Source organism: Colossoma macropomum, unplaced genomic scaffold, assembly GCF_904425465.1.
Source record: "Colossoma macropomum unplaced genomic scaffold, Colossoma_macropomum, whole genome shotgun sequence".
In the NCBI taxonomy this organism is placed as follows: Eukaryota; Metazoa; Chordata; class Actinopteri; order Characiformes; family Serrasalmidae; genus Colossoma; species Colossoma macropomum.
This window is the reverse complement of record NW_023494787.1, coordinates 15,368,303-15,478,126: the sequence shown is the minus strand read 5'-3', so window position 1 is coordinate 15,478,126 and position 109,824 is coordinate 15,368,303. Positions and strand designations below refer to the sequence as shown.

Sequence of the window (109,824 nt, the reverse complement as noted above, 5' to 3'; positions counted from 1 at the left end):
CAACTCCTGCTCTCGCACGTCACTGTCAACCTCTAGTTTGCGATGTTTGATCGCGTTCTCCACGTAGAAGTAAAGGAAAACTGGCTGACTCAAACATGCACTCATGCAATGCAAGCTCTCTTCACGGCACATTCCCATTTTCAGCATCTTTGATCTCTTTAGCATGATAGATCGGAGTTGAAAAGATTCCCCAGTCAGAGACAGGAGAGCTCTCCCTCTTGCCTGAGCACACAACTGTCAGGGGCCGGGGTTTAAGAGAGGGAATTACCGCTCAATCTCCGGCAAACGGAGCCGGGGAAATGGACGTGTTCCGGCAGCTGGCTGAAGCCCACCAGGGTTAATAGGAGCCACTTGTTTCTGCGCGCTGTGCACATAGGTAATTGATGTGCTCGGCCAGGCAAGCCTGCTGGATCAGAACACATTTCACACTCTAAACAGCCCGCAGTGCCAGTCAGGAGTGAGGTACACTCGTTGGGAGAGAGGCAGAGACAGAGAGTGAGGAAAGGAGAACCAATTAGTGAGAGTAGGATACTGCAAGTCAAGGAGTAAAAGACAGATAGATAACTTCAAACAGTACATAAATCTATTTATATAAATATATTCTAGCCTTTAAGTCGTGTTCACATTTTTATTCAGTATGACGTTTGATGTAGAAACAACTTGTCAATGTTACTGATAAAACATCTAAATTTTTGCTAGTACAATAAAAATGAGTAACTTTTAACAGAAATAAAAATAAAGTAAAAAAAAATGAAACAAACAAATGAATAAAAAAAAGCAACAGAAGACAGAAACTGCAGATGACAACACAAACAGGATAAGGCAGATGACTCGATGATATAGACCTTAAAATTTTGGTATTTTATGTGTTTATCACTAAAAACACTCAGTGACTTGATTCCTGTTGATTTAACATTTATGATCTACATCTAACTGTGACATTCTCTGAAATGTGGGTCATGCAGCCCATATTCTGCTCAGCAACCAATGAGCATCAGCAAAACAAGAGCTGCCCACTTACACACATAAATATGAACACACACAACGTTTGTATTCCTATCCTTGCGATGACATTTCTGTATTACTGGAGCTAAGTATTGGTATTACTATGTGTAATCCTGAGCCTATATATTACTACATTAAATAGTTATTAATTGTCACTACATGCAAACCCTATAACATAAAACCACATGGAGGCTTCTCCATGTGGTTTTATGTTATAACTTTACATGCAAACCTAATCTTATACACAGGGGTGGAAAATACTTGAGTAATACTTTGTTAATATACCTACGTATTATTTTGGAAGATGTGTCCTTTACCCGAGTGTTTTTGAAATTGAATATTTGTACTTTTCCTTGTTGCATTTCCAAGAAAAGAGATACGTCTTACTCTTTACATTTTCATTTAGATTTTCAAAGAACTCATTACAAATTTCAAAGACCAGGAGATCTTTTTTTCTTAGGCCAATCAGTTACTGTTCATTTGAATGTATTGTTTTTATTAAAACATCCAGACAAATACATTTGTTTCATCAGTGTAAAATGAAACCTAACTTAACTATGCTAATTTGCCTTTGTGCAAGGACAAGTGGTGCTGATTACTTGCCGCCCCGCACAAAATGTACACATATTAGGGTTATACACGGAAACATGACCCTTGTACTGTGGGAAAAATACATGGGAATGGGAAAATACATAGAAATTATACTTGAGTAAAAGTATTGTGAGAGTGAGAATCAGCCAAATGTCCATAAAAGTTTTATGTATTCCTTCATCACGGTTAAATAAAATACATGCATATATATATATATATATATACACACACACACACACACACACACACACAGAAATTATCAACAGAGAACAAACAAGAAAATCAACAAATATAGGCTTTTGTCCACACAAGAAGTGGCCAGTTATGAGCTTTTAGATGGAATGAAATGGTACCAGACAGGCAAACATATTGCACCACACAATGCAGCCACTCATAGGGGTTACGTCCATATGGTGACAGATGGCTCAGAGGTGAAAAGTCACACTCCTTCTCAGTACCCTCTCCTATAAGAAGTACATACATATGCACACACACACACACACACACACATTCAGACAATATGAAAGTGAACAGAGCAAAACTGATGTCAACCTATTAAAACCAATTACAAACACCACAGACCAGCACATAAGCAACAAGCAATAAACACAAACACTGTGGCCTCCCCACACATACAGTCAAAAGGTTATTCTGCAAATAAGAACTATCCACAGCCAATCATGGTGCCCTGTACTTTTTGCCGGACACACACAGGACAATGGGAATGAGAAAATAAGATTTAATAGAAACCACCTTACTGTACAGAGGCTGGGTTATTCAATCTCAGAGCAAAATTCGTAAAGAGGTATCTCATCACTTTTTTTTTTTTGAATTCAATCAGTGAGGTGTAAACAAAGTAATTCAGAGTGGTTTGATGTGAAACGGTTCATTGTAGAGAAGATTTTATTCACTATCCAAAACCACCAGTGAACCTACACATGTCTTCTAAGTTGTTATTTGCAATTTTGAAAATGGTAAAATGGTAGTAAATCTGGGAAAAAGTTTTCTTTGGGTACTATTTTTGCCTTACAGTGCCTTCTGTGCACCTGTCCACCAAGAATACATGAAATCATAAAATACCACACACACACACACACACACACACACACACACACACACACACACACATATGTATATATGTCATACAGCATTGTGTATGTGTATCTATATATTCTGTTTATGCTGTTCAAAGAAAAACAAGTATCTCCAAAAGTATCTCTCAAAAAGGGCCACTGGCCACACACGTTAAGTCTCAAGACTATCCTATAACAGTCATACAGCATTATGCAGTGTATGCCCATTTATATTTTATGGTTTGAAGTTCACGAGTTATTAGGAACACTTAAATGGTCAGCCATGATCATTGCTATGAGAAAGACCAGATGTACAGCAGTGACGTACGACAAAAGGTTGCTGAGCTGCACAAATTAAGAAATGGCTACAAGAAAAAAATTGAACTTTTTCAAATAATTGAAACAAAAAAAGTGTGGGAGGGGTGTATTTGTTTTGCTGTTGCGTTCAAATATCAACAATCGTTCTTCAGAATCATATACTGTGCCTTTAATGTAAAATGGCAAAAAAACATTTACGAGCACTAGTGTTAGCTTAGTGCTAGCACACTATTTGAAATCCCATAGGGGGCTAGCAGAAATCAGCATCATAGTACAGGTGATATTTATGGCCCAAGCTGAATGCCTAGCTCTAATAATCACGATTTGCCACTGCAGGCAGGTTAATGTTTTTAATGTTTTTAAATAGAGCTAAACTATAGTTTGTCTAATGGTCTTGGGAACTGATAAAGGCTGCAAATAAATCCGGTGAACAGTGCAGGCACAACAGACCACAACAGCTAGTTTTACTAATTAGGTTCCCTTTCTTATTAAGGAAGAGTGCTCCTTAGTGAAATACCCTGCATAAATGACATGCAGATTAGAAATGCTAGGAAAACGGATCACAGTTTAAAAGTCATGTTAAAAACATAGACACCCTCAGCATGTGCATCAGTGATTATACGATGCAAATCTTAATTAGATTGTTACATAGTGAACAGCATATCTGACACGTCCATCAAAAAAGCATGGCTTTGAAGAAAGCAAAGCCCATTTGGGTACCAGGGTTTTGGTGTGGGAGTGCTGTGTCTGTAATATATTATTAAGAAATCACTATGAAGCAACTGCTAATTTATCTAATCCACTGCATTATAATTATTTGGGAAAACACAGAGATGAGACTATATGATTTGACTATAAACATTCATTTTAGCATACGTCTGTTCTTATATGATTAAACAGACTGGCATAGCATGTTTATCCATCTTAAATTTTTAACTGTAAGACTGTTAGAATGTGAGATATACATGTCTACTATTATTATCATATTTCTAATACTTCAAACAAGCTGGATGCTAACAAGCTTGTTTCCTCTTTGATCAGTCACTCCACAGCTACAAGAGTGGTGATCAGGAGCTCCAGATCATTTCCTTTCCATTTTTCTAGATTCATTTTTATATAAAAACATGTAACATAAACATGCACTTATAAAACTGCTTGCTATTAAGATTAGTGCTATGTATCTTAATAGCGTAAGATTTTGGCAGGATAGTACATAAAATATTAACATACTGCACCATTTTATAGGTAATTACTAAAGTGATTACTAAACGGTGATTACTAAAGTGATGAAATGATGTTGCTATGGCAATGTATGTCCTATCAAGCTGCGAAGCTAAGCTAATTTGGAACGGTTGACTACTTTAAGCAAGAAAATGTTTTGTCGCAGACTTATTATTATAGTTTTAAAAGTCTGTAATGGATTATTCCATCAACATCATACTCAAAAATCAACCAGGGCCCAGTTTTATAAAGGCATCTTAGTGTTAAGATCATCGTTTCAGTGTAGAGAGAGGGTTCTGCAATATCTACCACTGAAGAATCATCTCTTTGCCAAGATGCTTTTGGGAAACCCAAAGTATATAGCAGCCGTGGATAATGTGATAATATTTAAGGTTATTGCGATAAATCACGTCACAAGATGCTTTTCTGAGCACACTGTAGACATCATCAGTACTTAATAAAGAACACTGAACAATCCCACATTTATTATAAACAGAGGACAATTAGATTTAGTGTGGTACCATATATAGAATGATAAAACAAACTATGGGATTCATAGTTTTGGATAGTGTTCATAAATGTGGCACCACTGGTTCTTTTTTGTCTGTTCCAACTTACAAAGCTCAGAAAAACAAAATACTGTGACATGTTTATCATGAAAATGTCTTCAAGTATTGTGAGATTACATTTTTGCCATAGCAACCAGTCCTAGTTTGTATGTTTAATTTTTTTATTATACTCTTTACTCTTTGTAACTTGTGAATATACTACAAAAATGTTCTATATAACTGAACAAGTGGTTAGTATAGAAATGGTATTTAGTCTTTTATTCACACTCGCTAAAGCCAAAGGGAAAAAACTCTTCCACACAAAAGAGCAGACTATATTGCAATAAAACACGAAACTCAGCATTAGCTCTAGTCTAGCCTAGTCTGTAAGACATCACAGGTCAGAGCTGAAGGAGCAGTCATTATGGCCAGTGGTTCTTGACCTGCACTCCAGCCACTAATGCAGCCATTAATGTGCTCTATCAAAAAGCACTCTGGGTGGCAAATATGAGGTAAATCAAATTAATGTCTGACCCATCCCCAAACGCAAGGCTGTAATTTTACATATCCGCTGATCAGACAGCACTGTCTACACACAGACTAATTACCACAATTTGTCTTCAGTGTAGCTTCTGTGTCATTATATCTGGCACAATCAGTATGTGAGCACCCCCTTAAAGGTCCACCAATGTCTTGTCCTTCGAAGTCTCCTCAGCAACTCCATTCAAAGTGATCTTGAAACAAGTTCTCCAAACTTCAGAGCCAAATTTATCTTGGAAGAAAAGCCTGAGCTGACCTTGCTTGACTGGTTAAAGGGCCCATGCCACATCCTTTCTTAAAACAAAAGAATTTAAAGTATGTAGACATTGATAAAGTTTCAAACTGTGTCATTCACTCCCCAGTTAATATGGAAATTAAGCTGCAAAAACAAGCCGTTCTGATTTCATTGCTTTTTGTGATGCCCATTTACCCTGAAGCTATAAGGAGTGTTTTAGCCTGGACTGCTTTTTGAATGAGGCCCAAGACAATGCAGTAAATCAGGACAGAGGTCATTTACATATATCAGTCCTAAAGGCATTGTGACCTGAATTACAACTATTTTTAGTACATAATCCCACACAAATGTCATAAGCGAACCTCAGGGAAAAATATAAAATGCAAGAAAAAACACAACTTCGTCACTCTTAAGGACTAAGATCTGTTATAAAATAGTGTGACGGGCAGAGGAAGCATGGAAATGAATGGGCCTCATTCACCAATATCTTTCTAAGTTTTTTCTTCAGTTTGTTCTTGAGGAAGGTCCTAGGAAAATGTCTATCAGATTCATGATGTGTTTTTAAACCACAGAATTGTTCACACCTTTGTGCTTTGGAGTGTCAGTAGATTCTGTTCTTACCTAAGAACAAATCCTAAATAAGAAAACATTGGTGAATGTCAGAATCTTTGTAAAAACGACATAACTGGATGTTAAGAAGAAATTTCTTCTTTTGAATGGTTGGTGAATGAGGCCCAATGTTCTCATTTAAAGGCTGCCTCTGCTGTAGCTACCAGTGACAGAACAGTTACGCCTACATAATCATTTTCAACAGTGGAGCTAAACAGTGTGACAACAGCAAAAATAAACCAGTCAAGCGTGGACTCATAACTCAACAATGTTCCAGACAAATGCCCTAACCCTAGACTCCAAAATACACCCCAAAATACACCAGTCAAATGTAGAATTTTGTTGCGAAAGCAGTCCAGGCAAAGATAAAATCACCATTCAAAAAACTCCAATACTCAAAAATACTTCAACCAAAGGTAAATTATGACTTAAACCAGGGCTGATCAATTAGCTCATAATCTCATCAAACTCAACTACTTTCCAGATTAAACTAAGGTAGAAAGAAAAGAAATAAATGTTTGATGCCCTTATCCTTTTTAAAACTTAAAACTCAGTAAGAGGAGTAATAAAGACCTTTCCCTCCTCACACTTCCTCACTTAAGCAGAGGCTGAATCAATAATTACACTAAATAAGGAAATGTTGCTTCAACCGATGGCAGACTGCAGTGGATTTCTTTCTTCTTCTTCACTTAGATCCTTTGGAAGACTGTGGTCTTATCAGACACTTTCATATGCACATTCACATTACGCTTAGAGATCATTCAAGGCTCTTTAAGCGATCCATGCTACAGATGGAGTCTTTCCATTTTAAATTGAAAAAGAGTTATCAGATTGCTTTGATGACCCACCCAACAGCGTATATCACTTGCGCAGGTGTGTAATGAGCAGGGTGCTGAAAAGGGGTGATAACCCACAGTGCCTGGATTAGACTGAGATGGTTATAAATCACAGTGAGGTCACTGTTTTAGGTGCACATGGAAAATACACATTCAAATGCATCTGTGTATTAAAGATAATATGTGTAAGATGCACGCATGAGCACAGGTGCAACAAAACTGTCCCTTCATGTAACTGCAGTACTACAGAAATGAATATGCCATTTATTAAGGCTGCATAGAGGACTGCAAACTGTGCACAGGGCCGCATACTAACTGTGCGATCGTTAAAGTTTAAAAAGCGCAGTAAAATAATGAAGCCATCAACAAGCATAAGACAAAAGAGAAAGTCTAGTGATAAAAAATGTTAATCAATGAAGTTTTCCCTACCAAAACATTCTTCATGGCTGTAATTCTAGCCTAGACAAAAAAAAATAGAACTTGGGAAATACCAATATGAACTGTGAATGTATATTATGGCACATTTTGTGCTGCGACTTCTCACATATGTACATCTGATGTCTATGCATAGTGTCTGCTGCCACTGTTAAAGAAAGCCTCTCAACAACATGCTTTCAAGAGACTAATGCAAATTTACACCAGGATCTAAAAGGCGGAGACAAATTCACAAACACTGGCTGCCCAACAAAACTGCACAAACCTTAGTAAATCAAGTGGAACATGTAATCAGCCGCACTATCTCCGCCTATTATTGGATTCTGCATGATCCTCCTTCAAACGTATAAGCAAGAGGTAGAGAAGTGCATTCTGGTTTTCCATGCTCATGGCCCATTAACGTGCAGAATATGTCTGATTTGTGCCTGAAACTGGTGCAAAAAGCTTAGTGGGGGCTTCTGTATCATGTTTATTAGAGATGACTTGATATAGAACTTCTGGGCTAATATCGCTAACTGATAATTAACATTGTGTTGTGGCCAGACTGGTAAAAATATCCATAATTAACCCTTGTGTGGTGTTGATGTTTTTGTTACTCATTGTTTTTTTTAAATCAATATAACCATAACAATTTACGTAAAAAATACTAGATGTTTAAAATATCACAAGTGGCCAGTGTAGGGTTCTCCTCAGGGACCTCCCCCATAAACAGATATCATGTTGAGCGTTATGACTTTTCACGTTCAGATTTCAACCAATGAACGATCTCCTCCTTTATAACGTCTCTGGTGTCATTCACTATGCTACCCATTTGAGTAAGCAGAAGAAAAAAATAGGGTGCTAAATTACTGGTTGTTATATTCGACTGTAACTCCCATAGCGGATCACTAATAATGGTTAAATTATAATCTATCGAAAGCTGCTACATCACGCATCCATAATGGTTATATTGTTGTCATTCAGCCATACAGAAACATACATTTGCACACCAAGAAAAAGCCCTTACTAAAAAACTAAATGTATATGTAACTGAAACACAGAGACGGGAAGATATAAAGGCACGTCCATTCATTTGGTTTAAAACAGATGTCTGAGTCAAATTAAACATAAACACGCGCCCAGACACACACGTCTGTGGAGCTGTGGCTGCGTGCAACCTCCATCTGGAGAAGGTGAGTGAGTACATGCTGAACTAGCACTTTCCGTTATTGTGTTCTGTCTCAGTGCAAGGGTATGGGCGCTCTCCATGGTGCTGAACTACATAGAAAGTGTAAAACGAGTACAGAACCACTGGCCTTATCTGTGCAGGCAGGACCTCACTAAAACTGCTGACCATAAACAAAAAACAAGCTGTCGTGAGATGTGTGTTATGGGCACAATACAGCCGCTTTTCATATGACGTAACCTGGACTATCACTATTGAAATCTTAGTAATTGCGAATCACTTTCATGATCAACAGAGTAATATAACTTTGTCAGCTCGAAGCTACCTGGTTATATTATATGTTATATGTGTAAGCACACACATTCAATTCATTCTCATTTTCTCACCTCCAACTGGAAACAATAGGACAGATCCCACAGGGGGCTAGGAGACAGTGAGAATGCCATTATGCTGTTGTTTTCTGACCCGATTTGACATTTAAACCCAGTCCTGGCAAGCAAACAGCAGCACTCAATTTAAAGATTTCGCTCTATATACTGGAGCAAGGGCAGACTAAACAGGCCATCCATTTGCAGACACAGCAAAGCCAAATGCAGCCATGTGTGTCCAGTACCTCCAATCTCCTGTCTACATGTGGCAAAAGGCAACCACAGTATAAACAGAGCAGGAAAAGGAGAGAGAGCAAGAGAGAGAGACAGACAGAGAGACAGCTTGCCAAGCAATGTTGAGCCAACTGGGGTTTAATGCTGCAAGTACAAGATAAAAAGCATGCACTTCAGACCCATGCCAAGGGCCCTATTCCTGACAATTATATTTCTAATAAATGGCCAAGTGGGAAGCATTAGTAATGTAGTTATTATTAATTTTAACAAATCTTCATTTTAACATTCAAAAATATCTAAAGCAACCTTTAGTATAAGAAAGGCACTATATAAATGGGACAAACAAACAAACAAACAAATAACTGAAACAAAGAAATATATATATATACACATATATATATATATACACACACATATATATATATATATATATATATATATATATATATATATATATATATATATATATATGTATATATATATACATATGTATAAGAAATATATACATATACACATCGCTGCTGTCAGAAAAAACATTGAAAACTGTCTGTTGCCCTTTACATTATGTGTAAGTTTCATGATGAATGGACCAAAAGAAATGGCCTAGAATGGTTCCATTGACCCATTAAAAGTCAAGTAAAGGTATCATTTTGGAGATACAAGGTTTTGTTCCCGACAACAGTGATGAGATATATATATATATTACACATATGGTTATGTTATAGGTGTTATAGGAAACAATACGTTGTCAACTTTAACATGCATTAGTTTAGTTAATTTTAACTATATCTATTGATTCTCTTATTATGAAATTTTTCATAATATAAAGGGCAACTAGCATTATCAATCAATCAATCAATCAATCAATCAATAACACCCTCCTACACCCAAAGAAACTGAGTTAGAAGGTTTTGGCATGTCTGTGACCAAATGCTTCCTTCCTTGTTTTTTCCCTGATCATTAAGAGGAAAAAGATCACGGACAGTGACTGGTAGGTATACAGACTGACACCATTACATCTGTCACTCAGGTGCAATAACAGCACTGATAATAAAAGCACTCAATATAAGTGCTTTGAATCAGTGCTGAAACAGCCACGTGATAAATTACTGCATTAGCCATCAGTGTGTTCACCACTAAATCAAACAGTCGGGTGCTCATTCTGATCAACACATAAAATAAAGAAATAAACAAACAATTGAAAAAAACAGAAACACCTAAACCCACTGAAGCATGACACTAGCCTGGTGGTAGCATGAGGTGGACGGGGGGGCCGGCCTATGCGTGCCAGTGTTGTTTTTCTTCACATGACATCTGAAGGGATGGTATGTGACAGCTCTCTGCAATGGTGGGAGTGACCTTTTGTTTTCATTTGATGAAGAGTGAGCATCATGTCGCATGTGCCAGCAAGAAATATGACAGCTTTCCTGCAGCCGAGAGAACCTTTGTTTACTTCTCTCTGCGCAAACCCCAAAGGGGAGATTGGGAAGCTAATGATTTCCCATGAAACCAAGCCAAATTCAGACCAGAATGGTGTATATGTGCACACTGGGTGATTATATAGCAGGGCTCAGAAACAGAATGAATAAAGATGAGTTGGCTCTCGGCAGAAACAATATTGTCATGTTTTCATGTGTGCATTCCAACTTCATTGTAGCATTCTTAAACTGATTAAAACAAAATTAATAACCAGTCACACAGGCTATACGCCTAATTAAATAGTAGCTTTGGAAATCTCTTAGACAGGTACACATTTGATTAGAGACTATAGAAATGTAACTGTTTGTGAATTAATTAGACCATAATTATTAACTAGTGTAGTGCTTTACTTATCAGGCTACATATCCTGTCAAAACAACTAACAAACAGGCCATCTGTCCCATGGATACTTTAACATAATGAGTTTTATGCTGACAAAACAGTAAGTTAAATTTATCTTGGCTCATGTAATGACAATAATTGAGAAGGCTGGAGGCACTAATAACAGCTATAGCTTCCTCCTTCAGTCAAAAAGTCAGCTCTTGAGATGCTACACATGTAAAACAATACTTTGAACATAAATATGCAAGACATACTGTTGATCCAAAGACATTTAGGAGCGTAAAGGTAAGGGATAAGCAATAAGCTATTCAAATTCCTGTGAAGTTGTGGGTTACATGAAGGAAAAATTAACATTATTAGTTTCATAGATTTCAAATGAATGTTTCTCTTCTTGAAGAGTTAAGAATAGTTATATTGTTGGTTTTGTTACTGTTCCTGGAAAAAAAAACATTCTAGTTTATTGTTTTTGTTCTGCAAACTAGTCTGGAGCTGTGATATGTGTCTAAATACATTTCCATGTATCAGCCTTCAGTTATCATACTGTATCAGAGTTTCACAGTTACATTTTTATTTGCTGTCCAAAACACCCTTTATAAATGCACACATGGGGACACCCTGTTCCTCTGCGTCTATAGACGCCCTGCTGATTGTAGGCCCCCTCTGCGACAGGCATGGCCAGAGGGAACCTACACTAGAGAGGCTAGGCCCTGGGGTGTAGCACTCTGAGTGCAGCTAATGAGCCTCTTCCACACAGCTGAGTCAATCATTAAACCCTGATTGGCACTCCCTCCAGGCCTACAGCTCTACCAGGCCCGGCTCTGAAATAAGCCCAGTTCCACTTTTAATGACCCCAATATTAACTGCCAATGTAGACCCCCACCGTCTTTCCTGTCTTTCCCCAAATCGCTTGGTGTGTGGCAATAAAGGAGGAAAATACGCTTTGTCGTCTCGTATGTCCAAGACTGTGGCCTCCATTTTTCTAATCAGCACGGATAATTAAACCAACACGGCAACAGCGAGGCCATCAATATTTATGACTTCTAAAGGTTGTGCTCTCACTTTCTTTTGAGTTGGCTGCAATTACAAATTCATGTAAACTGTTTGCACTGCTTTGCGATGGGAATGGCAAATTAATATTTAATGGTGTTACACAACTGTGGCTTTAAACAAAGGCAATTACACTCCCAATGTGGAGGCTGGCTTTTAAAAGATATCAGTTTAATACCTGGATTCAAAGAAAAACATATTTGCTACAGAAGATCAGGTCAGGTTCACACTTCTGCGCTGAGATGGAGAATGACAATCAGAATTAATAGCTACAATCTATTTTTTTCCTTGTTTTTGCTGAATGTTCCAGGTGTCATAAAAACATTGTGCTATATAACAAGATATTTTCTTAGGAAGCCTACTGTCAAGTCACAATGACATAAATGCTCGGCTAACAAGTAAAGAGGCCTTCCACTCACACAAAGTGGGCCATAAATACACAGCAGATGCAAATTAAACAGAAACAGTTCCACAGCAACATGCATTCTGTCAGACTTTGTCCTGAAACCATTTCTCTATTAGTTAAGAGCAATGTTTGTCAAAGATGAAGTAAAACTAAAAGTATGTTTTTATGAAAGTGAATTTCTATCCACTTTCTCTACAACTTTATGGAAATGTTCTCCAATGTCACTGCATCACACTTCATTTCTTGGGGAAGTCACTATACTGTATCTTAATATCTTATAATTGGCTTACATGTAGAAGGTATAACTCCACATAGAATGACTCACGTTTACAACCCTCAGTCCTTTTCTACAGCCTCAGCTATTTAAATGACGTTTAATCACTAAAAAGAAAATTACGTCTTGTAATTTCAGATATTCTGATACTGAGTGATTCTGATACTGATGTTTGTGATACATTCAAAAATTTACAAAGCTCATTAACACAACAGACTTTTTCTTTAAGATATGCTTCAGAATCAAATGAATTTATTTTCTGCATCTGAACTTTCATAATATAAAAGGCTTTTCTTTTGAAAAGGCTATAATTCAATTTCCATTGTTACAATAATGCTCATTTTTGTTAGTGTCTCTATGCGAATCAGTATATAACATTAGCACCGAGCTAATTGCAGTGTATTTTCACACAGGATTAAATATTACTTGTCAGCTGTACATAAACAGAGATATTCAAAGCTTATGTATAACAAGTAACATATTAAATGTAATATGTTACTAATTTTGTATTGCAGTTTTATTAGTAAATTCTTCAACAAATATTTCAGCTTGAAGCCTTACACTCATTAATACTAACAGAGCCTGTCTTTAAAATAAATGACTTACTTATGTAGATTATATTTGGCATTGTTTCAACATTTTAATTCATATATATGCAGTTTGTGACTGCAAACGTAGGTTATACTCATTCCTGCATTCACTGCAGTTCTAAGTTGTTTTGCCTATTTAAAAAAAAAAAAAGTTAATACACTATTTGTTTTAGGGCTGCAACTAACGATGATTTCCATAACAGATTAATTGGTTCATTATGGCTATTAATTGGTTCAACTAATCGATTAATTGGGACAGAACCAGTGTGTCTAGTCAGTAGTATTCCATTGTTTGCAAAATGCTCTTACAAACAAAACATCTACCATGGGGTGGGCAATATGACAATACTTTTTTGTTATTGTGATACACACAGAAACAGTCTGGTCATCAGCCATGTCAGACTTCAGCCTACTCATCACATGAGGAACAGCAATAACTATGTGCACAGTGCCAGCATTTTCAAAAACCTATAGCCACATGAAAACACAGAAAAGATGAGTTTTTAAAATCTCCACTCTGGAGAGCATCTTCTATAAACTCACTGTTTTTCACTGTTTTCATGAGGCTGGGACAACAAAACACACAGAAAAAAGAGAAGCAAGTCAAGTCTGACAACATATAAGCACAGTTTAGCCATGCAGTTAACACAAAGCTCATCCCTTTAGCCAGGGTTGTCACTAGAGGTTCATGGATAGGGGGCTAAGCCTGTACTAAGGGGGGGGTCTGGGGGAATGGTCCCCGAAAAGAATTTTTTTAATGGCCCCAAAATGTTTACAATGCACTTCTAGAGTAACAGGCAGAAAATTTCAAGTACATTAGCTGTGTAGAGTATATCAAAAAATGGTTATTTGATCAAACTGGCAGTAGATCTGCCTCTTCGTAGTTTGTATTAAGCACAGAGCTAACATTACAAACACTATATCCATCCACTTACAACAGGCACAGATCAAGCAAAGGTACTGAAGTCAAGCAATGCTGTCTCCTCTCTCTTAGATAAACTGCAAGGTCCTAAATATATAATTCAAATACACAGATTATAGATCAGTCTCAGTTGGTGCAATCAGAAAGAGTGCGATTTTGCTCTGTAGGTACGTTTAATAAGCTAGGTGACAGAACTTCATGGTCGTGGCGACAGATACATTTGCTCAGTTAAGTTAAACTGAATTCAGTATAAATTTTAACCAAAAGCTTGAACAACTCTCCCTCACTTTCTTCTTAATCACTAACCTTCATCAGGTCTGTTCCTTCAGCTCTGTCAGTCTCCTTCAGCCTCTTTCTCCCCCTCTCTTCCTGTGTTTAGTAATACATTAATTTTATTAAACTCAGACTTAAAAGAACTCAAGGAAATAACAATCAATCAATTTATTTATGTTTAACTGGTAAAAAATCTTCTAATCTGACTGGCCTTCGACACAACTGCTGCCTCTTTATTCCCATCTACAGGTTGAGGAATTGAGGGAGATAAAACTGTTATGATGAGATTTTCACTTAAAGCTGAATCAGCTTCTTGTTTCAATTTTCCGTTCCACCTTAAATGCTGCAGCAGTTTCATTCTGGAGCCTCGCAGCGGGAAAATAACGGTGTCATTGTTTCCAAATACAGAAGATAACTCTAAAATCAAACAATATAAAGAGCTGTCAGTAACGTTATATCCACCCTCTTGCCCGTTCACACCCTCAAACTCACTATGAAGTGAGTTTAACCACAGACTCTACGGATTAAACTAGTCTGGCTTGTCAGCTCGTTAACTAGCTAACGTCAGTGTTAGCCTAGCCTGGCTTTACCTCACTCAAACCCAAAGTTAACTAAAGTTAACTAGCTAGAGTTGACAAGCAATTAGACAAAAAAATAAATAAATAAATATCCGCTATAACCATATAATACAACCATAATTTGCCACAAATCCATATTGTAGGTGGATATCTTCACTCTGTGAGTACTTACCGTTTCACTCTATATGTTACAGATTTTGAATATAGTTTATTTTTATGAGCTTTCAGCCAAAATCCTGTCTTCAGCTCGGTTACCGGTTACTTTACCGCGCATAACAGAGACCCGCCCCCAGGTCTGATCTGATTGGCTTACAACGTATGAAGTCTGATTTGATTGGCTAAACGTTATGTTACCTGGTAGTTCACCAGACTGCTTTGGAGCAGCAGCAGCGCCTTCCCCAGGTCGCACACTGCTGTTACAGGATAGTGAAGAAGAATAAACTGTAGATGATTTGGACTACCGCGACCCAAAAGGATAAGCGGCTTAGAAGATGAATGAATGAATGAATAAATGAATGAATGAATGATTTGGGCTAATGTATATTTAATTAGGAAGTGGGGGCTAAATAACTTTTAAAACTGGCCTGGTAACGCCCATGTCTTCAGGCACTGGTGTTTATTTTGCTAAACTAAAACAGGTTGCTGTAAAGCAGACAGTGACAGGCTATTTTTAACCGCTGACTACACTTTTACTGCAGGTTTCAGCAGGTACTCACCGTGCTGAGCTTTTGCCATTTTTGGCTGTGAATGTGTTTTCTTTAGATGCCCTTCTGGGACAGTGACGCTGTCATTTTTACACATCTTACAGAAAAATCATATGTTTGGATGATGTTAAAGTGAAGTGTTTACATGTTGTGAGTTGTGCACGACCCTGTACTGTAGTTCCTTGTCTCAAGAGCTTAGAGTATTTTCTAGTAAAACTGAACCCAACTGTCACTGAATTTGATTAACTGGTTTAATTTAATAGCTAAGGGGGCAATTACTTTTTCACATAGGGCCGGGTAGGGCTGAACAGCTTCAATAAATGAACTCTTCATTTAAAAACGCCATGGTGTGTTTACTTGGTTTATCTTTGTCTAATATTAAAAGTAGTTTGATGGTCTGAAACATTCAAGTGTGACAAATATGCAGAAAATAGAAGAAATTGGGAAGGGGCAAATACTTTTTCACAGCACTGTACATGAATGCAACGATGAGTTCAGAGATTCACATATTTACGAAATAGTGGATCAGATCCACTGAGTACATTTATATGAGTACATTTCATTCATAGACAAGCATTCACTGCGCACTGTCTATTGTGACGTCATAAGCAATCTGGTTCTTTATGTATAAACCTACAGCTCGCAAGCCATGACGTCACAACGGGGTACAAATATGCAGAAATAAAAAAAAAAACTGGTAAGGGGGCAAATACTTTTTACAGCACTGTACATGAATACTGTGATGAGTTCAGAGACACATCTATTGTCAGATATTGCAGCGTCTATTGCGACGTCACGAACAATCGAGTTCTTTATATATAAATCTACGGTTCGCAAGCCATGACGTCACAACGGGGTGGAAATCCGTTAGGTCATCAAATTTCACCTCACTCGCTGTGGCACTACAGTCCCATTAAGCATGGCTGTAGGTGTTCCTCACTGAATCTTCCACCTGTGCAAGATTAAGTTCTTAAGAGCAATTTTTACATTTAAGATCAAAAAGATTTATCATCTTGCATTAGTGCCATTGGCTCGTGGCACCAAGACGTTTAGGATCTCACACTGGTCGGAGTGACTTAAAGACGTCTCAACACCCTGTAAGTAATTCTCATTTCTCATTTCTCTTAAGAAACACAGGAGAAAGTTCAGGTTTTGCCATGTGTACTCATAATCACCGGTATTTGAGAATTTTTAGATGGTGTTTTGTTCAATTTTAATAACAACGTCCTGTATGTCAATGAAGAAGGGAGTTGACGGTCTCCTTTCTAATCAACTGTGCATTGCTGCCACCTGGTGTTTACACAAGAAAATGCAGTCTTGTAAGCAGTAAGGATTTAATACCTCCTTGTCCATAGATTTTTCAATGTTTTTGGAACGAAAATACGTATTGCTTAACAATGAAGTTAATTTCAGCATAATTGGGATAAAACACATAAAAACTTCTTCACTTCTTCAACGATTTCTTAGGCAGAGAATTTCTAGTAGGGGAGCTCCCACTCTGTCCTCCCACCCAGGTTGATCAGATGCTCGCCAGAGTCCAAAATCAATGGAAACCTGTGGAGCTTTTGTGCAAAATTGTAAGTGTAGTTTGTTCACCAAATCGGCTCAGGAAGCAGTCAGCACTCATTGTCAGGAATGTTAGCGTTATTCAGCCTAAACCAGGTCGGCAACATGCAGCTCCGAAGCCGCATGCAGCTCTCTGACTGCCCGGTTGCAGCTCCACAGCAGAATTAGATTTAGGTAAAAATGAAATAATTCTCCTTTGCAGTAAAATAAAGCTCTGCTGTCGTTCTAATACAGTTTTAAATGGTCTTAAAAGCTGGAGTTAACTGCTAATTCACCGACCTTTAACCCTGAAGGTTTGCGCGCAGACTGCTGGTTACCATAGCAACGCAAGCAACAGTCTGGCCTGGCGTAGCTAGCTAGTAGCTAACGAAACGGCAAAGAGAAAGATTTGAGACGAACATCTAAATTGGAGACGAACGGACGTATTTGCGTTTATAAGCTCTCCAGTTGGTTTCCTGATACGTTTAATCTGCAACGAGAAACTGTCAAACACTAAAAAGTCGCGAAGCTGAAGTCGCTTCTCGTTCGCCAGCTTCTTGTTCAGAATTTCCCGTTCCACCTTAAATGGTGCAGCAGTTACATTCTGGTTGAAGTTACATGTAAGGTGGAACGGGAAAATTCAAGAATAGGGCGAATGAGAAGCTGACTTCAGCCTCGTAAAAAAGCAGCTATAGCTGAGCTAAAGCTTAAAGCAGAGCAACGTACGTCTGCGTTTTCGTTCCTATTATATTTTTAGCCTATACTAGGACATCAGCACATACTGAGACATATTTACAGCCAAGATGGTTAAAATGGACAATGTGTCCCAAGGTGGTTTGATTTTTAGGCCGACCTCTGGCCTAAGCCCTATTTGCTGCAGAAAAGGACTGTGGTGGGTTTTTATTTTGTTTGTGTAATACAGCCCTCCATTTTTTCGAAATTATAGGAAGTCCCTGTTTGAAAGTTTGGGAATGTTTAATTCCCTTTTGTAGACATTACCGCCATTTATTCACAGTCATTGCAGACTAGCTCGAGTGTGCCCCCTAGCGGTTCGGCAGTCACGTTTTTGAATAATACGACGTACAGGAAGCAGCCAGACTCCTTCTATCCCGTCTTTCCATGCAAAACTTTGCAAATTACATAGTTTGAAAGCTTGTCAGACGTAGTAACACTGACCAAGTGGCAGGTCTTAGTGATGGGTCAGTTGAGTCTGATATTTAGCTAGTAGTACATAACCACTAGCTAGATGAGCATATCGTTGAATGTAACTGCCTCTAGCTTGTCGCCCATTTGATAGTTTTGATTACTTTGTGGTTGGATTTTGAATGTGGGTTGAAATATAATAGTTTGGTGTATCTGCATGGTACTGTATACTGTCAGTGTTCCAACAGACTTTACTGAGCTAGTGTGCTAAGGAGAGCTGAAACCACAGACAGAGAGGGGCAAGTTTTCATTTTACAATGGAAGCATTTGTGCAGATTTGTAATAAAACCCAGGGGACATAATCTAAACTACTAAAGAACTGTGGATAATAGAACCGATATTAATATGCACAACAGTACTACCTACTGCATCGACTTGTCTCAAATTATGCAAATCTAATTATATGTTTGATACAGTTACAGACTCCTAAAATCATATCCAGAGGCGTAGCCAAGGGGTAGCCAGTGCCACCCTGGAACGAAGCATAGCCACCCTTTTGAGTCCGCCATCATTAAAAAAGCATCAGTTCTGCTTTATGATGTAAATCTGTCATCAGGCTAGTTACCAATCAGTCATGAGAGTCTGATGACGCTGCATTTAATAATTATCATATCTTGCTGTGATAGACTTAATTTGCTGAGCAAACAGGCAAGGGAATGTGTGCTGGGTCCCTTCAGCAGTGCTGCTGTGAGCTACATTATTAAGTACGCTATGCCATGTTTTCTCAGCCAATGGGCAGTGGTCCACAACTGAGCTGTGAAGTATACTGAGGGGGTGCAAGTGGTCTGTAGTGGGTCATCAGTGGCACTTTGTAATAAAAATCAATGAAAAAAAATGTATTTAAGAATGAAATAAAAAATGTTTTAAAACAGTAAACAATACTAATACAAGCTCTGCAACAACAATGCACAAAGCAGCTTCAGCTATTTTTTACTCATATACTCAAAATATACCAAATTATCCGCTTCAGTAGTGGCTCCCTCGCAAGTGTACAAAAAATGCACTGTAGAAACTCTGCTTAATTTACCACCATTGTGCCTGATTTCTGATAAAAACTAAGCTTATGTTAGCCTAATTTGGGCCTTCATGCTTTCCAGTGATAAATGGGTGGGTCTTAAAGTGGAAAAGCATGAGAACCCCTGGTCTATGCGATCGTAAGATGAATTAGCTATCAAAAATTAGTCAGCTATAACCGTTTGTCATGCTAACGAACATCTTTTCACAGTTGGATGCATGCATATGTTGTAGATTACCTTATACAGTGCTGCCTGACTTGCTTTCTAATCATTTGACTCCATTATAGAACCTGTAGTTAAAGTCACCTAAATGAATAACTCTTATGACCTGTCACTGTGAAATGTTTTTCTTTAAGTTAATGTTAGCCGAAAAAAGTGATGCATTTAATTTACTTGATTTAAATGTATCACTTTTTCATGAATGACCAAAATATGTTACATCAACATGGTTTTGTCGTTAAGTTCACTTTCAGCAAATAGTTGTATTGATGTAATACAAATGACAAATTTAGTTATTCACAAAGAAAAAAACAACACATCAATTTATTTGTCATCTAATACAGTAATACTACTTTTATGTTTTTTTTTCCTTAGCACTGTGCCACCCCAGTAAAATCTCTGAGTCTTTCATGGCCACCCCATTCTAAATGTTCAAGGTACACTACTGATCATATCCACATAAACTACTGTTAATGAAAGCAGTTATAAATGTATTAGAAGCTGAAACAGTGCTGGCCTACAGAATCGCAAGCTCTGAACAGTAAATATGTTTGGGTCTGTATTGTTTGTCAACAGTGATATCACTGTTGGATCACAATGGGGTGGAATCATTCTGGAATTGTTTGACCATCGGTTTATTATCTTCTCAAATCCCTGAATATGCCTGCGATGGGGACTCGTTACATCTGAGATACCAAAAAGTTCAGTGTCACAAGTCAAACTGATATGCAGTAAGTTGACTTAAACCCCTGTAAGTGATGCTATGATTTTTTTGTCATTTCTCTTGTTAATCATGGCAGTGACTTACATTTTGTTGCTATTATTATTATTATTGTTATTTAATTTGTGATAAAATTTGTGAGGTGGGGGTTATAACCTGCCACTTGTATATCTATTGTCTGAACTGGTCTTTAGACCTATCCAAAGCATAAAAGGACTGATTAAATCTTCATAACAGTAGTGCCTGTTGCGAAAGACTACTTAGGTAAACACTGAAAATATGATCAGTTTTATTAAGTTTTCAGGCACAAGCTAAATGTTAAACTCTGTTTTCCAGAACAAAGCAAGTGTTTTGATATTTTACTATTCTGAAATGTATAGCATGCGAGTGAATTATTACTATTAAAAAAAGAGACAGACAGGTCTGAATTCAAAATCGCATTTATTCCAATTTTTGGGATTATCAGGATACATTAACAATATTTTGGTAAAACAATTGGATAATATTATATATTTTGATATTATTATTAAACAAATGTGTTAAAACTCCCTCTTGTATAAAATGTTATTACATGAATCCACATCTGATTTCTTCCCCAGTATTAATTTCATTTTTAAAAATAATATTACACAGCTCCCTTTTTTGTTCAGGTACATTTGCAGCACCATCCCTTTATGCTCACGGCTTAGTGCTGCACAATGTGCTTTTTGGCCATTTGTGATGTTCTCAGGGCTGTGCTGGTTCCCAAGTTTTTGGTGAGTCATTTTTGTCATGTTTTTATTAGCCCAATTTAATTATAGTCAGAGATCTTCCCCCCCCATCACCAGACAGTACCAGGTTGGAATGGTGAAGGCTGGCACATGCATCCTCCGATGACTATGCAGCCTTTCATTGTTTCTTGACTTCCAGCCATACAGCATTGTGAAACACCTGCACACGCTCTGAGTATGCTAAATGCTTAATTTTGCAGCATGATCTGATAGTCAGGCTGGTATGTCTCAGGCAACATAGGAGAGAAATCCTGCTGTCCTTCCACCCAAATTAGAACATGTCCAATTCTTGGTGACCCTCAGCATAGCCTGAGCCTTAATCCCAGCAGAACAGTGCAGTTTTTTCAGTGGGGGCACCATCTGGGCCAGACGCACATAATACCGTGAACCTTGTAACAAAGGAAGCGATCATTCATTTTTCAATTTAAGATTTCCAGTCAAATCATTCAATTTTGGTCAAGATTGACTCAGAATAATTCAAATGTAAAAACACATACAATAACAAAAGCTAGTACAAATGGCTTGCTCGAAATCAATGTAAACAGTTTTGAAATGTGTTGATCCAGCTTCCAGATTGTCCTATAGAAATAATTCTGGGGAAAGAACACAAATATGTATTTAAATGTATAAATTATGGTCAATTATAGTTAATTTTACACAATCAAGATTGCAAACATTCTGTACAAAATATAAATTGTAGGACATTAGTAGTCACTTTCCCATTATAGCATATGTAATTTTTTTTCATTTAAATATGTTCCTGAAAATGTTACGCACTCATCCTCAAATAATTTTAACATTCATTTATCTGCTGAATGGCATTTAAGATTCTTTGTTTCTTTAGCAAATCATGACAGTCATAAGAAAACCACATGTCTCAGAAATGGTAACGTTATAGAAAGAAAAAAAACATTATTAATGTCTGTAAATGCAATTTAAAAAGGTTTGCTATTCAAAATTTGTATTGCTCCATTCGTCATGAAATGTTTACACAATGGAAAGGACAGCATTAAAAAAAAAAAACTACTTCAAAAATTAAAAAACTGAAGTGTATTTTGAATGAAGCAAGAAAAATGAGGTTTTCTTTTGACTCCAACTAAATATTGTCACAAGAATAATAATGTGTAACTGGTAAATAGCTTTAAAGCTTGTGAAATGTCCGCAGGTTTGAGTGCACTTGGTTTGTAGGAGCCACACTTGCTTGAGTAAAGATTACAGAATGTCCTGCTCTTCTTCTTCAGACACTCTCGGGCAGCAGCAGGAGCAGCATCGCCTGATCCACCGCAGCAGCCACCTTCTCCGTGACATGCTCACAGCCAGCTCTCCTCTCAGTGGTTCAGTTCTCTCCCCCTCCTCCTCCGCTTCAGCCAGGACATGCACAGCAGAGGTGGCAGCCTCCTCTCGTCCAGCCCACTCATACACTCTGACAACCTCTACCTGCTGATCTGTCCCTCTCTCTTCTTCTCCTGTGCGCTCCTCTGTCACTGTTTGTACAGCTTTGTCTGTCACCCGCCTGAATCTTTCAATTTTTATCGCTGTTTCGCTGACGAGTTGCTGTAGCCTCCGCAGGTATTCTTCTGTGCTTGTGTCTAGCCTCTTGCCCTTGAGCTGTTCAATCTCAATCAGCAAACACTCCTTTAACAGAATGATTTCTTTCTCCTTCTCCATAACTTTCTGTTTGTCTGTCTCCCTCTCTCGATGAAGCGCTTCATTGTACCTTTCCATTTCAGCTTTCTTCAGCTCCAGCTCGATTTTCTCTTTCTGTATTCCGGCTCTCTCCAGTTCCTTCCTCTGAATGTCATGCAATCTTTTCTCTAGCTCCTTTTTCATATCCTCTATTGTTCTAGTCATCTCTTCTATCTCTCTTTTGTAAGTGAGAAGGTTTCTGTCAGATGTCTGATCTTCAGTAGTTAATAGATCTGTATCACATGTCTGAGTCATGCTTGTCTTTTTCTCCACGACTTCAGCATCAGTTGCAAGTTCTGTGATAGTTTCTGCATCCTCCATTTGTTTTTCCATTTTACACTGTATACAGACATCCTTTACTTTCTCCTTGTATGTTTGTTTAACTGTGATCTCTTTTTCTCTGCCTTCTTCTTTTCCCTGTGTTTCGATTTTCACTTCAGTCAACTCTCGTCTCATTCTCTCCTTTTGATGTATATTGGCTTCTATTTGCTGCAGTTCAAGTCTTCTGCTTTGACACTGTTGTGTTAAATGTTCCATGTCCTCTCTCTGTTTCTGGCTCTCTGCCTTAATCTGCTCCAGATCATTACTTTTCATTTGAATATTCTCAATGATCTCTTTCCTTCTTTTTTCAGCAGCACTACATTCGTATTCTGTTTTCTCCAACATGGCCTTTGCATTTTCAAGTCTTAGTTTGCTTGTTTTTATTTCTTTTGTCCTGTTCTCAAGCTCAACCCTCTGTCTTTCTAAGTCAGATCTTAAGAGGTCATCTCTTATGGGCTCTGCTATGCCATAGAAAAGTTCTTGTTGCCTTGGTTCTCCTGCAGAAGTTTGTGTCTCAGCATTAGCCGTTTTTGTCCTTTTGTCCTTTTCTTTCTCAAGTGCTTGCACCTCTTCCTCATCTGTCATTTTCTTTTCTGGAACACCTTTGCTAGATTCCTTTTGCTCCATGTCTGCTTTGTCTTTCAGTTCTTCAAGTTCATCTATTTCTCTTATCCTCTCTACCTTCTTCACTGGTGCTCCAGCTCTCATTTGTTCAAATTCATCTCTCTCTTTCCTTAAGAAGCCCTTGTCGATCTCTAGTTTCTTCTTCTCTTCTTCAATTTCTGCTGTTGTCTTTTCCAGTTCCTCTGACATTTTCTGCAATGTGATATGGAGTTTCTCCATCTCCTTATCTTTCTCAGCAATGGCAAGGAATAATTCCTCCTTCTCTTTCATAAGCTGGATTAGCATAGCCTTATCCCTCTCCTTCTCCTTCTTAGCTTCCTCCAGAATCATTTCAAGATTCTCAACCTTCACTTCAAGGTCAGCCTTTGCCTGTGTCAGTTCATCTCTCTCTTTCATGACAACCGTCTTCATTTGGTTTAGCTCTTCCATTTCTGACCTCATCGATTTCCTCATCATTTCTATTTCTTCTCTCTGTGGGGGAACTTCATAGTCCACTTGCCTTGGATCACTTGAGGCTTGTTGTTTTTCTCGAACTATTATGTCTTGCTCTGCTTTCAGTTTTTCACTGCCAAAGCTTTCCTCTAGATCTTCCATATCAGTTTGTGTTTGAGCATCTGTTTTGATTATTGCTTGTAGCCATTTTCTCCCTTTTGTTTCCAATGGCCTCTCTTTGTCTTCAGGATATTCTTGTTCTGCAAGTATCTCAGCTTCTTCCTTTGGAAAACTTATACCTGCCTCAGGTAATAGGAGGCTCTCTTTTTCTTCAACTTGCTCAAGCATTACTGGGATTTGTCTATAATGTTCTATGACTTGTTGCTTTTCACTGATTTTATTGTTCAGCATCTTCAGCTCCTTTTGCTTTCTGTTAATCTGCTCAGTGATGTTGCCCGTCTCCTTTTTGCGCTCTTCAAGCTGGAAGTCCATCTCATCTAATTCAATCTTTTTTCTCTTTGTTCTGTTCTCCATATCTTCTGTCTCTTTCTGCGTCAGTGCTTTTTCCTGTTGCAGTAAAGTTCTCTCATGTTGTATATTTTGTTGTGCAAGTTCTACTAGTCTCCTCTGTCTGTCTAGATCAGCTCTGTCACTTTCAATACAACTCTTCTCGTTCTTCAGGCTCTCTTTACAGTCTTCAGTTTCCTCCTTGTCCTTCTGAATAAGAGTTTTCAGTTTTTCAAGTTCCTCTTTCTCTCTTTGCATTCTTGTCCTGAACATGTTTCTCTCTCCATCAAATTCAGACCTCTCTCTTTCAATCTCGTCTCTCTTTCTTCCCAAGGCTTCTATGGTATCATCCACCTCTTGCTGCTTTTGACTTATCTCAATCTGCCTTGTTTTGAGTTCATTCTTCTCCTTTGTGACTATGTTCTGTAGGTCTAGCAGTTCATCTCTTTGTTTATGGAGCTGTGCTTGCAATAGCTCTAGTTCTCGTTTTCTCCATTCCATTTGTCCTACATCCCTTTCCTCTTCCTTAGTTTCGCTTCTGAGCAGTTGTTCGTCAACTTTTTCTGGCATTGTCTTCTCAGTCTCTTTCCTCAGTTGTTTTGACTTGGCTTCTAACTCATCCACCTCTCTCTGTAAGTCAGCTTGCTTCTGTTGCATCATACTGATCTCTTTCTCATATTGGTCTTTCTTATTTACCATTTCATGTTGGCATCTTTGTATCTCAGCATTCAGTTGATCTAGATATGCCTTTTTCTTCTGTACTTCTCTGGTGATGTTCTCAAGCTCTTCTCTTTCCTTTCCAAGCTGGGGTGCAAATTCTGCCACCCTCTCACTTTCCTTCATTGTCTCCTCCGTGGCTTTCTCCATAGTCTTAGTTTGTCTTTTTATTTCAGCCTTAGTTGTTTCCACTTCACGTTTCTCTTTTGCTATTTCTTGAATTTTTTCATTTAATTCATGTGTTTTTTCTTCAATTTCATTTTTCATGGTCTCTAGATTATTTCTCTCCTTTCTCATTTGCTCTGCCATGTTATCCAGGTCTTGCTGTCTCTTCTCAAGATGAGTTTTTTCCAGCATCATAGTACCTTTAAAGTCCTCAATTTCCCTCTGCTGTTCTTCCAGCTTTTTCTGATTGGTTTCTATTTCATGTTCCCTGAGTCTTGTTTTCCTCTTTTCCTGTTCCATAATATCTTTTTGCATCATTATATCAGTGTTTAGCTGTTCCAAAACCTCTCTTTGGTGTTGTAATTCTGTCTTTGCCAAAATATCCTTTTCCCTCTGTTCTGTTATCTGCTTTTCCAGATTCTCCTTCAGTGTCTCAAAGTCTGTTTTACTCTTGTCCAGCTCATTCTTTTCACCCCGAAGCAACTGCATGCTGACTTCAAGCTCTTGTTTCTGTCTTCTTAACTCAGCTTGCATTCTTTGTGTTTCCACCTCGTGCCTTTTGGTCTCCTCGATAATCCTCTGAAAGTCTTCTCTTTCTTTATTGAGGAGAGCACCCATTTCTTCCACTCTCAGCTTCTCTGTCTGTGTCTCTTTCATATATTTCTCAATATTCTCAGCTTTTCTTTGCATTTCTGCTTTCATTTGCTCCAAGCTGTCTGCCTCCTTTTGAATGTTTTGTCTGTCCAGTTTAATCCTCTCCTCCTCTTTATCTAAATCAGATCGTTTTTGTTGAAGCTCATCCATTAACGTTTTCAGCGTCTGCTTGTCTTTCTCAATTTCTTTCTTCTCTTGTCGTAACTCACTTTGTAACTGATCCCATTCACCTTTTTCTATTCTCAGAGTTTCATGCATCATGCTCTCAATCTCCTTTCTTCTCTGTTCAGTTTCATGCTTCACCTGCTCAACTGCATACCTCTCTTTTCTGGTTTCTTCCAAAATGTTGTTCATCTCATATTGACGCTGTTGTATGTCTGCCTGTGTTCTCTCTAGTTGAACTTTCTCAGCTATCATAGTGTTCTTAAATACCTCAATCTCAGACTGCTGTTTCTGTAGTTCTGCTTCCCAGTGCTCAAGTCTGTTTCTCTTGATGTTCATATCCTCTTTCTCACAGTTTATTTCACTGGTTTGCCTTTCTAAGTCAGCCTTCATCTTCTTTAGAGTTGCTTTTTCTCTTTGGATGTCATTCTCCCTGGACTGAAATTCTTCTTGCTGCTTTGTTAAAATATTATCTAGCCCATCTCGTGTTCTCTGTATTTCCACCTTCATTTGATCCAGATCATGTTTCTCCTTTGCAAGCATGTCCTTGGTGTTCTTCACATCTTGTAGTTGGCTTTCTAGCTCATCTTCTAGGTATTTTTGTTTCTTCTTGGTCTCCCCAATGATAAACTCAAGCTCCTCCTTCTCCTTTTGCTGTTCAGCAACCACCATCTCTAGTTTCTCCCTCTCTTTCCTTACTTCTTCCATGAGTTTCTCTACGTCATTTGTCTTATTTTGTAGCTCAGACTGAGCCTCTTTAAGGTCATTCTCTCTGTTTCTTAGCATCTGTTTCTCAGCTTCCATCTCTCCTATTTGGTTGTCTAACTGGGTTCGAATTTTATCAATGTCCTCCATTTCTTTGCTTATCTTTCCCTTTGTACTTTCAACATCCCTCTTCTCTTTCAGTAGGTAATTCTGGAGATTTTCAAGTTCATCCCTCTCACTTTTAACAGCTTGCTTGATATGTTCATTTATTTGCTGTTTCTGCATTTCAATTTCAGCACGTGCCTCTTCCAACTCTCTCTTTGAGGCTTTCACCATGTCGTCCATATATTGCTTTTGTTTATTTAATTCATCCCTCTTCTCATCAAGCTCACTTCTCTCCACAGTCATGGCGGCCCTCAGTTCTTCAATGATATTCCTTTGTTTTTTCATTTCTTCTTGAAGGATCATTAATTCATCTGTTTTGATTTTTAAGTCTGTAGCTTCTTTGTCAGTTTCCTCTTTCTGAATCTTAAGTTCTCTTCTAGCCTCCTCTAGAGCCTCTTGTTGTCTGTCTCCCCTCTCTATCTTGTCCTTTTCTCCTTGTATTTTCAAACTAATGTCCATTTTATCAGCTTTTTGTAACTCTTGCAACTTAATTTCCAAATCCCTCTTCTGCTCTTTGAGGAGCTGGTTGTGGTTCTCTAATTCTGTTTTCTTGCTCTCCAAATCATCATTCATGAGCTTCAAGTTGTCAATCTTTATCTTTGCTTCTTCAAGATTTGCCTCACTGTTCATTCTTTCCTCTTGAAGTTGATTAATCATGTCTTTTGCTCTTTCATTGTCCTTTTTGGAATCTTCCAAACTACTTTCCATATGCTCTATCTGTTGCTGTGCTTCAGCCTTTTCCACTTCAAACTTCTCCCGTTCTCTTTCTGTCAGTGCCTTCATGTTCTCAATTTCCTTCTGACTTTTTACAAGTTCAGCCTTAATCTTGTGTATTTGCTCTTTCTCATTTCTCAACAACTCCATTAAGTGCACTGCCTCATCCTTTCTCAGTTCAGCCGTGTCCTTTTCGTCTATAGATTGCTCTTTCTCTTCAACCACAGTTATCGGTACAATTCCATCTTTCTCCTGTGCAGTCCTGGTTTGGTCCATATCATCTCTTTGCTCACTTTTGGTCGTCATTTTGATGTCTTGTCTTTGTGTCTCTATTTCCTCCTTCATTTGTTTCAGGTGGTGTCTCTCTTTCTCTAACAGTGCCTTCACATTTTCAATTTCTTCTTTTTCATTTAACAGCACAGTTTTCATATGTTCAAGCTCTGCTGTTTTGCTCTGCAGTTGTTGGTTTTCAATCTCTGTTCTATTTCTAATGTCATCCAACTCCTGACCTTTTAGAGCAATGCTGTGCTTCATTTCTTCCATTTTGGTCTGAAGTTCCTTATCAATCAGTTCTAATTCAATCCTCTTCTGATTTGTCTCATCTACAATGTTTCTGAATTCTTTCTGCTCTTTGGTAAGTTGAGCCACCATTTCTTCAACTCTCTCTTTCTCTCTAATAAGCTCCATTATGATGTTCTCTGTGTCCTCAGTGCTTTTGACCCTGGATTCTAGTTCACTTCTCTCATTTTGTATGTTTTGTTGGACATGCTGTAACTCTTCCTTTTGTCTATCCATATCAAGATTCATTTGCTTCAATTCATCTCTCTCTGTACGCAGTGCTTCTCTGATACTGTTGATCTCCACTCGTTCTCTGTGAAGGTCAGACTTTATGTTTTGTAGATGTTCTTCTTTAGTCTTTAGTGCTTCCATTAGATTGTTCAATTCTTCTATCTGACGTTGTGTCTCATCCTTACTCTTTCTGTAACCATCACCATCTAATGCCACTTCCTTAACTGTATCAGACTTCATCCTCAGGTGCTCTGGTGTGGATGTGAGTACTTCTTTATCCTCTTCCATGGCATCTTTTTCAACAGGATGCACAGTCTCCTCCTTGATCTTCAGTTCTTCCTGCTCTTTCTGCATCTCATCTTTAGTGTCTTCAAGTCTGTCTTTTGCAATTTCTGTGTCTTTATATAGACTAATCTTGATTTGCTCAGTACTTATTTCTTTGCTGGATTCCATGTCCATCTGTTGTCTCACTCTCTGTATCTCCGTATTGATCAAATCCAGTTCTTCTCTCTTCTTCCTGATCTCATCTATGATCATTTCCAAGTCCATCTTCTGTCTCTGAAACTGGAGTTGCAATTCTTCTAACTTCTCCTTTGTCTTCTTTGTCTCATCTGTCATGCTTTCCATGGCTTTTGTCATCTTATCCTTTGTCATTTCTAATTCTGTCTTCTCATTCTCTATATTTTGTTTGTATGCATATATCTCCTCTTGTTGTCTCTCCAGTTCTGCTTTATATTGCTTTAGTTCAGTCCTCTCTCGCTCGATGATTTGTTTCATATCTTCTATCTCCATCTTGGTCATGTCAGGTTTTTCCTTCTCCATCTTGAAGGACTGTAAAAGGTTATCAGTCTCATCCTTTGCAAGTTGTTCTGCAACAATTACTGGATCTTTTTCCCTTATCGCCACAGGAGATGGTACTCTTGGTGTTACCTCAATGTCTTCACTCGTTTGTGTCTGAATGTCTACTTTAATCTTCTCCTGCCGCATTTCAATTGGTGTTATGTCTTTGCCAACATCAGTGCTTGCCATTAGATCTTTTTGTCTTTGGATTTCAACTTTGATTTGGTCCAGTTCAGCTTGCGTGTCGTGTAGTAATTCCTTTTGAGTGTTTAGTTCCTCTTTCACTCTGTACGTCTCTGCTTCTATCTGGACCAAGTTCTCTCTCTGCCTCAGTATCTCCAAAGCCACAGTTTTCTCCTCTTCCCTCAAATTACTTATTCTTTTTTCAAGTTCATCTTTGATTTGGGTTAGCTCGCCTTCTCTTTGTTTCAGCTTGGTTAGCTGTGTTGTTATAATCTCCACACGATGATCTTGTTCCTCCGGCTTGTCTTGCTCCATCTGTATGTCTGTAATTTTTGTCCGTTTGTCTTGAATGTCTTTTGTGTCACTTTGCACCATTACAGGTATCTGCACAGCTGAAGCAACTAGTTCTGTATCAAGAATCAGAGTTAATTCCTTTTCAGGCTGTACCTGTTTGAATTCTTCTCTCTGGATTTCTAAAGCCCTTTTCTGTCTCTCATTTTCTTCACTTTCCTTTTGCATGACCAGCAAGATTTTATCAAGGTCTTCTCTTTCTCTTTGCAGCTGTTTTTGTTGAAAGACCATCTTATTTTCCTTTTGTTGAATATCAAGTTCAAGCTGTTCAAGCTTCTGTATTTTCTTGTTTGTTTCCTCTTTAAGGAGCTTGATCTCTTCTTGTTGTTTGTCCAGTTCTTTCTTTACATTGTGCATCATCTCCTTATTGTTTTCTATGTCCTGCTTTTCTGTTTGTATTTCATTCATCAACTGATTAAGTTTCTCACTTTCCATTTTTACTTTCTCACTGACGATTTGCTCCATCTGTTGCTGTTCAGCTTCAAGTGCAGTCCTCATCTTATCCAGTTCGCTCCTCTCCTCCATCATCCTTTTCAAACTGTCATTCAATCTTTGCTCCTGGTTGTTTATTTCAGTCTCTCTTGAGTCAAGTTGTGATTTCATGTCCATCAGCTCATTTTTAATTTTTTCAGTTTCATTCCTCTGTTTTTCTGTTTCTTCTTGCAGAGACTTCAACTCATACAGCTTTGTCTCTATACATTCTTTTTCCTTTTTCCATATCATCTTTCTTTTTCATTAGCTCAATCATTTCCTTTTCAAATGTTTTTCTCTCTTTATCTATTGCCACCCAGTCTATGTGTTCCATTTCCCTGTATTTTTTAAGCTGCAGTTCCAACTCTTCATTTTCGCTCTTTAAGTCAGACAGTTTGCTTTCTATGTCTTCTTTATCTTTTTCTGCTTCTTTTTTCTGTCTTGTTATTTCTGTCATTTCTTTTTCTAAAGCTTTCCTCTCATTTTCCATCGCCATCTTGTTCATGTCCTCCTTTTCCTTCTGGTTTTTAATCTGCAGTTCTAGCTCCTCACATCTACTCTGTAACTCCAACCATTTCCTTTCTATGTCATTTTTCTCTTTCTCAAGAAGGGCATTTTTGTTCTCTGTCTCAGCAATAATCCTCTCCAGTTCAAGTTCTTTCTTTGTTATCTCATCAGAAACACCATCTTTGTCCTCTTTTGCTGTTTGAAGTTGAGTCTTCATCTCCTCCACCTTTTCCTTCTCCCTCTTTGTCTGCTCTAGAACATTCTTGAGCTCCTCAGCCATTCTCTGTGTCTCTGCCTTTGACTGCTCAAGATCTCTCCACTCGTTGTGTACTTTTTGTTTTTCAGCTTCAAATTCCTCTTGTTCTAAATCCAGTTTAGCTCTCATTTCCTTGAGTTCTGATGTTAGGTGCTCCATTATTTCCTTGTTCCTCTCTCTGATGTTATCCTCCATCTGTTGAGTTTGAGCTTCAAGCTCCACTCTCATCTTATCCAAATCACTTTTCTCCTCCTTCATCCTCTTCAAACTGTCCTCCACAATTTGCTTTTGTTGGTTTAACTCAGTCTCTCTTTGATCGAGTAAAACTTTGTCAGTCATCATCTTGTCTTTGACTTTTTCTATTTCGTCTTTCTCCTTGTGTATTTGCTCTTCTAGAATGTCTAGTTCTTTCTGCCTCCTCACCACGTCTTCTGGTTCTTTTTCAGCCTCTTCTTTCTGCTTCCTTATCGCAGTAATTTCTTTTTTCAGTTCTTTTATCTCTTCTTCCAGTTCCGTCTTGTCCATGTCCTCCTTTTCCTTCTGGTTTTTAATCTGCAATTCCAGCTCCTCACTTCTCCTCTGTAACTCCAAAAATTTGCTTTCAATGTCATTCTTCTCTTTCTCAAGAAGGGCTTTCTTTGCCTCAGTATCTTCACTCTGCTTTGCTAGTGCTGCAGCAGTCTTCTCCATTTCATCTCTCTTGCTCTGACTGTCTTCAACAAGAGCCTTATATTGCTCTTTCTCTGTTTCTAGTTCCATCATAGTCTCATTCAATTTTTGCCTGCCCAGGCTGACTTTCTCTAGAACATTCTTTAGGTCATTAACTTCCTTCTGCAGAGCTGCATTTGACTGTTCAAAAACATTTCTCTCATTCTCTATCTTTTGTTTTTCAAGCTCAATCTCACTATATTTTATCTCTAAGTTGCCTTTCATTTGTTCCAACTCATTCTTCAAATTATTTGTGATGTGCCTTTCATTTTCCATGTCTTTCTTCTCCATCTGTATTTCATTCATCAACTGATCAAGTTCCTCTCTCTCCTGTTTCATTTTCTCTCTGATTCCTTCCATTTGTTGAGTTTGAGCTTCCAGTTCCATTCTCTTCTTATCCAAATCACTTCTCTCCTCTATCATCTTAATCAAACTGTCCTCCAGAATTCGCTTTTGTTGGTGTAATTCAGCCTCTCTTTCATCAAGTAAAAGTTTGTCAGTCATCACCTTATTTTTGACTTTCTCTATTTTGTCTTTCTCCTTTTGTATTTGCTCTTCTAGAAAGCTTAGTTCTTCCTGCCTTTTCACCATGTCTTCTTTTTCTTTTTCTGCTTCTTTTTTCTGTCTTGTTATTTCTGTCATTTCTTTTTCTATAGCTTTCCTCTCATCCTCCATTGCCATCTTGTTCATGTCCTCCTTTTCCTTCTGGTTTTTAATCTGCAGTTCCAGCTCCTCAACTCTCCTCTCTAACTCCATCTTTTTGCTTTCAAAGTCATTTTTCTCTTTCTGAAGCAGCGCTTTCTTTTTCTCATTGTCTTCCTTTTGCTCTGATATCTTGGCAGTCATCTTCTCCAGTTCATCTCTTTTCCTCTGTGTTTCTTCAAGAAGCATGTTATAATGATCTTTCTCTGCTTTCACTTCAGTGTCAGTTTCGTCTAATTTTTGCCTGTCCACGCTCGCCTTCTCCAAAGCATTCTTCATGTCCTCAATGTCTCTCTGCATAGCTGCCTTTGACTGTTCAAAAGCTCTTCTCTCACTTTCTATCTTTTGTTCTTCAAGCTCAATCTCACCATATTTTACCTCGAGGTCAGTTTTCATTTGTTCTAACTCATTCTTCAATTTACTTGTAGCATACTTCTCATTTTCCATGTCTTTCTTCTCCATTTGTATTTTATGCATTAATTGATCAAGTTCTTCTCTCTCCTGTTGCATTTTCTCTCTGATGTTGTCTTCTATTTGTTGCTTTTGAGTTTCCAGTTCCTTTCTCATCTTATCCAGATCACTTCTCTCCTCCATCAACTTCTGCAGACTGTCCTCCAGAATCTGCTTTTGTTCATTCATTTTAGCCTCTCTTTGCTCAAGTAAAAGTTCAGCAGTCATCATTTTGTTTTTTACTTCCTCCATTTCATTCCTTTCTTTTTGTATTTGTTCTTTTAGGATGTTTAAGTCGTTCCACTTCTCCATAACGTCATCTTTTTCTTTTTCGCCCTCTTCTTTTTGAATTTCTTTTTCTGGCTCTTTTCGCTCTTCTTCCACTGCCATTGTGCCCATGTCCTGCACTTCCTTGTGTTTTGTAATCTGTGATTCCAGCTGCTCACCCCTCTTCTGTAAGTCCAACCATTTGCTTTTAATGTCATTTTTCTCTTTCTCAAGAAGGGCTTTCTTTGTTTCAATGTCTTCGTTTTGCTTTGCTATCTCTGCAGTCATCTTCTCCAGTTCATCTCTCTTTCTCTGTGTTTCTTCAGCAAGGAACTTATAATGCTCTTTCTCTTTTCCTAGTTCAGTTTCAATGTCATCTATTTTTTGTCTGTCAATTTGGGCTTTGGCTAAAGCACTCTTCATATCCTCAATGTCTCTCTGCATAGCGGACTTTAATTGCTCAAAGGTTTTCCTCTCGCTCTCTATCTTTTGTTTGTCAAGCTCAATCTCATCATATTTTACCTTGAAGTCAGCTTTCATTTGTTCTAACTCATTCTTCAAATTATTTGTAACATACTTATCATTTTCGGTGTCTTTCTTCTCCTTTTGTATTTCATGCATTAATTGATCAAGTTCCTCTCTTTCCTGCTTCGTTTTCTCTCTGGTGTCTTCCAGTTGTTGAGTTTGAGATTCCAGTTCCGTTCTCATCTTATCCAGATCACTTCTGTCCTCCATCACCTTCCTCAAACTATCCTCTAGAATTTGCTTTCTCTTATTTATTTCGGTCTCTCTTTGATCAAGTGAACGTTTGTCGGTCATCACCTTGCTTTTGATTTTCTCTATTTCTTCTTTCTCTTTTTGTATTTGCTCTTGCAGAATGCTGAGTTCTTTCTCCTTCTTCATCATATGTAGCTTTTCATTTTCTGCCTCTTTTTTCTGTCCTTGTATTTCTGTAACTTCTTTTTTCAGTGCTCTTTCTTCTTCTACAGCGATCTTATCCATGTCCTCCTTTTCCTCGTGTTTTGTCATCTGCAGTTCTGGTTCTTCACCTCTCCTCTGTAACTCCAACCATTTGCTTTCAATGTCATTCTTCTCTTTCTCAAGCAGGGCTTTCTTTGCCTCAAAATCTTCATTTTGCTTTGCCATCTCTGCAGACATCTTTTCCACTTCATCTCTCTTTCTCTGAATTTCTCCAACAAGAATCTTGTATTGATCCTTTTCTTTTTCTAGTTCCTTCATAGCTTCATTCAGTTTTTGTCTGTCCATGCTGGCTTTCTCCACTACATCCATCATGACCTCAGATTCTCTCTGTATTGACACCTTTGATTGTTCCAGTGCTTTTCTCTCATTTTCTGTCTTTTGTTTTTCAAGCTCAATCTCACCATATTTTACCTCTAAGTTGCTTTTCATTTGTTCTAATTCAGTCTTCAAATTATTTGTAATGTATTTTTCATTTTCTATGTCTTTCTTCTCCATTTGGATTTCCTTCATCAATTGATCAAGTTCCTCTCGCTCCTGTTTCATTTTCTCTCTGATGTCTTCTATTTGTTGAGTTTGAGCTTCCAGTTCCATTCTCATCTTATCCAGATCACTTCTCTCCTCCATCATCTTAATCAAACTGTCCTCCAGAATCTGCTTTTGTTGGTTTATTTCAGCCTCTCTCTGGCCAAGTAGAACTTCAGCAGTCATCATCTTTGTTTTGACTTCCTCCATTTCATTCTTTTCTCGATGCATTTGTTCTTTTAGTATGTCTAAGTCTTTCACCTTCTTCACAGCGTCACTTTTTTCATTTTCTGCCTCTTCTTTCTGCCTTCTTATTTCATTCATTTCTTTTTCTAGTGCTTTTCTCTCTTCTTCCATTGCTGCCTTGACCATCATCTGCATTTCCTTGTGTTTTGTCATCTGCAATTCCAGCTCCTCACTTCTCCTCTGTAACTCCAACCATTTGCCTTCAGTGTCCTTTTTCTCTTTCTCAAGAAGGGCTTTCTTCATCTCAATGTCTTCATTTTGCTTTGCTATCTCTGCAGCTGTCTTCTCCAGTTCATCTCTCTTTCTCTGAGTTTCTTCATGAAGAACCTTATATTGCTCTTTCTCTGTTTGTAGTTCAGTCTCCATCTCATTCAGTTTCTGCCTGTCCATGCTGACCTTCTCCAGTTCATTCTTCAGGTCCTCAACTTCTCTCTGCATAGCTGCTTTTAACTGCTCAAAGGCTTTTCTCTCATTCTCAGTGTTTTGTTTTTCAAGCTCAGTCTCAAGAACTTGTACCTCTAAGTTGCTTTTCATTTGTTCTAACTCATTCCTCAATTTATCTGTAATGTATTTCTTCTCCATTTCTATTTCATTCATCAGTTGATCGAATTTCTCTCTCTCCTGTTTCATCTTCTCTCTGATGTTGTCTTCCATTTGTTGAGTTTGAGCTTCTAGTTCCATTCTCATCTTATCCAGATCACTTCTCTCCTCCATCACCTTCCTCAGACTGTCCTCCAGAATCTGCTTTTCTTCATTCATTTTAGTCTCTCTTTGCTCAAGTAAAAGTTCAGCAGTCATCATCTTATTTCTGACTTCCTCCATTTCATCCTTTTCTTTGTGTATTTTCTCTTTCAGAATGTCTAGTTCTTTCTGCTTTTTCACCATGTTCTCCTTTTCTTCTTCTGTCTGTTCTTTTTGTCTTGTTATTTCTGCAGCTTCTTTCTCCAGTTCTTTTCTCTCTTCTTCCATTGCCCTCTTATCTGTGTCCTCCCTTTCCTTCTGTTTTGTCATCTGCATTCCAGCTCCTCACCTCTCCTCTGTAACTCCAACCATTTGCCTTCAGTGTCCTTTTTCTCCTTTCTCAAGAAGGGCTTTCTTCATCTCAATGTCTTCATTTTGCTTTGCTATCTCTGCAGCTGTCTTCTCCAGTTCATCTCTCTTTCTCTGAGTTTCTTCAAGAAGAACATTATAGTGCTCTTTCTCTTTTTTAGTTCAGACTCAGTTTCATGTATTTTTTCTCTGTCCATGCTGACCTTCTCCACTGCATTCTTCATGTCCTCAACTTCTCTCTGTATAGCTGCCTTTGACTGTTCGATGGCTTTTCTCTCATTTTCTATCTTTTGTTTTTCCAGCACAATCTCATCATATGTTGCGTCTAAGTTGTCTTTCATTTGTTCCAAATCATTCTTCAAATTATTTGTAATGTACTTTTCATTTTCCACATCTTTCTTCTCTGTTTGGATTTCATTCATCAGACGATCTACTTCATCTCTCTCCTGTTTCATTTTCTCTCTGATGTCTTCCATGTGTTGAGCTTGAGCTTCCAGTTCCTTTCTCATCTTATCCAGATCACTTCTCTCCTCCGTCACCTTCCTCAGACTGTCCTCCAGAATTTGCTTTTCTTCATTCATTTTAGTCTCTCTTTGCTCAAGTAAAAGTTCAGCAGTCATCATCTTATTTCTGACTTCCTCCATTTCATCCTTTTCTTTGTATATTTTCTCTTTCAGAATGTCTAGTTCTTTCTGCTTTTTCACCATGTTCTCCTTTTCTTCTTCTATCTCTTCTTTTTGTCTTGTTATTTCTGCAGCTTCTTTCTCCAGTTCATTTCTCTCTTCTTCCATTGCCATCTTGTCCATGTCCTCCCTTTCCTTTTGTTTTGTAATCAGCAGTTCCAGCTCCTCACTTCTCCTCTGTAACTCCAACCATTTGCTTTCAGTGTCCTTTTTCTCTTTCTCAAGAAGGGCTTTCTTCATCTCAATGTCTTCATTTTGCTTTGCTATCACTGCAGCTGTCTTCTCCAGTTCATCTCTCTTTCTCTGAGTTTCTTCAAGAAGAACATTATAGTGCTCTTTCTCTGTTTGTAGTTCAGTCTCCATCTCATTCAGTTTCTGCCTGTCCATGCTGACCTTCTCCAGTTCATTCTTCAGGTCCTCATCTTCTCTCTGCATAGCTGCTTTTAACTGCTCAAAGGCTTTTCTCTCATTCTCAGTCTTTTGTTTTTCATGCTCAATCTCAACACATTGTACATCTAAGTTGACTTGCATTTGTTCCAACTCATTCTTCAAATTACTTGTAATATACTTTTCATTTTCCATGTCTTTCTTCTCTGTTTGGATTTCATTCATCATTTGATCAAGTTCCTCTCTCTCCTCTTTCATTTTCTCTCTGATATCTTCCGTTTGTTGAGTTTGAGCTTCTAGTTCCGTTCTCATTTTATCCAGATCACTTCTCTCCTCCATCACCTTCCTCAGACTGTCCTCCAGAATTTGCTTTTCTTCATTCATTTTAGTCTCTCTTTGCTCAAGTAAAAGTTCAGCAGTCATCATCTTATTTCTGACATCCTCAATTTCATCCTTTTCTTTGTGTATTTTCTCTTTCAGAATGTCTAGTTCTTTCTGCTTTTTCACCATGTTCTCCTTTTCTTTTTCTAGTTCTTCTTTTTGACTTGTCATTTTTGTGTTTTCTTTCTCCAGTTCTTTTCTCTGTTCTTCCACTGCCCTCTTATCTGTGTCCTCCTTTTCCTTTTGTTTTGTAATCTGCAGTTCCAGCTCCTCACTTTTCCTCTGTAACTCCAACCATTTGCCTTCAGTGTCCTTTTTCTCCTTCTCAAGAAGGACTTTCTTCATCTCAATGTCTTCATTTTGCTTTGCTATCTCTGCAGCTGTCTTCTCCAGTTCATCTCTCTTTCTCTGAGTTTCTTCAAGAAGAACATTATAGTGCTCTTTCCCCTTTTTTAGTTCAGACTCAGTTTCATGTATTTTTTCCCTCTCCATGCTGACCTTCTCCACTGCATTCTTCATGTCCTCAACTTCTCTCTGTATAGCTGCCTTTGACTGTTCGATGGCTTTTCTCTCATTTTCTATCTTTTGTTTTTCCAGCACAATCTCATCATATGTTGCGTCTAAGTTGTCTTTCATTTGTTCCAACTCATTCTTCAAATTATTTGTAATGTACTTTTCATTTTCCACATCTTTCTTCTCTGTTTGGATTTCATTCATCATTTGATCAAGTTCCTCTCTCTCCTGTTTCATCTTCTCTCTGATGTTGTCTTCCATTTGTTGAGTTTGAGCTTCTAGTTCCATTCTCATCCTGTCCAGATCACTTCTCTCCTCCATCACCTTCCTCAAACTGTCCTCCAGAATTTGCTTTTCTTCATTCATTTTAGTCTCTCTTTGCTCAAGTAAAAGTTCAGCAGTCATCATCTTATTTCTGACGTCCTCCATTTCATCCTTTTCTTTGTGTATTTTCTTTTTCAGAATGTCTAGTTCCTTCTCCTTCTTCACAATGTTCTCCTTTTCTTCTTCTGTCTGTTCTTTTTGTCTTATTATTTCTGCAGCTTCTTTCTCCAGTTCTTTTCTCTCTTCTTCCATTGCCATCTTGTCCATGTCTTCCCTTTCCTTCTGCTTTGTCATCTGCAGTTCCAGCTCCTCACTTCTCCTCTGTAACTCCAACCATTTGCCTTCAGTGTCCTTTTTCTCCTTCTCAAGAAGGACTTTCTTCATCTCAATGTCTTCATTTTGCTTTGCTATCTCTGCAGCTGTCTTCTCCAGTTCATCTCTCTTTCTCTGAGTTTCTTCAAGAAGAACCTTATATTGCTCTTTCTCCTTTTTTAGTTCAGACTCAGTTTCATGTATTTTTTCTCTGTCCATGCTGACCTTCTCCACTGCATTCTTCATGTCCTCAACTTCTCTCTGTATAGCTGCCTTTGACTGTTCCATGGCTTTTCTCTCATTTTCTATCTTTTGTTTTTCCAGCACAATCTCATCATATGTTGCGTCTAAGTTGTCTTTCATTTGTTCCAACTCATTCTTCAAATTATTTGTAATGTACTTTTCATTTTCCACATCTTTCTTCTCTGTTTGGAATTCATTCATCAGACGATCTACTTCATCTCTCTCCTGTTTCATTTTCTCTCTGATGTCTTCCACGTGTTGAGTTTGAGCTTCTAGTTCCATTCTCATCTTATCCAGATCACTTCTCTCCTCCGTCACCTTCCTCAGACTGTCCTCCAGAATTTGCTTTTCTTCATTCATTTTAGTCTCTCTTTGGTCAAGTAAAAGTTCAGCAGTCATCATCTTATTTCTGACTTCCTCCATTTCATCCTTTTCTTTGTATATTTTCTCTTTCAGAATGTCTAGTTCTTTCTGCTTTTTCACCATGTTCTCCTTTTCTTTTTCTATCTCTTCTTTTTGTCTTGTTATTTCTGCAGCTTCTTTCTCCAGTTCATTTCTCTCTTCTTCCATTGCCATCTTGTCCATGTCCTCCCTTTCCTTTTGTTTTGTAATCAGCAGTTCCAGCTCCTCACTTCTCCTCTGTAACTCCAACCATTTGCTTTCAGTGTCCTTTTTCTCTTTCTCAAGAAGGACTTTCTTCATCTCAATGTCTTCATTTTGCTTTGCTGTCTCCGCAGCTGTCTTCTCCAGTTCATCTCTCTTTCTCTGAGTTTCTTCAAGAAGCACTTTATATTTCTCTTTCTCTGTTTGTAGTTCAGTCTCCATCTCATTCAGTTTCTGCCTGTCCATGCTGACCTTCTCCAGTTCATTCTTCAGGTCCTCATCTTCTCTCTGCATAACTGCTTTTAACTGCTCAAAGGCTTTTCTCTCATTCTCAGTCTTTTGTTTTTCATGCTCAATCTCAACACATTGTACATCTAAGTTGACTTGCATTTGTTCCAACTCATTCTTCAAATTACTTGTAATATACTTTTCATTTTCCATGTCTTTCTTCTCTGTTTGGATTTCATTCATCAGACGATCTACTTCATCTCTCTCCTGTTTCATTTTCTCTCTGATGTCTTCCACGTGTTGAGTTTGAGCTTCTAGTTCCTTTCTCATCTTATCCAGATCACTTCTCTCCTCCGTCACCTTCCTCAGACTGTCCTCCAGAATTTGCTTTTCTTCATTCATTTTAGTCTCTCTTTGCTCAAGTAAAAGTTCAGCAGTCATCATCTTATTTCTGACGTCCTCAATTTCATCCTTTTCTTTGTGTATTTGTTCTTTCAGAATGTCTAGTTCTTTCTGCTTTTTCACCATGTTCTCCTTTTCTTTTTCTAGTTCTTCTTTTTGACTTGTCATTTTTGTGTTTTCTTTCTCCAGTTTTGTTCTCTGTTCTTCCATTGCCCTCTTATCCATGTCTTCCTTTTCCTTTTGTTTTGTAATCTGCAGTTCCAGCTCCTCACCTCTCCTCTGTAACTCCAACCATTTGCCTTCAGTGTCCTTTTTCTCCTTCTCAAGAAGGACTTTCTTCATCTCAATGTCTTCATTTTGCTTTGCTATCTCTGCAGCTGTCTTCTCCAGTTCATCTCTCTTTCTCTGAGTTTCTTCAAGAAGAACATTATAGTGCTCTTTCTCCTTTTTTAGTTCAGACTCAGTTTCATGTATTTTTTCTCTGTCCATGCTGACCTTCTCCACTGCATTCTTCATGTCCTCAACTTCTCTCTGTATAGCTGCCTTTGACTGTTCGATGGCTTTTCTCTCATTTTCTATCTTTTGTTTTTCCAGCACAATCTCATCATATGTTGCGTCTAAGTTGTCTTTCATTTGTTCCAAATCATTCTTCAAATTATTTGTAATGTACTTTTCATTTTCCACATCTTTCTTCTCTGTTTGGATTTCATTCATCAGACGATCTACTTCATCTCTCTCCTGTTTCATTTTCTCTCTGATGTCTTCCATGTGTTGAGCTTGAGCTTCCAGTTCCTTTCTCATCTTATCCAGATCACTTCTCTCCTCCGTCACCTTCCTCAGACTGTCCTCCAGAATTTGCTTTTCTTCATTCATTTTAGTCTCTCTTTGCTCAAGTAAAAGTTCAGCAGTCATCATCTTATTTCTGACTTCCTCCATTTCATCCTTTTCTTTGTATATTTTCTCTTTCAGAATGTCTAGTTCTTTCTGCTTTTTCACCATGTTCTCCTTTTCTTCTTCTATCTCTTCTTTTTGTCTTGTTATTTCTGCAGCTTCTTTCTCCAGTTCATTTCTCTCTTCTTCCATTGCCATCTTGTCCATGTCCTCCCTTTCCTTTTGTTTTGTAATCAGCAGTTCCAGCTCCTCACTTCTCCTCTGTAACTCCAACCATTTGCTTTCAGTGTCCTTTTTCTCTTTCTCAAGAAGGACTTTCTTCATCTCAATGTCTTCATTTTGCTTTGCTGTCTCCGCAGCTGTCTTCTCCAGTTCATCTCTCTTTCTCTGAGTTTCTTCAAGAAGCACTTTATATTTCTCTTTCTCTGTTTGTAGTTCAGTCTCCATCTCATTCAGTTTCTGCCTGTCCATGCTGACCTTCTCCAGTTCATTCTTCAGGTCCTCATCTTCTCTCTGCATAACTGCTTTTAACTGCTCAAAGGCTTTTCTCTCATTCTCAGTCTTTTGTTTTTCATGCTCAATCTCAACACATTGTACATCTAAGTTGACTTGCATTTGTTCCAACTCATTCTTCAAATTACTTGTAATATACTTTTCATTTTCCATGTCTTTCTTCTCTGTTTGGATTTCATTCATCAGACGATCTACTTCATCTCTCTCCTGTTTCATTTTCTCTCTGATGTCTTCCACGTGTTGAGTTTGAGCTTCTAGTTCCTTTCTCATCTTATCCAGATCACTTCTCTCCTCCGTCACCTTCCTCAGACTGTCCTCCAGAATTTGCTTTTCTTCATTCATTTTAGTCTCTCTTTGCTCAAGTAAAAGTTCAGCAGTCATCATCTTATTTCTGACGTCCTCAATTTCATCCTTTTCTTTGTGTATTTGTTCTTTCAGAATGTCTAGTTCTTTCTGCTTTTTCACCATGTTCTCCTTTTCTTTTTCTAGTTCTTCTTTTTGACTTGTCATTTTTGTGTTTTCTTTCTCCAGTTTTGTTCTCTGTTCTTCCACTGCCCTCTTATCCATGTCTTCCTTTTCCTTTTGTTTTGTAATCTGCAGTTCCAGCTCCTCACCTCTCCTCTGTAACTCCAACCATTTGCCTTCAGTGTCCTTTTTCTCCTTCTCAAGAAGGACTTTCTTCATCTCAATGTCTTCATTTTGCTTTGCTATCTCTGCAGCTGTCTTCTCCAGTTCATCTCTCTTTCTCTGAGTTTCTTCAAGAAGAACATTATAGTGCTCTTTCTCCTTTTTTAGTTCAGACTCAGTTTCATGTATTTTTTCTCTGTCCATGCTGACCTTCTCCACTGCATTCTTCATGTCCTCAACTTCTCTCTGTATAGCTGCCTTTGACTGTTCGATGGCTTTTCTCTCATTTTCTATCTTTTGTTTTTCCAGCACAATCTCATCATATGTTGCGTCTAAGTTGTCTTTCATTTGTTCCAAATCATTCTTCAAATTATTTGTAATGTACTTTTCATTTTCCACATCTTTCTTCTCTGTTTGGATTTCATTCATCATTTCGATCTACTTCATCTCTCTCCTGTTTCATTTTCTCTCTGATGTCTTCCATTGTTGAGTTTGAGCTTCCAGTTCCTTTCTCATCTTATCCAGATCACTTCTCTCCTCCGTCACCTTCCTCAGACTGTCCTCCAGAATTTGCTTTTCTTCTTCATTTTCAGTCTCTCTTTGCTCAAGTAAAAGTTCAGCAGTCATCATCTTATTTCTGACTTCCTCCATTTCATCCTTTTCTTTGTATATTTTCTCTTTCAGAATGTCTAGTTCTTTCTGCTTTTTCACCATGTTCTCCTTTTCTTCTTCTATCTCTTCTTTTTGTCTTGTTATTTCTGCAGCTTCTTTCTCCAGTTCATTTCTCTCTTCTTCCATTGCCATCTTGTCCATGTCCTCCCTTTCCTTTTGTTTTGTAATCAGCAGTTCCAGCTCCTCACTTCTCCTCTGTAACTCCAACCATTTGCTTTCAGTGTCCTTTTTCTCTTTCTCAAGAAGGGCTTTCTTCATCTCAATGTCTTCATTTTGCTTTGCTATCACTGCAGCTGTCTTCTCCAGTTCATCTCTCTTTCTCTGAGTTTCTTCAAGAAGAACATTATAGTGCTCTTTCTCTGTTTGTAGTTCAGTCTCCATCTCATTCAGTTTCTGCCTGTCCATGCTGACCTTCTCCAGTTCATTCTTCAGGTCCTCATCTTCTCTCTGCATAGCTGCTTTTAACTGCTCAAAGGCTTTTCTCTCATTCTCAGTCTTTTGTTTTTCATGCTCAATCTCAACACATTGTACATCTAAGTTGACTTGCATTTGTTCCAACTCATTCTTCAAATTACTTTGTAATATACTTTTCATTTTCCATGTCTTTCTTCTCTGTTTGGATTTCATTCATCATTTGATCAAGTTCCTCTCTCTCCTCTTTCATTTTCTCTCTGATATCTTCCGTTTGTTGAGTTTGAGCTTCTAGTTCCGTTCTCATTTTATCCAGATCACTTCTCTCCTCCATCACCTTCCTCAGACTGTCCTCCAGAATTTGCTTTTGCTTCATTCATTTTAGTCTCTCTTTGCTCAAGTAAAAGTTCAGCAGTCATCATCTTATTTCTGACATCCTCAATTTCATCCTTTTCTTTGTGTATTTTCTCTTTCAGAATGTCTAGTTCTTTCTGCTTTTTCACCATGTTCTCCTTTTCTTTTTCTAGTTCTTCTTTTTGACTTGTCATTTTTGTGTTTTCTTTCTCCAGTTCTTTTCTCTGTTCTTCCACTGCCCTCTTATCTGTGTCCTCCTTTTCCTTTTGTTTTGTAATCTGCAGTTCCAGCTCCTCACTTTCTCCTCTGTAACTCCAACCATTTGCCTTCAGTGTCCTTTTTCTCCTTCTCAAGAAGGACTTTCTTCATCTCAATGTCTTCATTTTGCTTTGCTATCTCTGCAGCTGTCTTCTCCAGTTCATCTCTCTTTCTCTGAGTTTCTTCAAGAAGAACATTATAGTGCTCTTTCTCCTTTTTTAGTTCAGACTCAGTTTCATGTATTTTTTCCCTCTCCATGCTGACCTTCTCCACTGCATTCTTCATGTCCTCAACTTCTCTCTGTATAGCTGCCTTTGACTGTTCCATGGCTTTTCTCTCATTTTCTATCTTTTGTTTTTCCAGCACAATCTCATCATATGTTGCGTCTAAGTTGTCTTTCATTTGTTCCAACTCATTCTTCAAATTATTTGTAATGTACTTTTCATTTTCCACATCTTTCTTCTCTGTTTGGATTTCATTCATCATTTGATCAAGTTCCTCTCTCTCCTGTTTCATCTTCTCTCTGATGTTGTCTTCCATTTGTTGAGTTTGAGCTTCTAGTTCCATTCTCATCCTATCCAGATCACTTCTCTCCTCCATCACCTTCCTCAAACTGTCCTCCAGAATCTGCTTTTGTTCATTCATTTTAGTCTCTCTTTGCTCAAGTAAAAGTTCAGCAGTCATCATCTTATTTCTGACGTCCTCCATTTCATCCTTTTCTTTGTGTATTTTCTTTTTCAGAATGTCTAGTTCCTTCTGCTTCTTCACCATGTTTGTCCTTTTCTTCTTCTGTCTCTTCTTTTTGTCTTGTTATTTCTGCAGCTTCTTTCTCCAGTTCTTTTCTCTCTTCCTCCATTGCCCTCTTGTCCATGTCCTCCCTTTCCTTCTGCTTTGTCATCTGCAGTTCCAGCTCCTCACTTCTCCTCTGTAACTCCAACCATTTGCCTTCAGTGTCCTTTTTCTCCTTCTCAAGAAGGACTTTCTTCATCTCAATGTCTTCGTTTTGCTTTGCTATCTCTGCAGCTGTCTTCTCCAGTTCATCTCTCTTTCTCTGAGTTTCTTCAAGAAGAACCTTATATTGCTCTTTCTCCTTTTTTAGTTCAGACTCAGTTTCATGTATTTTTTCTCTGTCCATGCTGACCTTCTCCACTGCATTCTTCATGTCCTCAACTTCTCTCTGTATAGCTGCCTTTGACTGTTCCATGGCTTTTCTCTCATTTTCTATCTTTTGTTTTTCCAGCACAATCTCATCATATGTTGCGTCTAAGTTGTCTTTCATTTGTTCCAACTCATTCTTCAAATTATTTGTAATGTACTTTTCATTTTCCACATCTTTCTTCTCTGTTTGGAATTCATTCATCAGACGATCTACTTCATCTCTCTCCTGTTTCATTTTCTCTCTGATGTCTTCCAGTTGTTGAGTTTGAGCTTCTAGTCCCATTCTCATCTTATCCAGATCACTTCTCTCCTCCGTCACCTTCCTCAGACTGTCCTCCAGAATCTGCTTTTCTTCATTCATTTTAGTCTCTCTTTGGTCAAGTAAAAGTTCAGCAGTCATCATCTTATTTCTGACTTCCTCCATTTCATCCTTTTCTTTGTGTATTTTCTCTTTCAGAATGTCTAGTTCTTTCTGCTTTTTCACCATGTTTTCCTTTTCTTTTTCTATCTCTTCTTTTTGTCTTGTTATTTCTGCAGCTTCTTTCTCCAGTTCATTTCTCTCTTCTTCCATTGCCATCTTGTCCATGTCCTCCCTTTCCTTTTGTTTTGTAATCAGCAGTTCCAGCTCCTCACTTCTCCTCTGTAACTCCAACCATTTGCTTTCAGTGTCCTTTTTCTCTTTCTCAAGAAGGGACTTTCTTCATCTCAATGTCTTCATTTTGCTTTGCTATCTCCGCAGCTGTCTTCTCCAGTTCATCTCTCTTTCTCTGAGTTTCTTCAAGAAGCACTTTATATTTCTCTTTCTCTGTTTGTAGTTCAGTCTCCATCTCATTCAGTTTCTGCCTGTCCATGCTGACCTTCTCCAGTTCATTCTTCAGGTCCTCATCTTCTCTCTGCATAGCTGCTTTTAACTGCTCAAAGGCTTTTCTCTCATTCTCAGTCTTTTGTTTTTCATGCTCAATCTCAACACATTGTACATCTAAGTTGACTTGCATTTGTTCCAACTCATTCTTCAAATTACTTGTAATATACTTTTCATTTTCCATGTCTTTCTTCTCTGTTTGGATTTCATTCATCATTTCGATCAAGTTCCTCTCTCTCCTCTTTCATTTTCTCTCTGATGTCTTCCGTTGTTGAGTTTGAGCTTCTAGTTCCTTTCTCATTTTATCCAGATCACTTCTCTCCTCCATCACCTTCCTCAGACTGTCCTCCAGAATCTGCTTTTGTCTGTTCAGTTCAGTCTGTGTCTGGTCAAGTAATAGTTCAGCAGTCATCATCTTATTTCTGACGTCCTCAATTTCATCCTTTTCTTTGTGTATTTGTTCTTTCAGAATGTCTAGTTCTTTCTGCTTTTTCACCATGTTCTCCTTTTCTTTTTCTAGTTCTTCTTTTTGACTTGTCATTTTTGTGTTTTCTTTCTCCAGTTTTGTTCTCTGTTCTTCCACTGCCCTCTTATCCATGTCTTCCTTTTCCTTTTGTTTTGTAATCTGCAGTTCCAGCTCCTCACCTCTCCTCTGTAACTCCAACCATTTGCCTTCAGTGTCCTTTTTCTCCTTCTCAAGAAGGACTTTCTTCATCTCAATGTCTTCATTTTGCTTTGCTATCTCTGCAGCTGTCTTCTCCAGTTCATCTCTCTTTCTCTGAGTTTCTTCAAGAAGAACATTATAGTGCTCTTTCTCCTTTTTTAGTTCAGACTCAGTTTCATGTATTTTTTCTCTGTCCATGCTGACCTTCTCCACTGCATTCTTCATGTCCTCAACTTCTCTCTGTATAGCTGCCTTTGACTGTTCCATGGCTTTTCTCTCATTTTCTATCTTTTGTTTTTCCAGCACAATCTCATCATATGTTGCGTCTAAGTTGTCTTTCATTTGTTCCAACTCATTCTTCAAATTATTTGTAATGTACTTTTCATTTTCCACATCTTTCTTCTCTGTCTGGATTTCATTCATCATTTGATCAAGTTCCTCTCTCTCCTGTTTCGTTTTCTCTCTGATGTCTTCCATTTGTTGAGTTTGAGCTTCCAGTTCCATTCTCATCTTATCCAGATCACTTCTCTCCTCCGTCACCTTCCTCAGACTGTCCTCCAGAATCTGCTTTTGTCTGTTTAATTCAGTCTCTCTTTGCTCAAGTAAAAGTTCAGCAGTCATCATCTTATTTCTGACTTCCTCAATTTCATCCTTTTCTTTGTGTATTTTCTCTTTCAGAATGTCTAGTTCTTTCTGCTTTTTCACAATGTTCTCCTTTTCTTTTTCTATCTCTTCTTTTTGTCTTATTATTTCTGCAGCTTCTTTCTTCAGTTCTTTTCTTTCTTCTTCCATTGCCATCTTGTCCATGTCCTCCCTTTCCTTTTGTTTTGTAATCAGCAGTTCCAGCTCCTCACCTCTCCTCTGTAACTCCAACCATTTGCCTTCAGTGTCCTTTTTCTCCTTCTCAAGAAGGACTTTCTTCATCTCAATGTCTTCATTTTGCTTTGCTATCTCCACAGCTGTCTTCTCCAGTTCAGCTCTCTTTCTCTGAGTTTCTTCAAGAAGAACCTTATATTGCTCTTTCTCTGTTTGTAGTTCAGTCTCCATCTCATTCAGTTTCCGCCTGTCCATGCTGACCTTCTCCAGTTCATTCTTCAGGTCCTCATCTTCTCTCTGCATAGCTGCCTTTGACTGTTCGATGGCTTTTCTCTCATTCTCAGTGTTTTGTTTTTCATGCTCCATCTCAAGAAATTGTACCTCTAAGTTGACTTTCATTTGTTCCAACTCATTCTTCAAATTATTTGTAACATATTTTTCCATTTCCATGTCTTTTTTCTCCATTTCTATTTCATTTATCAGTTGATCAAGTTCCTCTCTCTCCTGTTTCATTTTCTCTCTGATGTCTTCCGTTTGTTGAGTTTGAGCTTCTACTTCCATTCTCATCTTATCCAGATCACTTCTCTCCTCCATCACCTTCCTCAAACTGTCCTCCAGAATCTGCTTTTGTTCATTCATTTTAGTCTCTCTTTGCTCAAGTAAAAGTTCAGCAGTCATCATCTTATTTCTGACGTCCTCCATTTCATCCTTTTCCTTGTGTATTTGCTCTTTCAGAATGTCTAGTTCTTTCTGCTTCTTCACCATGTTGTCCTTTTCTTCTTCTGTCTCTTCTTTTTGCCTTGTTATTTCTGCAGCTTCTTTCTCCAGTTCTTTTCTCTCTTCTTCCATTGCCCTCTTATCTGTGTCCTCCTTTTCCTTCTGTTTTGTAATCTGCAATTCCAGCTCCTCACTTCTCCTCTGTAACTCCAACCATTTGCCTTCAGTGTCCCTTTTCTCCTTCTCAAGAAGGGCTTTCTTCATCTCAATGTCTTCATTTTGCTTTGCTATCTCTGCAGCTGTCTTCTCCAGTTTATCTCTCTTTCTCTGAGTTTCTTCAAGAAGAACATTATAGTGCTCTTTCTCCTTTTTTAGTTCAGACTCAGTTTCATGTATTTTTTCTCTGTTCATGCTGACCTTCTCCACTGCATTCTTCATGTCCTCAACTTCTCTCTGTATAGCTGCCTTTGACTGTTCAATGGCTTTTCTCTCATTTTCTATCTTTTGTTTTTCCAGCACAATCTCATCATATGTTGCGTCTAAGTTGTCTTTCATTTGTTCCAACTCATTCTTCAAATTATTTGTAATGTACTTTTCATTTTCCACATCTTTCTTCTCTGTTTGGATTTCATTCATCAGACGATTTACTTCATCTCTCTCCTGTTTCATTTTCTCTCTGATGTCTTCCATTTGTTGAGTTTGAGCTTCTAGTTCCTTTCTCATCTTATCCAGATCACTTCTCTCCTCCGTCACCTTCCTCAGACTGTCCTCCAGAATCTGCTTTTGTTTATTCATTTTAGTCTCTTTTTGCTCAAGTAAAAGTTCAGCAGTCATCATCTTATTTCTGACTTCCTCAATTTCATCCTTTTCTTTGTGTATTTTCTCTTTCAGAATGTCTAGTTCTTTCTGCTTTTTCACCATGTTCTCCTTTTCTTCTTCTGTCTCTTCTTTTTGCCTTGTTATTTCTGCAGCTTCTTTCTCCAGTTCTTTTCTCTCTTCTTCCATTGCCCTCTTATCTGTGTCCTCCCTTTCCTTCTGTTTTGTAATCAGCAGTTCCAGCTCCTCACCTCTCCTCTGTAACTCCAACCATTTGCCTTCAGTGTCCTTTTTCTCCTTCTCAAGAAGGGCTTTCTTCATCTCAATGTCTTCATTTTGCTTTGCTATCTCCGCAGCTGTCTTCTCCAGTTCATCTCTCTTTCTCTGAGTTTCTTCAAGAAGAACCTTATATTGCTCTTTCTCCTGTTTTTGTAATGTTATTTGCAGTGCCAGCAGTTCCTGCCTTTGGAAGTCCATGTGTTCCTTTTCTTTTTCAAGGGCATTTCTTTCATTTACAATGTCTGCCCGCATCTGCTGTAGACTGGTTCTCTCCACCTGAATCTCATTCCTCATGATGTTATTCATCTCTCTAAGCTTTATGATCTTGTTCTCCAGGTCTTCACTTTCTCTCTCCAACTCACTCTTTTTAATTTGATGCTCAGCCTTCTCCTTTTCATGCATAGCCTTATCATCGTCCAGCTGATTTCTTTCATGTTGAACTTCTTTAATCATTCCATCCAAGTCTTTTCTCTTATCTGTAATTTCTACAATTGCATTTTCAATGTGTTCCTTTTCCTGTTGAAGTTTCAGTGCCATGCCTTCAGCTTGATCCCTTTCTTTTTGTGCTTCCTGCTTGATAATCTCAATGGTCTTATGTCTCATCTGAAGCTCACTGTTGGTCTTTTCCAGTTCCATCTTCTCCCTTTGAATGTTGTCTTTTAATATGTTGATTTCTTTTATTTTTAATTCCAAACTGGCTTTATTTTGATTTAATTCTTCTCTGTCCCTGCTGACCAGTTCCTTCATCTTTTCAGCTTCCTGTTTTTCTCTGATTATTTCACATCTTAGCTCCTCTAACTTTTCCCTTTCTGATCGTGTCCTCTCTTTGAACGTCTTCTCCAGTTCATCTTTCAAACCGTCAACTTCAGACTTTATCTTTTCCAGGTTTCTCCATTCTGCTGCAGTAGCCTCAGTCTTATCACTCAGTTCTTTCTTTTGTTTGTCAATTTCATCTTGGACCTGTTGTAGTTGATTCCTCTCCAGAACTACACCATTTCTTAGTAACTCCACATCATCTTTCTGTTTTTGTATGTCAGCTTTCATAATGTCCAGTTCTTGCTTTTCAAGTCTAATCTTTTCTTTCTCTTTTTCCATCATTTCCTTCTTTCTTATTACATCAACATTCATTTGTTCAAGGGTTTCCTGCTTTTTCTTCATCTCCTCTATAATCCTTCTCCCCTTTTCTGTATCATATTTCTGCTCTTTAAGCATTTGTTTTCCCCTCTGTAGTTCTGAAGTTATCTCGTCAAGCTCATTCTTCTTCTTTTTGATAATGTCTTTCAACTCTTTGGCAGTTTCCTTCTGGCTGTGTGTATCTCTCAGCACCAGTGCTAGTTCATTCTTACACTTCTGGAGTTCTTCAGTGACTCTGACAAGTTCTTCTTTTTGCTTTTGTAACTGCACTCCTATTGTGTCTGTATCCTCCAGATCCTTTGCTGAATCTTCTGCAATCTTCATCTTCAGTAATTCCTTGTTCTTTTCCATATGCTCCTTTTGTTTATTTATTTCATCTCTTAGTTGTTCCAACTCATCCCTCTCTTGCTGCAGTCTTGCTCTTGTGATCTCTACTTGTTGCTTCTGTTTATCAGATTCTGCCCTCGCCATCTCCGCCTCATTCCTCTCTCTCCTAGTGGTTTCGATTTCTTCTTTTATCTTCCCAAGAGCTTCTCTTATTTGTCCGATTTCTTGAATCAACCATTTGATCTCAGATTTCACTTTCTCTCTTTCCTCTGTCTCAGTTTTGCTGTCCTCCGTCCTCTGTTCCATGTAATCTTTCAAATTCTGCACCATGTTTCTGATCCTCACAACCTCTAAGATCAGTCTCTGTATACGTGCATTTGTTTCTGACTCATCTTCTAGATCGCTGTCCTTCTCCATTAAGAGCTGGAATTCATCTCTTGCTCTTCGAATTTCATCTCTCATCTGTTCCAATTCATAACTCTTTCGTTCAATCATCTCTTTATCCCTTTCTAATCCTTCCCTGGCTTCTTCCATCTCCGTCTTCATCCTTTCCATCTCATCCTTTCTCCTCATAACCTGTCTCATTTTCTGGTCCAGCTCTTTCTTCTCCATGGAAATCTCAGACCTCATCAGTTCCAGCTCTCTCATCTCACGTGCTGTCCTTTGAATCCTGTCCTCCAATTCTTCTTTCTGCCTCTTAATATCTTCCATTTCCTGATCTGAAAATGGTGCTTGTTGCCTTTCAGCATCTTCCTTTTGCTTCAGTATCTCAGACTTAGTTTGTTTTACCTCATCCCTTCTAAGTTTTGCGTCTGCTTTAATGTCCTCAAGTTCCACTATCTGTCTCTGTAACTCAGCCTTTACCTGTGCCAGTTTTTCCATTTCTGTCTTGGCCTGTTCCATGTCATACTCACTGTCTTCTGGCTCTGCAACAAAAGTTGCATCTTTAACATCGTCTATGTCTAATCTTTCCATTCCTGTCTGTATCCTCTCTGAATCTAACATTTTAATCTCATCACTCTCAATTCCCATCTCGCTCGCAGTTGTTGATCTTAGTTTCATTGCTTTTTCCATCTCTACTGTTGCCTCCTCTAAGAGGCTGTCTAGGATTTCGGATTTTATCTGTGCATCAGCCTTATCTTTTTCTAGCATTTGATTCTCCTCATAGATTTTTTGTTTTTCAAGTTCTATATCTTGTCTTTGTCTCTCCAGATCAGCCCTGTTTTGCTCCATCTCTGTTCTTATTTTGTTTTCCATCTGCTCTTTTGCTTTTTGTAACTCATTTGCCTGCTGCTCAAAGGCTTCATTCATTTGATGCGTCTGCACCTCGATGTCATGCCTCAAGTTTGCAAGTTCTTCCTTTTGCTTTCTCACTGTTTTGACCTCATTATTTATTCTCTTCAAAATCATTCTTATGTGTTCCATTTCTTGAATCAGCTTCTGCAGCTCAGCATTCATTTGCTGCATTTCATCTGCCTTCATTTCTGTGCTCTTACTCTTGATTTCCATGTCATGCTTGGTCTTCTGCACTACATACATAGCTCTTTCAATTTCTTGAGCTAACCTCTGTAATTCTGTGTCTATTTGCTCCTTTTCCCCCAAATCTATGTCACTCTCCACCATGCTGAGCTGAAACGTCTCTCTTGCCTTTTGTAAATCAGCTTTTATTTGTTCTACCTCTTGCTTTTCCTTATTGACCATGTCTCTTTCTTTTCTGAGTTCTTTTCTAGCACTCTCAATTTCTGCCCTTATTTTTTCCACTTCATCTCGTCTTCTTGTGGCCTGTCTCATCCTCTGATCAAGGTCTTTCTTGCTTCCATCAATTTCAAGCTTCATAAGCATCATTTCTCCCATCTCACGTTTTGTTTTTTGCATCTTGTCCTCTAGTTCCTTATTCTGCTTCTCTATTTCATTTCGGACACGAGCAAGTTCTTCCATTTCCAATTCAATTTCTTGTCTCCTGGTGTCAAGACCTGCCCTCTGGATCAAAATGTCAGACTTCATCTGCTCCAGCTTTTCTCTGTCAGTTTTTGTCTCTGCTTCTTTTCTTTGAATCTCCTTGGTCTCTTTCTGCAGCAGAGCCTTTGCCTCTTCAAGCTTGTTCATTTCTCTCATAATTGCTTTCACTTTTTCCTCATTTGCTTCAGTCTGATTTTGTAACTCTAGCTTTAGGTTGTGGATCTTGTCCATTTCATTCTTTGACTCTTTTCTCATCTTTACACATTCTTCCCTCTCTCTCTGTAGTCTTATTCTTTCTTTTTGTATTCTTTCCTCCTCTTTAATCATCTCTTCTTTTTGTTTTTGCATTTCTCTTTGTAAGAGTTGTAACTCATTCTTTTTAACTTCAATGAGATTCTTTTCCTTTTCTATTTCATTCACTTGTTGAAGCAGGCTCAGCTTACTATCTTCAGCTGTATCTCTCTCTTTCTCTATATCACTCACACATTGTTTTTCAAGATCTTCTTTTCTTCTTTCTAACTCAGTGTTTGTTTTTTCCAACTCATTTGCCCAGCTTTCAAGCATTTTCACCTTGTTATCAAATTCTTCTTGTTGTTTGTCTGTATCCAAAGTGCTGTCTTCTTGGACCCTCTGAAGTGCAAGTCTTTCTCTCTCTCGCATTAGCTTTTCAGTGTTCTCTGCCTTGCTTTGTAACTCAGTCTTCATTTGCTCCAGCTCATCCCTTTCATTTTCAATGTTTTGCCTTTGAAAATTTAGCGCTTCTAATTCCTTATCCATGTTAGCTTTCTGTTGTTTCACGCCATCAATGTCTTTCTGCAGTATTTGTCTGCTTCTTTCAATTGATTCCTTTTCACGAAGTAATTCTTCTCTCAGGCGTTCTATTTTTTCTCCCTCCTTCTTCAATTCATCCTTCATCAATGCATCCTTCTCCTGCGCATCCTTGAAGCTGATTTCTATAAGCTGCTTCTGTTCTTCCACACCTGACTTTTCTCTCTCGAGATTCTGTCTTTCTCTTAAGATACTCAGTTTCATCTGATCGAGAGCATCTTTTGATTTCTCCAGTTCTCTCTGAGCAGCCGTATTCCTTTTTGCTTGTTGCACAAGTTTTTCTTTTTCGTTTTCAAGTTTATTCTTATCAGAATCAATCACTTGTCTCTGCTTTTCTATCTCAACATTCATCATATCCAGTTCTTCTTTCTTCTTTCTGTTCAGCTCTACTAGAGTGGCAAGTTTATCCCTTTCTTTCTGGAGCTCTGCTGCCATTTCTTGCTTTAACTTCTCAAAAGCATCAGTGTCTCTTGCTAGCTCAGCCTTTATCTTCTGGATCTCATCTTTCTCATTCTCAATTAATTTCTTTGCATCCAACAGCTCTTTCTTCAGAAGCTCATTTTCTCTCTCGCTCTTTACAGCATCGCTCAGACTTCTGTCTACTTTCTGTTTCTGTTCAAATACTTCAACTCTGTCTTTCTCAAGGTTGTGCTTCTCCTTCTTGATAAATTCAATATCATCGTCCACTTTTTTTTGCTGTTGATCTAATTTACTGTGCATCTTCTGGAGATCATCCAGTTCTTTCATGTTAGCATTTCTTAAATCGTCCATTTTCTTTTGTTGTTTCTGAATCTCAGCTTCCTGTTGTTCTAGTTCATTTTGTCTGAGGTGCAATTTTTCCTTTTCATTTTCAATATCATTGATCTGTCTAGAGATGTTTAGATTCATCACTTCAAGATTCTGTTTCTCTTTCTGTATTTCTCCCAGAGTCAGCTCATTATGTTGTCTTTCTTCAGCAACTGAGTTTCAAGAAGTAATTTTGCTCTAGCTATATCTTCCTTATCGTTGTCCAGTTTGTGTTTTAACTGTTCAAGCATATCTTTATCAGCCTCAATTGCTTGTCTTTGTTTTTCTATGTCATCTTGCATCCTAATAAGAATGTCTTTCTTCCTACTGTTCTCTTCAGCAACATTACTTATTTGGTCTCTCTCTTTTTGAAGTTGGGCTACTATTTCAAACACTTTCTCTCTTTCTTTCTGTGTGTCTTGCTTTAGCTTTGCAATGTCATCTAACTCTCTTTGCAGGCCAGCTTTTTCTTTCTGTATGTCATCCCTCTCTTCCTCACAAGCTTGTTTCTGCGTTTTTAGGTTTTCTAACTCCCTAACCAGTTCCAGTTTCTTTCGTTCTACGTCAGCTATATTGTTCTGCAACATTTTCTTGTTGTTTTCAATAAATCTCTTTTCATCAAGCAGTTCATTCTTCAGTTGCTCAATGTTTTCTCTCTCCATCCTTATTGTATCTTGCAGATCGCTCTCCATTTGCTGCTTCTGCTCCATCATTTTAGCCTTTTCTTTCTCAAGATTGTTCTTCTCAGTCTCAAGATCACTCTTCTCCATCCTGATTGACTCCATCATATCATTCATTTCTTTGTGTTGCTGATTAAATTCAGTCTGCCTCTGTTCTAACTGACTTTTCTCCATTAAGATGATATTCTTCATGTCATCCATTTCTTTCTGCTGTTTCTGATTTTCGACTTGAAGTTGTTCTGTGTCATCTTCTCTAAGTTGTCTTTGTTTCTCAGCTCTTCTTTGGCTTTTGTCATCTCATCTATAGTTTTCATTAATTCAGATGTTTTCTTTTCAATCATATCCTTTTCAAATTCAAATGACCGTCTCTGCTTTTCAACCTGAACTTGCAGTCCGTCCAGAACATTCTTCTCCCTTTTGGCTTCTTCAGTGAGGGTCTTCAAATAAGCTCTTTCTTTCTGGAGTTGGGCTGCTGTCTCTTCAACCCTCTGCTTTTCATTCTCTAGCTGTTGCTTTAGCTTCTCAATATCATGTGCTTCTCTGTGCAGATCAGCCTTCATCTTCTGCAACACTTCATTCTCATCTGAAATAATCTGTCTCTGAATTCTGATATCCTCTAATTGTCTATGTATGTTGGCTTTGCTCAACTCAATATCATCTTTATCTCTTTGCAGTGCCTGTCTGCTATTGAAAATGAATGCCTTCTCAGCAAGTAGTTCCTTCTTTAGATGCTCCACATTTTGTAACTGCATTCTGAGAGTAGACCTCAAATCGCTCTCCATTTTTTGTTTCTCTTCTAACAGTTCAGCCCTTTCTTTCTCAACATTTCTCATTTCATTCTTGGTGAATTCCATAAAATCATCCACCTCTTTCTGGAGCTGGTCTAAGTCAGCCTGTCTCTGCTCAAGCTGATTCATCTCCAGCTTGATGGTATCCTTCAGATCTTCCATCTCTTTCTGTTGTTTGAGGACCTCAGCCTGTTGCTGTGCTAGCTCATCTTCTCTTTGTGATATTTTCTTCCTTTCATTTTCAGCATCAGCAAACTGCTTTGAGATTGTTTCATGCATCTGTGTAAGAGACATTCTCTCTTTTTGTATTTCTGCAAGTGCAACAGCATAGTTTTCTTTTTGTTCAGAGATTTGGTTCTCTAAGTCTTCCTTAGATTTCGCAATCTCTACTTTAGTCTTCTCCAGGTCTTTCTTTTCATTTTCAAGCAAGCATTTTTCTGACTCAATTGTGTCCCTCTGCTTTTCTATATCAGCCTGAATTCTATTGAGAATATCCTTCCTCTTTTCAGTGTCTTCAGCAAGCTGATCAATACTGTGCCTCTTGTTTTGAAGTTGAGTGTTAAGTTCTTCCAATTTCTTCTTGTCATTCTGTGCCTCTTGCTTTAAAATCTCAATTCTGTTCACTTCGCTTTGCAGTTCCACTTTCATTTCTACTAACATATTTTTCTCTTTCTGTATGTCTGACAGAATCATTTTAGTTTGTTCCTCTTGTTCAGTCATTTGTTTTTCTAGATTTTCTCTGGCTTTTGCAAGCTCTATCTTTGAGCTCTCATAATCATGCATTTCCACCCTGAGCTTGTCTTTCTCAGATCTGAGTGCCTCTCGTTCTTTTTCAAAATCAGCACGCATCCTATTTAGGTCTTCCACTTTCCTCTTCACTTCCTCTGCAATATTTGCTGCATCATCCCTCTCCTTTTGAAGTTGTGCAGTCATTTCTTCTACTCTCTGTCTTTCTTTCTGCATCTCTTGTTTTAATTTGTCAATGTTCTCAGCTTCTCTGTGCAGCTCAGCCTTTGACTGTTCCAGTTGGTCTTTCTCATCCTCAATGATTTCTTTCTGGAGCTTTATGTTTTCTAACTCTTTCTCCAAATGTAATTTGCTTTGTTCCATTTCATCCATATCTGTCTTCAGAAACTCTATTTTATTTTCTAATGTCTCCTTATCACTGAGCACTTCTTTTCTCAGAAGTCCACATTTTCCCTTTCACTGTGGAGTTTATTCATCATTCTTTCTTTCTCTCTAATAATTTCAGCCTTTTCTGTCTCATAATTGTGCTTCTGTTCTTGAAATCGAGCAGTGATATAGTTCATTTCTTTTTCCTGTTCATCAATTTCAGCCTTCTTCTTTTCAAGCAGATTCCTTTCAATACTGATCGTGTTCCTCAACTCATCCATTTCTTTTTGTTGTTTTATAATTTCTGCCTGCAGTCGTTCTAGATCATCTTGTCTGAGTCTTAGTCTTTGCTTTTCATGTTCAACACTGTCTCTCTCCTTCCGTATCTCTGCCTGGCTCATCTCATTCTTTTCCTTTCTTCAGTTATTTGGTTTTCTAGAACTTCTTTGCTTGTCCTCACCTCTTCTTTCATTATCTCCAGGTCAGCTTTCTCCTTGTCAATCACCTCTTTATCTAGTTTAATTGCTTCTCTTTGCTGTTTAATCTCAGCATGCAAACCATCCAGCTCTTCTTTCTTCTTTTGGTTCTCCTTAGCAAGACTGTCAGTAATGTTTCTTTCTCTTTGAATCTGTGTGTATATTTCTTCAGCTTTCACTTTCTCGTTCTGTGAGTTGAGCTTCATTTTCTCCATGTTCTCAGCTTCTCTGTCTAGATCCACCTTCATCTTCTCTAACATGCTCTTCTCCTCCTCAAGTATGTCTTTCCTGTGTTTAATGTCCTCTGACTCTCTGGTCAGTCTGGCCTTGTGTTGTTCCACTTCGTCCATGTCTCTGTTTAACAGCTGTTTGCTCTTTTCTATTAATTCCTTTTCATCAAGTAACTCTTTCTTTAGGAGCTCTACATTTTCCATCTCTCTCTTCAATGCAGTCCTGAACTTGTTCTCCATTTGCTGTTTCTCTTCATCAATTTCAGACCTTTCTTTTTCAATATTGCTCTTTTCAGTCCTAACAGATTGTAAGATATTATCCACTTCTTTCTTTTCATTATTCAGTTCATCCCATTTCTGCTCAAGCTGTCCTTTTTCTGTCATTATTCTGTTTTTCATATCATCCATTTCTCTTTGTTGTTTTGAAATCTCTACTTGTATCTGTTCCAGTTCGTCTTTTCTGAGTTTCAGTTGTTCCTTTTCATTTTCAATATCTTTGGCTTGGCTTGAGATGTAAATGTTCATCTGCTCAAGTTTCTCTCTCTCTTTCTGTATGTCTGACAGAATCATTTTAGTTTGTTCCTCTTGTTCAGTCATTTGTTTTTCTAGATTTTCTCTGGCTTTTTCAAGCTCTATCTTTGAGCTCTCATTATCATGCATTTCCTTTCTGAGCTTGTCTTTCTCAGATTTGAGTGCCTCTCGTTCTTTTTCAAAATCAGCACGCATCCTATTTAGGTCTTCCACTTTCCTCTTCACTTCCTCAGAAAGATTTGCTGCATCATCCCTCTCTTGTTGAAGTTGTGCAGTCATTTCTTCTACTCTCTGTCTTTCTTTCTGCATCTCTTGTTTTAATTTGTTGATGTTCTCAGCTTCTCTGTGCAGCTCAGCCTTTGTCTGTTCCAGTTGGTCTTTCTCATCCTCAATCATTTCTTTCTGGAGCTTTATGTTTTCTAACTCTTTCTCCAAATGTAATTTGCTTTGTTCCATTTCATCCATATCTGTCTTCAGAAACTCTATTTTATTTTCTAATGTCTCCTTATCACTGAGCACTTCTTTTCTCAGAAGTTCCACATTTTCCCTTTCACTGTGGAGTTTATCCATCATTCTTTCTTTCTCTCTAATAATTTCAGCCTTTTCTGTCTCAAAATTGTGCTTCTGTTCTTGAAATCGAGCAGTGATATAGTTCATTTCTTTTTCCTGTTCATCAAGTTCAGCCTTCTTCTTTTCAAGCAGATTCCTTTCAATACTGATCGTGTTCCTCAACTCATCCATTTCTTTTTGTTGTTTTATAATTTCTGCCTGCAGTCGTTCTAGATCATCTTGTCTGAGTCTTAGTCTTTGCTTTTCATGTTCAACACTGTCTCTCTCCTTCTGTATCTCTGCCTGGCTCATCTCATTCTTTTTCCTTTCCTCAGTTATTTGGTTTTCTAGAACTTCTTTGCTTTTCCTCACCTCTTCTTTCATTATCTCCAGGTCAGCTTTCTCCTTGTCAATCACCTCTTTATCTAGTTTAATTGCTTCTCTTTGCTGTTTTAATCTCAGCATGCAAACCATCTAGCTCTTCTTTCTTCTTTTGGTTCTCCTTAGCAAGACTGTCAGTAATGTTTCTTTCTCTTTGAATCTGTGTGTATATTTCTTCAGCTTTCACTTTCTCGTTCTGTGAGTTGAGCTTCATTTTCTCCATGTTCTCAGCTTCTCTGTCTAGATCCACCTTCATCTTCTCTAACATGCTCTTCTCCTCCTCAAGTATGTCTTTCCTGTGTTTAATGTCCTCTGACTCTCTGGTCAGTCTGGCCTTGTGTTGTTCCACTTCGTCCATGTCTCTGTTTAACAGCTGTTTGCTCTTTTCTATTATTCCTTTTCATCAAGTAACTCTTTCTTTAGGAGCGCCACATTTTCCATCTCTGTCTTCAATGCAGTCCTGAACTTGCTCTCCATTTGCTGTTTCTCTTCATCAATTTCAGACCTTTCTTTTTCAATATTGCTCTTTTCAGTCCTAACAGATTGTAAGATATTATCCACTTCTTTCTTTTCATTATTCAGTTCATCCCATTTCTGCTCAAGCTGTCCTTTTTCTGTCATTATTCTGTTTTTCATGTCATCCATCTCTTTTTGCTGTTTTGCAATCTCTACTTGTATCTGTTCCAGTTCGTCTTTTCTGAGTCTCAGTTGTTCCTTTTCATTTTCATATCTTTGGCTTGGCTTGAGATGTAAATGTTCATCTGCTCAAGTTTCTCTCTCTCTTTCTGTATGTCTGACAGAATCATTTTAGTTTGTTCCTCTTTTTCAGTCATTTGTTTCTCTAGATTTTCTCTGGCTTTTTCAAGCTCTATCTTTGAGCTCTCATGATCATGCATTTCCATTCTGAGCTTGTCTTTCTCAGATTTGAGTGCCTCTCGTTCTTTTTCAAAATCAGCACGCATCCTATTTAGGTCTTCCACTTTCCTCTTCACTTCCTCAGAAAGATTTGCTGCATCATCCCTCTCTTTTGAAGTTGGGCAGTCATTTCTTCTACTCTCTGTCTTTCTTTCTGCATCTCTTGTTTTAATTTGTCGATGTTCTCAGCTTCTCTGTGCAGCTCAGCCTTTGTCTGTTCCAGTTGGTCTTTCTCATCCTCAATCATTTCTTTCTGGAGCTTTATGTTTTCTAACTCTTTCTCCAAATGTAATTTGCTTTGTTCCATTTCATCCATATCTGTCTTCAGAAACTCTTTTTTATTTTCTAATGACTCCTCTTCACTGAGCACTTCTTTTCTCAGAAGTTCCACATTTTCCCTTTCACTGTGGAGTTTATCCATCATTCTTTCTTTCTCTCTGATTATTTCAGCCTTTTCTGTCTCAAAATTGTGCTTCTGTTCTTGAAATCGAGCAGTGATATAGTTCATTTCTTTTTCCTGTTCATCAAGTTTCAGCCTTCTTCTTTTCAAGCAGATTCCTTTCAATACTGATCGTGTTCCTCAACTCATCCATTTCTTTTTGTTGTTTTATAATTTCTGCCTGCAGTCGTTCTAGATCATCTTGTCTGAGTCTTAGTCTTTGCTTTTCATGTTCAACAGTGTCTCTCTCCTTCTCGTATTTCTGCCCTGGCTCATCTCATTCTTTTTCCTTTCCTCAGTAATTTGGTTTTCTAGAACTTCTTTGCTTTTCCTCACCTCTTCTTTCATTATCTCCAGGTCAGCTTTCTCCTTGTCAGTCACCTCTTTATCAAAATTAATTGCTTCTCTTTGCTGTTTAATCTCAGCATGCAAACCATCCAGCTCTTCTTTCTTCTTTTGGTTCTCCTCAGCAAGACTGTCATAATGTTTCTTTCTCTTTGAATTTCTGCGTATTTTTCTTCAAACTTCACTTTCTCGTTCTGTGAGTTGAGCTTCATTTTCTCCATGTTCTCAGATTCTCTGTCTAGTTCCACCTTCATCTTCTCTAACATGCTCTTCTCCTCCTCAAGTATGTCTTTCCTGTGTTTAATGTCCTCTGACTCTCTGGTCAGTCTGGCCTTGTGTTGTTCCACTTCGTCCATGTCTCTGTTTAACAGCTGTTTGCTCTTTTCTATTAATTCCTTTTCATCAAGTAACTCTTTCTTTAGGAGCTCCACATTTTCCATCTCTCTCTTCAATGCAGTCCTGAACTTGCTCTCCATTTGCTGTTTCTCTTCATCAATTTCAGACCTTTCTTTTTCAATATTGCTCTTTTCAGTCCTAACAGATTGTAAGATATTATCCACTTCTTTCTTTTCATTATTCAGTTCATCCCATTTCTGCTCAAGCTGTCCTTTTTCTGTCATTATTCTGTTTTTCATGATCATCCATCTCTTTTTGTTGTTTTGCAATCTCTACTTGTATCTGTTCCAGTTCGTCTTTTCTGAGTCTCAGTTGTTCCTTTTCATTTTCAATATCTTTGGCTTGGCTTGAGATGTAAATGTTCATCTGCTCAAGTTTCTCTCTCTCTTTCTGTATGTCTGACAGAATCATTTTAGTTTGTTCCTCTTGTTCAGTCATTTGTTTTTCTAGATTTTCTCTGGCTTTTTCAAGCTCTATCTTTGAGCTCTCATTATCATGCATTTCCTTTCTGAGCTTGTCTTTCTCAGATTTGAGTGCCTCTCGTTCTTTTTCAAAATCAGCACGCATCCTATTTAGGTCTTCCACTTTCCTCTTCACTTCCTCAGCAAAAGATTTGCTGCATCATCCCTCTCTTGTTGAAGTTGGGCAGTCATTTCTTCTACTCTCTGTCTTTCTTTCTGCATCTCTTGTTTTAATTTGTTGATGTTCTCAGCTTCTCTGTGCAGCTCAGCCTTTGTCTGTTCCAGTTGGTCTTTCTCATCCTCAATCATTTCTTTCTGGAGCTTTATGTTTTCTAACTCTTTCTCCAAATGTAATTTGCTTTGTTCCATTTCATCCATATCTGTCTTCAGAAACTCTTTTTTATTTTCTAATGTCTCCTTATCACTGAGCACTTCTTTTCTCAGAAGTTCCACATTTTCCCTTTCACTGTGGAGTTTATCCATCATTCTTTCTTTCTCTCTAATAATTTCAGCCTTTTCTGTCTCAAAATTGTGCTTCTGTTCTTGAAATCGAGCAGTGATATAGTTCATTTCTTTTTCCTGTTCATCAAGTTCAGCCTTCTTCTTTTCAAGCAGATTCCTTTCAATACTGATCGTGTTCCTCAACTCATCCATTTCTTTTTGTTGTTTTATAATTTCTGCCTGCAGTCGTTCTAGATCATCTTGTCTGAGTCTTAGTCTTTCCTTTTCATGTTCAACAGTGTCTCTCTCCTTCTGTATCTCTGCCTGGCTCATCTCATTCTTTTTCCTTTCCTCAGTAATTTGGTTTTCTAGAACTTCTTTGCTTTTCCTCACCTCTTCTTTCATTATCTCCAGGTCAGCTTTCTCCTTGTCAATCACCTCTTTATCTAGTTTAATTGCTTCTCTTTGCTGTTTAATCTCAGCATGCAAACCATCCAGCTCTTCTTTCTTCTTTTGGTTCTCCTTAGCAAGACTGTCAGTAATGTTTCTTTCTCTTTGAATCTGTGTGTATATTTCTTCAGCTTTCACTTTCTCGTTCTGTGAGTCGAGCTTCATTTTCTCCATGTTCTCAGCTTCTCTGTCTAGATCCACCTTCATCTTCTCTAACATGCTCTTCTCCTCCTCAAGTATGTCTTTCCTGTGTTTAATGTCCTCTGACTCTCTGGTCAGTCTGGCCTTGTGTTGTTCCACTTCGTCCATGTCTCTGTTTAACAGCTGTTTGCTCTTTTCTATTAATTCCTTTTCATCAAGTAACTCTTTCTTTAGGAGCTCCACATTTTCCATCTCTGTCTTCAATGCAGTCCTGAACTTGCTCTCCATTTGCTGTTTCTCCTCATCAATTTCAGACCTTTCTCTTTCAATATTGCTCTTTTCAGTCCTAACAGATTGTAAGATATTATCCACTTCTTTCTTTTCATTATTCAGTTCATCCCATTTCTGCTCAAGCTGTCCTTTTTCTGTCATTATTCTGTTTTTCATGTCATCCATCTCTTTTTGCTGTTTTGCAATCTCTACTTGTATCTGTTCCAGTTCGTCTTTTCTGAGTCTCAGTTGTTCCTTTTCATTTTCAATATCTTTGGCTTGGCTTGAGATGTAAATGTTCATCTGCTCAAGTTTCTCTCTCTCTTTCTGTATGTCTGATAGAATCATTTTAGTTTGTTCCTCTTTTTCAGTCATTTGTTTTTCTAGATTTTCTCTGGCTTTTTCAAGTTCTATCTTTGAGCTCTCATGATCAAGCATTTCCATTCTGAGCTTGTCTTTCTCAGATTTGAGTGCCTCTCGTTCTTTTTCAAAATCAGCACGCATCCTATTTAGGTCTTCCACTTTCCTCTTCACTTCCTCAGAAAGATTTGCTGCATCATCCCTCTCTTGTTGAAGTTGGGCAGTCATTTCTTCTACTCTCTGTCTTTCTTTCTGCATCTCTTGTTTTAATGTGTCGATGTTCTCAGCTTCTCTGTGCAGCTCAGCCTTTGACTGTTCCAGTTGGTCTTTCTCATCCTCAATGATTTCTTTCTGGAGCTTTATATTTTCTAACTCTTTCTCCAAATGTAGTTTTCTTTGTTCCATTTCATCCATATCTGTCTTCAGAAACTCTATTTTATTTTCTAATGACTCCTCTTCACTGAGCACTTCCTTCCTCAGAAGTTCCACATTTTCCCTTTCACTGTGGAGTTTATCCATCATTCTTTCTTTCTCTCTCATTATTTCAGCCTTTTCTCTCTCAAGGTTGTTCTTCTCTTCTTGGAATCGAGCAGTGATATAGTTCATTTCTTTTTCCTGTTTATCAAGTTCAGCCTTCTTCTTTTCAAGCAGATTCCTTTCAATACTGATCGTGTTCCTCAACTCATCCATTTCTTTTTGTTGTTTTATAATTTCTGCTTGAAGTTGTTCTAGATCATCTTGTCTAAGTCTTAGTCTTTCCTTTTCATGTTCAACAGTGTCTCTCTCCTTCCGTATTTCTGCCCGGCTCATCTCATTCTTTTTCCTTTCCTCAGTAATTTGGTTTTCTAGAACTTCTTTACTTTTCCTCACCTCTTCTTTCATTATCTCCAGGTCAGCTTTCTCCTTGTCAATCACCTCTTTATCTAGTTTAATTGCTTCTCTTTGCTGTTTAATCTCAGCATGCAAACCATCCAGCTCTTCTTTCTTCTTTTGGTTCTCCTTAGCAAGACTGTCAGTAATGTTTCTTTCTCTTTGAATCTGTGTGTATATTTCTTCAGCTTTCACTTTCTCGTTCTGTGAGTTGAGCTTCATTTTCTCCATGTTCTCAGCTTCTCTGTCTAGATCCACCTTCATCTTCTCTAACATGCTCTTCTCCTCCTCAAGTATGACTTTCCTGTGTTTAATGTCCTCTGACTCTCTGGTCAGTCTGGCCTTGTGTTGTTCCACTTCGTCTATGTCTTTGTTTAACAGCTGTTTGCTCTTTTCTATTATTTCTTTTTCATCAAGTAACTCTTTCTTTAGGAGCTCCACATTTTCCATCTCTGTCTTCAATGCAGTCCTGAACTTGCTCTCCATTTGCTGTTTCTCCTCATCAATTTCAGATCTTTCTCTTTCAATATTGCTCTTTTCAACACGAACAAATTTTAAGATATCATCCACTTCTTTCTTTTCTTTATTCAGTTCATCCCATTTCTGCTCAAGCTGTCCTTTTTCTGTCATTATTCTGTTTTTCATATCATCCATTTCTTTTTGTTGTTTTATAATTTCTGCCTGCAGTCGTTCTAGATCATCTTGTCTAAGTCTTAGTCTTTCCTTTTCATGTTCAACAGTGTCTCTCTCCTTCTGTATTTCTGCCCGGCTCATCTCATTCTTTTTCCTTTCTTCGGTTATTTGGTTTTCTAGAACTTCTTTGCTTTTCCTCACCTCTTCTTTCATTATCTCCAGGTTAGCTTTCTCCTTGTCAGTCATCTCTTTATTTAGTTTAATTGCTTCTCTTTGCTTTTCTATCTCAGCATGCAAACCATCCAGCTCTTCTTTTTTCTTTTTATTCTCCTCAGCAAGACTGTCAGTAATGTTTCTTTCTCTTTGAATCTGTGTGTATATTTCTTCAGCTTTCACTTTCTCATTCTGTGAGCCAAGCTTCATTTTTTCTATGTTCTCAGCTTCTCTGTCTAGATCCTCCTTCATCTTCTCTAACATGCTATTCTCCTCCTCAAGTATGACTTTCCTGTGTTTAATGTCCTCTGACTCTCTGGTCAGTCTGGCCTTGTGTTGTTCCACTTCGTCCATGTCTTTGTTTAACAGCTGTTTGCTCTTTTCTATTAATTCTTTTTCATCAAGTAACTCTTTCTTTAGGAGCTCCACATTTTCCATCTCTGTCTTCAATGCAGTCCTGAACTTGCTCTCCATTTGCTGTTTCTGCTCATCAATTTCAGATCTTTCTCTTTCAATATTGCTCTTTTCAGTCCTAACAAATTCTAGGACATCATCCACTTCTTTCTTTTCATTATTCAGTTCATCCCACTTCTGCTCAAGCTGTCCTTTTTCTGTCATTATTCTGTTTTTCATGTCATCCATCTCTTTTTGCTGTTTTGCAATCTCTACTTGAATCTGTTCCAGTTCGTCTTTTCTGAGTTTCAGTTGTTCCTTTTCTTTTTCAATATCTTTGGCTTGGCTTGAGATGTAAATGTTCATCTGCTCAAGTTTCTCTCTCTCTTTCTGTATGTCTGACAGAATCATTTTAGTTTGTTCCTCTTTTTCAGTCATTTGTTTTCTCTAGATTTTCTCTGGCTTTTTCAAGCTCTATCTTTGAGCTCTCATAATCATGCATTTCCATTCTGAGCTTGTCTTTCTCAGATTTGAGTGCCTCTCGTTCTTTTTCAAAATCAGCACGCATCCTATTTAGGTCTTCCACTTTCCTCTTCACTTCCTCAGAAAGATTTGCTGCATCATCCCTCTCTTTTGAAGTTGGGCAGTCATTTCTTCTACTCTCTGTCTTTCTTTCTGCATCTCTTGTTTTAATGTGTCGATGTTCTCAGTTTCTCTGTGCAGCTCAGCCTTTGTCTGTTCCAGTTGGTCTTTCTCATCCTCAATCATTTCTTTCTGGAGCTTTATGTTTTCTAACTCTTTCTCCAAATGTAGTTTTCTTTGTTCCATTTCATCCATATCTGTCTTCAGAAACTCTTTTTATTTTCTAATGACTCCTCTTCACTGAGGACTTCCTTCCTCAGAAGTTCCACATTTTCCCTTTCACTGTGGAGTTTATCCATCATTCTTTCTTTCTCTCTAATAATTTCAGCCTTTTCTGTCTCAAAATTGTGCTTCTGTTCTTGAAATCGAGCAGTGATATAGTTCATTTCTTTTTCCTGTTCATCAAGTTCAGCCTTCTTCTTTTCAAGCAGATTCCTTTCAGTACTGATTGTGTTCCTCAACTCATCCATTTCTTTTTGTTGTTTTATAATTTCTGCCTGCAGTCGTTCTAGATCATCTTGTCTGAGTCTTAGTCTTTCCTTTTCATGTTCAACAGTGTCTCTCTCCTTCTGTATCTCTGCCTGGCTCATCTCATTCTTTTTCCTTTCCTCAGTAATTTGGTTTTCTAGAACTTCTTTGCTTTTCCTCACCTCTTCTTTCATTATCTCCAGGTCAGCTTTTTCCTTGTCAGTCATCTCTTTATCTAATTTAATTGCTTCTCTTTGCTTTTCTATCTCAGCATGCAAACCATCCAGCTCTTCTTTTTTCTTTTTATTCTCCTCAGCAAGACTGTCAGTAATGTTTCTTTCTCTTTGAATCTGTGTGTATATTTCTTCAGCTTTCACTTTCTCATTCTGTGAGTCAAGCTTCATTTTTTCCATGTTCTCAGCTTCTCTGTCTAGATCCACCTTCATCTTCTCTAACATGCTCTTCTCCTCCTCAAGTATGACTTTCCTGTGTTTAATGTCCTCTGACTCTCTGGTCAGTCTGGCCTTGTGTTGTTCCACTTCGTCCATGTCTTTGTTTAACAGCTGTTTGCTCTTTTCTATTAATTCTTTTTCATCAAGTAACTCTTTCTTTAGGAGCTCCACATTTTCCATCTCTCTCTTCAATGCAGTCCTGAACTTGCTCTCCATTTGCTGTTTTTGCTCATCAATTTCAGATCTTTCTCTTTCAATATTGCTCTTTTCAGTCCTAACAGATTGTAAGATATTATCCACTTCTTTCTTTTCATTATTCAGTTCATCCCACTTCTGCTCAAGCTGTCCTTTTTCTGTCATTATTCTGTTTTTCATGTCATCCATCTCTTTTTGCTGTTTTGCAATCTCTACTTGTATCTGTTCCAGTTCGTCTTTTCTGAGTCTCAGTTGTTCCTTTTCATTTTCAATATCTTTGGCTTGGCTTGAGATGTAAATGTTCATCTGCTCAAGTTTCTCTCTCTCTTTCTGTATGTCTGACAGAATCATTTTAGTTTGTTCCTCTTTTTCAGTCATTTGTTTCTCTAGATTTTCTCTGGCTTTTTCAAGCTCTATCTTTGAGCTCTCCTTATCATGCATTTCCATTCTGAGCTTGTCTTTCTCAGATTTGAGTGCCTCTCGTTCTTTTTCAAAATCAGCACGCATCCTATTTAGGTCTTCCACTTTCCTCTTCACTTCCTCAGAAAGATTTGCTGCATCATCCCTCTCTTGTTGAAGTTGGGCAGTCATTTCTTCTACTCTCTGTCTTTCTTTCTGCATCTCTTGTTTTAATGTGTCGATGTTCTCAGCTTCTCTGTGCAGCTCAGCCTTTGTCTGTTCCAGTTGGTCTTTCTCATCCTCAATCATTTCTTTCTGGAGCTTTATGTTTTCTAACTCTTTCTCCAAATGTATTTGCTTTGTTCCATTTCATCCATATCTGTCTTCAGAAACTCTATTTTATTTTCTAATGACTCCTCTTCACTGAGCACTTCCTTCCTCAGACGTTCCACATTTTCCCTTTCACTGTGGAATTTATCCATCATTCTTTCTTTCTCTCTATAATTTCAGCCTTTTCTGTCTCAAAATTGTGCTTCTGTTCTTGAAATCGAGCAGTGATATAGTTCATTTCTTTTTCCTGTTCATCAAGTTCAGCCTTCTTCTTTTCAAGCAGATTCCTTTCAGCACTGATCGTGTTCCTCAACTCATCCATTTCTTTTTGTTGTTTTATAATTTCTGCCTGCAGTCGTTCTAGATCATCTTGTCTGAGTCTTAGTCTTTCCTTTTCATTTTCAACAGTGTCTCTCTCCTTCCGTATTTCTGCCCGGCTCATCTCATTCTTTTTCCTTTCCTCAGTAATTTGGTTTTCTAGAACTTCTTTGCTTTTCCTCACCTCTTCTTTCATTATCTCCAGGTCAGCTTTTCTCCTTGTCAGTCACCTCTTTATCTAATTTAATAGCTTCTCTTTGCTTTTCTATCTCAGCATGCAAACCATCCAGCTCTTCTTTCTTCTTTTGGTTCTCCTTAGCAAGACTGTCAATAATGTTTCTTTCTCTTTGAATCTGTGTGTATATTTCTTCAGCTTTCACTTTCTCGTTCTGTGAGTCGAGCTTCATTTTCTCCATGTTCTCAGCTTCTCTGTCTAGATCCACCTTCATCTTCTCTAACATGCTCTTCTCCTCCTCAAGTATGACTTTCCTGTGTTTAATGTCCTCTGACTCTCTGGTCAGTCTGGCCTTGTGTTGTTCCACTTCGTCCATGTCTCTGTTTAACAGCTGTTTGCTCTTTTCTATTATTTCTTTTTCATCAAGTAACTCTTTCTTTAGGAGCTCCACATTTTCCATCTCTGTCTTCAATGCAGTCCTGAACTTGCTCTCCATTTGCTGTTTTCTGCTCATCAATTTCAGATCTTTCTCTTTCAATATTGCTCTTTTCAACTAACAGATTTTAAGATATTATCCACTTCTTTCTTTTCTTTATTCAGTTCATCCCACTTCTGCTCAAGCTGTCCTTTTTCTGTCATTATTCTGTTTTTCATGTCATCCGTCTCTTTTTGTTGTTTTGCAATCTCTACTTGAATCTGTTCCAGTTCGTCTTTTCTGAGTTTCAGTTGTTCCTTTTCTTTTTCAATATCTTTGGCTTGGCTTGAGATGTACATGTTCATCTGCTCAAGTTTCTCTCTCTCTTTCTGTATGTCTGACAGAATCATTTTAGTTTGTTCCTCTTGTTCAGTCATTTGTTTTTCTAGATTTTCTCTGGCTTTTTCAAGCTCTATCTTTGAGCTCTCATTATCATGCATTTCCTTTCTGAGCTTGTCTTTCTCAGATTTGAGTACCTCTCGTTCTTTTTCAAAATCAGCACGCATCCTATTTAGGTCTTCCACTTTCCTCTTCACTTCCTCAGAAAGATTTGCAGCATCATCCCTCTCTTTTTGAAGTTGTGCAGTCATTTCTTCTACTCTCTGTCTTTCTTTCTGAGTGTCTTGTTTTAATTTTTCAATGTTCTCAGCTTCTCTGTGCAGCTCAGCCTTTGTTTGTTCCAGTTGGTTCCTCTCATCCTCAATCATTTCCTTCTGGAGCTTTATGTTTTCTAACTCTTTCTCCAAATTTAATTGTTGTTGCATATCAGTCTTCAGCAGCTGCCTGTTTTTTTCTGTTAACTCTTTTTCACTGAGTACTTCTTTCCTCAGAAGCTCTAAATTTTTCCTTTCTTTTTGCAGTCCATCCTTCATTTTTTCTGTTTCTCTCATTATTTCAGCCTTTTCCCTGTAAAAGTTCTTCTTTTCTGCTTGGAACTGAACAAGACTGTTATTTATTTCTTTTTCTTGTTGATCAATTTCTACCTTCCTCCTTTCAATCAAATTCTTTTCAGCAGTGATTGTGTTTCTCAAGGCATCAGTTTCTTTTTGTCGGTTTTTAGTCTCCTCCTGCAGTTGTTCTAGATCATCTTGTCTGAGTCTAAGTGTTTCCTTTTCATTTTCAATATCATTGACCTGTTTGGAAATGTTCAGGTTCATCTGTTTAAGAGTTTCTCTCTGTTTCTGTATCTCTAACAGGCTCATCTCATGATTTTTTCTATTTTCAGCAATTTGGTTTTCAAGATCTTCTTTAGTTTTACTTACCTCTTTTTTGATTATGTTCAACTCATTCTTTTCCTTATCAATCATTTCTTTATCAAACTCAATGACTTGTATTTGTTTTTGCATTTCAACCTCCCTCATATCCAAGGCTTCTTTCTTGCTTCTGATCTCTTCGGCAATGTAGTGAATGTCGTCTCTCTCTTTTTCAAGTTGAGCAGCCGTCTCTTCCATCTTCTGTTTTTCATTCTCTTTGTCTTGAAGTAGCTTCTCAACGTTTTCAGCTTTTCTTTGTATCTCTTCATTCATCTGTTGTAAATGATCCTTTTCATCTTCAATGATTTGTTTTTGAAGTTGTAGCTCAACCAATTTCTCACTGAGCTGGGATTTTTGTTGTTTAATGTCATCCCTCTCTTTTTCCAACACATGTTTATTTTGTTCAATTAGTTCCTTTTCAGCAAAAATCTCTTTCTTCAGAAAATCTAGGTTTTTATGTTCTTCCTGAAGTGCCTCCCTCAGATTGCTTTCTATTTGCTTTTGCTTTCCAATGAACTCTGCTTTTTCTCTCTCAAGATCATGTATTGCCATTCTGACTGTTTCACTGGTATAGTTCATCTCTTGTTCTGCTTTAACCAGTTCAGCCTTCTTTTCCTCAAGCTGAGTTTTTTCCATTGTTATCTTGTCTTTCATATCATCTAATTCTTTTTGTTGTTTTCGAATCTCTGCTTGCTTTTGATCAAGTCCATCTTTTCTGAGTCGTATTTGTTCCTTTTCTTTTTCCACCATGTCAGCTTGCTTTGAGATATCTAATTTTGTGCTCTCAAGACTGTCAATCTCTTTTTGGATGTTTTCTAGTTTTTGTCTTTCATCTACTAGTTGGTTTTTAAGATCTACTTCATCTCTAGCAATGTTCATTTTCATTTGTTCTATGTTAGCTTTTTCTTTAGAAATCATGTTTTTCTCTGACTCAATTTCTTGTCTCTGCTTCTGTATCTCAACACGCATTACATCTAGAGCTTCTTTCTTCCTCCTGGTCTCCTCAGCAAATCTGGCAATATTCTCTCTCTCTTTTTGAACTTGTGTGGCCATCTCCTCCACTTTCAGTCTGTCATTCTCTGTTTCTTGCTTGATCTTCTCAATGTCCTCAGATTGTCTTTTTAGTTGGGATTTCATTTGCTCCAATAAGTCCCGATCTGTGTCCCTCATTTTTTTATGGAGTTCTAAATCTGTATCCAGTTCGATGTTCCTTTGTTTTACATTTTTAAGTTCTAACTTCACACTTTCAAGTTTTGCTCTTTCATTCTTCAATTCCTCAATTAGCCTACTATTTAGTTTTTGGCTTTCCTTTTCAATTTCAGACTTCATCTTTTCAAGATCATCTTTTTCTCTCTTCTGGATATCCTGGACAATTGTCAGTTGTTTTTGTTGTTCATTTATGTCAGACTGCATTTTTTCTAGCTCCCTTTTCTCAGCAATAGTCATTTTCACAGCGTCTTCATTTGCTCTCTGCTCTTTGTGCAGTTCGCTTTGCAGGACCTCCAGTTCTTCCGTTCTTAGTCTGAGTTCATGTTGTTCATCTTTCATAGCTTGTCTCTGTGTTTCAATACTGAGACTTAGTTGATTTAGAGCATCTCTTTCTCGTTCTAGTTCCATTCTTATCCTTGCTTCGTTTTCTCTGTTTTTTAAATTTTGTGCATGAAGGTCATCCCATGCTTTCTTTACTTCTAATTTTGCCATTTCTAACTCATTCTTTTCCCTTTCCAGATCATCTTTTGTCTTAGTTTGTTGCATCTCAAGGTCAGTGAACGTAGCACCTACATCCCCAAGCATTTCTGCTCGTGCAGATACATCCTTTTCCTTCTGTAAACCTTTTTGGTAAAGGCTAATATCCATCATTTGTTTTTCCATGTTGGTTTTCTTTTGTTCCATCATGTCAATATCTTTGTGTAATTGCTTTTTTCTCCTTTCTATTTCATCTCTCTCCTCTTTCCTTAACTGGATGTCTGTGTCTAGTTCTTGCTTTTGTTTCTGGATTGTAGCTTGTTTAAGCTCAAGTTCATCAAGAATGTCTTCACGAAACTTCTCTAAAGCTGCTCTTTCTTTCTCCACCTCTTTCATGGCCATCATGACCTGGTGTTTTTTATCTGCCTCCAGTATTTGTATCTCTCTCATGCTACCCCAGTCTTCAGTTTGCACTTGCATATCAGACTGCATTGTCACCATCGCTGTAGGTTTATATGTGCGGTCCATTTCATTCTTCTGTCTTTCTATATTTATTTGCATGTTGTCAAGCTCTTGCTTCCTTTGATTCAGTATTTCCTTCTCTTTGATTATGGTATTAAAATCCCTTTCATTGGCCTCTTTCTGTGTTTGCAGTATTTCTTCCATATTTATGAGACTCACTTTCTTCTTTTCCAACTCTTTTTCCTCCTCTTTCAGTTTGGCCATCTTTGCTTCAACTTCATCTCTTGCCATCTGAACATCTTCCTTTGTCCTTTCTAGTTCATGTTTCTCTTTTAACATGTTTTCTTTGTATTGCTCCAGTTCATTCCTTTCTTGATCTATATCAGACATCATAGCTTCATAGTGATCAGTTGAAAGTGTTTCAACAGCTCTCATCTCATGTTTTTCAAGGTAGTCTGTTGTTCCAGGCTGTAACTTCTCTGTTTTGTAGTCGTCTTGGGATACCTGAGATAAACGTTTGCTTGATTGCATTTCTTTCTGCACATTTTTCACAGCATATAATTTTGAATCCAAATTCTACATCATCTAATCATTGTTGCACAAGCAGAGCATTAGAATTGGAGAAGTGGACCTTTCCTTCATTTTGGCAATGTGTAAATATGCATGCATAACTCACATCATAAAACATACGAAAATGTAAAGACTACACACTGGTGTTTTGTAAAGCTGTCGAAGGAAAACCTTGTATCTCCATTTTTGTTGTTTTTCAGTTTTTGACATAATTTGAAAATGCCTTTACACTCTGCGTAAATTTCATGATGAATGGACCAAAAGAAACTACCCAGAATTACTTGGAAAAACATCTGGTTCCACCGACTTACATTAAAAGTAAAGTAGGTTTTTTCCTTTTTCTGTGAAGTTATCTTTTTAGAGATACAAGGTTTTCTTCTGACAACAGCGATATATATATATATATATATATATATATATATATATATATATGTATATATATATGAGAACTACATTATATATATGAGAACTACATTTTGAAAAATTTAAAACAAATAAAAGTTATGACCGGTAAAATAAAGAAGAAATACTTAAGATCTTGCACTACTTCTAGGTCACTATTCAAATTTTTACATTTACATTACTCTTTACATTGACTTACATTGAAAGTAAACAACGTTTTTGCCATTTCCTGTGAAGTTTCTATATATAACCATTCATACTATCAATGAAATAACTGACAAAGACACTAAACAGTTGTCAGAAATTTGTAATTTGCTTACCTTCTCTTCCTTGATCTTCCTTTGGAGTATCATTTCTTTTGCCCTGCTTATTTCCTCCTTTTCTTGCTCTATTTCCTCCAAAGCCCGTTGCACTTCTTCTTTCATCTGCTCTGTCTTCTGATTTTGTTGTATGATGTCCTCTAGTCTCTCCTCCAGCTCTTCTTTTTGTCGCTGTATCTTGGCGCTCATGACTTCCAACTCAGCCCGCTCTCTCATATTCTTTTCTTCTCTGTATTGCAAGTCTCTTCTCCTTCGTTGCATCTCGATCTTTAACATTCTTATCTCGTCCTTCTCACTCCTGATAACCTCTTTGTTTTGTTCCATTTCTTTTTTATGCCCTTCGCAGCATCTCTCTGATTTGTTCAACTTCTACAATGAGTCTCTGCAACTCTGCGTTCATCTGCTCTTTGTATACTGCTTCCAGTTGACTTTCTGCCACCCTGTTTTCCATATGAAGTTTAGTATTCCATATCATTTCTCTGGTTCTTTCAATCTGATGAATCAGGCTGATAATCTCAGCATTTATCTCTTCTTTTTCTTCCAGATCTAGACCTCTCTCTTCTACCCTAATCTCAAATTCCTCTCTTGCTCTTTGGATCTCGGCTTTAACACATTCCATCTCGTATCTCTCCTTCTCAGTCTCTGCCCTTTTATGTTCCATTTCTTCTTTTGCTCTTTGTATTTCCATCCTTATTCTGTCCATCTCTTCTTTTTTCCTCATGGTCTGCTTCATTCTTTGATCAACCTCTTTTTTCTTCCGGTCCATTTCTTTTTTCATGAGCTCCATCTCTTCCATTTCTCTTTTTGCCCTCTGCATCCTTTCTTCCAATTCATCTCTTTGTTGTTGTATTTCTTCCTTGACTCGTTGCATCTTTTCCATCTCTGTTTTCGCTAGTCGCATTTTGTTTTCAACATCTTCTTTTTGCCTTAGTATCTCAGCTCTCACCTGCTCCAATTCATCCCTCTCACTCTTAGTCTCTGCAATTTTTGTTCTCAATCTCCTCTTTGCGTCTCTGCAGATCTGCCTTCAGCTGCTCAAGTTTATCCATTTCCCTCTTTGCCTTCTCCAGTTTTGCCTCTGCCTCCTCCCTCTGTCTTTTTAACTCCACTTTCAAGTCTTGGATCTGCATCATCTCATGGTTCATCTCCTCCATCTTCTTATTCATTTCCTCCTTATCTCTCTGAAATTTCTCTCTTTCCTCCTGTTCTTCTCTTTCTGCTTCATCCCAAAGTCTTTCCATCTCCTCTCTCAATCTGTTAAGTTCATTCTTCACTTTTTCATATGGCTCTTTCTCCTTTTCCGTCTCCACACGAATCCTCTCCAGATGTTCTCTTTGAAGCTCAATTTCTTCTCTCATTTGTCTTATTCCATCCTCTGCTTGTCTGGCATGTTCTAGTCTTCTTTTTATATCTTCCCTTTGCTCTTGAATTCCTATCATCATCTGCTCCAGCTTTTCTTTATCTTGATTTATCATCTCGCTGCTTCTGTGTAGGGCTGCTTTGTCTCTCTCCAGCTCAGCCCTGATCCTATCAAGCTCTTCCCTTTCTCTCTGCTGCTCAGCCCTCCTCTCCAGATCATCTCTCATAGTGTCATACTGCTTCTTTTCCAGCTCCTCCTTCATCTTCTGCATCTGGAACTGAAGCTTCTCTAGCTCTTGCCTTTCTCTTTCCATCTCGCCTGTGCGCCTTTCCTGAAGGACCATCTCACTCTGCAGTGCAGTTTTGATTTGCTCAGTAATCATTCTCTCTTCCTGTGCTTCTAGCAAAATCTTCTCCAAGTTATCTTTTTCAGTGTGTCTTGTTTTTTGTAATGTTGTTTGGGCTGTTTGTATCTCATTATTCAAATGCTCCAGTTCCTCCTTCTTTCTTTGTATCTCAGCTCTTTGCTCCAGCTCCTCTTTCACCGTCTCATACCTTCTCTTTTCCATCTCTTCCTTTTGCTTTTTCAAGATCAGCTCCGCTTCCTGTGCTGCAAGCTTGGCTTGATCTGCCTCATCTTTGGCTAACTTGGCTGCAGCAGTCTTATTTTCAGTTTCTGCCATTTGTCTTTGTAGCTCATCTCTCATTTGTGTAATTTCATTCAGCTTTTGATTACTTACTTCCCAATCTCTTTTGATCTCTTCTTTCTCTTTTTCTATCTCATTTTTAACATGTGATAACTCCTCAAATTTTGTTTTGACCTCATCCATCTTTTTGACTGCAGCATCTCTGTCCTCTGCGGTTTGTCTTTTCAGCATTTCAAGACTTTCCCTTTCTTTCCATATCTCTTTCTTGCTCTTTTCTGTATCCTCTTTGACTGTCTGGAGCTCATCCCTCAGTTGTTCAAGTCTCTCCCTCTCTTGCTGTGTTTTTTCTCTCATCTCTAGTTCTTCTCTCTCAGTCTCACGCCATCTACTCTCCATTTCCTCTTTCACTCGAATGATCTCAAATTTAATAAGCTCACATTGCTCCATTTCTCTTTTGACACTGTCCCTCTTCCTTTCCAACTCATCTCTCTCTTCCTCCAATTTCACTTTCATCTGATCCATGTTTTCTTTTGCTTCAGTTGTCTCTCTAACCTGTTTTTCTATATCCTCTATTTGGGACTGAATGTCAGCCTTCATTTTTTCCATTTTTTCATTTTCCCTTATTGTGATTTCCTTGCATTTCTCCATCTCCTCTCTGGCTCTGACTGTCTCATGCCTAATTCTCTCTAGCTCTTGCCTCTCCCTCAGTATTTCATCTTGTCTTCTTCTAAGGTTGTCCCTTTCAATCTCTATCTCAGCTTTCATTTGTTCAGTTGCCTCTCTGTCTTGTTGAGCCTCCTCCTTTGTCCGAATGATCTCCTCTTTCATTCTCTCCACTCTTGCTCTTTCCAGATCATTAGCTCTCTGTATTTCTTTTTTGATCGCCTCCAGTTCGTCTCTGTTTTTCTGCAACTGAGCTCTTTGCTCCAGCTCTTCTGTCATTATCTCATACCTCCTTTTCTCCATCTCCTCTTTAGCCTTCCGTGCATCATCCCTCTGCTTTTCCAGAACCTCCTTTTCATTATGAATGACCAGTTTCATCCGGTCCAGTTTTTCATTTGCTCGCTTTATCTCCTCAATCTTGGTCTCAATGGATGTCATTTGAGACTGGAACTCTGCCTTGGCCTGCTCCACCTTTTTCCACTCTTGTTTTACCAACTCTACATTTAGTGCCAACTCCTCTCTTTCAGTTTTAATCTTGTGAATAATCTGCTCCAACTCCTTTTCTTTTCTCACAGTCTCTTGATATCTTTTCTCTAAGAGGTTTTTCTCTTTAAGCATTTCTGCTCTCATTTGGTTTATTTTGTCCTTCTCACGCTTTGACTCCTCCTTGTTCTTCTCAATCTCTTCTTTTGCTTTCTGAACTTCAGCTTGCACATTTGTCAGCTCCTCTTTCTCTCTTTGGATTATAGATCTCCGTTCCAAATCCTCTTTCTCTGTCTCATGCCATCTTTGCTCCATCTCCTCTTTCACTCTATGTATCTCATGTTTTATTTGTTCAAATTGCTCTCTTTGTCTTTTAATATCGTCCCTTTTCCTGTCTAGATCATTTCTCTCTTCCTCAAGCTCAGCTTTCAGCTGATCCATCTTGTCTTTAGCTTGTTTGGTCTCCTCAACTTTTTTTTCTATGTCCTGTATTTGCCTTTGTATCACAGTCTTCATTTGCTCCATTCTTTCCATTTCATACTGTGTAGCTTCACGATTACTCTCCATCTCCTCTTTTGCTCTCAATGTCTCATACTTCATTATTTCTATGTTTTGTTTCTCTCTGACAATTTCATCACGTTTTTGTTCCAAGGAATTCCTCTCTGCTAGCAGGTCAGTTCTCATTTGCTCAATCCTGTCTTTTTCTCGGTTTATCTCCTCCCTGTTTTGTTGCATCTTTTCATTGACATGTTCCAGTTGTATCCTCATTTGTGCTAACATTCCTTCCAGCTGTCTTCTCTCTACTGTCATCCTGGCAATCTCATCTTGCTGTCTCTGGATTCTTTCCCTCATACTGTCAATCTCATTTCTCTCTCGTTTTGTTCCTTCCCAAAGTTTCTCAATCTGTTCTATGGCTCGCCTTGTCTCCATTCTTCTTCTCTTCAGTGAGTCTTTCTTAAGCTGTGTTTCAGCCTTCTGTCTACTCTTATCATCCTCCCTTTTCTTCTCTCCAGAAAACTGAACCACTTCTGTCTGAGTATGCTTGCTGTTCCGTTGTCGCCATTCTGTTGAAGAAGTTGGAATCAATTAGAACCTGTGATTCCTAACCACATGCATAGGGTATGCATGATATCTGGCCATGGCATACAGAGGTGCTTGAAAGTTTGTGAACCCTTTAGAATTTTCTATATTTCTATATTAAAACAGATTTTCACACAAGTCCTAATAGTAGATAAAGAGAACCAAATGAAACATATGACAAATGAGACAAAAATATTAGACTTGGTCATTTATTTTTTGAGGAAAATGATCCAATATTACACATCTGTGAGTGGCAAATGTATGTGAACCTTTAGGATTAGCAGAAAATTTGAAGGAGTCAGGTGTTTTCAATCAATGGGATGGCAATGAGGTGTGAGTGACCACCCTCACAAAATTCTTTAACTGACATATAAAGCTCTAAACGGCCTCGCCCCTCAGTACCTGAGTGAACTTACCTCTTATTATGAACCATCGCGCATACTTGGATCACAGGGTGTTGGCTTACTACTAGTACCTAGAATTAATAAAGCTACATCAGGGGGTAGAGCCTTTTCATACAAAGCCCCCCCAGCTTTGGAATAATCTTCCAGTCAGTGTTCAGAACTCAGACAGACCGATTAGATAAAGGGTGTAGATCTGGGGGTTCATGGACATAAAGTATTATGGTAAACTGGGAGTGTTGGTACTGTCGTCCCGCTGCTCTCACGTGTTTGCTCAAGTTTACTGACAGTGGAGTTGGAGGGGCACTGACATCTCAGGGAGCTCTCATGTCTGTTCTCCTTTTTAGTCAGGCTGTAATAGACAGGCCTGCCGGAGTCCCTGCTGCACTCTGTTAACACTGTATGCTGTAATAAGTCTCTCTTAACAGAACTAACTGCCTGAAACTGAGTGTTTCTTTGTCAAGCTGAATAAATGCCCATCCTGTGTGGTCTGATGCTGTTGCTTCATCTGAATTGATCGGGTGCCCCCTGCTCGCTAGCCTTCTGGACCAGTTTGACCACCATAGAGCTTCCTGCTGTACAACGCTGTGCAAACCTCACCTGTGCATTACTGACCGTCCTGATGACACTGCTGCATTTTTTATCACAGACTTTGCTTCTCCTGCTTTTTCTCTTTTCTCTTTTTCTCTTTTTCTCTTGACGCTCATGGGGGCTCAGACCCAGATTTTTTCTGTTAAAGCTGCTTTGTGACAACACCAGTTGCAAAAGGCGCTACTTAAATGAACTTTGACTTGACTATCCAGTGTTGACGAGAGGAGGATGGGTTCCCCTTTTGAGTACTCTTCGTTCCTCTGAAATGTCTTCCCTTTTGGAAGTTTTTCCCAATCTGCGCCCATGGCTTGCCTTTTTGGGGCTTGGACCCGCTCTTTTGGTACTGTTGTGGCCCACACAGACACAGTAATAATAAACTTTTTAGAGTATTTTCTTGTAGCGGCTAAAAATGCTTAAAAGTGAGCTTGACTTCATTGTTAAAAGTAACACAGTTCCACAGTTCAGAAGCATAATAACAAAGAGGTCTTTCCACTTTTTCAGTAATTTACAAATGGTATTTGGAGAAAGCCAGAACTGCAGATCTAGGATCATGTGTGGGAACTAAACAGACAGACATCCAGTGAGGAACACAGGTGCCAGTTTAAAGCTTTAAAAACAAGTAAAATAACTTTAAAAGCTATCCTAAAATATACCCACAATCAGTGCAATTCTTTCAAAGTCACTGTGATGTGCACTTTTTGTTTTTGTTTCACTTTTTGTTTCTATTTTGTTCTTGCAGCATTTTGTGTAAATTGTTAGAAATGCATGGACTTTTTCATCACTCTGGGAAAGAAATGGCCTAATCATAGCAATATTTCTAAGGTCTAAAATGGTATTTTCCTGATTTAAGCAAAGGCCTGTCCCATTTCCTACAACCTGGATTTGTGGCTGTTTTGTCTAATATATTTAGCTGATTTATTTTATCAGTAACAAATAAGAACAAACAACTCAGTTATAGCTTTTAAGCATAGGTTGGATAGTTGACGTGTCAGTGCACCAGGAACATCATATAATAGAATCAAAAGAATGTTTAAAAAAGAACAAATTAAATTACACATTCACCAAATTTACCATTATCATACACACAAGGAATTACCCGATTTACATGATCTGTCCTTGAATACCCACAAACAGAACAACTCACAAGCACACAAGTGGCACACATTCCATTTTTAAAGGCAATGAGATTTGATTGGATATCGCTTCAGCATGACTAACCATGTTTTTATAAGTGCTTTACTGTTCACCAGATTACCATCTGCGCCTATAGTCACGAACATACCAAGAATGCCACTCCAACATCCACCAACACTGTGATCTTGTGCTTTATTTGTCAATTTGCATTATGATCACAAAATTAGGCTGGATAAACTGTTTTACTTGTTTTATGGATACATCAATAATCAAGTGTTGGATAACAGAATAGAGGACATGAGTGAAGGCAAAATTATGATTCCCTTGGAGCCATGGATATTAAACCATGTATAGTTATATAGATATCAGACAGCTATACTACTAGTTACTAGTTTACTTACTAGTTTATCTGCAAAGTAATTAAACAAACTGTGTTTAAAGCATTTGACTAACTTGTTATAATGGCGTCATTTTTAACCTTAAGGAAGACTCACCTAGCTCTTGAATAAGTTCTGGCTCTGTCATTCTCAGTATCAGATGAAAGGACACTCTGTGTTGAGGAGGTTCTCTTTCCAGGGCCTCAAACAGAAGCCTCATTGCCTCCTGCTCAGTGTGAGCAGCTTGAACACGACCGGCTGCCCTGTCATTGATCAGGTTTTCGGACACAACAGCCTCTGTGATGTCACTGACCCGTGTTGCTCGTACAATGATCTGCTCCTTGAATTCTGCAAGGAAGTCTCCAACTAATGGACATAAACATTCAGATAGAACAAATATGTCACATTAGAATGTTTTTGTTTTGTGTAAATTTTCCGTAATATTACAATATCTTTAAAGTGAGAGAACTGCTAACAAACATGGGTAGAGTAAATATTAAAGAAAGCTGAACATTAACATTGTCAAGTGTATTTTCATATAGTACAAACTGTAGTATCAGACTTTACCATAGTCCCTGGATTTTGCCATGGCTGCAAGGCACCTGGTTGATCTGATGGCCCTGTAAGGCTAAATCAGGTATTCCACAAAGGGAAGTATTATTGCCATATATGTGACTTCAAGCTGACATCTTTGAAATAAAGAACACAGTAGGGAAAACACAGGTCTGAAGAGGTCTGCAGTCACAATTTGAATGTTTACTTATAATACTTCTGTAGTTTTTTTGCTAGATAGCCTGAAGGAGGACTTTTCACTGGTAGACTGCATAAGATGCAATAACTATGGTGACAAATTTTAGTCAAGTGAATTTTTTATTATTTTTTTTATTATTCCAGACTATCTTAATTAAACATAAACAATCTAAAGTGATGCAAGTTAAGAAAAAAAGAGTACATTTAACCCATTCATGTCCAACAACTTCTGATTGGTCTAATACTGATGAAATGGTGTATTGCTTTATCTTGTATGGACATTGAACAGCACTCAGAATTTTTTAATTTGCACATTCTCATACTTTATCAAATTTGTTTGGGTATTCTTTAATAAATCCTGAATATGATGAGTTAAATTAAAAACTATAACCATATAGTTCATTTCATTAAAAAAATTTTCATGCACAGGCAAGCTCAGAGAATGTTCAGTTATGGATGTTCACAGGTTAAAGGCATGATATATGAACTTGTGCATGGTTTTAACATTGTGCAAATGGACATACAAATATGTGAACTGAAACAATTGTATTTGTCTGAACTACTTTGGTTTGCAAAAATAAGGAACTTATTTTAAAATGAAAATACAGACTTTATATGTTGTTAAAAATATACAAAGAAAATATACAAAGAACTTACCAGGCCTACCTTCTAGGTGTTATCAGGGGACTGATTTAATTCTTTAAACTGCAGTGGTCTGGTGGTTTAGCCATGGTGGTAACCAAGCAAGTGACACTAATTTTTCATAAACAGCTTATCTTGTTTTGCCACACCCTTGGTGTCCACCTAGGCTGGTGCCCAAAACATTGGAGAGTTCTGGATTACCACCCCTCTGATTGGCTGTGAGTGGTAAAGTGTGTTCTTCACATCTGTCTGGTTCTCTCTGATAAGGAGGGCTTACATGTGGTCTCCTGACTTGGTACAATGCCAGAATACACTATTACGCACATGATAACTTTAACATCCCCTGTGCATATTACACTCAAAACTGTCACTCAAAATGTCTGCTGATTTGAACATTACACGTTTCCTAAATAAATTTTTATTGAACGGTACACATAAATATGACCGACTGACTTTTTGGAAGCACATTTATGGGACTGTCCATTCATATTATTGCATATAAATGGATATTATACATATATGTTTTGTTGTTGGTTTTAGTACTGCATCGATGAAGGGGAACTCCGTTCGGTTGTTGAATTGTAATGGAAAGGGATTGTAAATACAACTATGAATAAGAATAATATGGTCTTTGTTTCCACTGATGCTTCACACTGAGCCGAGTCACCACTTCTTATCTTATGTTACATTAAGCAAACATTCTGAAGCAGTTATTCTGCAGCACAGTCCACAGCAGTTAAACAGCATTATAATAAGTGCCACTGTGCTTACTGAGAGGAAACCAGCCTAAATGGACACAATACAAGAGAATATTTTATTTTGCTTGGACAATGCTTCATTTAAAATTAATTCTGTTTCATCTATATACATGTACATTGTTTCAAGAGTTCCTTAAATAACCTTCCACTGTTTGCTCAAGAAATCCATCAAGATTGCTTCTTATTTATTATTTACACTGCTTTTTGTTCCACTCAGTGGTAGCGGAGGCAAAGCTAGAGTTTACATTTTTCAGATTAGTATTGGTGTTTACATTTTACTGTGCTAATAATGACACAGCCCAGCAGGGGGTGCTATGTAATCACATTGTAGAGCATTGATATTCCTCAACAGATGAAATTTGAGTTCAGTTCTTCCTACACTGCATTAGGCTAAGAGAGCAGTTTTCTGCAAATATTTAAAAAAATCAGTCTAGGTGTGCAGAACAGTTTCTAACAGTTTCTCTTTTTTGATCATGCAAAACAGTCAATTTGTAAACCTGCACAGTTCTAACTTCTGTAAATGCATCAAAAGATTTCAAAGACTTGGAGCCCACAAAAACTGAATAAACATAGACTTTTTGATGAGAAAGCTGTTCTGGTTTTTACATTGTCTCACTCGGTGCACCTTAAGCTTTCAGTCCATTATCAGAGTGACTTGTGACTGAATTACTTTTCAAACAGTATTATCTGTTTGTTTTGAGATGTTTGTCTCTGACCCTTGTCTATTATTGATTAATCATCACAAAGGGGGTCTCCTGCTTGAGGCTAAGCAAGAAATGGCCGGGCCATGCTACAGCTTTCACGGTGTTGCTGCAAAGAATGGTCAAATTCTGAATCGCAGTAGTCGGTGTAAGTGCAGAAACATGGCTAGCATCCCTTGGTGCCCATTTGTCGAACACAAGGCTCGGGGGCCAAGTCAGGCCCGTGACTCAGTCCTATTCGGCCTGCAAAATTTTCTATCCTTACTAGCCCATTTCACCCTGAGATGCACTACAGTCCCCAGCATGCACTGCAACAGAGTGCGTTCTGACCCCTTTGCCCCACAACAATCTACTGTTCAGGGGTTACACAAAAAGAAAAGATGCCTGATGTTTAAAAAACGACTCAACTTGGCTACAATAAAATATCTACACCTATAATTAATGCATGTCTTTTCAGTCTATTGAAAGTCTACATATATTCACACTGATAGGTAGATAGATAGACTTTTGTCAATCCAATTCTCAAAAAAATCTGATTTACTTCTGCCGTGTTCCATTTTTTACAGTGTATTGATGAGGTGTAAATAGATGACAGCTGACGTAGGCTCATAGTGAAGGTACAGACTGATTGTGATGACGCAGACATCACAATTTAGAAAAGACATTCATATATGGCTAAATACACTAAAGTGTTACTGAAAAAAAATGTGAACCGTCACATTTTTTTTCAGTAACACTTTAGTGTATTTAGCCATATATGAATGTCTTTTCTAAATTGTGATGTCTGCGTCATCACAATCAGTCTGTACCTTCACTATGAGCCTACGTCATTTAGCCATATATGAATGTCTTTTCTAAATGAGGGTCAATATTCAGCAAACTGACAACCAAATTTCATTCACACCATGACAGCACGACATTTCTGTCTACGTCATCACAATCAGTCTGTACCTTCACTATGAGCCTACATCAACTGTCACCTATTTACACCTCATCAATACACTGTAAAAAATGCAACGCAGCAGAAGTAAATCAAATTTTTTTTGAGAACTGGATTGACAAAAGTCTATCTTCCTATCAGTCTATTTATTTATTTACTTATTTATTTATTTACTTACTTACTTACTTACTTATTTACTTAATTACTTACTTACTTATTTATTTATTTATTTATTTATTTATTCAGGGGCAAGTTAGCCTACTAAGACCAAGGTCTCATTTACAGTGGTGTCCTGTAAGACATATACAAAATATATTACAGTAATACAGTAAATAGAAATAAGAACATACGCATAAAATGTCTATACCAATACAGCAATTAAATCAAGCAAAATAAGTAAAACAAGACATAAATTATGTAAATTAAGAAAAACACCTAAATAAAAACATCTGTTCATCTGAAGTACAATTTTACTTTGATTTGTTTCAGTCAAAGTATTTACTTGACAGCCTAGTACAACATTAAATCATGTTTTTAGGTTGAACTGACGAAACACTTTTTTACAGTATATGAGCACAACAGTGGCCAGTCATTCTGTCAATTATGCTGAAATGGCTGATAACATGTGCGTTTCCCCGCGATTCCGTTTTTCTACCACTAGGGGTTTCTGCATGCACATGGTTGGGAGTAGTCTTCCACATCTGCGCATTCTCAAGCTCATAAAACGAAATGATAAATCATTCTATGCGTAAAAGGTGCGCATGAGTGTTTGATAAATGAGACCCCTGGCCTGCAAGTCATTCAACTAGGCTCATTTGATAATTTGATAATTCAAATGCAAATTTTTATTTAATTCCCTTTAAATCAAGTTCAAGGCATCACTTACAAGACTGTATGCCTGTACCTCCCTGGTGGTGCTTCGGCTCCATTATTTTGTTATTATCTCTGCAGAATGTCCGTCCACTGCCACTAAAAGAGTTAACAAAAACAGATACTATAAATATGCAAAGATAACCTACAGTCACATAAAGCACAATCAGGTGTTTGTATATTTAAAAAACACCAGGGTTTAAATTGCTTACACTTCCTGGCAGTTACTAAATGCTACCAATTGGTTACTAAATGCTACCAATTAGTTACTAAATGCTACCTTTTAGCTCAAGTAAAACACAATAATGAATATGAATAGAAGTTAATATTTTGTTTGTTTGTGTTCTCACAAAGTGCTTTTTTAAAGGCGTAAACTCAATTCAGCCGTTCAGATTCTTATTAGAATTTTCCCGTTCCACCTTAAACGGCCTGAGGCGCCACAGTGTAACTGTTGCACCATTTAAGGTGGAACGGGAAAGTTCGAAAAAGAAGCTGGCGAATAGACCACTGTAGTCGTGCGTCATTTTGTAGTCCTCGTTATGCCCATATTAGGGAACTCCGGGTCTAAGCTTCATTTCTCTATGGCCAGAATGAATACAGTTTTCGAAAAACCGCTTCTGTCGCCCCCTGTGTTGAATAAAAATGTCCAGAACCCAATACGTTTTGTCCTGTTAACATTTTTCTGATCGAACAGACTCAGCTTAATATCACTGCTGACCCCCTGATAAACTGATTTAGGCTCTCAGAATATCCTAATTACTATTTTAATGCTGGTAACATTTCTGAGAACATTTTCTCAGGACATTCGCCAGCTTTTTGTTCGACTTTTCCCGTTCCACCTTAAATAGTGCAGCAGTCACGTTCTGGAAGACAGGGCTGGTTCATTAGCAGGGGTATGGACATGGGGAGACAAGGCTGGTTCATTGGTAGGTGGATGAGGAGACAGGGCTGGTTCTTCGGTAGGGATATGGGGATGGGGAGATAGGGCTGGTTCATTGGTAGGGGTATGGAGATGGGGAGACCGGGCTGGTTCATTGGTAGGGGTGTGAGGAAACAGGGCTGGTTCATTAGTAGGGGGATGGGGAAACAAGGCTGGTCCATTGGTAGGGGTATGGGGATGGGGAAACAGGGCTGGTTCATTGGTAGGGGTATGGGGATGGGGAAACAGGGCTGGTTCATTGGTAGGGGTATGGGTAAGGGGAGAGAGGGCTGCTGAGCCTGAAGCTGCATCTGTCAGACCTGGCATCAGGCAGCAGGAGGGAAAAATGAGTTTTTTCTTGCTAAAAGTTTGCTTCCTTTGATTATATGTCGGCTAAAAGAGGAAACAAATGTAAACACTCTTCAAAAGAGAACAGAAGTAGCCTATTTCACGATAGAATAAGCTAACAGGTTAATTTCCACCATTCACAGACTACACCCACTTTAATTCATTTCATGTGAAAAAGTAAGTGACATACTTTTGCCCTTACTGTTCTCTCTCCTGTCTGCCTTTTTGTTTTTGGAAGCCAGATTTTTCATTACGAGGTTGAGACTCATCTTCACTCAGACTTCACTGCTAGCAAGTGGTGATGGGAAGTCGATTCCAAATAATCGTTTCTTCAACTCCAACAGGTGTGGGAGTCATGGCCGAGTCTTGTCAAGGCACTCTAAGAGTCACAATGCTTGGAGTCGTCTCTTCGACTTCATGTTTTTCACCAAGGGAGTCTGAGTTTGAGTAGCGTGAGTTTGTTTCTTTAGCAGCTTTAAGGACTCTGGCGGTCTGAATGTTTACATTTGCCAAAAACATGAAAAGAAAATGACAAGTACATTGAAACTAAAATGTTGTATTAATGATCATAGGTTAATAATTTAATATTGAAAAAAATATTAATGTTTTAATGTTTTTTAGGGCCCCTGTCAGTCACAGGCCCTTAGAAACTTCCTAACCCCTCAATACGGTGCCTTTGACTGTGCATTTACAGTACACTATGCATGCTGTACTAATGAATGCATTGCTATTTGTGGTGTACAACTTTGACATACTATCATGCGTTACCATGTGGTTTTGGCCACAGCCACTGTCTTTAATGTAGACCAGGCCAGACATTCAGATATTCCCTTTTTTGAACATCCACTGATGTCTAAAACAGGCGATACAAAGGGATACAAGGGGAATGTCTCAAAGACCTCATAATAACAACATTAAAATATTGTAAGGTCACAAACTGTATACACTGATCAGCCAAAACATTAAAAGCATCTCTTTGTTTCAGCACCCATTTAATCGGCTCCATTTACCATATAGGTGCACTTTGTTGTTCTACAATCACAGAACAAAAACAGACCATGGTGTGTTTCTCCGCATACTTTGTTAGCCCCCTTTTACCCTGTTCTTCAATGTTAGGGCCCCCACAGAACCAGCTCAGAGCAGGTATTATTTGGATGGTGGATCATTCTCAGCACTGCAGTGACACTGATGTGGTGGTGGCGTCTAGAGGTCTGGGCGGGGCGCAAGATTTCATCCTGCTTCTGAAAAAAATCGGAATCATTTGTCCCGCTCCTACCCACAACCGAAACATTTTGGCCTGTTCCCGCCCGCACACCGACATTCGATATCTGACATAGTCAGATACATTATTCTCTGCTGAAATGACATGGCAGTCATGGTCATCAGACTCACTGTGAAGTAACTTCACCATACGCGAACATACAAGTTTGCTGGGATTGGCAGCTGTGGCCACTGGACTGAAGGCTCTGTAAGATTAGAATTTGCATGCTGTTCATGTGATCAGTTGCTTTGCAACTCTTTAGAATGACTTCATTAATTGTAATAGTTTTACTATAATAACTAATACACCGTTGCAGTGGGCTGGTTACCTGCCCGCTCCCACGCACAACACTGAAAATTAGTCCCCCAAAAGATATTGTAAAGACCTCTAATGATGTGTTAGTGTGTGTTGCGCTGGTACAAGTGGATCAGACACAGCAGTGCTGCTGGAGTTTTTAAACACTGTGTCCACTCACTGTCCACTCTATTAGACATTCCTACCTTGTCAGTCCACCTTGTAGATGTAAAGTCAGAGACGATAGCTCATCTGCTGCTGCACAGTTTGTATTAGTCATCCTGTAGTCCTTCATCAGTGGTCACGGGACGCTGCCCACAGGACACTGCTGGCTGGATATTTTTGGTTGGTGGACTATTCTCAGTCCAGCAGTGACACTGAGGTGTTTAAAACCTCCAGCAGCACTGCTGTGTCTGATCCACTTGTACCAGCACAACACACTTACACACCACTGCCATGTCAGTGTCACTGCAGTGCTGAGAATGATCCACCAACCAAATAGTACCTGCTCTGTAGTGGTCCTGTGGGGGTATGTTCATAGTGGGATGCAGCACACAATGGGCTTTAACACTATGATATAATCAGTGAAAAGCTGTATTATCTGGGTGATCTGATCACAGTATAGTATGCAAAATATCTGAAAAGGCTCGTTTTCTTCACCCCAACATTTGCTCTCATGTCAATTAAATATGCCAATGAAAACTGTAAGTGTGCAGATACAGTTATGAAGCTTATGAGTAAGAACCGCTTTTGTTGCTGAGCTGGTCAGGAATTGTGTCTAAGGAGGACACTGGGTCAATCCTGCTAGCCAGTCCTAGCTAGATGAAGCAATAAAAGGGGCGTTTGTTTTGCTGGTAAGGGCCAGCAGGGGGCTTCATGTTTTCCCACCCCTCGGTTGGACCTCGCTTACGTCACTGGCCCCGCCTCCTCCTGGTGCTGCTGGAGCGGCGCTGGTTCTCCGCTGCCCCCCATTTCCACAGCAGTGGAGCCGAGCGTCTGTGTATGTGTGTTGGCTGTTGTTTTTTTGTTCCTCTCCGTTGTAACCGCTGCTAATAATGGCCTCCGATGGTACGGACGAGCGATCCCCACTGCTGCCAGCACAGAACTCGGGCAATGTCACGCCCACAGCGCCGCCGTACCTGCAGGAGGGCAGCAGCCCGAGAGGTAGGAGCCGCGGACGCGGAGCTGCTGAATCATTTTCGGGGCGTAGTGCGGACCGGAGACCCGTCCACACTGCGCTCCATCCGCCGTGCAGCGCGGTGAGATCGGCCCGAGGCCCGAGATAGCTAGATCCGGGGAGCTCGGGGGGTGGGTGAGGCAAAGCAGGGAAAGTGTAAATATGAGGAGCAAGGCCTGAAATAAACATCAGTGCTGCAGATTTTTGTAGACTGGTGGTGCTGGTGCAGCAGAGGCTATCGCTGCTGCCCGGCCTGCGGCGAGTATCTGACTAGAGATGACCAGAGCTTAGCAAAGGAGGTTTCTAATCAGTATTGAACGCCATACGGCCTGAATCATCAAGAAGACTGAGCTACTGACTGTAGTCTGACACCGATTTGGTGACCTGTAAGGAGGGAGAGAGAGCCTCTCCTTGGTGGTCATTCCCATTGTTTTTCCGTTTGGTGAATTAAATTGCCTTTGTCAGCTGGGTGAACGGCCTTCATTCGCCTTATTGTTTTTTGAGTGCCAAACATTAGTAAGCAGAGGAACTAACGGAGTTGCATCATAAGACCATGGCCGTTAGATTTCTTTCTAGGTGGGTTCATTACACAGTGAGTGGAAGCTGTCAGATTTCATAGGCAACCTGTGTGCATTTCCACCCGTGAGTCCATCTGGGTTTGTTATTATCAGTAAAATACACGTTAAAAAGGAATCTTGATGGAGACTGAGATGTAGATCTAGTGGCACGCAGCAGTTAGCACTGCCTGACTCCATAATTCTCATGGCTAGGGATGCACTGATATGGGAATTGTGGGCCGATGCCAAGATCTGATATTTTTCCTGCAGACATGAGCCGAAGCCCATACTGATACTGGGACAAAAAGCAGGTTATTTAGTAGACCTGTCACAATTATTACATAATCGCCTGATCACAGTCATTTGAGCAATTCGTGAAAATTGAAGAAATCAGAAAAAACTACTAAAGTTTGAAATTCTGACTGGTGCCATAACACATTTAGAAGGCAGTAGTAAGCAATCTTTGTCTATTTAACCTCAAACTGTGTTCTCAGCTGGGAGTTATGAAGTATGAACAGAAGGGAGGCAAGACAGCCAGTCAATTCAGCCGCTTTAGGCGTGTAGTTGTAAAAGTTGCATACAATGGACAAAAAAAGACAGTTATATTCTTAATCAGATTTATTTACATGGTAATTAATCATACTTTTCTAAAACGCTAAACTGACAAGACGTCTCACAAGACCCCTCTTATTTGCAAAGAACGTATTGACAGCTCATCAAAGACAAGGAAATGGAGGTTGAGAAACATTACCTTTGAACAGTATGCTGGAGCTTTATCTCCTGCCCTGGTATTTTCTAACACCAGGATTAGAGCTAATTCTGTTTCTTTTTGACCACAAACTTTCGTTCTCATTGGGCATATAAAAGGGATTAGCTGCTGAGGAGAGATCTGCCGAGTTGGATTCTGATCAGTGTAGAACAGTGTAGTCCACTGTGTTGATGTGAGATGGTTGTGTTCCCAGTGAACACAGATATCTGGACAGGGCAGCTGATACAAGATCAGTTCAGTTACTTATATGCATATGTGGGTCCAGACCATGATGCAGACTCAACGGATACTGCAGTGATAAGTATGCAGTCTAGCTGTCCTCTCTTAAAGGAGGCTTCAGAGTTGTTTAATGTGAAACGTGCCATTTTAGAGAAACTAGCTGAGTCAGAATTGTTCACAGCAGTGGTGTTAGGAACCAGAAGAGCAAAAATGAAGTGGTTACAAATAGACTGCCTGACATGGTTTTCGAAAGTTTTGGGATAAAAATTGCCCTTTTTTAAAAATAACTTTTTATTAATTTCAATAGTAAAAACACAAACAACATTCTTTGCATACTAATAACACAAAATGATGGGGTGGGGTCTTGGGGGGAAAAAGTAAATAAATAAAAAAAGATTTGCCCTTTTTGAAGAATTTTACCATTATCTTTACATATAAAACCTCAGAGGTCACATGTAGGTTCGCTGATTATAAGGCATCACAAACTTTGGTTCCTATCATTACAATTGTAAATACGTTTCTCTACTAGGCACCATTTTACCACTCTGAATGACTTTGTTTGCGTCTCAATGACTTCAGTTTTGAGAAATCCCATTTGTCTGATGTGTTTTTGTAAGCAAATGTCTGCCGATGCTGATGTGGTTCCGATATCAATGTGCATCCATTTTCAACGGTGGTATTCTACCACCAGTTCCAGAAGCTTTTTAGAAAAGGGCCAAAATGACATGCGGAGGGACCAGAAATAATCAGGAACATTTGAGACCTGAACATTCAAAAATATAATAAAACAAGACTCACTTATCGCCTCCTACAGCATGTTGACGTTGTTTTCCGTATCTGTTATTAAGCTCTGGATTAGTTTTCAGGAACCCCCTGAGGCCTAGTAGATAAGCTGCTCTCTGCTCTCTCATGTATAGTATAGGCCATGCACTATGTACCGGCAACCTCACAAAGACTGCGTCAGTTATCATTTACATATACATGCCAAGGACACACTTTTTACTATGAGCAATTAACAACAAATGTACCATGAATTGCAGTAGAAACTAGGGCATCCCCGTAAGCGTAGTATGTGGATAGAGTGCTATTCAGAGCAGGGTGTGCAGTGTGCTCACCTACATACTTTAGGGTGACTGGGTGACCTACAGCTAAATTCTCACACACATTCAAGTCAACATCTCTCAGTCTGTTTATTGTGTGACGGGTTCTGCCACGGCCAGGTTTGAGACTGGGCAGCAGCTGGCTCCAGGCTTCAATGCTCTGTGTTGGGAATAGGCCTCTCATTTTACATGCAATTCAGTGTAGTGTCAGAGAAACTAAACCCCAACTTGCCAGGAGAGGCAGATGCTATATTGGTATGTAAGACATAAAAGATATGCAAGTCTGCAGTTCTATTGCGTAGACATCAGTGAGGAATTCCCAGCTTCACAGTTTAAATGCACAGCATAATATTACATGTCTTAGTGTTGGAAAATAATAAAAGAATAAAAAAACCATTAGTTAGGATTAAACTAGTATGAAACCATCTATCTGTGCTTTGTCATACTAAGAGATCCTGCTAAATCATGATTAGATTGCCCATGCAGAATCATAGCCAGCGTTGAGTATTAGAAACAGTGACCTGTTCATAGTGGGTGTTTCTCTGTGTTGTTCAGTGTATGTGGAAACCACCAAGCTAAACATGAGGTATGTTTAAGGCTATAAATCAGTCTGTAAGAAACAAGTGAGCCAGCAAAGTCGTGAGTGATTTTTAGAAAAAGAAGAAGAGAAAGGCAGGGAGTACAGAATTCTCTTCAGGGTGCCAGCTGAGCTTTCTTATGGTGCACTGTTAAACTACTAATGGTTGTAGAAGCTGCAAGTCTGTGGATTCAAATGACATTCACACTATACTGAGCCAGTATTAGGGGGCAATCACATGCATGCCTCATCACAAGCTATTGGATAAAACTAAATGCCAGTATTACAATGATGCTGTACTGGGTAATTACTTTCCTCTCAGTGTACTTGATCTATCTTGAGTCTTTTTGATTTTTAATGCTTATGTTTGCTTCAGTGCAGGGAACGATAAATCAGGCAAGTTTATGATCAAAAGTTATTTTCAGGCCTGTGCATAGAGCTGCATGATGAGGTCAAAAATATTAATCGATACTCTTTTGACTCATACTGTGATTCACAACATGATCACTCACAGGAATGCATGATTGGAACATTTGAGATTCACAGTGCACATCCAGTAAATAATTGTTTTCAAGATTTATAACAACAATCTTAAAAATTAAGATATAAAACGAAAATGTCTGAATTTTCAATTCATTTCTTGCATGAAGAACCTTTCAATGGATGGTTTCTTAAAGAACCATTTTTGTAAATCTGATGTTCAAGAGCAAAGAACTTTTCCAAAGCTGAAAGAACCCACATAATATAAAGGTTCTGTACCAATCAAAGATTTCCTTGAACTATGCATTCAAGCCAAGAACTATTTATGAATGTTAATTTGAATGAAGAGCCATGTTTTCAACTGCAAATAGCCAGAGATGCCATTAACAGAGCACTCCAACACTTCCATGTTAGATTATGAAATCTGTTCTACACTCTTAAAAAAGATGGTTCTTTAGTAAAGGAAATGGTTCTACATAGAACCAGGAACACTCAAAGAACGCTTTGCATGACTTAAGTGTTCTTTGTATCGTGAAAGCGTTCTTCAGATAAATGAAGAATGTGCTGTAGATGGTTCTATTTAGAAACTTCCTGAAAAGAGTTCTTTGTAGCACCACTAAGGGTTCCACTAACTGTTTTTTTTGGTGCTATGTAGAACCCTTTGCTAAGAGTGTACAGTACTAAGCTTTGTAATCACTAAAGCCTTTATGCATGCTTTTGATGCAGTGGGGGACTGTTAATCAAAATGAATTCATTTCACTTTTTCATGAGGCCACCAGTGCAGTAATGATTTAAATGGTATATAATTAACAGGTTTTTCCCAAGTTTGTCCAGTGGTTTAGAAATCCATAAAGAGATAAATGCCTTCTGACTGATAGTTACATCAGGAGAAAGGCCTCTGTGCCTGAAAGAGGTCATGAGGCAGGGAGTCAGACATTTCAGCTGCAGGATCCACATCCTTCCTCATTACCATAGCTGCTTCACATAGACGAAATACTGTCGTCCTTTTCTTGAACTGTATTCCTGTGTCCATAAGAAAAACATTTACGAGAGCTCTTCCTCACAATATAATTGGATTTAAAAAAGATACATTTTCACATTACACTATATGCATCACGTGTGTTTAATATGCTCAGAAAAGTATGTTGTGATGCAGTTTATCACAATGCAATTAAATATTGTTGTATTGACCAATAAACACAATCTCTACAGAGAACACACGTCTGCATTTTACAACAGAGATGTGCACATTATCAGGCATTTGTACTTTTAATATTCATCCGATAATAAGATAATCCATAATAAGATAATAAAATAATCTATTAGTTTTGGTGAGGACAGACTATTGAATGGCTAAATATTTTGTTTACTGTTAGCCACTTAAATGGCCAGGACCTTTTATTACACAGTTATTTAGCTTAAGAATAACTCAGCCAGTTTGAATTGTATTCCATGTAGTTACTGCATAATAAGCCTTAGGGTGTAATAGGCCTGAAATTGTAAGGTGTTTTAACATATTATTGTCATCAAAAGATTTTTCCCTGCATCATTTGAGGATACCAAGTGCCATTTATATTGTGTCAACACTTCATAACAAATTGGCTAAGACAAGGAAGATGTTCTTACATTAACATAACATTAAAGATATCATTTTGTCCTTCTGTTGTAAAATGAGCTTTTTGGAGATGCACGGTTTCATTACAGCAGTGAAAATAAGTCAATTACTTTCTAATACGTATATTTAGCACACAGCACGTGCCCACTAAACTCACTTGGCATCTGTGTTAAAGTTTAAATATTGAGTTTTTCACATGCTGAGCTGACCTCAATAGGGGTATTAGTAATGGTATAATGATCCTGTGTCTAGACATCAGTGAGAGGACCTTCTGTGGTCCAAAAACTTCTCCCATCACAACTTGGCACAGTATTCACTTATTAGCTTAGCCAAGCCAGTAATGCAGGATTTAGGTGTTGATTTTGATAATATAACATTTCATTATTTACTACAATAATACCTCACACAATACGCTCCATTATTTTAAACAACAAAGTGGTGACCCAGCTAGTTGATTTACCATAAAGCTGGAGAATAAGGTTTGGCCTTGCTTCCCCTTTAAAGTCAAGGATCTCATTGAAAGAACTCTAGAACCAATACTGAGTAACCTGATAGAGGGAAAAAAATCAAATTGTTATCACTCTTTGCAAACAACAGAATCAAAAACATACATTTGCTCATGAACACTTGAAGGATCGCACTGAGTAAATGTTTAAAGTGTAGCTTCAGTAATGATTCTGAGTTTTTCATGGGTACTTTATGTACAAGGGGAGAGTGGGACACAACATGTTTAGTCTCTTTACTTAATGATTTTAAAAGTATTTAAACAAGATTGATGTTTTTTATACAAGCAACACACACCTTTCAGCTTACTATGAACACATAAACTGTTTCCAGCAGTTGCTTTTTGTAAACAGTTCATTCAAAAGTAGGGTGAGTGCAAATGTTACAGTTTACCCCATAGATGGGATTAATTGTAATTAATTAGTTGCAACATTTGGTAAAAAAAAGTCTGGTAAATTGATGCAAATATAATGAATGTAATACGCTCAAGCTGTTTGACACAGATGAGCTATCCAACCTTAATACATAAAAATCTGTGCATATTGATAAATCTGAACACTTGCAAATTTATTTTGACCACAAAGTATAAATGCAAATATTATCACAATAAACTAAAATATATTATATTTACACTTAAATGATCTATAGTACATGTCAGATGAATCTGTACACTAAAAAAAACTTTTGTGAACTTATATGAGGGAAAATGGACTTTTCTTATTGTTTACTTTGGAAGGCTTCATTGTAATACTGTGTTATAACTAACCCCACTGGGTGAAGGCTGTATTTAAGTCTGGCTGCCTCTCACTGTGAGTTGTTTACATGCTTCAAAATTATGTTTTACAGCCACCAAGAGAGTGATAATAATAATAATAATAATAATAATAATATAGATGTGGATTCTGTGACTATTTCACACAACTCAGTAATCATCAGTTATTTTTGGTGCGAAAACAGTCTTACAGGTGAATCCTGAGAAATATCCGTTCAGTTCCTGTCAACATTCGCACATGACATTGCTATGGGAACATGAGAAGCTAACCAAAAGCACATTAGAACCTTTTTGAACCACATAAAATATCCATGTAACATTTTATCCAACATTAGGTTATTCTTCCCCGTTATCTCAGGTTTTATTTGGATGGAGGAGGCTGATGGAGCTGGTGTACAACACTGCGGAATGACCACCCTCTGTTTGTGTGTTTCTGTCCTTATAGCTGAGCTTCCTCCGCCCTACACAGCCATTGCCAGTCCAGATGCCGGAGGGGTGCCAGTCATTAACTGCCGAGTGTGCCAGTCTCTTATAAACCTGGATGGCAAGCTCCATCAGCACGTGGTGAAGTGCACTGTCTGCAACGAGGCCACGGTAACAAAGCCTCTTATCATCTACCACTAATGCTTAGTCATCCACAACTTTCTCTCTCTCTCTCTCTCTCTCTCTCTCTCTCAACCACTTTCTCTTGCTCTCTTTTTCTGCTTTCTGTGGATCGATCTCCCTCTGGGTTCTAGCCACTATACGGTCCTGAATGATGTCTTGAAACAAGGCAATCTTAAACAGGAAGAGAAAATTGCTTCTGGCATCTTTTTATCTCTCTCTCTTTTCCTCTCGCTCCCTTTTTTGAGCTACACACAGCTCCTCCACCCTAGTATGTTGTGTTTCCTCTTTGAAACTGATGTTTATTGTAGTTTTATTCCTACTCTGCTTGGGACGTTTTGTCCACATCATGAACGGCATTAGTGTTTTTGAAGTGAAGGCCTAAGACAGAGCAGATCACATTAGAAGCTGAGATCTGAAAGCTGTTGATAGCTGTTGGTAGTTGGAACTCCCATACACAGCTGATCTAATCTCAGTGTGCCTGACGAGAACAGAAGACATCAGTCACCCTCTCACCACTGGACTCGAAACTCCCAACTGCCTTACTTAAAGGAGAATTACTCTGATCTTACGCTTTCTAAATGTCTACATAATTAATCTGTTAAGAAGTAAACAAAGCCGTTCAGAGTGGTTTGATGTGAAATGCTCTGTTCTGGAGAGAACTTAGTGGGTCAGAATTGTTCTTAGTGGTGGTGGTAGGAACCAGATGTCCATGTGCTTAATACTGTTGAAATGCCATCACAGAAAACTGTTACAAGTTATGAATATGCTGCCTGATGCCTGAGACATTGTTTTACACTAGTTTTGAGATTCACTGCATAGAGGTACATGCAGGGTGTTGTAAGGCAAAATAGTACTAATTTCTGTCAGATTTATAACTATTTTACCATTATCAACATTATATAGAAAAACTCAGAAGACACAAGTACATTCACTTATTGTTTTGGATAGTAAATAACACAGCATGATTTGCATTGTAGACATCATTTCCCCTGGTTTGTGTCACCATCACTGTAAACAAATCTGAGTCAGTACATTTCTGTACATTCAAAAAATCAGTGGAATTCCCCTTTAACATGCCAAATAAACAGTTTGCTACTGTACAAGATTTCCATTGTCACAGAAGGGCCTTTAAATCAGGATGTAACAGTACATAATCATGTATTGAGGATTATGCATTGATGCATATTGCTATTGTTGATGCAGCATGTAATTACAAAATGTGTAATTTGATTTGTTTCACCAGTTGAAGCAGAAGAATATTCTGTATCTGAATTACTTTAATACACAGACTCTCAAATAATAGCTCACCCAGGACAACTGCCATTTTCCTTTGTCACTAAGCAACGCACCAGCCAATCGGCTTGTCTGCTTAGTCATGTAGACTTGGCAGTGCAGCCAAGTGCACTGAGATGCTCAACAGAGCTTCATGGCTGGGCGTTCAGGAAGCTGCAGTGGCAGATTTCACACGATTCGGAGGAAGGTGTATGTAATCCTTCATCTTTCCAGCTTTGAGTCTCTGTTGTGTGACATGGAGAATCCCACAGGAATGAGGTTTGGCTGTGGATGAGATTGCAAAAATACATAATTCTTAGGAAAAAACATTTAATTACGCCTGACACATTTACTACTTTAAAAGAAGAGCACATTCTGGCATTGTATCTGCGTGTACTAGTGTGAATTTGGGGTAAACCAGTGAAGTTCAGCTCCATCATATAATACAGTGCCTTAAAAAATATTAGCCCCCTTCCTGATTTTCTTTTGTGGCATATTTGTCACAGTGAGTGCCTTTAGATCTTTAAAGAAAGTACAAACACAAAACATATTTTAAAATTATCCATTTTTTTTTTTAGGAGCAAAGATATCCAACAGGTGAATTGCCCATGTGAAAAAGTAGTTGCCCCTTAAAATGAATAACTGAATAATTTCTGACTTTCAGCAGCCATAACTGCAGTCAACAGTTTGTCCTGCAGTTTGATATTAGCCTTTCACATTGTGGAGGAATTTAAGCCCACTCATCTTTGCAGAAGGTGCTTTAATTTGAATATTGGTAGGTTTGGTAGATAGAGCTTTGTCTTATATTACATTTTATATAACCCTTCGAACCCTAGACTTAGTATTGTTTCCAGTTTTATGGCATGGCAATAATAGATTAGATATGAATTTAAAAGGAGCAATTAGGACATATTCTTCAGTTATTTATATAAATTATTTAATCTCTGATATAAAAAACATAAGCTATGTAGTTTAGAAAGCGAAAAACTAAAGTGTGGATCCATATATGAGCCCTTAGAGCTTTTAAAAGTATTCACTTTGACAAATATGCAGTAACAGAGAAAATCAGAAATGGGGACATACTTTTTCACAGCACTGCATGTTTTGAATTGTTGCTATGGGGAAGATTTAGAAGAAATTATGCATCATGTTTTTATAATTGAACTCCCTTTGTTTTGCTAGTTAATTGTACACATCTTAAAATATATTTGATACCATCTTTTAAAATGTTTCGCTTATTTGGAGACATTGCGTGAACCTGAAACCCAGTGACCTTAATAAAATGTTGACATTGCACGACTGTGAAATGCACAAATATATAATGTGAAAGAGTTTTTCTTTTCTGCTTTTCTATTCTTTTCTGAAAGGAGGAATTGAGAGCTTCCTTCCTAGCCTTTATCTGCCGCTACCCAGCTTAGCTAGATCAAATATTCAGTCAGTTCCGTGCTGAAGTGAGCTCATTAAGGGTCATTGGTAACAGCATGGTGTTCTGACTCACATGAGGGCGCTTTCTTTGTTTGATAAAGCTCCTGAGCTATGACTCAGCACAATATTCAGTAATTAGTCTTGCTGATGCAATAATACAGCATCTGGATATATGCTTTAATGATGGAATTATTATATGGGGCAGCTGGTGGAGCATGCTTACAGATCATATTTTTGTAGAGCTGCCAAATAAGGTAAACTGATTGCAATCTAAAACTTGTTTTTGAAAGTATCTAGGCAAAGGCTCTTAATGAGATTTTGGGCTTAGACTTTGTGAAATGAAATTCCAAAAGATGAGAAGAATAATCTTATATTTTGCAATGCATGCATGCTTTTAGTGCACCTAGTCAGTAGGGCTGCAAATTTTTCCATTTCTTTTTTTTTCTTAGCCCATCAAGAACCCACCAACAGGAAAGAAGTATGTTAGATGTCCCTGCAACTGCCTGCTAATCTGTAAAGACACATCTCGAAGAATAGGATGCCCTCGACCCAACTGGTAAGTGTAAGAAAGGCTATCCCGACTGCAGTACAACTACATGAGCATGAATTTTCACTAGAAAGACTAAGAGAGCAGGCCTTTGGGGCCACTGTCCAGTGATCACAGAGTGCCGACTTTTGAGACAGAGGCATTCAGCTCTTTGAAGCACAGCTAAATGGATGAGAGAGTAATGCTGAGATATTTTTACAAAGCTGAGAGAGAGCTGTGCTCAGTGCATGCTTTAACATCAAAGTGAAATACAGAGCAGAGACCATGGTGAGGGAAAAGACCTTTAAGTTTGACTTTATTGTTTTTATTGACCCCCAGCAGACGGATCATCAACCTAAGCCCGGTGATGGTGATCCCGGAGGAGCAGCCTGCGCAGCCGGCCCTTCCTGTTCAGCCCGAAGGCATGCGCGTGGTGTGTGGCCACTGCGGCAACACGTTCCTTGTACGTACGGTAGACCACATTTGTTATAATCCTCATTCATGGTTCAAGCAGAATGGGTCCTTATTAAAGAAGTGTTCCATGCAAAATTGACACATTACATGATATCGCACCTTGAATTAAGCCAATAATATGGTCCCATGACTTTGCAGTGGTGATTGAAGTTTCTCAAGTGTATGTAAGTGTTACTGTCATTTTGCAGATTTTAAAGATTTAACAAAGTGTAACATTGCCTTTCCTACCATAGCATCAGGTCACGTGGCCTGATTTATTGCCAGCTTGTCTACCAGTAAACGTTCCTGGGTAACACTGTCTTTCAAGTCGTCGGCACTGTTGGAAGTCACATAGTACATGATGGATTTTGCATGGAATGCACTTTTTAATGCTGCCATATGTAGCAGAAGACTAGAATCCCTCATTGCGGTAGACATTGTTTTCAATGCTCCTGTTATGCCTGTGGCCTCTAGGGCAGCGATGCTGTGTCCCAGCCTTCCTCTGGCCTGCCTATTGATGGTGCCTCTGCTCCCTTCAAGGTCCTAATGCTCAGAATGCTCAGTCCTCCATAGGTTCCTTATGGAACGACTGAATAACATCTACCCAACTAGTGATCACATGAAATGGCCAATAACTGAAATCAGCACCACTGATCTGCCCTACAAAGGCAAGATGCAGAAATGGCTAAAAAGGATGCCTTTATATTTATTATCATGTAGATTTCAGTAAAACCATTTGTGTTCTTACTTGCTACAAAACATTGACATAACCGTACCATAAACATATCATATGTCAAATGAGCCGTGACAGAGTTTGTTTAGAAGTATAACAGTGTCATGTTACCCTTACTGGTAATTATCATGACAGATGTCATAATGTATGATGCAATGACCAATAATGAGCGTTTGCATAGCAAATATTAGCATGTGACATAAGCTGACATCAAACAATACGGTATCTGTCATGACGGTACACAATAATGGTAAACCGCCTGGGTTATATTATTGAACATAGTGTCATTGTTATGTAGCAGGGTTCAAATCAAGCATTACCCACATATACACTATTACTGCATTTTGCCTTTGAAATACCCCAAATCAGTTCATTTCCCCTACATAAATTACACATCGAATGACCCATAGAGGCTGCCATCTTAGAAACTGATTTTGATGAATCACTGGTAGTCTTTTTAACTCATTTTAGCACTCTGGACTGATGCCAAATTAGAGGTCCAATTAACCCAAGACTAGATTAGTAGAGTGAGTGGGCTTTTTTTTCTTTTAATGTTCATATTTGATGTCAATGTACTCTTTAAAAACCCTGTTTCTGTGTTCTGCCCACAGTGGATGGAGCTCCGATTTAATACGCTGGCCAAGTGCCCACACTGCAAAAAAATGTGAGTTACATTTATCATATGGTCATGTAGGGAGGGCATCGTGATGAATTACACCATAATTTGTTTTTCTCTTATCTTAGATGTCATGTTTAAAGATCACTGACCCACTGTAGGTTTTATTGGAAAGAAAGCATAATTAGTCCTGTTTAATTCAATTTAGTGCAGCAGTATATGAAACGTAAAATACAAATCATTGTGCTCATAGTTTTTGATAGCAGTTTTTAAAACTGCTGGTGCATTGTGTCAGAATATTGTGTATTGTGAAAATGTTTTGTTGTGCTATTATATTTGTGTCATGTCGCCCACCCCTATTGTCAGGTTTATGTCAGATTGCTGGCGGTGGTTGATAAAAATGTTAACTGTGCTGTGCACTGAAGAAAGTGACACATCGACTTGACTTTATTCAAATGTTTACATCATTTTCACATGAATATAATATGTTGGGAAAGATTATTAATGTCGTAAGTAGGTAGAAAGACAACATTGATGTATCTTACTTGTGTGGAAATAATGTACACATTTGAATCAAGTAAATTCAGTCTATTACTTTCTATAATGTGCATTGAATCTCTCATGAGTGGAGTTGCTGTGTCTGTATTCCACTGAGTTCATACTGGCATCCGATTTGCATTTCCCAGGACATGGCTCATAAATCTCAATGTGTGACGCGCATTACTGGCGCGAGGTCAGCCCTTAGTTCCACAGGGTATTGCAGAGAGAGAGAGAGAATAAATAAACTCGGGGTTTATTTACTGGGTTTGTGGTGCCAGTAATGTGATGCCATGGACCCAGTGCCCAGCCAGTGCCAGGGTCTCTTGAGTTGAGTGAGAGCACATTCATGCTGACGTAATGTAACCCCGGCATTGCGCACGCTGATGACGCTGCAAGACAGAGCCACCACTGAGGCTCCAGATGTTATGACTTGCACGAATGGGAAGTTAACAGCAAAGTTCTGCTTGTGCCGAGAGGACAAGAGAGGAAGGAAATAGGGAAGATAGAGAGAGGAAATGTAAGAGGCTTAAGCACCCTAAGCCATCTGATTTTTTTTTTTTGTGTGATTTCAAAAGAATGTTTCAGAACCCAGTCACATGAGAGGCATGTGAAGGGTCCTGCTGAGTCTTAACAGGACCCAGCAGGGATAGGAGGGAGCCATGTGACTGCTGACGAAATTCTCAGCTGATTACAGACGTTTGTAATACAGCCAATTGGCACCTTCTTTCCCACCAGTTCACCAGATCTGGCCCACACAGAGTAGTTTATATAGTAGATGTATAAAGAATTACATATGCAGTCGTACCTCATGAAGTGCACCAAATCAAATGTCAAATTGATTATGTTTGCTTTACTGAGTAAATAAATGTAGCAAATAAATTATGGCAGGCAGTTAGATTGTGTTATCTGGTGTTAGATAGAAGTGTGGGGCGAGGTTAACAAACAATTTGTGTAAGGGAAAGATTGGCACATACACTACCAGTCAAAAGTTTAGACACACCTATTCATAGAAGGGTTTTTCAGTCTAAAATTTTACTCATTGTAGAATAAAAGTGAAGACATCAGACTACGAAATAACACATGTGGGGCAGATGTACTTAAATAGGCGCTCATTACCAACAGTCTACCAGTGCAGCAGATGGGGATGGCCAATTTATTGTGGCACAGCTTTGTAATTAACATTTGACCAGCGCAACATAACCACGTGTTTGGCTCACATGCTTTTTGTATGGAAGCCCGAACAAAAGCCAGTTTTTTATCATCCTGTTTCAGATTCAAACTATGAGTTGAAATAATGTTGAAATAATGACTTATTATAATGAAAATAATGAATTATTGTCTCAACATTTTGACATAGTAAATCTGCCCCATGGAATCATGCAGTGACCAAAATGACCAATTTTGGTCTTGATGTCAGCTAACCTGAAGATATTCCAACTTAAACCTCATTTGCTGCTCAGAACTACTTTTTGGAGGCAGAAATTAATTTAACAATTTTATTTTGGAAATCAGTTCATACATACAGGTATGACTTGTGCACTTTATATTTCTTAACGTAACAAAATTTAAGCACAAGCTCAGAATCAGAATGTCACTATTTTCTAAGGTTTTTATTTAAAAATGAAACTCATTATAAATCTAAATCTTTCAACTTCACTTTGTTATCAAATAGATCCCTGGTGGCTCCTCATGAAGCTGCTTGCGAGAATGCATAAAGACAGTGCATAAAGTTGACGTTACGGAAAAAAAAGTGTGATTTTTATGAATAACTCACTGTATTATTCCATCTGTGCTGTTTCATAGTTTGATTTCCTACTTTTTTGTAAAATGAGTAAAACAGTGGGTGTAAAATAAGGAAAACCTTTCTATGAGGAGGTATTTTTAAACTTGACACAGAACTTAAATATTACATTTTAGTGCACTAAAGTTAAACTGTAGTTTGTCCTATTCGGCCACTCAATTAGCCAACTGGTAGCCTAATTTACATGCTCTTAAGTGGAATGCATCAATTATAAACAGCTAATTTTACAAATTAGTAGCCAGGACTCGAGGTTAGTGTGACCATGCCAAGTCAGTATAGATGCATCTAAGGATTTATTCATGTGGCTCTTGGGGCTCTGGTCTTTGCCCTCAGTCTAACCCTGTATCCCCTCCTTGTCCTCAGCTCATCTGTTGGCAGTGCCCTGCCTAGGAGGCGCTGTTGTGCCTACATCACAGTAGGAATGATCTGCATTTTCATTGGAATTGGATTAACAGTGAGTACTGATTCCAACCACAACAAAGTCTTTGTTTTGTTTTGTCCCCCAACACGCACACACACACACACACACACACACGCTGTTTACTCTGTTCTATTGTGTTACAATAGGAATTTGCATTAAAGGTTCTACAAATAAGAATATTTAAACAAACAGCTTCATTTGTTAAGTTAAATTATGCATAGCAAAATGCTTGAGCTTGGATGTTATGTTTTAATGAGATGCACTTTTAAAACAAGGTTTATAGAAACAACAAATGTTTCTATAATGATACCAGTGTACAAAGACCTGTTTAGGGCTTCTAAGAAATTGCCACTGCCAGGACAGCGCAAGATTAAAATGCTCCCCAAAAGAGAGCTCAAATAAAGAGACCTTCAAATGAATGAGCTTTCTTTCAGTGACTGTAGATTAACAGTGAGAACTAATCATAATCTCAGCATATTTGGCACCCAGTTCAAAATAAGCCACTTTGCGTTGACCCATTTAAGAGTGGGTCCCTGCAAACACTGAAAAAGTTTACTACTGTTCAAAACTTTGGAATCAACATTTTTAACAACATAAAACCAGTTTGGTTAAAGATAAATATGTAAATGATTTTAGTACACTGGTCCTGCATAACTTTATAGGTTTCAAATCATTATTAGTAGGAACCTGTAAATAAAAATTAAGAAATGTTCAGTATGCCCAGAATGATGAACAGAGCTGTAGATGACTCTGCAATAACTCTACAATAACTGAGCTGTACAATATTGAGAATGAATAAATTTAACATCAAAATGCCTCATTTTTGAAAAGTAACTTGACAAAAACTGCTGTAAATAGATTTTTTGAATTTATAGCATTTTATTTATAGTATATAATTATATAAAAATCCTTGAAATATTGAATAAAACTTGGTGTGTGGTTTAAATTATTTCGAATATACAGTGTATAAGGTGTTATTCTATATAAAATAGCACAATTTATTAATGTAACAAGTGTTTCCAAACATTATCTCATGTCATAATCTGTTTGTCTCATTCTCTGGTTTTGTGTTTTCTGCTAGGTGGGCACTCAAGACTTTGCGAGCCGTTACCATGCTACCTACGTTTCCTGGGCCTTTGCGTATCTGCTGGGTCTTATCTGTCTGGTACGGGCCTGCTACTGGGGAGCGATTAAAGTCAGCTATCCAGAGAACACCTTCGCATAGACAGTGTCCGTCATTCAATGAGTCCTTTTAGTATTTCATTTTATCCTGATTTTAACAGGTGTACATTTGAATGGTCATTCTGTGTAGGAGAACTAAAATCCAGTCTGGGGTTTCGAGGTGACTAAGAATGTTGAACTTTAAACTTGATTGGCTCTGATATTTATTCTTTGCAGAATTAAGCTCGTAAATGGTTATGATGAAAGTAGAGTTCTGAATAAACTGAAATCAGTATTGCTGGCAATTAATGAAGTGCTGATGAGATGGAATCATTGAAGTCCGCTTGGTACGCCTCATGGATTTTGGCCGGCTTCGAGTAACTATGACCCCTACTGGATGGACAGTGTATACATGTTACTGCATTTTGTTACTGACCTGACCAAAAGAGATGATCTTTTATGAACAATTTGCCCATTGCACTACACCTTTATGCAATTATTCTGTTCTGTTGCTGCTAGCTGTCACAGCTGTAAAAAGCTGAAAGTTAATATGTATTAAGAAAACCTGCCCACACTCAACAAGGTACTCTGTTGCATCTAAATATTCAGATATTCTTTATTAGTCCTGTGCCAATGTTCCTGTTTATGTGTCTCTTAGGGGAGATCCCTCCAAGGAAATATATCAGTATTCTCAAATCCATTTCGATTAAGCCGCTGTAACTCACTGTGAGCAATAATCTTTAGTTTTGTGGCTTTCAGAGGAAGAAAAACAGCATGCTCACACATACACTGCACCTGTTCATTTGACTCGTCAGTCAGCAGCGAGATGTACATGTACTGAATGGGGAAAATCGCACATGCATGATTTTCATTTGATTATTTTGTACCGCAGAGCAGTGTTCTATGTCTCTGTCACTGACAGGGCAGTGTTGAAGCGTTAGGCCCTGAATCTAGTGCTGTTACCTATAAGTAGAATGAACATGCCTCTGCTATCTGCCTGATTCCGACACTTGGTCAATCCTTGCTAGCGTCGCAGTAGTTCCCTAACTTCATCAGGACAAATGGGCACAACTGTAGTTACTAATCTTGTTCTGAATGTGACAAACAAGAAAATTCTTTGTACATAGTTTGTTCGGTACACCGAGACTGTAGCTTGAGTTGGAATATGGCCTGGGTCTTTTTAAAACTGATAATTTATCAATAAAATGGAGAGAAAAATCCCTGTCTGGAGTGCTTGGTTTGTGTCTCAGTGCATTACTTTTTGTTCTTGGTTACAAAAGATAATATGCATAGAATATATATATATATATATATATATATATATGGTGTTTTTCACAGTGGTGTGAAAAAGTGCTGCTTCAGGACCTGGAAGACTTGCTGTGGTAAATGGAACCATGAATTCTGCTGTCTACCAAAAAATCCTGAAGGAGAATATCCAGCCATCTGTTCGTGACCTCAAGCTGAAGCGCACTTGGGTTCTGCAGCAGGACAATGATCCAAAACACTCCAGCAAGTCCACCTCTGAATGGCTTAAGAAAAACAAAAGTAAGACTTTGGAGTGGCCTAGTCAAAGTCCTGACCTGAATCCGATTGAGATGCTGTGGCATGGCCTTAAAAAGGCGGTTCATGCTCGGAAACCCTCCAATGAGTGGCCAAAATTCCTCCACAGCGCTGTAAAAGGCTCATTGCCAGTTATCGCAAATGCTTCATTGCAGTTGTTGCTGCTAAGGGTGGCCCAACCAGTTATTAGGTTTAGGGGGCAATCACTTTTTCACACAGGGCCCTGTAGGTTTGGATTTCTTTTTCCCTTAATAATAAAGACCTTCATTTATAAACTGCATTTTGTGTTTACTTGTGTTATCTTTGTCTAATATTTAAATTTGTTTGGTGATCTGAAACATTTAAGTGTGACAAACATGCAAAAGAATAAGAAATCAGGAAGGGGGCAAACACTTTTTCACACCACTGTATATATATATATATATATATATATATATATACACATATATATATTGTAGCTTCCTTAAAAACACTATTATACATTGTTGTGTTTATTAAAGCAGAATTCCAATGAGTTTTCAAATGTCCTGCATAAATCAATTGTTGAGATGAAAACAAAGTCATTGAGGGTGGTTTGCTGAGAAATGGCTCTTTGTAGAGAAACATACAGACTCAGACTTCTTTACAGTGGTGGTGATAGGAACCAGGATTTGTGATGTCTGCAATGCAAACATAGCCATTTTATTTACTATCCAAAACTACCAGTGAACCTGCATGTGTTTTCTGAGATTTTATATGTAACAATAATGATAAAGCATTATGGTATGTATTGTAGTAATATTCTGTGATGGAGCTTTTAGAGACATTAAAGTCTTCAGACGTCTGGTTCCTATCACACCACTGTGAACCATTCTGACTGTACGTTTTTCTAGAATGGAGAATTTCACATCAAATACTCTGAACGGCTTTTGTCCACATATTAACCAATTAATAATAAAAACATTCCTAAAAATATGTGAAATTCCCCTTTTATAGTTAATCATCTATAAATTAATTATTACAAGCTATAAAGTAATGTCTAAAGTATTTTATCATGATTTGTTGTGTTGTGCTTCCACTTTTTCACACGTGTAATAGTGCTTCCACTTTTTTCTGATTTCTGCATTTCTTCATGATTATTTATAGCCAGCTTGGCGGCTAGCACAGAGCAAACTGCTTCACAAAGCTAAAGGACAACAGCTACACAACTACACCAGTCTCCTTTTCTTTCTTATACATTCTGAATGTCACTTCTGTGAAGTCGCATTGTTGAGGCAGCGTGATTGCAGAACACTGACATACAGAGATGGAATAAAGGTCATGTGTCAGTTCTGCGCCAGCACAATGATTTCTTTAGAAGGGGTCACTCACAAATGAGATGAAGGAGACAGGGAGAACAAAAAAGTCGCAGTGTGGTTCTCTGAAGTGCTTTATTTACACAGCCCCACCTGCCTCACCAGTTTTACTGCTGTGATCTACAAGGCTCTGAGTGCTCTGAACATCCACAGGGAGGCAGTGTTTCTTCACCAAACACCAGGCACCTTCACTGATGAGTAACCTCCTCCTCTGTAGTGTAAAACATATGTGGACTCCAGGTAGCAGTAGCAGTCAGAAGCTTGGACCCAGCAGACTAGATGTCTTTTTAGTGTAATCATAAAGATATTGTGATATAAAGCACATATGTAAATGCCTCACATTTCATGTATATATAAAGGATCAGACTCACAGCTCACAAAACTGCAGAGTTTAGTGCTCTACTCTTACCCTAACCAGTAATTCTACTCATCAGGTATTAGTTAGTCCTCATGAGTTGAATCCAGAGTGCTTAGCTGTGGACCACCGCATTTGAGTCCCCTGATATGCAGTGTTCAAAAGCAGTCTGTCTGAATACAATCTATGTCTTGTGTACAACTTTCCACGATAAATATACATCAGAAAAGTTATAACAACCAGTAATAATGACCAGAGTACTCAAACATTAGTGGGACAAACATAAGTCGGTCTTTATGTAGGTTAGCATATATAGTATTCTATTTAGGTTGGAGGTTTTCAGCAAATCCCTTCTTTTGCATGACAGCTTGAAGTGTTTTAGGCATAGAGTGTGTGAGTTTGCATGAGTTTTGATGCTTGTTGGATCTTTTGGATGAACAGACTGTGGCAGGTTTTGAACACTTTCTGTCTCTTTCCACACTTTCAGTACATTTTAATCTTGATTTTGGAATTTTCAGTGTACTGCAATCTTTCACAGACATGCTGTTACCAAGAGACTATATGTTCTCTGACAGATTAATTCTACTCAATATTCAGGTTTTCTGAAGTAATATTAGAGTGTTAAACTGGAATTCCACCATTTTTTTTTACAATTCCACCGAATTCAATCGTTAAGATGTAAACAGTCATTTGGAGTGGTGGTGATAGGAACCACACATCTGAAGAGTTTAATGCCTCTAAAAGCTCCCTTACAGAAAGTTGAAATACATGAAATGATTACTAACAAGTTGCCTGATGCCTAAGATATTGTTTTATGATAGTTTTGAAATAATATTTAGGCTTAAAATGATTTTTTTTTAATCAGTTCATGGTGGAGACGTAAATGCAGGGCATTGTAAGGCAAAATAAGACTCACCGAATCTTTTTTTTTCCAGATTTACCTTTAGGTTTGACCATCATCGGCATTAAATATAAAAACTCAGAAGACACCTTCAGGTTCACAGGTGGTTTTGGATACTAAATGAAGTGGCTGTATTTGTTTTTGTAGATATGTTGCGACCCCTGGTTCCTACTGATTGAGTGATTTGAGCCAGGTGTAGCCTTGGAGATCTTTTGTTTGAAGATGACAGTCATTTGGATTTATGTCTCAACCATTTTTTTAAAGTAAAATGGGGGGTTGAATGAAAATTGTCTCAATAAGACACAAAGAATTGACTGATA

At 38.2% G+C, this 109,824-nt stretch overlaps 7 protein-coding genes across 7 annotated transcripts; 1 reads left to right on the top strand and 6 right to left on the bottom strand.

Annotated features, from left to right (window-relative positions):
• Positions 1-20,921: 20,921 nt before the first annotated feature.
• Positions 20,922-54,714, bottom strand: si:ch211-250g4.3 (A-kinase anchor protein 9). The gene is given in 3 exon segments (XM_036566241.1): positions 20,922-30,966; positions 30,968-36,178; positions 47,538-54,714. Coding segments are annotated over 3 exon segments (20,853 nt in total). The 5' UTR covers positions 54,693-54,714; the 3' UTR covers positions 20,922-22,479.
• On the bottom strand, positions 36,417-42,974 carry LOC118805450 (trichohyalin-like). The gene has a single exon (XM_036566238.1). The coding sequence runs from the start codon at positions 42,895-42,897 to the stop codon at positions 36,517-36,519; it is 6,381 nt and encodes a 2,126-aa protein (XP_036422131.1). The 5' UTR covers positions 42,898-42,974; the 3' UTR covers positions 36,417-36,516.
• Positions 45,962-46,702, bottom strand: LOC118805452 (myosin-2 heavy chain-like). Its single transcript, XM_036566240.1, has one exon. The coding sequence runs from the start codon at positions 46,479-46,481 to the stop codon at positions 46,086-46,088; it is 396 nt and encodes a 131-aa protein (XP_036422133.1). The 5' UTR covers positions 46,482-46,702; the 3' UTR covers positions 45,962-46,085.
• LOC118804885 (trichohyalin-like) lies at positions 54,712-61,633 on the bottom strand. The gene is given in 5 exon segments (XM_036565499.1): positions 54,712-55,542; positions 55,545-57,258; positions 57,578-59,404; positions 59,526-59,734; positions 60,060-61,633. Coding segments are annotated over 5 exon segments (4,800 nt in total). The 5' UTR covers positions 60,301-61,633; the 3' UTR covers positions 54,712-54,733.
• Positions 61,634-62,026: 393 nt separating this feature from the next.
• LOC118804884 (centrosomal protein of 290 kDa-like) lies at positions 62,027-82,069 on the bottom strand. The gene is given in 9 exon segments (XM_036565498.1): positions 62,027-66,112; positions 66,958-68,178; positions 69,203-73,024; positions 73,813-74,145; positions 74,147-74,800; positions 74,802-78,028; positions 80,665-80,913; positions 81,115-81,175; positions 81,955-82,069. Coding segments are annotated over 8 exon segments (13,614 nt in total). The 5' UTR covers positions 81,137-81,175; positions 81,955-82,069.
• LOC118805451 (trichohyalin-like) lies at positions 66,304-68,168 on the bottom strand. Its single transcript, XM_036566239.1, has one exon. It carries the CDS (start codon positions 68,128-68,130, stop codon positions 66,511-66,513), a length of 1,620 nt encoding a protein of 539 aa, XP_036422132.1. The 5' UTR covers positions 68,131-68,168; the 3' UTR covers positions 66,304-66,510.
• Positions 82,070-88,960: 6,891 nt separating the features above from the next.
• Positions 88,961-106,566, top strand: pip4p2 (phosphatidylinositol-4,5-bisphosphate 4-phosphatase 2). Its single transcript, XM_036566237.1, has 7 exons — positions 88,961-89,194; positions 96,246-96,394; positions 99,553-99,659; positions 99,969-100,092; positions 101,427-101,479; positions 104,136-104,226; positions 105,275-106,566. Exons 1-7 carry the CDS (start codon positions 89,086-89,088, stop codon positions 105,416-105,418), a joined length of 777 nt encoding a protein of 258 aa, XP_036422130.1. The 5' UTR covers positions 88,961-89,085; the 3' UTR covers positions 105,419-106,566.
• The last annotated feature ends 3,258 nt before the right edge of the window (positions 106,567-109,824 follow it).

Excerpts from the sequence above, each read along its gene's own strand:
- LOC118805450 (XM_036566238.1), bottom strand. The coding sequence starts at position 42,897 with ATGAAAGACAACTTAGACGCAACATATGATGAGATTGTGCTGGAAAAA.
- LOC118805452 (XM_036566240.1), bottom strand. The coding sequence starts at position 46,481 with ATGATGAATGAAATCCAAACAGAGAAGAAAGACATGGAAAATGAAAAG.
- LOC118805451 (XM_036566239.1), bottom strand. The coding sequence starts at position 68,130 with ATGATTGAGGATGAGAAAGACCAACTGGAACAGACAAAGGCTGAGCTG.
- pip4p2 (XM_036566237.1), top strand. The coding sequence starts at position 89,086 with ATGGCCTCCGATGGTACGGACGAGCGATCCCCACTGCTGCCAGCACAG. Across the intron at positions 89,195-96,245 it reads GGAGGGCAGCAGCCCGAGAG|CTGAGCTTCCTCCGCCCTAC; the intron begins GTAGGAGCCGCG and ends CTGTCCTTATAG. Across the intron at positions 99,660-99,968 it reads GGATGCCCTCGACCCAACTG|CAGACGGATCATCAACCTAA; the intron begins GTAAGTGTAAGA and ends ATTGACCCCCAG.